General features: G+C 39.4%; 3 protein-coding genes across 6 annotated transcripts in view; 1 reads left to right on the forward strand and 2 right to left on the reverse strand.

Moving 5' to 3' along the window:
• Positions 1–14,621: 14,621 nt before the first annotated feature.
• LPGAT1 (lysophosphatidylglycerol acyltransferase 1) lies at positions 14,622–81,347 on the reverse strand. Of its 3 annotated transcripts, none has more exons than XM_051783739.1 (9): positions 81,255–81,347; positions 80,765–80,918; positions 80,100–80,367; positions 53,169–53,287; positions 46,665–46,760; positions 43,371–43,644; positions 34,637–34,763; positions 24,886–24,992; positions 14,622–20,378 (listed from the first exon to the last, which is right to left on the reverse strand). In XM_051783739.1, the coding sequence occupies exons 3-9, from the start codon at positions 80,335–80,337 to the stop codon at positions 20,227–20,229; spliced, it is 1,113 nt and encodes a 370-aa protein (XP_051639699.1). In that variant the 5' UTR covers positions 80,338–80,367; positions 80,765–80,918; positions 81,255–81,347; the 3' UTR covers positions 14,622–20,226. The 3 variants fall into 3 exon arrangements, with proteins under 3 accessions (XP_051639699.1, XP_051639701.1, XP_051639700.1); XM_051783741.1 differs by lacking the exon at positions 81,255–81,347 and adding an exon at positions 81,105–81,223; XM_051783740.1 differs by lacking the exons at positions 80,765–80,918; positions 81,255–81,347 and adding an exon at positions 78,967–79,190 and having other exon boundaries at positions 80,100–80,193.
• A 9,537-nt stretch (positions 81,348–90,884) lies between these two features.
• INTS7 (integrator complex subunit 7) lies at positions 90,885–128,939 on the reverse strand. Of its 2 annotated transcripts, XR_007903977.1 has the most exons (21): positions 128,758–128,939; positions 128,494–128,623; positions 127,548–127,694; positions 124,565–124,702; positions 124,052–124,098; positions 123,357–123,556; positions 121,838–121,960; positions 119,241–119,358; positions 118,174–118,308; positions 117,517–117,614; positions 116,630–116,869; positions 115,804–115,941; positions 114,880–115,086; positions 111,135–111,329; positions 110,232–110,335; positions 109,771–109,839; positions 108,557–108,689; positions 107,189–107,287; positions 106,219–106,404; positions 97,947–105,287; positions 90,885–90,901 (listed from the first exon to the last, which is right to left on the reverse strand). XR_007903977.1 is itself a non-coding variant. In XM_051783733.1 (20 exons), the coding sequence occupies exons 1-20, from the start codon at positions 128,846–128,848 to the stop codon at positions 105,000–105,002; spliced, it is 2,886 nt and encodes a 961-aa protein (XP_051639693.1). In that variant the 5' UTR covers positions 128,849–128,939; the 3' UTR covers positions 94,086–104,999. The 2 variants fall into 2 exon arrangements, 1 of the variants encoding a protein (XP_051639693.1); XM_051783733.1 differs by lacking the exon at positions 90,885–90,901 and having other exon boundaries at positions 94,086–105,287.
• Positions 128,940–128,968: 29 nt separating this feature from the next.
• The window catches only part of DTL (denticleless E3 ubiquitin protein ligase homolog), a 24,224-nt gene continuing 9,013 nt past the window's right edge, over positions 128,969–144,179 (forward strand). Inside the window, exons 1-13 of the mRNA XM_051783734.1 lie at positions 128,969–129,166; positions 129,303–129,428; positions 130,316–130,414; positions 130,735–130,796; positions 130,888–131,008; positions 131,481–131,546; positions 132,689–132,804; positions 133,477–133,550; positions 134,490–134,593; positions 135,571–135,675; positions 137,512–137,624; positions 141,239–141,328; positions 143,101–143,239. Of these exons, the coding sequence (XP_051639694.1) occupies positions 129,037–129,166; positions 129,303–129,428; positions 130,316–130,414; positions 130,735–130,796; positions 130,888–131,008; positions 131,481–131,546; positions 132,689–132,804; positions 133,477–133,550; positions 134,490–134,593; positions 135,571–135,675; positions 137,512–137,624; positions 141,239–141,328; positions 143,101–143,239 (1,345 nt within the window). The 5' untranslated portion in view covers positions 128,969–129,036. The remainder of the gene's footprint in view (positions 129,167–129,302; positions 129,429–130,315; positions 130,415–130,734; positions 130,797–130,887; positions 131,009–131,480; positions 131,547–132,688; positions 132,805–133,476; positions 133,551–134,489; positions 134,594–135,570; positions 135,676–137,511; positions 137,625–141,238; positions 141,329–143,100; positions 143,240–144,179) is intronic.

Consider the following 144,179-nt stretch of genomic DNA (forward strand, 5'->3'; position numbering starts at 1 on the left):
CACACACAGTAATTTAGGTCTTGCAACCCTGAGAATGAGGGCAAAGTCCTGAAATAATGAATGGCCTAGGGTGCAGAAAACTGAGCAGCAGTCTCTTTATACCACACTCAAAACACCTTCACTTCCCTTTGACTTCTCTTCCCCTTTTTAAAATGAAAAGTGATTCAACCTTCCTTGCATGAGCCTGGCTCCTGCCATGCCAGATATCCCTACTCAGCAGAGAACTGCATTCCACTCAGCCTTGTACACTTACCCACAGAAGGCACAGCATGGAGCTGCTTGAGGCTCACTGCCAGTGTCACAGGCACAGCCTCTCCTTGATCCCAACCTGCTGTACATAATGAGTTTGTGTCCTTTCTGTGCAGAACCAAGCTAAAGACAGGTGCTGGAGCCGGCCACTGAAGGAACCCAAACACGGCAAAAGTGCCAAGATCTGCAAGGACAAGCATTGCAAGCAAGGCAGAGCCAGGTAAAAGGGTTGGGGAGAACAGGGTTTGGTCTGATCTGCTCCTAACTCATTGCCCTGATAGCTTCCTTTTAGCTCAGAAAACATTTCAGGGTTATTTATATTTTTACAAAAAAAACATGGACAGGTTCCTATCCAGCTGATGAAAGAAATTTCCTTAGCTTTCAATGTCTTAGCAGCTGAATTTGTAAAATCAGAACTTAACATTCTACCAAGGTCTGAACAGGAAGTCTCAGCTCCATTCAAGTCAATAGGTGCCTCATCTCTAACTTCACTCTGAATAACTAGTGTAGGCTTATTTTAGCAACTAGCCCTGTATTACAGCAACTATAATAAAAAGGCGTCATGTAAAAAAATCAGTTTGAGTGTTATACTTGGAAAGATTCAGGAAACAAGATGATTCCAGGGGGCTTCTGTAAATGTAACTTCTACAGGAGTAACAGTATTATTGCCTTCTTGCTCTAACCTAATAAGCAACACGGTTGCCAAGTTCAGGTAGCAATTATTTCAGTAGGCTCAACCAGAACACATTCAGCAAGCTCCATTTATGAGTAACTCCTTCCTTTCATTTAAACATGGACAACAGGAACATCAGTTATCCACATGCTGCTGTTACAAACAGGGAGGCTTGTTTTTACTCAAACCCTCCCTGATGGTTTTCCTGTGTGGCCACAGGCAAGTCAGGCATAGAGGCTGTGTGTCACTTCTGTTTCTCTGGAATTAAATGAGCTCTGCTACCAGCTTCTCAGGACACAGGTAGTAATCAAGATTTTGATCTTTTGATGAGGTGCAGCATAGAAGAATGAGATGCTTCCATTGTTAATATTCTCATACATTTATCCTGTAATAATTTATGGCACAAGCCAAGAATTATTCCTGAAAGAAATGTAGAAGATAAATCCTCTTGAGCTGTTCTATGGATTCCTACAGATTTGAGCTTTTGAGCTCCTAAACTTTGCTTCCTGCCCATAACAGTAGCTCTGCTGCCTATTCCCTGCAATGCCCACTGGGCAGGCACAGCACACATTGCAGCCATCCACCAGCTGACCAGATTATATAAAATACCTATATTCTGCCTACTTTTTTCTCAGGGGGGTCACTTAAGATGGGAAGTCTGTCCTCCATGCAGCTATCATTTTTTCAGTAAAAAACCCTCTTAGGGTCACACTTGAGACTTCTGCAAGATTTAAATATAGCTGAGGATGGCCAATAGGCCTGGAAGCTATGGGTCAGGGTAAGAACAGATGGATTAACCACAAAAGTCTTCTCTCCTTGGGAAACTGGGGATGTTTCTCGCAACCCCAATGTGGGTTGGAAAATCAATATCAAGACTCCCAGACAACCTTCTGTTTTATGGCAATAAAATGCAATACAATAAGCTAAAGGTGTTTTCATGTTTTAAAGATAATTTCCCTATGTTATCATGACAGGGTTGAATCTTTTTTCATGTTCTAGATAGGGATTTAATAATATTGTATCTTAATACAACCATTCTCAATTTTCAAACCTCTTGGTTTGGCGATAATTCAACATTCCTATAGCATATCTTATTGCAAATTGCTAATATAATGGAGTGGATAGAGACCATAATTTTGTCTATAAATTCCACAAAGAAAAATGTCATATATCAATAAACTACATTTCTAATGCCTTGAAAATATAAAATATTGACCCTAATTCTAAAGCTGTCCTTTTTACAATTGAATCTAGCTTTTCAGTCTTAAGATCAGTATTTCATTAAGTCACAGGCTGACAAAAGAAGTGTAGGTAAAAATAGGAGAAGCCTGTTCTTTGGCCTGGCTAACTGCAGATAATCCAAATAGTTATTTTAATACATTTTCCTCTCTAGGAGAATTATAGTGACATGCATTTGTGCTTACAACATTAGCACTGACAGGAAGGTCACAGGTAAGTTCAGTTTTTTTATCTGAGTGTGCTTTTACCTAAGCCAACAGCAACACTCAGGAAGGCCTACAGCTGTACATACACCATAAGGGAGTAGCGCTACTGTGAAAGTGCCAGAACAGTATGGATGTCATTCATCTCAATTAATTCAGTCAATGCAAAATGTTGTTTATGGAGGTTAAGTGCTAAGCTAGTGTGTCCAGTTGGATGTGGCCAAGGATTTACCTCAGAAGCAAAGGAGCAAGGGTAAAATTTAAATGGATGTGATGTTAGACTTTTAATAGGAACTTTTGGGGATACTAACCCCAAAATTTCTTCTTTCTCTTACATTAATGTCTCCAGTAGAAATGGCCTTTCAATCACCTCCTTACATGTTAAACTTCCTCATAGGTGCAGCACACCTGCTGCACCTTGTTGTTCGCTTTGCTGCCATATAGTGTAGAAAAAAAAAAACCTAAAAATGGATTTTTAACTTTCTATAGATCATTGAAACTACATGAATATGACTCAGGCAAGATTGTGTGAAGTGACAGTGTCTTTTTTTTAATTAAGTCTAGTAAAATACATTTCTTTTCCCAAGAGACCTTTCCTAACGTCTTCAATGGAAAAACATACCATACAATTATGTGACTCCTAATTTACAAGGATTGTCTCTGAATTCTTCTGCTTAAGATGTGCTGGCCTGCACTGCTCCAAACTGTCAGCTCTAGCTCAGTATCTTCAATAATGGCATGACCACTTGCTCTGTGCTTCTCAGTGGGACAGATCACTGACTTCTGCACAGTCCCTGTGATATCAATCAATCCTGTCTCCTGTTGGCTCACACAGACAGCTTAGTCAGCTCCAATGAAAGGTTTCATTTTTAAAATGAAAGATTCAGATGAAGATTGCTGCTTTAGCTGTCTATGATTCAACTGCTTGTGAAAAATAGCAATGTCCTCTAATATTCATTGTTTGAATAGTAGTGGTGTACTGGAGTGACAATCAAAGTAAGATAAATTGTAATTTTGAGTGAAAATAAGGTATCTGTGTCTAGAGGATCTGAGGACACAGTTCATGGTTGCATGGGACATCCAAGAAGAAAAGAGGAAGCCCAGAAGATATACCACAAGGTGCAGGACTCCAGTTTAAACTTCATTTGAAATGGAAGTGTTGGTCCTCTGATTCTGAGGCAAAAGTCATATTGGTCACATCCAGCAGGAAACACTGACCCCATTACCTAACCTCTGTAGTTGCACTGTAGACAGAATCACAGAATCTGGCATTTGTTTGATCCCTCCACAAGCTAATTCAGCATACTGTGCTAGCAGAAAATTGCTAGTTTTGGTTTGGGTGGCCATAAGGCTTTTGTCACTGTTATTCGGCGCAGAACACAAAAGCACAGGGAGGCAAAGTCACTTGGTAGGCCAGAGGGGCATGGCTTTAAAGTCTTTGCCAAAGCCAGTCCAGTGGACTGACCACAAGACCTCATGTGTTGTTTAAAGTATTGAAATGGCTTCCAACATTTCAGTGTCAAAATCAATAGCACTCTGATGAATTGGGACATTAATTTTCTTTTCCTCCCTCCTTTTCACATTTTTAATCTCTTTCTCTCTGCTGGAATACTAAATATGTTTTGAGGTTTCAGACAAATTTGGAACATTTTAGTTCTTAATTTTAATTAGTAGACATCAGAGGACCTGACCCCTTTTATAATAACCAGAAGGGTTGAATAATTGAGGTCTCAGCAGTCAAGGGCAAAATATGTAGCTTAATCTAACAGATATCTAATACAAACTCTATACACCACTAATGTCTATGATGTTAAACTACAAAATCTTTAGAACCCAAAGATCCATTTTTTCTCTATGAAGAAATTAAACAAGACACACTTTTTAAAATGAAAATTATTGCCTGACATTGCATGTAGTAGCAGTGCATCTGCTCATGTTTAGGTCCGTTCACATTAGCAATAATACTTAGGATAAAGCTGCTTCTGTCTTTAATACAGGATCTGTTATGTCACGGGAGGTTCAATGTCTGCAGCACAAGCACAATTACATAACGATGCATCACCCACAGTATCTATTAGTGTACATTAGTCAGCAAGGACAAGAGGCATATGCTCAGAGGGATCAATGTTCCTGTTAACACATTGCATCAGAGATGTGAACAGACACCCCCATGAAAATGGATCCAAGGAGCAGGTGGCCTGGTTTCTTAAGGCATTGTTCTCATTCTTCCTAAAAGTAAGAATGAGATCATCTATGTTTGATTATGCTAATTTGTTTCAAAGCTCGATATAGTTTGTCAGAGCAGGCTATTTCACCATTATAAAAACTCTTAACTCGGGGTGCTTCTTCTGCAGCAATGGATTTAGGAGAGAAAAGGGAGAAATTGGTCTACACACAGAGCTACACAGCAGCATCAGTTCATGGGACTGCTTACAACACTACAACTAGTGCATTTGGAGACTTAAGAGGAACACTGGAAGCTAAATAAGTGTCCTTGCACATGCACGAGCCAGTATAACTAAACCACTGCAAGCTTGTACATAAGTAGATAAGGTCTTTTCCAACCTTACTGATCCTATGATTATTTCTACAAAGCTGCTTCCTAACTCTAACATTCAAATTACCTGCTTTAGTCAATTAATTATTTTTTTTCAGATTTTCAGAGAGAACAAACTAGAAATAAGGTACTTATATTAGAAAAGAATAAAAGGCAAGAAGATACAAATTGTGATGCAAATACTATGGGCTCGGTAACAAGGAACGGTTCAGAAGAGGGCAGAGTGGGGCATTTAATTCTTCTGAATGGCCAATCAACCCCCCTCAAGGCAAATACTGAGTACTCAGCCCATAACTTCATCTTCAGTGATGAGCTCACCAGACCCTTGTCCTGAAGTGTATTTTTGTTTTATTGAACTTTTCTTCTACTCTCCTAGCTCTATTTGGAAACTCCTCGGAGCAGTGCAGTGAGATATAAAGAGCACTATTAGTCCGCTCCCTGCTGCTTTGGTTCTTGGCCTGATGTGTAAACACAGACTGAACTCAGGGCTTGTTCAAATCAATATGCCACACTCTGAATGGAATGTCTGAAGGCAAACCGCCAATCTACAGTTTTTAATGTAGTGGTCACCACTGGTAGAGAAACTGAGAGGTGCAGTAGTAGGCTCTGCATCTGCCACAGATAAATCAGATAAGGAAAGTGAATTGAGAGCTCAGTGCTCCCCATCCATTGGGGAACCTGGGGGGAGCCAGTACTGCAGAGAGGAGAGGCACTGTTATGAATGGGCAGCTTCAGAGGCTGCTTGTCACAGACTGCACACAGCACCAGGAGCTGATTGCAGACTGTGTTTTAAACATTGCCCAGTGATGTAGAGGTGACTTGGTTTGAGAGATTGTGCTTGAACAGTACTCTAGCCCAGGGCATCTCACCCAAGTGAGGCAATCAGCTGGCCCAGCTTCAGCCTTGGGCATTTACTTGGAAATTCACTCCCTCCCTGATACATCTTTTGTTGAAAAAAGGCCATTATACAACAGAAAACAGGAATTAAACCTCAACACATTTGCTAGTCCTAACATTTGCTCTATACAAAACTAATGCTTCTTCTACTACCTGAATGACTTACAATAAAAACATAAGAATTAATGTTTTATAAAGCTGGAAGAACAGACTTTCCAGTACAGTGCAAAAATGCAATCCATCTCTCACATCATGTTTACTCTTCACTTTAAGCAGCTGTAAATGCCATTCTTCTTTTTCATTTTGCCACACATGCACTTATAGCCTTTTCTTTCCACTTTTATGTAAATGTTAAAGCAAATTGCAATCTCTAAATAGCTTTCTAAGTCTTTCTGGTAGGTCTGTGACATGACCTTGAAGCACCTTTCCACCTCTTTACTTTCTGTGTTTTACCGGTGCAGTCCTGAGATAAGCAAGGGAGCTTTCTCCTCGTGTGAGGCTTAAGTGTGAGCCATTACTCAGCTGAAAATCCAGAGGGAATGCTGTCAGCAGAGCTCTTCCCCAGCTCTAGGACAACATGTGGGCAATGAGAAAGTAAGGCTGATAAGAGAGCAGCATCTCACTGGCTATTTAGCTGAAACATTTATTGTAAAATCTCTCAGTCACTGAGAGCAGCAGCTCATGATCCTGCAGCCACCGGTCTGAGGAATTCCTTTTTGGAACAGGCCAGCACAGCACAGCAAGTGGTACTGATGCTAAACCAATGCCCCAGAAGCCCAGGCCTAAATCGTAAATGTGGCTGTTAGTCAGTTTAACAAATCTACCAGAGATCAGGCGAATGTAATATAATTAGTAATCTGCTACATCACCAGAGAAAACTAATGCCAGCAACCAGTTTGAAAGATCTTATATAACAAACAAGTCAGGTCCAAAAATCTCAGCACAGATGTAATAATCCTCTTATTTATATATCTCCTTTTGGAGGGGATGAAGTACTCTTAACATTTTGGTACTGGAAACTTCCCCTGGTGATGCAATTTGGAAGTGTCCTGAAGGACTGAGGTAGCTGAGCCTCTGCCGAACCACAACAGGCCAGGTAATACTGTCAGGCTGCACTATTCACACAGAGGGTACTGAGCAATCCAGGTGCAGCTGGTGGCTACAAGATGCTTTTTAAGAAATGTTCTCCAACCTTGAAATGAAAATTAGAGAGAAATAGCAAGTTTCTCTCTAGCTGTGGCAGATAATTTCCAGAAGGATTTTGCATTTAGGATGTTTTTAGCAGAGATTTATCATCTTAAGGAAACAGTGGGCTTTGCCCAAAGTCAAGACAGGATGGCCTGTGCAATTATGTTTGTGACAACTCTTTGGACTACAAAGAATAAACAATAGCCAGTGAGCAGCCTAAAGCCTTATGCACAGCTGAAACCATAATTTTATCCCTTACATTAAACTTCAGTTTTTCCACATGCTCTTAAACTTCTTGTTTTCAACCTAAAACAGGATCCTGGGCATGAAACAGCAATCCAAAAGTTAAATCACCCAGTTTTTAGTACCATGGGGATTAACTTGACTGAAACCAGCACAATTTAAATCACACCCAAGTTAACTTCTGACATTAATGTCACATTCTCAGCTAAAATTAATCACCAAAAAACATTTTGTCCACACCAATGTTTGTATTGCAAACAATGCAACCAGCTCATGTAGCATAGTGGGGTGCACTTCACTATCTTTTCACCTCCCTGGAAAATGTACTGGAATACAGGCACCTACCAGAATGTGCCAGTTTTTTGAATCACCTATCCAAGGAGATGGTGCCCTCATGAGATCCAGTCATCCTAAAAATATATGTGACTTTGCTCAGGCAGGGATAAAAACAGTGATAGAAAGTGTGAAAAGTGGAAAAATTTATAAAGGTTTGTAAGGACAGGAGAAACAGTCACACTTTATTTTTCTGAACCCAATCCTGGAGACTTTCAAAGGCAGATATTAAGCTGACAAACTGTAGATGCTGGGCTTACCCACTTAACCTAGTGTGGGTTGCAAGTTCCAGGCTAGGTTGTAGTTATGGACAGATCCCAGGTGGAAGAAACAAGCTGGCTTTCTATCCCCATCCCTTTCTGAATGTGATTTAATGATCCTTTATAAGCTATGTGTCCCCTTTCCCATCTCTCAGGATGTAAAAAGTTGTTTTGACTTTCCCACTGATTTGCTTTTGTCTGCCTCCAGTTTTTCAGCAATGCAAATGTCTTCCTGGCAAAGAGGAGACACCATCTTTGATGTTTGATTTAATTACCAGCTGTCAGCACACAAGGCAGGAAAGAGAGTAAGCAAATCTCAGTGCAGAGACTTTCCATACAGAGAACATTTATTTTACATAAGCATGTAAGTCAACTCTCACTCCTCACGGAAACACCTGCCCAAGGCTCCTGCAAGTACCTCAGTGCTTGGTCATTAATTTAGCCCTAAGAACATCATCACAGGACCAGGCCTGGAGGAACTGACACTCAGCTTCATCTTTGAGGCATATACTGACAGCAGGGATCTAAGAACATAGGTTCCCATTTCAAAGAAACATGGAGTGGGTTTGTTTTCATTTTCCTTTTTTAAAAAATTGAAATACCCTGTTCTTTCTAGGAAGAAAGTCTATGTGCTATCTTGTATCCTGATTCTGAAAGATTGAGGTGCTCAATAAAGTATTTTGGATTAACAACATTTAGTCCCTTCACAAAGGCACAATGCTTTAAAATTATGTAAGAATGAATTTTTAATTATTTTTATACAAATCATAATTAAAAATCAATGCAAGCCCAATCACGACAGGACACATTACAAAACCCGAAATGGATTCTCAGTTGTAGCTTATTTAGTTGTCAGGTTTATGCAAAGGAGCCTTATTGCTGGAGTTTGTTCTGGTTCACCTTCAGCCTGTAGCCTGTAAAACTGCTACCTGGTGGTGCTGCCTTGGGACATTCTCTAATCCAGTGCCACAGACAGTAATGACAACTCATTGACCAACTTACGGGCAGGGCATCTCACTCCTTACAACCACAAAATGTCTCCAAAGAATCCCTGATGAAGTTAAAACATTAAGCTTAAACCCCATTTGTCAGATTGTAACATCGAGAAAGACTGATTTGTTTAAAAGTTGCAGTTTTCTACAGCTCCTTTTTGCTGTTACTTTTCTTTTTAACAGTTTTAGCCTTCTTAACCTTCAACAGCAGAAGATGCAGCAATTAGAAGAACTAAGTATAATTAACCAGTAGCAAAATGTATTTTCTTTCCCTTCTGACTTGCGAACACTGAAGTGTTAAAAAAAATGAATAAAAAATCTTATAATACTAATTTCCTAGGTAGGTGCCACACTTGTACATTACCTTGTCACTGTAACACATACTTTCAATACCAAGTAAGGGTTATTGCCATAACCTGGAGACTTCCATGCAGTGCTGTAAAGTAAAGAACTTTTTGTTCCTGCAGTTTTGATAATTTAGCTACAGCTCTGGCCTGTCTTACTGTGCAGCTTATTCCAGATTCATCTTCTGAGCTTACAAAATACCATATAAAAATAGATTATTGTTCTATCTAAATTTCCATAATCCTTGTGCTCATCAAAAATAAAGTCATATAACTGTTCTTAGTCAGGATTGTACTAATTAGTACAAGTGGCACTTCTGACATTGTGATATCTACCCTTAATACACTCAGGTTGGCTGTGCTGCCTGCATTACCATACACAGCATATACAACACCTCTTTACAAAACAAAGTGCTAGAGAGAGAGATGCAAACCAGAAAATAAAGGTCAGGAGCCTTTTGCATGGTTGTATGGAGTTTCTCCATATCCTGATTCTTTGGCTTGACTGAATATTTTGTATTTATTTTCATATAACCAATATATATATATAACATACAAGAAGGGCCACAAATAAAAATCAGAGGGCAACTTTTTATAGATCCTTTAGGGAGACAGAGCTGTTCCCCAAAGAGCTCTTGACCGGTGGCTCTGGTTCAGGTTAGCAGCATGTTGGCTTCTACAACAGCTCCTTGAATCTCAGAGATTTCAGGGAGGTACCAGCAGAAGCTTATAAAACTTAACCTGAACATTAGGATCAAGGAAGCAATTTCCCTGTTCTCTCTCTTTACCTTACAGAACAGCTTTATCTGTTTAGTCTTCTTCACTACGCAATAAATCCAAATGTGTGCATTTTTTATGCAGGAAATAGAAAATTATTGGCAGATTTTTTTTTTTTGGCTGTAGCTGCTAACATATTTATTGTTTGATTTATATGTGTCACTAGAGTCAGGAAATCACTAATCCATTAATAAATCTAATCCTCTCACCATCAAGCTGTATGGATAAGTATTTAAATAAATTATACTGATAGGGCAATCAATTCTCTGAATGTTATAATAAAAATCAGAAGGAACTTAACTATGCAGGTGATGGATCTACCAGAACAAGAACAGCAATTTAAATAGTTCAGAGAAATACTCAGTCATGGTAGACTGACAGAAGTATATAAAACGAGGAAAGGTAGGAAAAAAAAAAGCTACATCAGAGTTTGTTTTTTTTAAAACCTCTCATAACACAACAGAGAACAATCAATCAATAAGAAAACAGAACATTTATAAAGAATGAAGCTTTTTCTGAAAGAAAGTGGACTTTTGACAGAGCTTCTAAGTGGCCTGCAGGACTCATTAACCTCCCAAAGCTCAAAAATCATCAGGTCAACAAAAAAACTCCCAAATCCTGACACTGAGGAGGCAAAGTAAAAGCAAAACAAATCAGGGAATATAAATTTCAGTGGGCCAGAATATAAGCCAACTTCTAATGGAAGGGTTAGGAAGAAAATTCCTGTATATAACAAGGCTTGTCCACTCCAGGGATCCTTACACTTTTCCCTGAGGCACTTGTCCTGGCTATTCTGGGTGTGAGGATAATGGCTGAGACATATCTGGGGCCTGATTCTCTATGCAGCTCCATTCATCTCTGTTTACATAATAAAGAAAGGTACTTTAATAGTTACTTCAAAGATGAAAATTAAGAAGTATTCTGAAAAATTAGCATTATATTTATTGCTATTTCTTGTAAAATCAGGGTTTGCAAGCCTAGAGCTGAAAATAGAAACACTGCATTGAGACAGTAAAAGCATAAAGAAGGAACTTGCCATCTAGCTACTAATAAAATTAAAAGTTTCATAGACTTTTGGGCCAAAGCCCATCAATTATTTAGTCTTGTTACCTGCATAATGTAGGTCACAACCTCCCACTGTAATTAGGCTAAATAGTATCTACTTCTATTTCAGCTCTGTAATAAAATATTTAAGACAACAGTTCTGATTTCAAGAGTTGAGGAATGGAGAACCAAACACATGCCCAAGCTGGGGCTTTCCCTCCCTTCCTCATCCTGAGCTTGGCTTTATTCTGCACTGAACTGCTGCATATTTAGTAATTTTTTCCCAACTGGATTCCATGAGTACACCTGATTTGTACAGAACATAATGGTATTTTACTTAACTCTTAGATAAACTAAGCAGTCTAGACTCTCTTCTTTCACTTAACTAAATTTTTCCAGATTTCCTTTGTAGCTTTAATTGGCTCAGTTTGGGATCTTTTAGTTTGTGTTGGTGTGTGAGTTTTATTCAATGAATAATGCTAAAAATTGATCTTGATCTAGATCCTTCTCTCAGCACAACAGAGAGACTTGTGTAAGGGGCACACGGTGGCAGGTATTACAGGCAACCTTAAGTAACTGCCCTCAAATGCATGTCCTTCTGTCCACTTAGCAAATACTTAGTTGCCTGCAGAACACACTGATGTTCTGAACGTTTCGGTAACAGCTGCAGTGCAAACACAAAACATCAAACCCCACCTTATCAGTGTTACTGTACGGGAATTGCTGGAGTAGGAAAACCCATCAGCTACAATCTTAAGTGACAATGGAGTCAGTACTGAATATTGGAATAAACAGAAGCAGGAGAAAATTTATTTGACAGAAACTAATCCAGCACTAGTTAAGCGGCATTATTTCAGCAAATATTACTGCAGGCTTGTGGGCAATTAACAGAGCTTAGTTTTAAGACTCTACTAAATATTAAATACTATTTATATCTATTTTTGTTGTTAGTTTTGGCTTAGAACCTTCCTCAAAAAACAACCCCACCCTAGTTATAGGATACAAGGTTCAGCTCTGGAGGCTCTTAAAATTGCGCTTGTCAGGCGAGGTCCTCTAAGTCACTGGCTGTGGTGTAACAGCAGAGCATTGCATATAAAATGTTCCACTACTTTTGCCAGGTGCAAGAGAGTATTTAGTCAGAGCAGTGGCAAAAAAACCCCAACACCAAACCAAAACCAAACCCAAGCCATCAGTTCTGTTCTACAGATTTTAAGTTTGCCATTTTCAATGCAGGAAAATTACCGTCTCGTCCAGTGGAGGGAGTTTTATTTCTTTTCCTGGATGCACATCTTGTGCACTTAAAGACAGAGGTGCAGAAGGACAGTCCCTATCTACTAGTTCTGGGTTTCTTCCCTTCAAATACTTGCTGATGAGCAAGACACCGTGTCAGCCTAAGAGAAACACAGAGATAGGGGAACACAAGAACAACAACAAAAGCATCTTCGGTGTTTCTAAAAGTGTGGAGGGAGAAGAAAACGCAGCAGCTTCACCTTGGGGGAAAGCATGGCAGGCTGTGGGTTTCACAGCACCGCTGTACCTGTCACCTCCTCCTCACGAGAGATGTGTGCAAGACAAAGGGAACAGCCTTGCTGAGGGTGAGACAGAAATTAATCAGCAGGAGTGTTTAACACCATTGCATCTGAACCTGAAGTTTGGGCTTCTAGCGTCTTGTGTGATGGTGTCTGCTCCTTGAGTGGATAAAAACCAACTAAGATTGTGGGGCAAAGGCGAAAAAAAGAAGGTCCAGAGTGTAGCAAGCCAACGAGTTAGAGAGCCATAGCTCAGAGCTGAGAGTGTGCAGTTCCACCACAGGAAACAGTTGGAAGGAGCAGTGAGCAGCCAGCCACCCCTCAGAGGTGAAGAAAACCTTGCTAAGAGACTGAGCAGTGTTTTATTTCAGCTCAAAGCCAGCCAGCTACACCTAGCCTGGAAACAACAAGACTCTTGGGAGGGAAACATTGGTTTAGAAATTCTTCTCTTCCATCTTGCCTAGCCATTTTGAGTCTATATTCAAAATACGGTCTCACTAATGCGCAGAGGGAAATCCTACTACTCTCTGCTCCTACTTGGTCTATTTGCTTAAAGGGTTAAATCTGCCCTTTTATTTATTTCTATGTCAGTATCTTCTGGGATAATTTCTCTTCCTGGGAGACATCTATTCCTTGTGGCCAGATGAACCTTCCTTTTGGTTAGTATCAAACACACACTTTACTGAGTAATTTGGGCCACTCAGCAACTTGTCCTCATTAATAACAAATTAGTAGATCAAAAAAATTGTATTTTATTTCATGTCATTTATGAAAATACTGTACATTGTTGAACAGATCTGCAGAATTAGTCCACTGTGAATGAAAAACTTCCTCTCCAAAAGTAATTTAGTATAAATTGACCTTTTAGTTTTTCCCCTTCAGATTCTCAAGTGAGATTACAAAACCCTCAACTATACTCTGTCATACAATAATCAATTCTGCCATACAATAATCAGCCACATTTGCCATCTCATCGAGTTTAGTCTTGTAGGTTTGTTTAGCAAAGCCAGAGTTGTTTTTTCCCAAAGCCATGTAGAGGGGCCTTACTGAGGTTAGCTTATTATTTACTCACTGCATAGACCTAGAGTTTGATCTTATTGATCCCTGTCACAACATCCACGTTTTTGGAACTTTCCCAGTTTTCCAAGGTAAACTTAAAAATCATGTCATCACCATTCAGGGAGCTCCTTACCACTTTAGTGCTCATAAATTCACTATCTGTTCTTGTCAGACTTTAATACTTGCACAATAATGTCATTTACAACAAACTTTATGATTTATTTTTAAGCAAAAATATCAGTAGCCTTTATACAGCTGCACTAGATGCTACCACTAGCTGCTCTGAAATTCCTGATGTATCACTTCTCCAAACTCACGGAGAAGTCTTAGGCAAACCAGCTGGCTAACTTGGTACAAAACCAGACTGACATTAGAAAGGACAACCAAACCAAGAGACTTCTTCCTTATTCCACACAGAACCTAAAGACATATGGGAAGTTTAAGTACTAACAGATTCAAGACATATAAAGATATTAACAGGAAAGCCTTTTTTTACAGGAGATACCTTCTCTTTACTTTCGAGATCAAAATAACTGCAGCATGTAACATGTCTGACCACCTCAGGTGCCCATTTTTATCCACACTTTGGACTGGTGACACACAGTGAGCCCCATTCTTCCGTTCTGCCCCTTACTCTGCAACTTCTTTCAAAAGGAGCCTCCCCTTTACAATCACCTAGAAAGTTACGTACTCTCTGCACCTCTGTTTTAGAGAAAGCTCACAGCAGCCCTCAGGGAGGAAGGGGGAGAAGAAGGGGGAGAAGCACCTGGAACTGGAACTGAACTGCAGCAATTCCCCTGTGCCCTAAGCTTACCTGTAGCAAGGCTTTCAGTACCTTTCCCAGGGTGAATTCAGTATCTTTCACAGGATGAAGGTCTTTTGCTAAACCAAGACGAAATGGTTCTTTGTAAACCAGAGTAAGGACACGACCTTTTTTATTTGTTGTCTCAGCTGAAATTAGTGATATTTATAAATGAAGAGCATCCTTTCAGAAAAGCTGTGACAGTTACCAGAACAGTAAAAATACAATAGAGTCCTGAGAGATAAAAATTTATTTATCTGATCAGCATGTCATGATATGGTCACAACTCATACAGCTGACATTCTCATAGCCAAAAGAGGGATGTTTTTTCTTTTTAAAAATACATTTTTCTTTCCAGCAGGAAGGATTTTTTAAAACAAACATTTCATACTAGGCAGGAATTAAAAACAATGGCTTTTTCAATATGACAACACCGCTGGTAAGCACTGGATCCTCCACCAGTGTCTTAATATTGAGATTTCAAGTTTTCCTTCCCACTCCCCGATTCCCCCCACCCCTCACAGAAAAACACCACACAGAAAAACAAGACAAAACCCAGAAGGGAAACAAAGAGGTAGACGTCACTACAACCATGGCGCTGTTTTGGAAATTGTGCAAGATGTCTCATGATGCTCCAAGGAGTTCCTTTTTCCTTTATTACACATTGCAGTATTGTAGACCAGCAGTTAACACAAAAGGTGACATGGAGCTAAGAGCTACTGTTAGGGAGAGATGCCAGGGCCACAGAATGAATGGTGCTGTTCCACTTGATATTGCTTTGCCTAGCTAGAGCTGCTTAAAAACAGACCACTCTTTAAAAATACACGTATCTCACAGTAATTACGGACTTGCTCGCAACGAGGTTGGAGTCACATCATTTTAGGATGGTGGTAATGCAGGGTCAATGGGGTCTCAGGTTCTGCTCTTGGCATGCCCTCAACTCAGAAATTTAAAGATTCATTGGTACACAGTGACTTGCAGAGAAATTACGCAGCCTGAGCACCGGCACAGCTTCCAGAGGGCGCTGGAGTGAGTGAGGGCGGGGCTGCAGAAGCTGCTTTCCCCTCTCTTCCCTATTGCTACACTCCTGCCCTTACCACTTCTGGCATAGAAACATTTGTCTCTGTGTCCTTCCTTATGAATGCTCTAATAAACAATGTTATCTATCACAAATTAACACTGCAGCTGTGTAGTGAACCAAAGTGTTATTTTACTATTTGTTGTGTTTATGGTAAGCACAATAAAGGGTGTGTGTCTATTAGTTATAAGCACAATAAATATAACCAAAGAAAATCATCTAACCTATTAAGGATTAGAAGTATATGAAATAATCTTGAAAAAAAAAATCAACCACACACACAAAAAAGAAGGAAAAGAAACCTAATAATCTTCACATAGAAATGCTGCTTCTGGTATTTGTCTACATTTCTGAAAGACATCTTGGCTGCTGAAAAGATCTTATTAAAAAATCCAATGAAATAAATTCAGCAAAATAATTCCAAACATGACCAACCCTCTGCAGAACCACTGACAGTCCCTCCAGGCTTCTGCATCCATTTTTATCATATGAAACAAAAACACAGGTAACACAGGAGGGAAGGAGAAAACTGGAGGAGAAAATAACTGGTACAAAAAAAACTCTGTTCATCATACAATATGAACATCATGGTAGAGTAATTTTAAGGAACTAACTCACTTTAATAGGACAGCTGTTCAGTGAATAATTACTTCATTATCCCATGATAAAATAAAAGGTCTAACTTTAAAATGCATAGAATCCTTTCAATGACTTATTTTGTATCACAGCCAGGCAGTCTACAGTTTTTACAGAAGAAGTAGAGCTGCTCAGAAGCATTCATAATGTATGCAGACATTTTAAACCAGAGTACAGTTTCCATTTGCTCTTCCAATTGTTGTTTTGAGTTTTATTTAAAGAAGTGTAAAAACTATCAAATATGCAATTTTGCAAAACAACCCTTTATTTCATATGGCTCCATTATTTCCAAACAATACTGAATCCCAGATGTATAATTATTTAATGTGATTGTTTCAGATCACCACAAAGTCTCCAGCTGACTGTCAAGAGAATGCACCCAACCCTGGGCTCATGATTTGGAAATCCCAGTTTTAAGTACCTTTGGTCCCAAAATTTTGTCAAGGCAAAGCGGAGCAGTTGAATCCTGTCACACACAGTGATCGGTATCTGTTATTGTCTTGTACAAACAGGTGAAAAAAGTTAACAGCACTTTATGGCAGTGTCAGACAAAAAAAAGTTAGATCATTTGCAAACCAAGTGAATAATGAACAGTACCACAGTGATGCCTGTATTTTCACTGCAATACGATTTTTGCATCTTATTTTTGATGGTGGGGGTGGAGGAGGGAGAGGGAAGCTTTTAATTTTCCAGTAAAGCGAGTCAAACTGAAATCTCATTTTTCAGCATCTGGTGAGAGCAACTTAAAATAAAAATCCCTCCTGCAAGAGACACCACAGTTGCAAAACTAGACAGAACCATACATGGAGTCCAAGTACACCCATAATGAAGGCACACTCACCCCAGGGCACTGAAGAAACACTGCTCTATGTGGATGGGTAGATGCTTTTCACATAATGAGAATTCAAAGAGCAGCAAAGCTAAACCATGAGGACTTACATAACTTCAATTGTAACAACTTGTTTATGAACAATTAAATGTAGAAATGTAGAGATGTTTTGTGTGCAACCCTGGCAGAGAATCACCTTTATTTGCAATACACTCAAATTGCTTTCTTCTCACTTTGTGTGCAACAGCTTTCAGATAGCACTCTTTTCTGTGAATTTTTCATTCTTGATAATTTTATACATTTTTCTATTATTTTTCCCCTTAATATAAATTCAGAGTCATATTCATTTGTGATCAACTGTATGGTTCACTAACATAATTTCCATCAAACGCATTTTGAACTCTCCAGAGGAGGAAGCCCCATGGATGGTGCAGCAAAATGCCCTCTACATCCATAACACCAGCCAACTGCCAGAAGGTAGAACTGAACTGCAACCGACAGGAATTCATGTTTTACAAAGTAGCCTGCTAAGCTCCACACAGTCTGGACCAGCACGGTATTTATAGCACAGAATTTCCTAGACATTGTATCCACTTCAGTTTTTCCCTTCACAGCAAAACTTCAATCCAATTTATTCTCTTCATGAAGCAGCATCCAAGATCACGCTGGGAGGGTACTTTGGAGTTGCTTAACAATGGTTTTGTTCCACTGTCACCTACAGCAACTCAACCATGAGGAGACACAAGTCAGGCGCTCTTCACATTTTCCAGTGCAGGCAGGAAAGAAGCCTAGGACCTAAATACTATTTACTCACCCTACTGAAACAACTGAAATCAGTGCTTGAAAACAAAGTAAGAACTATAGAGGAACAAACTGAAAACGAACAGGACCAGATAAATCAAATGCTCATCTGAAACGTTATTGCGCATTACTAATTCCTTTAGGCAGCACCTGAACACTCGCTATTGACTGCAACCCACTGGGAAAAAAATAAAAATACTGCTTTTGAAAAAACAAGATGCTCTTAAAAGGAGTTCACAGCGTCTGTAAAGAACAATCTCCTGATGTGAGTAACTGCTGTGCAATCTGCTTATATAAACTTCCCTTTTTATATCACTCCAGTCTGTCCTAGCTCAAAATAAAACGAGCTGTACTACGGCCATCTGTGGTTCTGATCAAACTACCTGGTGGAGGACAGGAATAAGCAGCTTGCCACCTGTGTTTTGCAGTTTTAAAGATTCAGTCCCATGTGCAGTAGAAATAACCACTTACAGGGTAATGATGCTGGGCTGCCCCAACACCCTCCTGTAAAATAGCAGATTAAATACATTCATTCCATCAGCTGGACTTTAGCAAGAGCAACACAAAAAAACAAATACTCCTCAGACTGCCTCCCTGTCAGGGCATACCTACCTCTTTTTAATGGATTTTACATTACACCAGAATTCTGGTGTAAAGAGATGCTATTTAGAAATAGCATCTTGCCTTAAACAATGAAGCTATTGGCAACTAATATCTTTTGCCTCCAGGCTGCACTGGTGCAGCCATGCTGCTACATTTGTGAGGACAGGGGTGGCATATTTGACAAAGTATTTTTCCACAAAGCTGGGGAAATTGGCATTGCCTCGTGTTTTGGTATGCTCTTTGCTCCCCCACAGAAAGGGAACACTGGCTAGGTTTTGTATGCTGCACACCACCTACTGTGATTCATGTAGCAGCAGAGGGAGTGAGAAGGGGAATCAATATTGCATGCTCAGAGCCAAAACTACTGAGGGCTTACTTTGTTCTCAACAAAATTACTCTGTAAAAGGCAGTATGCCAACATCTGAAGTTCTGGCTACCCTGCTTGTATTTAGACAGATTAGTTTTATTTTAGGAACAGTTCTCACAAATCTCTGTATAATCACATAAACACAATGCCAACCAGACCTGCCAGAAGTAAGGCTGTACATCACAGGCATCCTTTCAAAAGTATCCTGTGCTACACATCTGAAAGTGTCTTCTGTTCCCATTTGCCCTTCAGTTCAACTCATCTTCTTTCAGTAAGATTTTAGCACAATGGTGAGCTAATTAATACTGTCCTCCATGTAGTTATTCAGAATAATTACCATACTTTTTTTTCAGTAGTATCTTCCTATAGATTTATGATAGCAATTATACCTATATTTTCTTTTTAAGAAACTAGTTTTTCTTCTATTACTCCTTAGCAAAACATTAAGATGGTTGGCATTGAATTATTTAAAAACTCTCCCACAAGTATATTTAGCGCTGTTGCAATTAGCAGGGAGAAAAAGGCCTCTATAAACCACTCAAAGGTCACCTTGGTTGGACTGCAGTATACAAAATACAAAGGTGGCTAAAAATCCCCAGCAACACCAGCAGACCTTCAGCAACAGCTCGAATCGCTCTGGCTTCCAATGTGTGACAAATAAAGCTTTCTTCTATTCCCTAAGTTTAATGTCTTTCCTTCACTGTATTTTTACCTTTAAAAGTGCATTTTCAAAACTGATGACAATCACTGAGAAGCATTCTGAACAAAGAGGGAAAATTAACCAAGTGACTTTATATTTTCCAAGTTTCCTCACAATACGAGATACTGGTAGCACACGGAACTGGGAGAGCTGATGGTAAGACCACAGCAGGGATGGGCTGATTAATCACATGTGGATAGCTTTTAATCACACTACAATGCTGCAATGCATTTTTGAGGACCAATTCCTCACAAAACAGACCTGACACTAGATCTTATTTGGGTCTTGGGTTTAGATCAATGTATCTAGTACAACAACTGCTGACTGTGTAGCCAAAAAGATACCACCACCAGCTCTGTCGAGTATCTTTGACTCCAGCACAATGAGTTGCAATAAAGTACAAGTTGTGCAAATGAGGAATCTCTACCACACCAATGTTGTACACACTACTGAAGAGACAAGTTGCTGAATTTTCTGAGCTCTAACTACATGCCAAGAAATACTTGTGGTGACAAAGCTTTCTTGCCACAGACATTCTTCTACGGTGGTTGTACGATTGCACCTTTTGTCCAAATGCTGAATTTGCTTAAGTGTGGGTGAGAGTATACATTTTTAAAAATACAGACAATTCTTAAAATAATACATCATCAGGTCACTATGTTACTGATCTTCACTTTTAGTGGAGTTTAAAATTCCCTCAAAGAGAGGTAAAAGTCCGTCCAGTATTTTCCTTTACTCTTGAATATTCACATTTGCACATACAACATGATACTCGTTTGCAAGAGCCTGGATTCCCATTGTGTCCTCAGGTCCCATTCCACTTTTAAAATAGGCAATGGTACAAATACTGAAAGATGCAGTACCACATACCGCCTGACAAAAATGCAAGTGATTGTATGCCAACTAGCCACAGGTTACTGAGGGTCATCTCCCGAGAAATAGCTTTTGTTTGACCCTTCGGTGGGGGAAAAGCTCCTACAAGAGAAAAGAAAACACATTTAATGCTCCTGTACAGGAACGACAGCCTTAGTGCACAACTCTTTACCACCACTGCTTGTCCCAGCAACAGTGCCCACAAATGAGTAATTAGTTTCTTATGTGCTGTGCTGTTAAAACTTGTGAAAGATTCTCCAGTATTACTGTTTATCTTCAATAAAATAAAATAAAATAAAAAAACAAAAACCAAAACCAAACCCAAACCCTCAATAAGAAAAATTTTCATTTCCTTAGAAACTTTAAGCATAAAATTCAAAGCATTTCTTAGAAGCAGCAGTCCTCATTGTACTCAATGTTTGCAGGGAGATCTGACTGTCAACTAAGTTTTCTGTGTTATTTTTGAAGTTTTATTAATATCTGTATGATCAAATTGAATGGATTCCATATCAAATTTTACAGTTGCCCGGTGATGGGTTTGTATACTGTGAAGAAGTAACACACAGACATTCTTGAGGTTCCTCTTGAAGACACACAGATAAACACACACACTTTTTTAAACAACAGCTTCCACATGTTGTTTGAACATTCACTGGCCAGTCAGTCATACAGACTAAGGAAACATTGTAATTTGCCATGGAGTTTTCCAGAAATACTTTACTGAAATGCTTGCTTAGATGGGAAAGAGTGGAAAGAGATACAGCTGACAATAATAAAATTTAATTTTTCCATATTTTGGCTTCTTCTGATTTGCAACACTAAATTAAATGTGTCTGAATACATCATAGCTTTATGAGCTATTTGCATATATTTACATCAGCATATCAAATAATTTGTTTTACATTTTACTGAGATGCACAAAGCCTTGATGATACAAACCACTTTTGTTGTTGTTCATCTTGAACAGCGCATATAAAAACTCTAAATACACAGAGAAAATTATGTATTTGCTGCAGCATTATGAAGTCTCAACTTCTCACAGAAGAACATGAAATTAATGATTCAAAAAGAGTCAAGACACAGCAGTGTCAATTTTTAATCTCAGGAACCACACAATTTGGGCAATTAGATGTCATCAGCAACTTATCTCTGTGCTTCACATTTGCAATCACTGAAGGAACTGCAATCAAGCATTTAAGACAAAGCTTTTCTTCCTCCATGAATGCTCTTAAATAAAAAAAAACCAAAAAACAAAACCAAAACCAACTAACTAAGAAAAAGCCTAAAAAAACCCCTCTCAGTGATATACATTTTCACATATGGGCAGATGTGCCACATCATTTATTCCCACGGCAAGGTTCTGTTTGTCCACTCTACACTGCATTTGTACTTCTAAGGCCCATTGGTTTTTCTGTACAGACAATGACTTCTGGTTTAAATAGCTTTCCTTTTTCTTTGGTACATACAGATGGCAACTGTCTCTTTCCCCTCTCCCAAGTCAACTCCTATCTTTGATCCTTCACTTTCCCAGCTGAGACAAGCCAAGTACTTTCAGTTGTCCTTCACAGAAATGATGACTCCTTCCCCTTAATCATCTTGGCATCTATTATCTTTCCCTCTTCCCAGTTCAATTCATATTTTTCAAACAGGGATGATGGACATGTATGCAGAATGTCCAGATGAGGTTTCAGATTTGGTACAGTGAGGAGTGTTTCCTGTTGCCCTGTAGGATGACACTGCTTACTTCTTTAGTTACCTCACACCAGTTGGCTTATGAGCACTTACAGGAAAGGCAGGGCAAGACTATTTACAAGAGCATGTAGTGACAGGACAAGGGGGAATGGGTTCAAATTGAAAGAGAGCACATTTAGATTAGATGTTAGGAAGAACTGTGAGGGTGGTGAGGCACTGGAACACAATGCCCAGAGAAGCTATGGATGCCCCATCCCTAGAAGTGTTCAAGGCCAGGTTGGATGGAGCTCTGAGTAACCTGGTCTAGTGGAAGGTGTCCCTGCCTGTTGCAGGGGGATTGGAACTAGATGATCTTCAAGGTCCCCTACCAACCAAATCATTCTGATTCATAGTGAATGAGGAGCACAATGACTTCAGTATACAATTACTCCTAGTTTATAGTTGCATTTTTAATTTTTTTTTTAATTAGTCCCCAAGTGTTTTTGTCCTGATAAATGTAATCTCACTTGCGTTACTGTGATGTTCAAGGTTATCCTGCTGAACACTTCAGAGAAATCAAGAATTTGCCAATACAAATTTCCTACAAACTGCTAAAATATGAGTCTGTTACTTACACCTACAGCTATTAACCCTAAATGGTTTTAATTTTATAAATGAAATGTGTAAAATACACCTGTAAGAAATTATGAGATGGTTTCATTTCAAATTTTAGGCATATACTTTTTTTGGGGTTTAATATCAAGAGGTCTAATATTACAGGTTTTCCCCAGACAATTAAAGTTCTTAACACTTAAGAATATAGCAAAAAGGAAAAAGGTGCTTTAGGCTTTGTTTCTTTGTCTTCCCAAATAAAAATATGCCAAAAGAATATATTCCTACTAATGATACTGTCAATGAAAACTTTTAAAGTTTCATGTAGCATTAAATGTTATTCCAGCTTTATGAAATAAGCTTCATGAACAGAGACACGTTCCTAAGCAGTGGGTATTTTAAAATAAGAAAAAAATAAGAATAAGAATAAAATAAAATCAAAAGGCTGAAACAGCACTAAGTCTTAAAACCATGCCAACTTGTGACCATATAATAGATCAGTACAAAGAGGGCTCTTGAGTAGCTTCAGGGATTCCCCTCACATTCAGCCTCAGGACTTTTCCAGGGGGTTTCCAAAAACACTTTTCCAGTAGGCCAACAAAAGCAATGCAAGGAAGTTCTCAACTTCATTCATAAATGGCAGTAACTTTAAATTATGCTAATTTATGCCTAATAAGGTCCATGTCATAGAATTTACATTTAAAACATGTCTTATTAATTCATACTGATTACACTGGCAAATTATAACCAATTATCCCATTTTGGAAGTACATTTCCATGAATAAATCTGATTATATTCATTATACTCTCTGAAATTCTGGACTAGTTAGATTTTCCGGATCTGACTAATTTCAATGGTATTTATAAAATAATGTCTTAAAAACAATAATTCTTTAAAATGTATGGACTACACTTGTATTTTTAAAGATACTCACAAAGTTATTTGTCTAATAAAGTCCAATATATACATTTGGATGCAATTTATATAGCAGGTCTGACTCTTGCCATCAATGATAGCTGAGTGACAGCAGAATTTCATAAAACAAAATAAATCTCCAGGTTGTTAAAGAATTCTATTAATCTTTTTAAACATTTTGATTGACAAATTAAGCACTCAAAACTGAATTAAAGCAGCCTTTGCAATAAATCATCTGATAGAATCAGCATCTTTGTTTAACACAGTCACCCTGGAATATTAAACTCAGCTGATTTGCAAGACTGAACACTTTCCTCCATCAACAACTGTGATTTGCTAATGAAGAGAATATTTTCCTTTAGAGACAGGCTATATTTTATAAACTTCCTTGCCTGTATATTGAAATAAAACTCAATTTTTTCCTCTCTGGACTTTGTTTTTCTTTTTTTATTGTGATGAATTCCTCTATTTTTTATCCTGAACACATTTTCTCAATTCCTCCCCACTGGAGGGCAGATAACATACTTCAGTATCAACTGGATGGAAAAAAAGAGCCTTGGGGAAACTTCTCCAGCTACAGTTTCAAAATATTTACCTGATATTTTAAATCACATTTGCCAGTATCCCTTAAGTAATGCTATTAATGTCCTAAGTTTATTCAAATTGCACTGATCCATTAACATTGAAAGTTTATGATGACAGAAGTGATCCCCACAGCAAGGAGGCCAGTACTGACAGCACAGGGTTGTAGAGCAAGGCTCCACAGACTTTGTGTGATGTCATTCTCACAGACCCTTCCAATTAGAGCAACTTTTGGTTTAGTTTAACATGAAACAGAAGAGGACTATGGGTTTGGAATAGACCTGCAGATAATTTTGATCAGCTTTCTCTAACAGCAAGTGTCAGAGGAACATGCTAAACAGCCACACTAAGCAGATAAAATAACCTGCCTCACACAAGGATATTATTTAATCCTTCTTAGTCAAAAACTTTGAACCCCGAAGGTTTTATATCCCCTCCAAACTTAACATAAGCTCTGAATACTTTTACTATACATTTAAATGGTCACTACCTCTTTGCATCTTGCTAAATTATTCCACTCCATAAAATCTCATGGTAGCAAGGTTCACAGCTGAGTTTTATGTTACTGCAGGAAAAAAAAAAAAGTATTTCCTTAGATCTGCTTTGAATTTGACAGTTTTGAAACACTACCCTAATTCTAATGTTACTCAGGTAATTCACCTTTCATAGATAATTTTTTAATCACACTTCTTTGCTACATAAAAAGTAGTAAATATTATATCTCCTGTATTCATGTGAAGAATGCTTACACATTCTTACACCATTTTGAGATCCTTGTAAGAAAAGTCATTAGCAAAGAACAATTCTCTTTGTCAGATATCATCCTACCTGTTTCATAGAAATGTGTCAAGAGGTCCTCCTTTTCAATGAATCGTTGATACAGCCAGTTTGTGAGAGCTTCAGGCTCTGCAGGTACATCTTTAACTGGAAAAATCCTACCAAAGAAACAAACATAAATTAAAGCTGGAAACTGTATTCTGCATGTGAAGAATAAAACTCTTCTCCTTCTGTCCCAGTCCTCCACAAAACACAGAGAACAAGACTTTTGTATAAGTCTAACTGCATGGTTCATGCTTCCTCCAATTCACAGATCACATAGAAATTAAGGATACAAAACTGGAATACTCCAGCTTACCATTCAGAAGCATACAGAAGACAAAGGCATTAGTTTCTATCAAATAATGTACTACAGCATTTGATAAAAGCTAGTAAGTTGCTGGGGTTTTTTAATACAATACCACCACACTATATGTATTATTATCCCTAAAAAAAAACCAAACCGAGAAGCAATGAAGTTCATACACTGAATGAAATAAAAGACTGAGAAAATTCATCTGCAGTTTTGAAGAAACATTTCAACAAGCAGAAGCCACATAATGACATCACTAAGTACCAATAGCTCTTTCATACCCCAGAAAACATGTTTTCTGTGCTTTTCAAAGGATGCCAGCAGTTTTCTTTGAAATTTTTAAGGCGAGTTTTACACTGAAAATTGACCACATAAGTAACTGTACTCAAACACTGCTGCTCTACTTTGAAAACACCAATGGAAGAATTACTGATGTTTTGGTAGTTCCATGCCGAATACTTTGTTTGCTTAGAAAACCAGATCCAGGCCAGAATTCACTGAGGTACATACATACTGAAACCCCCAAATAACCCACCATACCTCACTGGATTTTTTTCAAGTCTTATAGTAACTGTGAAATCTCCTCAGCAGACCCTAAGTGCCTTTTGATATATACATGAACTTATACATCCACTGTGTTTCACTGGGAGGCCAGTGCAGAAGACATCTGTGTATCAGGCTGGCCCGAAAAATTCATACTCTGAAATGCAAGACCTTTACTGTAGGTTTCTCTTCCCAGGTGAGCTCCCACCTAGCCTGTCATCTACACCATGCTTCTATTTTCCTTAGTAGATTTTCATTTAATTTTCAACACAGTCTTGACTGACCATACTGCAAAGAATTTGAAGTAACACCACAATCATGTAGGCAGTCTCTGAACAGATACGGGAACGCTAGACTACCAAAATAAGATGCTTCTGAAGAATGCTTTTGTTGCTGTTATAGTTTTCAACATCTTTGCTTCCCCTGTTGCCAAGTCATTTGTCCCTCCTCTCTTCTGTATGATGCATGGAAAAATATGCTGTAAGTGGGGGAGATAAGCAGCAAAGCATTGCTCTAATGAGGGAATTAAAAATAATGGTGCTTTGGTACACAGAGAGAGCTCCCAACATAAGGAGATGAACAAATTTATTTACCATCTATGGTATCGACATGAACTCAGCTATTTCTGTAGTCTTTGTAGCAATTATACCTACATCTTCCTCACACTGTGGACTTCTCTGTGCTCCAGTAAAGCCAGTCTCAGTAACCAGAAATTAGTAACTGCTATCTCAGATAAAATAGTGTTTGAAGAAAAGTCTTTGGTGAAAGACAAATGTTATGAAATGCCAGTTCAGTAAACAGCTCAAGTCTTTAGTGTGCATACTAAGAACAACGACAAAGACAGCCAAAAAAGAACTGTTTTATCTTGAAGCCCAGATGTTCTACAGCAGGTTAAAATTAAAACATGTAGAGGCAAGTAAAAAACACACCAACAGAGAAAGGACCATTTCTGTTGAGGGTATAACACTCTGAAAGACTTACTCCGTGTCCCCAAACAGAAGTGAGCTGCCAAGCACTATTTTTACTCTCTTCTGCCTATCTGCTGTGAAGAGATAAAAAGGCTCAGCAACTGAATATTGTGTTTCACAGTATATTTCTGAAGGACAGATGCTTGCTTACGCAAGTTTTAAGACGGTTGAGAACTAACAGAATGTGTGTGTGGGCTCAGGACAAAAGTCTAGGGTTACCTGGCTTCATATGCAGCCTCCATGGTAAATTATAGATACTCTCCACCTCTGCCTTCACTTCTCCCTTACCTAATTGGTAACAACTCTACAACTCAATCACCTAGTTAAGCCTGATATTTTGCCAAGAATGTACCTTCTAGTCTGAAAACATTATCAGATGACCTTGCAAGATACCCACTAGAAACAATTGTTGAGCTGGCACTTCAACGGAGTAGCAAAGTAGCACAGGGGACACCAGTATTGTGAGAGACTAATGGAACACAGCACATCACTTTTCTGCTTGAATCCATCCAGGTTCTTGTGGGAATCAATAACAGTACCATCATACTTGAATCTCTGGATATAAACTCTGTAGCTAAAAAGTTTAAGAAGCAATCACTGTTACACCCAGTTTAAATTAATATTAATAGAGTGGAAAACAACTGGTTTTCCAATAAAGCTAAACTGGCTGCCACAAGTCAGCAATGGTAAGTGCTAGTGTATTTAAAAGCATTTTCAAATGTATTTTTAGATTATTCAGAGTTATTTTTACTGGCAGAACATTCTTACTAATGACTGAGCTAAATTAGAGATTAAATATTAAAAAAAAAAATCCTCAAACTCTGGAAACAAGCCCTTTCTGTGCCAGAAAAGGCGATGCTAAACACCCCTGTATCTGTACTAGACATACTGCTGATATCATCATTCTCTGCCCATCAGATGGCTCAGCTGGCATCTGTGCTTTAAAAGAACACTCTCTTTAAGGAGACTGGGTTCAGGAAAGGTAACTGAGCAAGTCTGTTGTTACAAAACTCTACACAGATAATCCAAAACAATTGCAGAGAGTCATTTCTCTGACTGGAGCAGAGTCATCCCTGGCCACTGGATGTGATATCTGCCAGGTCTAATGTTAAAAGATGCAGGAAACAGTTTCTTCTTGTCAATGAAATGTGTAAACAGGTATCAACGTGGTCAGAGCATGAGCATCACCTTGGCTCTACCCCATCTCTGAGTATGCAACATCAGGAATGCCATTAGAAGCAAACAGATTGCTGATCTCCTCAGGAAAATAAAATGTCATCATCACATAGAACTGCCTAGGCCAGAAACAAGGTCAAAGTGTAGGATCTGAAGCTCCTAGAATCTCTTGGGCTTTTGAATCTTTCCAGCTTTTGGACAAAACAAACCTCACATTGCATGAAAATAAGAGCATCTTTATTCCCAGTGTGGCAAACAAGGAATTTAATAGCACTGGATAAGATAAATTGACCAGAAAATTCAAGTGGAATGGAAATACCTTCTTTTGTTTCTCATCACAGGAACAGCTGCTTTGCTATCATCAGGGGAATTGGGGAAGAGGCTAAAAGCAGTGATACCACAGGCTGCACCCTGAGAAGTTAAAGTGGTGGTAGAAGTAAAGATGTACTCTGATGAGAATCTGCAGAGCTGTTGCAGTAATGAAGCACCGTCTTCTCGCTGGAGGTTCCCTACCAGCAGCTGAGGTGACACCAACTGCAGGACACTCTGGGTAGGTGAGGGACGGTGACTTCCTTAAACCACTACACAAATTTGTATCTATGTCCCAAACCAGAACATATGAGAATAAATGACAGTCCAGGAAAGAAGAAAGGATTTTAAAAAGCAGGAGATGTAACTGCTGAAGACACATTGGCATACATATGAAATTGTGGAGAATTAGCTACTGATAAGCCATTTTTCAGAAGATACCAAATAATTTTCAGAAATACAGCATTTTAAGAAACACTTAATCTCTCTTAAGTGGTCCTTATTGGAGAAACAACCTCTGATTCTGTATTTAAATTCTGAAGTTCATAGATACCACTAAGTACTACTACCTGCCTTTTCTCATCTGTCCTACTGCGAATTCAAGTTCTGTATTACCTGCTACTCTTTATAAATCATAATATTACTTGCTGTTTCAATGACTCTAAATAAATTCAGGACAGTGAAGGGTGTTGGTAGAACTCAGGCATGACCAAAAATAAGTCACTTGCGTAAAAAAGTGTATTAAAATATACTGCCAAACGGGATGCCCTTCACAGACACTTCTGCAAAACTCATTCAACAACCACGACGTATTTCATCTTATTTATAGCTCAGAGCCTCGTTTATTTCAATAAATCTGTATCAACGTGGACACAAAAAAAGAACCTCCTCAGTAGTTGAAAGCTTGTTTCAAGAGCGGCACAGTGCAAAAACTGGTACTAGGAAGAAAGGTGACAGAGCAGTCATTCGCATTACGGCACAAAGGCGGCTGAGTTAGCTGGGAACAGCCAGGCACTTCCACACGGCACAGACACAGCACCCTCTGCGTCAGAGGTGACTTGGGCTGGCTCTGACGTTGTGGCTGCACCACAATCCCCGTCACACAGTGCCAAAGCAGGATGTGGTCATCCGAGGGCATCACTCGGCAGGAAGCTAATGCAAAAAAAACCCCCCAACCCCATGCCATTCCTGAGGGGATGCTGTGCATCAAATAATCTTTGTAACAAGGTTTTTCCAATTTTTAACTCTTGGGTTTTGGCAACAGAACTGCAGGACGTGGGAAATCCTACTATTGGAGAAACTTGGAGACCAGCTGAGAAACACCAAGTCAATTAGACTAAAGAAGTGCTTGGTGTAAGAAGAAAAGAAATAATCCCCAAACTTAAGTCACGGTGAGGAAATGGTGGAGCTGAGAATAGTAGCCAGTACAAGGTCTTGCTACATGGACACCAAACCACTCAGCTTATTTCTGCTAAGTGGAAGCATAAGGAGTCTGAATTTAGGGTCAACACACACCACAAAATGATCCAAGCATAAAGCTAAACCATCAGAGAAGAGGAAACAAATCTTTCCAACAGACTTATTACGAGGCAGGTCTCATAGTGATGCCTCTAGTTAGAGATGCTTTGCACCTTCAAGCCCTTTTCTTTGGTGCTTACTGCTTTAACAGATGGATTGAAATCTCCCACAAAAATCCCAGAAACATCTGACCTGGAAGAAGTTCATTAGATATTTTCCTTGAGTTGTTTCAGAGAGCAAATCCAGTTTTGCAGCACTTTCCAATAAGTTTTGAGACAAGTCAGTCAGGGCCAAAAAGTCATTCAATAGTTAGATGGGTAAAGCTTTTACACTTTTGTGTTTTGAAGATTCAAACTTGGCAAATGTTCTTTTTTCTAGTGAAGTTTCTTTTGATATCCTGAGGAAAATCAGGCCACAGCCTAGCCTAATTATGAACTTCCGAAAAACATGGCATTTGTACTGAAAATTGAAGTTTGAAAACCAAGGTTCAACTCATTATCAAAATTGAGCCTTTCGGAAAAAAAATATTACTGGATTAAACTGATCCTTATATGCCATTTTCATCAGCTAGAAAACCATCTACAAATAATAGCATAAGGCTGCTTGCTCTGTTCTCTGCACTTCTCTGTTGCTCCCCAGTAGGGTGAAAAAAAAATAACCCTGCAGCAAAGGCACAGATTATGAGAAAAGGAAATCACTAGATTTGAAAGTCTTTAAAGCAGAAAGAGACAGGTTGTGATCAAGGGCCACAGCAGAAGGGACTGACTGAGACACCAGAACAAAAGCAGCTCCACAATCTCCTCTGCTCCAGTTTGAGTGGGAAGAAAATGTTCCTTTTTTCCCCACTGCTGTCATACATCAATACCTTGCTCTGGACTACTCTAAAAGGGAATAAGCATGTTTAAATACTCAATTTCCTCTAAATTCTGAATTTCCTCTCATACAGTAGAGATGGTATCTTGACAAAACTATTCTTTACTTTTTCCAAAGGGGTGCACTTTTTTTTCCTATAACTTAGTTAAAAGGACAGATGAGAAACCAGTATGCTCTCTTCCCAGTTATTTAAAAATTACCCTTAAAATTTATTTAAAACTTAATTCCCCAAGACATTCTGAATTTCAAATGATGAGTAAATTTTTATTTTTATTGCACCAAATTCGGGAAAAGAGGAGAATAACAACAAGCCAGACATACCCGATATACATTTCATGAAAATTTCAGGGGACATCCATGTCAAAATGCAGAAAAACAGAAACACACCTCTGAAAGCTTCCATCTTTTTAAAGATGAAGTCCACTTTACCTCAGGTTTTCCTTTGCTAACTGAGTTTGTTTCAAAGAGTTAAAGAAACTCTTTAACATCAACTTTAGCACCAACTTTACAAGGGCTATCTCAGGGCCCAGCATAGCACAAGCTTTTTCAGACCTCAGTCACTGATTTAATCCTCACCTACACTGTTAAGGGCAAAGACTAGTTAATACCCAATTGTAACCAAAATTAAAAACTACTGAGGAACCACCTCGAAATAGCAACCTGCAGAACAAGTGCTGGCATTCCCAGCTGACGATCCCACAATACTCTAATGGCTCTGTTACACCAATGTTTTGGTCTCCACAAGGAAGATGACCTTAAAGAAGTAGTTTAGGTTTCCTGGTCAAGCTGTACAGTTACACAGATGAAGTGCATCATCCTCCACTCTTGGCTTGACCAGTTCTCAGAGAGAAACACTGTACAGAAACTTCCCAGGACACTTTCCAGCACATTAAAAGGTAGTTCTGCATTTCCAAACAAAAGTGGCAGAGATGAGAGGAAGGAGGTTGACATGACAAGGATCAGGTAGCTGGTCACAAAGTACAGCTGTTGGTTGTATGCACTGCTTAACCAGCACAAAGTGGTTTGGTGTTTTCCCAGAACTGCTCCTGACTGAGATGTGACACAGACAGAGGCTCAAGACATCATGGTATTTCTGGACAAGTGAGGACAATACCTAGGAGGCACACATGCAAAGCTCCTGAGAGACAGTTTTCTACTGCCCATATATATGTTTTCAAAAACAAGCTCTAAGGAATTGATGTCAGCCCACTAGACTTCAATTTCCCATCTTCCCAATCTTGGAGAAGGTTCAATAAAATGACAGCAGAGCTGTAAGGTTTTCTTTAACACCAGATATACCTCCATGAGAGAATGGTTGTTCCCTACTCTTCCCTATCCACCACTCCCAGTTTCCCAGGCACATACTCAGTCTTCACAGGTTCACAGTGGTACCAACAACTCTGTTCAAGCCTGAAAGTGCCTAACACATTACAGCACTCTACTAAAAAATAACCCTTAATGAGTAAGATCAGGTGATCTGGGAAAAAATAAAAAAAAAAAATCAGTTGTTGTAATGCCCTGGAGGGAATCCAACAGGAAAATTTCCATATAAGCAAAAGAAGAAGATGATGCAACATGAGTAAATTTATGAACACATGCTGTTCAGTCGCTATCTGCTAATCCTGCCATGGATAAATATAACCTTTACGTAAAACTGAAAAATATTTTTAAAGCCACACAAAAATATCTAAAAATAAATGTTATTGTCAAAAACACTGAAGGTAAAAATTCATTGTATTATTTTCAAACTACAGCTCTAATTCCAGATACATTGAAAGGTCTTAGCATGCTAAGATGCTACACCAAATCTGGAAAAAAAGGATACAAGAGTGGTATGACTTTTCTGGTATAGAATTATTCTGAGTAGTCAAAGAGAAAGGACATGACCATAGTTGAGGATAAAATTAAATACCAACAAATGCAAGGCAATAAACCCTGAGGAAGGAAAAAGCACCAGCAGTTACACATGTACTGCTACAGCCTCTAAGATTAGCTATTATTACCCTGGTAAGTGATCCTGAAATCAGTGTGGGGAATTCAGGATGTCAGTCAACTCACAAACTAGTTATAGCAGAACCAGAAAATGCACAGACAAAAGTAACAACATAATGAGGGAAAGGCTTTTGTGTAAGAAGAAGATTCACTGTGTTGGGAGGAGGGAAGGGGACAGCTAAGGCAGGATATGAGCAAGCTCTGTAAAATCACAGAGGACATAACTGAGGAACAACTCATCCACCACTGGCAGGACACGGGAAACACGATACTCCCACTGAAGGCATCAGGAGGAGAACTTCACACGACCAAAAAGGAGATGGTCCTGGTTGCCACCCTCACAGTCAGTACTGTGAAGCTGTGTCATGTACAAGTCTGAGTAGGTTAAAAGGAGTACTGGAGGCCAGGCCCATCAGCACCTACCAAAAGGGTGCTCCAGAGGCAAGGTCTGCTTAGAACAGGTTACAGCCCCCGCGTGTCCACGTGCAGAAGGACAGGACGGCGGACAGGACGGCACACAGGTGGCCTTCCCACGCCTGTGCTGCTACTGCCCACTGTCAGGGCCAGGGCACTTTGTTAAATGCATCTTTACCAATTCCTACCCTGCATCCAACTAAAGCCCTTGCGGTTGAGAGGGTATCTGCCTAAAGAATCGCCAGGATCGGAAAGTTGGACAAAGCTCCAGTTAAAACCAAGACACCCTGTTCTCATTTCAGAGGTATCACACCCTGCACTTGGCCTTCAGAGGATGCTGTTGCATGAGTTTCCATTTGGGGTATACTTCATATGCTTTTACAAGGTCAACCGAAACAACTAGAGGCTATTAAAAAAAAAAAAAAATCAAATAGAGAGGCTTGGTCCATCTAAACCAGTGATTTAGACCCTCTGGAAGAAAACAACAAACCTACATGCAACAATAAATTTCTGATATTTTTCTTAGAATTTCAGTACTGCAAGAATTTTAACATTCAAATTCCCTCTATGGAAGGTTGCACCATATTTATGCTTGTGCTCAGAAATAGGTTTGAATATATATTTAGAAGCAGGAAGTTAATTCAAGTTAAGATAACTTTCTCTTGTTTTTAAAGCAAGTATTTTTGGAAATATTCTTTAGTAGAATTCTAAGTACATCTAACTTGCAATTATCCTAGAGATTTGAGAGTACTAAGGTGACCTGAATAAAACATAATGGATAAAATGATATCTTATATCAATTAGGGTGTAAGTATGTTCACCTTCAGAAAAACTTGGAAGGCAGCTTTCTATAAAAAGTAAGGACAGATTTAAACACGGCTGTGGAAAGAATCTCCAGTGAGCAGCCTGCACTCTGCATCACACAACAGTGACACAACAGTGATGCTGCAGAAGGGCATTCCCACTTAAAACTGCCACCCAGGGGATCCACACTAGGATATTTGACAGCTTACTGTAAAAGTCTAAAAGCTCCCCAAATCAACAAAAGGGAATAAAACAGAATAATATAATTTTGGGATAAAATGCAACAAGTTATTTATTACGGTAAAAGTGTTAAAATACTTCTGGATATTTCAGACTTGCAATTAACTGCAAACCAAAAGCAAAATGTAACTTTTCTCTCCCTCAGTTTAGGTCTTGAGACAAAAAACTACTGATGAGAAAAGTTTAATAATCTCCCATTCTAGGTGCTAATGAGCATTGCTACTTTTTCCAGAGTGTTGCTCTGCTCAGGAGTATGGTTTGAGTGAAAAAACTGATATTTCTTTGTCAGAAAGTTAAATATAATTATCTCATAGAAACTTATTTATTCAACAACAGGGATTTTTAATGTGTTGTCATTATTAAAAAATAAAATAAAAAAAAAAATCAAGTTGGGTTTATCAGCACCTTAATGTTACAATGGAAAAAATGACAGCCTTCAAATATACTCCCCATGACTGTGTTTAGATGAGCTGCCCACCTGTGTGAGACACATTAAAAAAAAAACTCTCATTGCTATTGATTTCCCATATCCTGAAACATGATGCTACAAATTTGTGAATACTTGCTTTTTAATATTTGAGTTCAATGTAAGAGTAGAAGGTTTATTTCCTACCTGTAATGTACATGTGTCACTGTTGGTTGTCGATAGCCAAGAATCCAAGTTTGGATGTCTATAGGTTCACCTTTGGGATACGCGATAGTTGTATCTATCACCCACTGGAGACCTTTTGCTTTGCTCTCTAGGAACAAAAAGAAATGGGGTATTAAAGGTAATCAGAAAGTGCATGTCACTCATTTGAGAGTTATTCAATTTTTATATTACTTTATGAGGTATGAGGTACGAATAAAATAAGACCTTCAAAAATCAAATTCAGATTTCACTAAAGAGCACAGAAATACTCTTAGAACCTCCAGTCAGACCTAGATTTTACTTTCATGGTTATTTCTCTTGTTCCTACACACTGTAGTACACAAAATAGAACAAGTACTATAGCGTATGAGTACAGTCATGTGATATGCTGGCCCCAGAGTTAGGTGCTTCCCACCCTTCACCAAAAAAGAAAATTCCAAAATAAACATTCAAGCCTTTTGGTCTGCACTTCAAGCACCTTTACACCTGGGCCTTTGTAAAACTCACACTTGCAGCTCACTGATGGAGCAGCAGCCGTGCAGATCCCTCAAAGGTTCTTAAAAATCTGAGTTATGGTACAAAGACAAAATCACCACTTTGTGTATTCAGGATAAGAAAGCAAGGAACAGTTGGTCAGTTTTCAAAATGGAGAGGATACTGCACCCACAAGATCCCAGGAAAGCCTGATACCAGTACATGCTCAACATATTTAGAAACTGAAAAAAGGATCAAAGGAGGTGAAAATATTTGTTATGAAGATTATTCAGGAGAGTCAAATTTAAATCTGAATATAGGTTACTACCAGCAATAGTTCAGGTCATGTATCAACCTAGCCACTACACCTCTCTGGCATGTCTTCAATCCACAGGTTTGCAAAGAGGGAGAGCAGCAGATCTGTAAAGCAAACCAGGAAAGAGGGGCACATTGCCAAGATGACGCTTTGAGTTTAGTTTGTCAATTTTTATATCTATTCTGGAGCTGCCTTGTATTTGAGGTCATTGTATGTTCAGACTAGTATAGTAATGCTCACTTAATCACACTTGATACATTAGTGCAGCAATATGCTTACATCATACCCAGCAGTATCTTCAAGCATTCAAAAAGCTGACTATCAAAAACAGCCACCCACTGGCAAAAGCACATAAGAAGTGTTAGCTTTTAGTACAAAGTACAATACTCTTCAAGCCTGCAGCTGAGATAGCTATGAAACAACTATAAGAGAGGTTGACAAGAACACTGTCAGCATGAAGAAAATGTACAGGGATTGACTGTTCACCATCTTTCTCGGTACGAGAACAGATGTATTCAAAATTAAGCCGAAAGGAAAAGTTTTCAAAGCAAACAGAGAAACAATTTTTTCTGCAGATGAGAATAAAACTGTGGGGAATCCCTTGTTAAAGGATGTCAAGACTTGGATTCGAGAGGGAATTGAACAAGTACATGGAAGAAATCCACTGGAGGGTTAACTAACCAGGCAGAAACTCCCATCTGGCTTGGGAAACCTATCACACAGGAGACAGTCAGAAGCTAGGAGAATATGTGGGAGAAGTATGATGCATGTTTGCTGTGTTCACACTCTTCCTCTGAAATCCACTTGAAGCCATGGACAAGATGTTGGGCTAGACAGATTCTTGGTCTTGCCCAGAGTCACCATTCTAATTTTACAGAAGATCTATGACGAAATCTGCAACACACAGTCTGAGTAGCACTCAAAAAGCCACCTTTATTAATTTCAACTAGAATGCACATGCAAGGACTGACTTACGAGTTTCTACCTGCATTTAATTTAATTTAATTTGCATTTAAATTAATTAAGTGTGAAAAGACAATTACAGCAATACTGTCACATGTATCTATCAATTATTTTAACAAGTAGCTGGTGTTTTCATGGTGTCTACTCATCAATGGAGTGGTACTGCTTTGTTACAAATGCACATGTACTACTTGAGTCAGGCTAGACAGTATTTCCTAAAATTTAGGTTATGAGTTACCAGCATCATGCAACATGCCATTCAAAAATTTGACCAAGGGCAAGCTACACAGGTCAAGCTGAGACATTCAGTGCTACCTTCTGGAAATACAGTATTTTAAAACTCTGACAGGCATGTGAAATGAGAACACAAGGTCCCATTAGAGGCTCCAGCTTGCCAGCATCATGACAGAGTGCTTGTCAAGTCTCTCTTAAGCAAAGTACTAACTACAGAATCCTTCATTTTAAAAGTAGCAATGAATCAGAGAAAAGCCAATATGAAATTAAAAAGTAAATCCACAGAAGTATTCATTTAGAAATAGATTTCATAACAAAGTAATTCAATTTATTATTTTCCCAGATGTAAAGCAAGAATGGATAAAGACAAGTAAATTGTCTGAGTAAGCAACAAAGATCGTTAACTGCAATTAAAATGTGCCAGATGAAATGAGCACATTATCTTATTATTTACAGTAAAGTGTTTTAAAATAATTTATTAAATATTTAGCTTGTACTTAAAGCTGTTCTTTCAGTGGATAATGGTTTGAACTTCATTATGGGAAGACTCCTGCAGTCCTCTGCTGTGTTGATTTCCTACCTTCTGCTTTTGTGGAGCAGAGCTGCTGCAAAGGATTCCTCAGGCCAGCTCCAAACTCACCTCCAACACCTTTCAGGGCAGAGTGGGGAGAAAAAACTCTGACAGCCCAGGAACCCCAGGTTAGAAAAAAAAAATAAAATTTCTGAAGGTAAGATCAGCCTCTACAGATCCTCCTCTAGAGCAAGCAGGTCTTAATGCAGCTACCTCCACGTGCTATCAAATCACAGTCACAAGCCTATTTGTGCATGCTCTGGTTTAAAATAAGCTTTACATAATCATCCAAGATCTCAGACTGCCAAAAAAACTTAAGTCACGAAGGATTTAAGAAAATTAATTTTGAAGTAAACCTTGATGTCCTTTTGGAGGGGTTATACTATGTTGCACCCTCCTCATGAGCAAATTTATTTTAAAGCCAGGAAGCTCTAACAGATGTTGAAACTGAAAAAGAAACAGACAAGTGCACAAGACACAAAGGGGTAGGACCTTAATATCTCCAAGGATGCTGCTGTCAGGCCTAAGCAGACCTTTGAACAAGAATAAACCCTATTACATTTTAAATAGAGCACATTAACAGGAGCTCAAAACAGAAAAATTGCTGCATTACTTCGTATGGTGCGAATCTCAGGTCTGGCATTTGCAGCTGAGAAAACAGGGAGGTGTGTATACCTGCTCAAGAACTCCCTCTGCCAAGGTTCTAGTACTTGCTGAAAGATTGAGCAGCCTGGTTGCTGAAAAAACTGCTGCAGAGGCCATATTTAAGCTGATTTCTCCAAGCACTAGTTCTTCTGTGGTGTCAGTCTGCTTTGCCACTGGTGGAGGTGCTTGCACAGGTAGAGGTCTTTGATTTCTCAAAATGCTTCAAAATGTTAACAGTCTATTTCTCTTTAAATAGCACATAAGTGTTCAAAACAGGCCCACAAGCACTTGTCCTATATAATTGCATCCAAACCACATAGTAATAATGTACCTTAGTATGAATGGTACAAACTTGCCTTATGAGTGCTAAGACAAGACTGAACAATCACATGTAACAGTAGCTTTCTGGCCTAGATGAAAAAAAAAAAAAAGAAAAAAAATTCAAAGTAAAATTTAAACAGTTTCCTAACTTGTTTGGGTTTTGGTTTGCTTTGTTGTGTTTGTTTTTGTGGTTTTTTTTTAAATCACCAGCAGAGGCAAGTCTTCAAAGCTATTTTCTTCTTTATTTTTGTTCTAGCTGCGGGTTCAGTGATATTAAGTTGCCCAAATTTACTTAACGAGCAACTTATCATCAGCATCTTTAAGACATTCAGTGATCTGTCATCCTCTATGATCCTCTCAGGGCAGATACTTGACTGTCTACTATCACAAATTTATTGTGGTTCAGAGTTTCTTTTCATTCTCTCTATGTCCTCCCTGGGGTTACTACTCCTTGGGGTCAACTAATGCTAAAAAATGGATTAGAGCATGTGCAGAACTCCTCAAACCCGCCAGCAGACTGTCAGTGTTTACCACTGAGAAAAAGAGCAAGTTATAAAGATGTATTTCAGCAGGAAACTTTGCCTTCAGCTGAGCTCTAGATGGTGAGACACTGACAGACTGAATGCAGAGTGGAAAAGGATGTACCAGCCAGGCGTGAACTTGAGGACTGCAGCCTGCAATTGAAGAACAAAATATTTACTACCACTCACTATTATTCAGGTGTGGTTTCCTGAACACTTGCATCACCCTGAATGCAGCCAAAAGAGGCTGTTGCCTCGCCCTGCAGAGCAATCCATTCTTGTAACTTGTCCCTCGTTCTCTACTTGTCCTTGTGTGATCAGCTGGATCACTGACCTCAGAATTAACTTTTTTCTCCAAAGATTAACTCTCAGACTGAATATCTTACTCATCATTCCAAGATCTTGCCGTAACAAATCACCTGGAACAAAACAAGAAGCTCTTTTTCCAGGACAGAAGAAAATAAAAAAGCTTTACGTGTTATTCAAATCATATTCCTCATACAACAGCAAATCAAAAAGTTTGATTTAAAAAATTCAGTGTCCAGCTCTGCAGAAGGGCAAATGGAATTCCTCTCACAAAAAGCATCAGAACTGAATGTACTCTGCTGTATTTGAAATCAGTAAGATAAGATTTCAATATAGCTCTAATCAAGCTCATAGCAACTTGTTATCAGACAAAAAATGGCTGCATGGTAAAATAAAACAAGTTTTAAAAAACCATACTAGAGCAAGATTGATCAAAAATTAGCTCCAGGATGTTTATCTTTGAAGAAGAATTTCTCCAGACTCCTTTGAATTGCCAGCTGTTTGACACTTAGGACATTTTGCTACTTCTAAAGCTCAGGAGATTAATTCTTATCAACTGAAGAAACACTGTATTTGAAACCATGTAAGGGACTAAGTGTTCTGCTAAAAAAAAAAAAAAAACAAAACCAAAAAAACCCCAAACCATAAAATACCCCTGCAAACACACATATTGGTTCCTACAGGGCTAAGGTGAGGATGGCCTATATAGGGTTAAGGTGATGATAAAAATAAGTATTTTTATGCTGGCCATATTTCTATACTGCACTAACATCATCTTCTGGAATGTGAGCAGTGCTTTGTTTGGGTGGCACTGCACATCTGCCCAGAGAGATGCTCTCATCAGACACCACAGAACTACCTTATACTCTCTTTTCAGGGACAGACATCACTCAGCTACATTCTTTGGACTATTTACCTTCAAACATGTCACGCCTTCAAGTGATAGTACTACCTTTCCTATGTTTTCCCATCCTTCTATTTATTTAGGAATAAAATTATATAATTTCATTAAATTAAACAAGAGTTTCAAAAGGCAGCAAAAGCAACGACTGGTCTAGTTGTTTAATTTAGAATTTACTAGTAAAAGTCAGAATTCACCCCGATGAAGACTAGTACTTGGGACTTTAAATATGAATGAAAACTGTTAGGAGGAGGAAATTAAGATAAAAGCTGCTTGCCTTGGAAAAGCCAATGACAAAGAACTGATCAGTTAAAGTATAAGAATAATCAAATAGTAGCTCAGGAACATTCGTTCTTCCTCCTACTTTACAGAGGAGGAATCTGCTAATAAACTATGGCAAATTTATAACCAGTACAAAAATAAATTGAAAAGGGGATTGGATATTAAGAATACTAGTAGCATAATTAGACTTATGAATTTTTGGGGAGGTTACTGAACCTCACACTTCTCAACATAAACCCACCTCTACCAAAGGGATGACATAAATCAGATTAAAGACCATATAGAAGGACAGATGATGTAACACTGAGCTACAATTAGCCCAATTCTTGAACTACTACTTGAAGGCCACAATTTCAGCGAAATGTGATAAACAAAAGCCAGTTGGGCTGAGGAGCTGGGGTGTGACATGATCAAACAACTGTATCTGACTTGGTTTGTGCCACATACGGTGCAGCATAACAGTATATTAAGAATGAATCATCTTTTATTACAGTTGCTTTTGTCATCTTTTCACTTCACCCAGTATTATACTCAATTTCAGCTCAGAAAGTAGAATGGTATAAAAGCTGCAAGGATCATTTAAAATGAATTAAGTACTAATAACATGACAGCAGTCAAGAACACCACAACTGTGTACCATGACTCATCGTAACACAGCTACCCAGGAAACTCCACAGGAAGGGAACATAATTTTTGATGAGGAGTTACTCTAATCTATAAATCAATTTAACTAAAATCAGGTGGGAGAGGAATGTGAATTCCCATGAGTATCAATAAAGCTTGGTGGGAACAAAAAGACAGAGAGAATAACAAATAATGGAGAAGAAAGCTTATTATAGTAAGCTGAATAATTTGGTAACCCAGGACACCAGGAGCACTGTTAAGTAAGCCAGAATACAGCACAAAAAGAAGTGGTGCAGAGGAAAAATGTTTTCAACGAACCATGAAGTTCAAGTGCCATGCTACTGACAAAGAACCCGTTTCCCAAGCAAGGCAGCACAGTAACAATGCACATAAAGTTTATATACAGTCACTATGGAATTCACTGGCAAAACCCTGACTGTATACACCATATCTAGCTCCAGCACCCACAACTCAACAACGGTAACCTGAAGAGGATGCAAGCTTGATTTCACTGAGCTGGGTTTTTCATGTGATTAAAAAAAAAAGGGGAAAAAAGGAGATTAAAAGTAAAGATGATCAATAACTTGTTAGGCTTCTAACTTTAAAACATAACCCTATTAATTTATACAATTGTATTTCATTGAACTGCACAAACATTTTCTGATGTGGCAAGAGAACAGTAAAAGCCTTTGAAGGGCAGAAGATTAGAGGAAGAATGTTTTATACAAGAGACAAATCAAGAATTAACATTTTATACATCTCTGAAAGGGAAGTTTTACAATGCTAGAAACATTTTTGTGACCTTAAAAGAAGAAAGGACAAAATACCTGAGTGTCATTACCTATCAAACATTACTTTTTCCTTGCATATAAAATTTACTTTCACTTTTCTTTTTCATCCTTTTTAGTATGTTTTCAAGCCCATTACTGTGAGAAAATGACAGCTAAAACCACACGTTTCGTTCCTATTTTGTCCACTTATTTTTTCTTCTGTCTTTTAAATAGGATGAACAGACATGGTTCCATTTTATTTCTGAGATAATTCCTTTATTTTAGTATCCAGTTAGGTCAACTACTATCAAGTGTTCATTTCTCTGGAGTCTGAATCGTGCTACTCAAAAAAAAAAAAGCCAGGTTTGATGGTCAGCTATGTTGACAGCAATCTAAGAGTAGGAAAACATAAAATTGGTATTTGACAAGTGCTTTTGGTCTCCTTCCAGAACCAGAAGGTTTGTAATTCATTTGGGGAACTTCTTACTTTTCATACCTTTTTGCCTTTGAGATGGGAAGAAATAGAACAGGAACAGGCCAAACTTTTCTCCTCAAAAAACTTTTTAACAAGGACTGGGGTATTCAGTTTCTCTCTTTTAAACCTAAAATGTTTAATGACAACAGCTTTTTCAGCCTTTCTTTTCTGAATATTGCCTGACAGGAAATAGTCTGATGCATTCCACAGCTTGATTTTTCAGTTCATTTTAAATCCTACCTTCACTCCTGCAAGAACATCATCTCAATTTATTTCCTATGTTGACAAGAATAACTTAAAAATTAAAAATCTGGAAGCAATTTCTGTACGAGAGTTCATGCTAACCCTGAAATTTGAACTTCAGACAGAAAAAAACCCCGAAGTCCTCTGCATATGTGGCTTCATTAGTATGGATCTTTGTTTCAAATCACTAAACAATTATCAGAATTTGGCTATGGAAACACCAACACCACTCATCAATAAGAAACTACCACAACCCCCCAATCCATTGTTTCTATAATAAGTAACAGAAATCCACAACTAAGTTAAGATCTAACCTTGGTCTTGAACATGCCAAGAAATTAATTTTAAAAATTGAGAGACTAGAAGCACCAAGTCCCATAACTACAGGCATTATTTATATCCCAGCTATACCCTCCTCTAGGCCAGGCACTCCAGAACAATAATGCTGCAGGAATATCCTTATTCCCTCCTAACTCTTCTGACATAAGACAGCCAAAACAATCCTTCAAATCTAGTACTCAGTGACTTAACTCCAGTAACAATAGGGACAGTCAACATAAAGATCTGTAGAGAAGAGAATAATTTGAACTCCATAGAAAATAATTCAAGAGGAGGAATAAAGTATACGGCACTGGATGCAAAGAAACTTTTAAAGCCAGGAATAAAAATATGAACATAGTATATTCCAGAAATACTTTTACTATCATTCCATGCTATCACAAAGCAGTGCAAACCATCAATCTTGCTGAAAGGAGCAGCTCATCTTCTTGCTCACTCTGGGGACCTATTCCAGTATCTGCTTTACCCATCATGTGAACCAAGCCACGCATTCACGCAGCCACACCACAGAATAAATCAAATTAAAAGTAAAATTTCATTCCTTCTTTTTTTGTCTCAAGGTCAAAAATAAAGTTAGCAGAATTAAAAGTAAATATGAAAACATTTATATAAAATACAATGGTCCATTCTGAATGTAATTGACATTTGAAGAGACCAATTCAACACAATGTTTTTCTTAAACCTTTGACATTCAATTTGCTTTTTACCCAGAAGAGTGAAGTGGTCTTTACCTTTTATCACAGCATCTCCACCGGTTGGAGTTCCATTTTCTTGTGGTGCTACAAGTGTTTTCAGAATTACTTGTGTTGCCCCAAGTCTTGGCAGGGTAACATGTTTAAGAAATGGCAAATTGTTTTTCTTGGCAAATGCCTGGCTTGTTTCTCTCCTTTTCCTAAGAAAGCCACCCTCTGGAAATAAAACAATCCATTTCCGATTGCGGCTCCTGTAATATTTTTCTAGATGATCCTTGAGTAACACAAGCTGCTGGTCACGGTGTGTTCTTCCCTACAAAGACAAAACATTATCTAAATAAAATGAATGCTTAAAAGTAATAACACCAGACATATTGTTTCTAAGATTTCTCTCTTATCATAGATACAAACAAGCCCCTAAGACAATGTTCTCCTTCGAGTACATCCTGGTGCCAAACACCACTTTACAGAAAGGCTGACAAAAAGCCCCTGAAATTGAAGATGAAGCTCTTGATTTGATGACTTCTCTGCAAGAGTGACATCCAGAATGTATGTGGGACCTTCACTTATGTATTTACAGAATTCCCTCATTGTTACTGGGCCCAGAACTGAATTTGCTAAACTGAATTCTATAACACAGTCTAGGGGTCAAGCTATGACTTTGAGGTCTATGTTTAATCAGTAATTTCTGCAAGCCAAACAGTGTCTCTGCTTACACTATCTCCTGTGCACCTCTCCCGTCCCCCATCCCACAGCAGAATTGCAGAGGTACCACGGACAAACCAGGCCTCAGCTCGGTTACCACAGCAGGACCACAGATTTCACTCACATCTGCACTGCTTGAACGACTCATCCATTTCTCCTCTTTGATCTATTAGCACGACTTTGTCACTTAAGACAGTAAGTACATTTCTTAATTACTGCAGAAATATCTTCAATAACAATCTTCTCTCTTCCCATCTCTGCACACACCAAGAGCAAGCTACCCAATTTTTCAGAGGAATCTGTTTACATTAATTATCATTTCAGAGTGCTCCGAAGTGACTTTGTCAAATCCCTCAAAAGACACAAGAGTCCAAAGAAAGTTCTCCTCAGCAGAGGCAATTTTAATTCTCTGAAATGTCAACAAAACTGACACAAACCTTGCACTCTGTGGTGGTTGGTTGAGCTTTTTTGGCAGAGGAAGGAAGAAGGAAAGAGAGGGGTTGAGTGAAAGGCAACAAGAAACAATATTTTATTGAAGATGAGTTTTGTGAAAGTGTTTCTCCTAGATTTAAGTCTCACTTCCAACTTACCTCATGAGAGGGAAGTAAAAAGCTCTGCCTGCTCGTATTAATGCAATTAAAGAGCAATACAAAAGTTCCTCAGTTAAACCAGTCCTTTCTCATCAGACCACAGGACTCCAGGATTGCATAACAGTCAAGAAAAGAGCAGTGAACAATAAACTTTTCACATTAGATACTAGAACTCTCCAAAACCTAAAAAAAACTAACAAATATGACTGGTGAACAAACTGTGGTTTAGCAAATACCCTGAGCTTTAAGATGCTGCTGCAATAGAGGAAAGTTTACTGGAATAGTTGAAAAGAGCGGAATGTTTAAAAGTAACCGTATTTAGTGGAACACTGAGGAGCCCTGGAAGATAAAAAGCAGTTAATACACTCTCCAGAAAGAAGAGGAAGTAATTAATACAGAAGTAAAAGCAGCTCCTTAACACAACCAATTCTTGAAGATCATGGCTAGCTGATCATCATCACAAGAAACAGGCTCAGCCATCTTTCCTTTATAGGAAAGAAGACAGGTAGTAGCAGGCTGCTGACAAACTCTTTAGAATGCCATGTGCTTTTGTACCACCAGTATGGCAAGTTACCAACAGTCTCGGGAGAAAGCACTACTCAACTTCCAGTCGACCTCAGAGGGATTCCTAAAACTGCCATTGGCTCTGGTCATGAAAATGAGGCTACTGTACATTTTTAACAAACAGGACGCACTGCACCACGATCAAATTATAATATTTTATAGGGAAAAAACCAAAGTATTTGCTCATCCAAATATTACTAGGGCCTTTCTAGAGCTAGGTAAAGGACCATTACTTCCTCACCTAAAGTGTTTTTGCTATACCCAAAGGCTAACTAAAAGCCAAGAAACATTTTATTTTCAACCGGTTTATATTTAGACTCACGATGACGTAATTTCATTTCTGATGTTGCATATGTGAGCCACTTTACAAAAATAAAGAAAAGCCTTAGATTTTGCCACTCAGTAATGGTTTGGGTTTGTAACTGGAATTGCAACACTACATTCAGAAGTTACAACTACAAGATGACAGCCGTGTGTACCTCAAAATGTGCATCTTGTGAATTCTAACTACTGAAACAGATTTGTATTTTACACAGTGTCACATCCTGTTCCTTTCCGTATTCTCACAGTATACAGTTGTATACCTCTAGAGACCTTTGTTTTATTATCTAATTTTGCCTGAGGTTTTCTAGCCATGCCTCTAGTCTGCCTACAGCTTTGATTAAGTATTTCTTTACTTCATTCTGAGAAAATTAGCTCCTCCTTCTCTGCAAAGTGATAATTCATTAATTCCCTCTGGCTGCCCATACATTTTACGTCCAGACAAATAAAACCAAGGAGAGGAAAAAACATGTATGCTAGATATGACAGTTCACATGACTGCAGCAGGTTCATGCTTATTATTATCCATCTAAGTTTCTACTTTTAGAGCACAGGCTACCAAACAACAAAAAACCCCGCCCAGACTGTATGAAAAAATCTGAGGCTTTCACTCAATATTTCCCTTGTTGAGTTCAACAGACATTCTTTCCTGATGCTCAAAAAATAACTAACCTTAAAAAATAAATTAATTACTATTTATGCAGGTCCATCACCACCTTGAACTGGTCCATTACCATGTCACCACCAAAAGGGACAGTCCTGCCTTTCCTTATTTGAAACTGACAGTCAGAACATGGACTTAACCAGACTCTGCACGGTTTCAAGATCCCTAAGGAAAGACAAGAGGTGACGACAACAACAGGTGCCTCAGAAACACAGAGACCAAAAGTACTGTCCATGTATTTTCCTTGAACACCACTCTCATAATAGGCTCCCATCACAACTGGATTCCATAAACATTTGTGTCCAAGCAAATAATAAAGTTAGCTTGGAAAATAAAGCAGTTTCAGAACGAAGACCTCTCCAAATATAAACTTCAAAGCATAGTTATTTCATCCTTCAAACCATCCAGGCGGTAATAAGTAATTCCCATAACACCACAATGTTCCAAATATAAGGATAAATCAGAGCACTATCACGTGTTTCCATTTACCTGTCTTATAAAGAAGTCTCCGTGGATTAGAGACACAATGCCAAAGTTTGTATACTTAAAAATATGATCCATCAGCCACATCATCTGACGGACAACCTGAAAAGTAAAAACAAAAAAATTTAGTAAATATCAATTGCAGAGAATTACATCTATTCTGGTCACATTCTTGTCATTCTTGCAACAGCAATAAAACTAGCAAATATATAGAATAAAGTCCTTGATGTTCCAAAGTATCGAGCAACACAGGTGCTACACTTCTCCCTCAAGAGAAGGATTAAATAACTGCCTTTTTGTAATATAATACAGAGTTCTACAACATTAGCCATATGCTAGTTATTTCTACTCTACCTTTTCACACAGGTAGTTTAATGCTTCTTATTGACACACTACCACAATTTTAAGCCAGTTGCAAGCTAAAACCATTTTCAGTGTTTGTTAAAGTACACAAAACAATACAATTGTATTTGAAACCTCCAACTGTTTTACATCTACCACACAGGCAAGTTTCCTTACGTTATTTTGTACTTGGCAATTTTGGGGATAAGGTCATGCTGTTCTCACGCTTCCGATGTGCATATGCTCCATATGCTCTCAGTCTCTGAACAGCAGCATTCACCAAGACCTTTGTACAGCCCACATGCCATTAGCCATGTCTCTCATGGTAGAGCAGCCACATGCATCCCTGAGAATTTAATTACATCCTATTCCTTGTCTCAGCCAAGCAGCACGGTGAGAAGGCAAAAACAAAGGCTGAGCCACTAGATTCACTTATACCATTACTTCTTGCAGGACAGCGAAGGCAGATTCTTTACCTGCTCAATCCTTCGAGATTTAAAACAATAATTACTCCCAGTGAAGTAAGCAACAGAAGGGAAAAGCCTCCCCTCTCACAAGGTCTTTCCCTTCTATTGCTCCTACATGCAGATTTTGAGAGGGGTAGGAATTAGGTCTCCTAAATTGGAAAATCCAGAGTCTCTTACACGCTCTCAGTCATGGACTAGGCCAGCTGCCTTTACTCTTCCCTATGTTGCGAGGCCACACCAAGACTGACTGAAGTTAAGTGACACCTGAAGTCATGTAACACAGTACTCTTCCATTTATCATCATAAAAAAAATAATATGAAGAACCGCGACATTTCTCTGGTAGTCAGATGATCATTCAGGCACCTTCTGCTTTGCATCTTTCAGTTGCCTACAACACATACTTTCAAGCAAAGACAGAAAGAAAGTAGACTAAGAAATAAAGATTTCCTCTAGAAAAACTAATGTATCATTTATATATTAGTCAATTACATCTACTACTTGAGTGTACTCTCCAAATACCCAGAGGCTTGCACATAACTGAAATACTCAGACTCCACATCCATGCCTTCAAAGTATTTCTAAGAAAATAGTTTGATACAGTGAGCTTTTACTTGTTTCCACAATCTTCATGTCTACATGGAATTTGTAAAAAGAAGCAGATCACACTTTATGCAGGAATTCTGTTTTGTAAAAGCAGCTCTATAATTTGCAATTTCTATCTAGAATTGCATGTATTGTTAAGTCTTTCTTCCAGAGAAATCTAATTATCTCTTTGAGTGTTCTCATTACCTATTCTCACTTTTGACCACAGAAGCTATAAGTGAATTGTGCGTTATATATCTGGAGAAAGGTAACTGTCACATAGCCCATTTCTCTTCCTTATCTGTAAAAAACTGAAGTCAGATGTTCAGCAAAGTGAAGTATTTACACACGTGTAAGAACATACCTGTCATAGAACCTGTAAGACACATTATAGCCTCAGACATAAAATGATGCCCCAGCAAAATCTGAATGTCACATTTAGAAGCCGTCTAGCCTCACCTAAGAGCACATGAAGATGATCTTAACTTTTGTTTTAATGCTACCAAGTACCAGATCTTGAATGCAAAAGTACCCATTTCTGGACCCTCTAGCATATGTGGAAATCACAGAGAGAAAAGGACAGCTCTCAAAGATATGAAAGGTTCTGCTTTGGAAACAAGCATTCATCTCTTCTCCGTGACATGCTACTATCCCTTCCTGTATGCCAATGTTATTCCTTAGTAGATAGTATTCCTATGGTATTCCTGTACATCCAAAGGAACAAAGGTACACTATGTATTTGTGAGTGACAAAAGAAAAATTGTTTCCTAGATACAATCCCCCACTGGAGACTAATATTGGGGAAATGGTTTATCCTACAGCTATCTCTAGGCCTGCGGAAAATAAAAGGCAAGGTCTTAAAGCAACAATTCTTCTCTGCAGATATTCACATTCTTTCCATTTCAGTAAATTAAAATGCCTTAGGGAGGGGAAAAAAAGAAAGAAAAGCTGTACCCTAAGGACAAGAGTTAAAAAAAGGCACCACTGAGAGGTGTTACTGCTCTTCAAGGCACTAGAGTGAGTTTATGCCCACGCATCAGCCCAACAGTGACAGGCTGGTGTAGGGAACCATATCCTTGGATAAAAACACCACCAACATTTCACTAATTACAATTTAGCCTGCAGCAGTACTCAGGTCTGTCAGTGTTCATCTACTACTTTGGTATTTTGACAACTGTTGTTCTATTATATCAAGCAGAAGTTACACCAACATAATCTATTTTACTGAAGGAGATAAGCAAGCTTAATTATCTGCTTCTCTGAAAGAAAACGTCTTTTGAGGAGTCCACACTGGTTCCTAGATGTTCTATGAAAATCCTGGAGGAGGAACTCTTGCCCAGCAATGCCAGGGCTTCTCCCCTACCATACCACTTTTTATTGTCTTTTTCTTTAGATGATGGTAGGTTTACCCTGAAAGTTGATCATTGTTCTTAAGAATCTGAAGTCCAACTCACCACATTTTAGGTGACACAGTGCTTCTAACTAGCATCCCTGGACTTCCTCAGTCTTTCTGAGAAGGAATTACATGATTGTGTCACAGATAAATGTCACATGTAAGTTATAATTAAGACAAAACATACAGGCAGTTTGCTGTGTGTGGGCTACAAAGAGAAAAACTCCAGAATCCAGTGATAATAAATCTGCCTATAAGCCTTGACAGTAAGAAGTACAAAGAGGAAATATTTTTATTTATGAACTCTAAGACATGAAATCAAAAAGGAGTTCAAAGAATAGGACACAATTATCTCGTTTGCAATCAAAAGGCAAACTAGATTAATGGATATTCATTATGTTCTGTCATCAAGGGCAGAATAGAGGACACTGCAAGATACTGGTGGTGACTATTCTATTTAGTATCCTCAGGAATGAAACAACGCTTATCAGATGAGTCTCTTATCACTTGCATTTTCAAGGAGGTTTAAGCAAAGACATTCAGAAGTGTTTTGAGCACAGATTCATAGTTGTTTACGGATATGAAGAATTTTTGGATGTCATTTAAGGTCCTTTTTCTTTCATCCTTCCTGCTTAAATAAGTTCAGAAGGTAGAAAAAGCTTTTACCAATTATAGGAAAAAATCTAGGTGCCTTCTATTCACAGACTCACTTTCATTTCCCTCTACACAGATTTCATAATGAAGCAACCTGGATAGACTGACTTTCATCTTTCAAGCACCTCTAACTTAACAATGAAACCTGGGAATGCATGTCTTGAAATCTGCACTCAAACAGCTGCAAGCTCTACTTTTTTGTCTCCACTGCACCCTTCCTAGCACTGCTTTCTGTTCCAAATAAGAAAAAAAAAAGCCTCATTTATCAGTCCTAATCCAGTCAGAAAGCAGTAATAGCAGCATTTCAACCTAATTCTTTTTGTTAAACACATAACCTTTAATGTTTATGAGACCACAACTAACTTACTAAATTTGTTTTAACACTTATTTTCACAAAGAAATTGGAACAATTTCCTGAACTGTATAAAAAGCGTAATTAGTTCACTTCTGGTTCACCTGAAACCTTACTGTGTGGCTTCTCTTGTGGTAGCCTGTATTAACCAAACAAAACCAGTCCAATCCTTCCACTAAAATTCTGACTTTTAGCTAAAAGTTCCACTTCCCTAATAAGAGATCCTGGGTTTTTACTCACATAAGTGAATCTCAAAGACTAGATACATTTTAGCATGTGTATTTTAGCTTACTTCTTAGAAAGATTAAATTTGCTTAAAACAGATAGCCTGCACTAACATTTGTATGTAACATTTTATAAAACACTAGAAAAAAATACCATCATAGTTCTCAACATGATCCTTAGGAAACACTGTCAAGTTGCAAGACTGTTTCAGTCCTCAATACACAGAAAAAACACAGAACTTTAAATCAAACACTTCTGATGCCTTAAATTAACTTTTTTTTTTAAAGCAGCATAAACAGTAAGCAGATTATATCTGTATTCAGCCTGTATTGACTGGCAAAAGCAAGCAAAAGAAATTTTGGACTGCCACAGGAGGAAGATGTCCCTATGTCTGCCACTGCAGAATCACTGCTGAGAGGCCACCTTTGCTAAGCTGTTGTACTTGTTAGTATCCCTGTCTGTGTGAAATGAAAGTGAGCCTTTCACCTCTGAAAATGCTTTGAGACCTAAAAAGTGTTGTCTGAGTGGTAAAGTATTTAGGAACTCTTCTAAACAAAAGAAAAATAATTCTTGAAAATTACTATCTTGCTACTAACAGATGAGTATCAAGCTTGTGAAAGACTCCATGTTAAGTTTAAACTGGATTTCAAGAAAACCGATTAATTTAAGCAGTTGCAATACTGTGTACCACTGCCTTTTGGACAGGGAGGTTTATTTTCACACTCTCCCCCAGTACTTTCACAGGCACTAAGACAAGACAATTCTCTTCTGTTCAGAAATACGAAGCAAGCAATTTAAAACCATCTGATTTAGCAAGTTCTAGCAAGGATAAACTATCCTAATCTTCCTCATTACTTTTAGCCACTTGTACTAGTCATGCTATATTCTAAGCATGCATTGAAGCTCATACTGTTTTATTTCTTTATTAACTAAAACCATTAAAGCTATACCAGGCTCTGGACATGTACATTCCAAGAGCAATGTTTACAACTATTTAAGGGAAAACCAGTGATTTTAAGGATGTTTTGCTTTTCTAAACACAAAACTAATAGTTTGCATTGTGAACATTATTGTGATCTCAACGCCTTGCCCCATTTTTAACATGTATTACACATTCAGTGAAACTTACTCTGCCTTGACTGAAACTTAAGCTATGGAGCCAACCAGGATAAATTTGACTTAGGTTTATATATACAACCTAGAGTACACACATGAGTTACTAAAGTTCTATGATATTTGAAACACCTTGGACATGAACCATCAAGATCATACACAACCACATACGCACAGGACGACACCCTTACAGTGATATCTTTATGACAAGATTGTCCTATGCATAATTTTGATTCAAGGGAATTAAAAAGTTTATTCTGTCATTCTACTCATTTGGGTACAGTATAGAATACCATATATACCAAACTTCCTCAATTCCAAAAGAAATGAAAGCAATTAAAAGTACTTTTAAAACAGCCTGCTCTAGGTTATAGTAGAAAGAAAGAAATGAGTCTTTGCTCCATCCTGAGTAACATTTTCTTAGTTTCTTTGTTGACTTCGGTTTTTTGGAGGTTTTTTTTTAAATCTGTTGTCATATGTAAGATCTCTGAAACTTCCTGAAAACAGTAAATCACTGATCAAGATACAATATATACAAAATCTATATTATATGTGCTCAGAAAAACAGTGTCAGTTACAAGTTGTGCAGATGCAACAAAAAGAAGTTGTTTCCTTGTTTCTCCACTGTATGGGTGCAAGAAAGAAAACACTAAGATACAGTTGATGCATTTTTTCAGCTTGTCAGGTATGTTTCCTCCTTTTGTAGCCTAATCATACATAATCCCCTTCTTCCTGATTTATACGTAAATTTTGTTTCCTGTTTAAATCCTATACTCTAGTTTCCACTCTTTAGACATGACTTTTCTCAACAGCAAAGCATGAAACCATTTACATTAGTTGCACTTCTCACCAAGAAATGCTTAAGAGCTTGTCAAATAAGAGCTCAAGCAATTCTGGATTTAGCTAGTTAGCTTAGTTTTGGGATGCCCTCACTGCTACCAAAATCCCATACACAACTTGCTTCTAACTTTGAGAAAAAATCCATGCTGAAATGAAGTCATAACCAAGAAGGTAGACCTGTGTTGTGTTGAGGAAAGTTGGCATGAGTTACACAAGGGCATGAGGTGAGAAGAAAAAGCCAAGTACGTGATTACCTGTCAGGAGATCTGCTTCCCTCTATGTTAACCTAGACTGGATGCACAGTGACTCAGCTCGTATTTGACCTTCTCCAAAAACAACGTTTATGATCTAAGACCTGATCCAATCTACTGGCTGTCACACTAGACCAAATCTAAACAAAAAGCTTCCTATTCAGGGCCTTCAGATTACTTGGTGGATTAACACCCCCAAGTCAGTCATCAGTACTGCACACAGATGGAAGCATTCCCAAGGGAACAGACTGCACACACAGAAGCTCTCCCATGCCCCAGTTGTAGCCTACCGTGCCTTTATCCTGAAGGCACATCATCAGAGTGCAGACGTCACCCGTTGCTTGATGGTTCACCAGCACCATGGCTTCATCTTCTGATACTGCTTTAACATCATCACCCCATTCCACTACTATTAAAAATAAAAAAAAATAAAAAAAGGTAAATTTTACAATGAGCACAGGGAAATTTTACTATCAACAAAACAATAAAAAAAGACCCCACACCCAGACAATTATAATAAAAAAACCTACATGGTACATGTCAATTTAAATTGGCACATAGCATCAGGTAGGAATATTAGCAAGACCATTTTTCCAAGCAGGGGGGTGTCCAGCTTAATTTTAAATTGCATGCGCAGAATAAGAACAAAACAAAAATACTCTATCAGAACATGAGCATGGAGATTGATCTTTTTGTGTCATCACACCATTCTATATTTAGGGTCTCAAAATTACATAAGCTTTTGACCCAGCTTTCATATTCATCTATCTCACCTCATTAGATGTAAAAAAAAAAAAAAAAAAAAAAGAAGAATTTGTTGTTGAAAGTGGGTTTTGTTGGCTGTTTGCTTTAGGTTTTTTTTTTTTTTTTAACTTAGCAAATTTGTTTCATTTCTACACTTACTATTGTTATTCAACTCCAGTAAAAGCAAAACAAAAAATCCGTAGTTGGGTCATTAGGTTTAAAATGCTACATTACACAGACTCAGTCATTCAAATCTAACCAAGTCAGCTAAAGGCAAGAAAGTGGGTTCAGAAAATGCTGTTCAGATAACAGAAACTATTGGTCCCTATTTCGTAGACCAGAGACCAGATGCTTCAGTGGCAAGAATGATGACAGGACGAAGATACAGCTGTTGATCATCCAACATTTACACTGACTAGCAAAACCATGCTGAGATAAGGAAGAGGGGCTAAAAATTGCTAGTTCCATCATCACAAAGTAACTAAGTGGAGAAAGAGAAGACTGCCTCCCAAAGAACACAGGATGGAAAACTAGAAAACGTATGTTGCAAATTTAAAGACCAAAATACATCTAATGCTGTTATTGGGGCAAAGAGACAAGTGAGTAGAGACTGGTTCTCTTCAATACAAGGGATGGTTACTGCAATGACAGCTAAAGGGAAAGGATGGGCAGGCAGAGGAGCTCTGTGAAGTTCCAAAACTAAGATGCATTGTCCACGCATGTAGGATATAATTATTTTTCTGTGTTTGTTCAGTATCTTAAATGGTTCTTACTGGCTGTTATCTTCAGTTCTGACAACAAAGGAAATATTTCACCTGTACTACTGAATCTTTTGTACTGTTATTAACAGGTTTCCAGGCAGTGAACAACTCTCAGCACAGGACAATTACTTCATTCCCATCTGTCTTTTAATACATGGTTTAACTGATGCAAAGGTAATAGGCTACACACTCAAAACAAAAAGCAATAATCCATGCATAGCTTCCCTATTCTTGCAGAAATCAATTACCATCACACTTTTGAAAATGGCCACTTCTATTACTTTCTAATGGCTCCAAAATTAGTACTGAATTGAGACTTGAACACCAAGCAAAAAATAAAATGCTGTATTTTGTCACAGGTAGATAAAATCAGATTAGAGATACGAAAGTGAGGAGGACTGTTTAGTCCATAATGTTCAACCTCCTTTCCTCTCCCGAGGTGAGCTAAGCACAGATCCTTCCTTACTTTTGTCAACATGAACTTGGACATTCCCTTTATGCCTCCTTCTCACCATGTGTGAATTTCCTCTGATGGCCTAACTCCATGGAAGTTGGAAAATGCTTTGACATGGCAGTCATAGTTGCCTGTGCACCTCCCTTATCAAGTATTTCACATATCCGGCTATCCCACAGGGCAAGAAACTAAGACAAAAATGAGAATTGTTTTAAAGAAAAACAAATCAACCACATACTGACTTCGAAATTATTGCTTCGGTGTCTTTATTAAGCAGCCAATATAAAACCTTCTTACTGAACTGTGTCTTATTAAAAGTAATAAAACCTAAGCACTAAATACATTAAGCATGTGCAAAATCAGGTTTCTCACACCTAATTATTTCCAAATAAAACTACTTTATTTCTAGATCACTCGGAGAAAAAAAATGCAATACTTTACTATAGATACTTCCCTGGAACATATCAATTTATAGTAGTAATCATTTCAACTTTAGAACAATTTAAAAAGCAACTATTTTTAATCTTCAAAACTGATTCAAAGATCGAACTTTCTGAAGGATTAAAATAAAGCTCATGACTGAACAATGTAAGCCATGAGAAGCAGCACTCAATTGAAAACAACTGAAGAGTAGACCTTATGGAGCTTAATTTGCTAGAAAAAGTACACTTTTAACATATTAGGTGAAGACCAACGTCTGACTTTGAAACTTTCAGATATGCCCCAGTCAAAGAAACACAGGAAAAAAGTTTGTGGTGTCTATTTTACCTACTCTTGTTAAATCCACAAGGGTATAAAATACACAACCAGCTTATGATGCACTAACAAGCTTCAGATGACAAGTAAGAAAAAAGATGGGCTCTGTTATCCCACTCCAAATGCAAGGTAAAAGAAAAAGAAAGTTTGATTTAATTCTTGAATTGATTTACTCAATTCATTTTATCTACCAACCAGCCAGGGTAATAGCTCAACTTCTGCCACTCAGCTGACAAGTAGTAGGTTATTAAATCACAGTGAATCAGCTAGCCCTCCTCTAGCTTCTTTTCTTTCCCTCTGTCAATTCTCCTCAGGCAATCAGGCTGTCTCTTGTGCTTAATAACGCTTTATGGTCAATTGATTGACCTGATTATCAAGGAGAAAAGAATCACTTTGTGCAAGTCCTTCACAGAGCATTTCTGGATCAGAAACAGAACAGCAAACCACAAAAGTATGCAGAAAAACCACTGCCATTACTATAATTTTTTAAAGAAGAAAAAACCCAAACCCTCAAGTATCTAGAATTTTAAGTTCACAGTGTCCCTTTAAAATCAGCGGGAGGAATAAATGCTTGTCTTCAATTTTCTCACCACACCGAAATTTTCCAAAGGAGAATCTTTTGCTTTAAGAAATACTTGTGCTATTACATTCTTCCACTGCAGTTGGAAACATTCAAATCAAAACCTCAGCTGCATGGCAGCAGAACCAGCAACTCTGCTTTGCTCCACTGTAACCAGACAAAAAAAGCTTCAAAGACAAATATTTGTCATTTGGGGGTCTGAAATCCAGCAAACATTCCTCCACAGCTTCTTTTATTGCCAGAGCGTATTTTATAATGATACCAGCTCTGTGTCAACAGCCTGGCAATAGCTGGACTTCTGCAAATGCAGTTTAACATAGTAAAATAACATAAAGGAAGGAAAGTCCAGGAAATCAGTTTAACATGGTAAGACAGAAGTGACTTAGCTGTGAGAGACACTTGATTTGTGACTTAGGGTTGTACGCAAAGGCCTTCTCCGGGAAAGAATGAAGACAAGTATACTTGCAATTACATGAGCCCTAAGACAGAAATATTTATCCCTCTCTCATAACAAGAAGTCCAAGATCTAAAACATCAAGCAAATATTTCATATAATGAGCTGCAGATTTAGCTTTTTACAAGCTAATCCTTGCAGAGCTTAATGAAGAAAATAAACGCAATAAAAGTTTTTTCCATGTTTTTAGTGAACTATTAGACATCTAAATGTAGCTATTGAGAGTTGTCAGAACACTTGGCTACTTTGTAATCATGTTCTTAATGTAACTGTGTGCATACAAGTGATGCTCTGAATAAATATTCAAGCACTTTAATTGCAGTTCGGCACTAGGCTGGGCAAATGACTACTCAGCTAACTAACAATTCAATAGATTTATTTTATACTTTTGGATATACCTGGCAAGAATGGTAGTCCAGTGTTCGTGTAACTGCCTAGCCATTAATAGGAAAAACTTCTTTTTGCATACTGCATTTTAAAACTTAAAAAATGCTCTGAATTTTTTGTTCTGGTCAATAGTTTCACTACAGTCTGTACCATAAGAATTGGCATACATTTTTTTGGCATCATAACAACTTAAGTCCTAATTTATTATTTCAAAATCCATTGAGTTTTAAAAGATTGATACTTTCTGGCAAGATCACGGGAAGTCTTTAAGCGTTCTAATTACAACTATTAAAAAGCCCAAACCCTTAAAACAGCTAGGTAAATCACCATAAAGTTACAGTATATGTTAATATATAATTGATTTGTATATCCACTTTATTTGCCATAGGGATTTCAGTAAACACAATATTCACAACTCTGCCTAGAAACTGGAGAAGTTAAGAACTTTCTCTCTAGAACTTCTCACAGAATCACAGAATGGGTAAAGCTGGCAGGGGCCACAGGGGGTCAATCTTGTCCAACATCCCCACTCAAGCAGGGTCATCCTAGAACACGTTGCACAGGACTGTGTCCCAGCAATTCTTGAATATCTCCAGTGAGGGAGACTCCATAACCTCTCTGGGTGATCTGTTCCAGCACATGGTCACCCACACAGTTAAGAAGTTCTTCCTCATATTCAGGTGGGACTTCCTGTGGAACAGTTTCTGCCCATTGCCTCTAGTTCTACTGCTTGGCATCACCAAGAAGAGCCTGGATCCATCCTCTTGGCATGCTCCCTTCAGATACTTAAATAGATTGATGAGGTCCCCCCTCTCAGTTGTCTCTCTCATCCTTTCCTCATAAGAGGGATGCTCCAGTCCCCTCATCATCTTTGTTGCCCTCCACTGAACCAGCTCCAGGAGCTCCATGTCTCTCTTGTACTGAGGACCCGGAGCTGGACACGGCACTCCAGACGTGCCTCACTAGGTCTGAGGGACAGGACCACCTGCCTTGACCTGCTGGCAATGCTCTTCCTAATGTACCCCAGGACACCATTGACCTTCTTGGCCAGAAGGACACACTGTTGGCTCAGGGACAGCTTGTTGTCCACCAGGACCCCCAGGTCCTTCTCCCCAGAGCTGCTTTCCAGCAGGTCAGCCCCCAGCCTGTGCTGGTGTTATGGGATTATTCCTCCCCAGCTGCAGGACCCTGCATTTTTAAACATATCCTTAGTTTATTTTTTTCTTCTGATCACTTGTAATCACTTGCACCCATGATGCAAGACTTCATAAAAGTTTGTTCCAAGAAGTTGCAGATTGGCAACACTTGGAACTGAACAGTACCACAAATAAACAGCATTACTGAGAGACAGACTCCTTTGCTTCCTCAAGAGCCAGCCTGCTTTCTAACAGAAGGAATGTTATTATTAGGTATTTAATAGTGACTGCAACCCATGACAACCAGGTTTCTATGTTTTAAACACTCCTCCTCTTACTCAATCATTTATGTCTGGCAAGTTGCAATCCTGCTTTCCTGTTATTCATAAATGACTCGTCAAAGCATGTTTTTGCTACAGCAGCTATGTACAGTTGTTAAACTCATTTGTCTCTCCTTTGTAGATGGGAATCTTTGATAGTTGGCAGTAAGAAATCCCAGAAGTGATGCCAGAGGTTAAATACTACTTACCATGATGACTACACTGCATTGCAACAAATAAAAAAAAGACAAAGACATGCTAAAGGTGTTTTTTCCCCTTAATAAAAAGGTTAAATCTCTGGAAATTGGTTGCATACAGCAAAAAAAGAAAAAAAAAAAGGACTAAGCAAAGTTGCATACAGTTACATTTTACAGGTTTTTTACATTTCTTAAGCATGTACTCTAGGTTTAGAAGGTATTTTAAAAATCTATATAAAATCAGACACACACTATTGAAAAGAGAAAAATAGCTCTTCCTATCCCAATCATTCCTTCCAAAATTCATACTGCCAAGGAAAACTTCATTTCTTGTCTCTAAGTACACACAAGACATAGAGACAATGAATAAAAGTACAGCACAGAAAAGGAAGGGAAGAACATAAACACAATATCATATCTCAGTAAACACAGCTTCACTTAACATGCTATCCTTCTGCTATTAAAAAATGTGCCCTTCCTAACAAAAGTATTGTCAACTTCAATGCTATTGTAATATACATATCTTTAGGGTATTATATCAATAATAAACATGTAGCTTTAAACAAGATTTTGATATCAAAAAGAGCATCTTTTACAGATAACTTGATTCAAATTTTATGATGATAAACAGACCTGCACTGAAAATTTTATCCTTTTATTTCCATCAAGAAAAACACAACAGAAAAGTCAGGGTAGAAGCAGTAGCTAGGGAAGGGAAGCCTGTAAATAAAGGGAGATTGTTCTTACAGTGCATGTTAATAAACCAAGGCTGGGTTTAAGACGTCCCAGTCACCATCTTCATTTTTCTGCAGCAAACCATTTTGCACACCTCCACACTTAATTGTAGGAAACAACACAATTTCCTTTTGCTTTCAGTTCTATTCTTCTTAGTTTCCACCCTCTCCTTCTGCAGTTTACAGACAGATCTGCTTTGTGGAGAAGAGGACTTTAGCAGTCACAATATTTGTTCCTTAAGTTAACCCATACTCTTAATTCAATTAACCAACAGTTAGAGGTGTTAAAAACAGGAGACAATTACAACAGAGATGCTTGGGCTCTGTCACCTTTCTAACCATTCCAAGAATCCTGTTTTTCCTAAAGTACAGCAATTCCTTTTAGAAACAGGTTCTAGTAATGACTGTTTTTGAAGACTGACTTAATTTTCCTGGAGTGCACGTTCAAAACCTCAGGGGTACAGTTTACTTGAGTTCCATAACTCACGGGCACAAGAGATGATTCTTGTGGCTGAAGAGAGGGCTCCTTTTACCCATATGTGAATGAGAATCAATACTCAGCAAAACCTTAGCTCACCTTCAGGGAAGCAAACCTCTTCCACCACCCTCAGTACTGGCAATAACATTTCAAGAGCTTCAGCTCTTGGCAATTATGTTGGGCAAGTGGTTTCTATGCTAAGAAAACTCTTAAAATTAACAGAATCTAACAGAATACACAAGCTACGATCACAGCAGATGTTTAAGGAATAGTTCCAATGTATCTTAAGTCTTACAAGAACACATCATGCACTGGACATACCCTCCACATTTTGCTGGAGGTCTCTCTATCCGTTATTTTATGCCGCTCCCATAACACTGCTTGAAATGTCCCACAGTTCACAGTTTCAATCATTGACACTAAAACCCCAGTTGCATATGGTGGTCACTGCTTCCAAAAAGTAGTACAAGACAGTGTTCTTAGTCACACAGGTAAATGGGAACTGTGAGACATGAAGACTGTGATTGATGTCAGCTTTCATGACTATACTGGGCACAAACTGTAGCAGCTGAGAAGGAACTCCGCTGTCTGTTTTGCTGCTTCTATTCTTAGAAAAGCAACTGCAAGACTGAAGAAGGAGATGGAGTCCTGAAATCCTTTTGAAGTACCTCATGCTCATGAGTCAGACCACTCGCAGAAGGAGCAAGCTGTACAGCACATTCCTCCCTGATGACAGATAAAATACATTAACTACCCAGGGGAACATCAATGCATTCATGAACTAATATCCTAATGCTCTAATACCTCACATGCTGCAGAGGTTATAATGGCCTGAAACAAACAAAAAAAAATAAAAAATAGTTTGTTCGAAGCCTAGAGGAAGGAGAAGCAAAACAGGAGGGCAGTCTTGCAAGTACAGATTTTTAAGGGATACTGCAAATCAAACGGTCAGGCCTGAAAGTTAAAAACGATACCGACAGGTTTTAAAGTACGCACACAAAAATCACCTAGTTAGAAGCACACTGTCACCAAGGTCCTGAAAAGGCAGAGGAATCTGAGCCAGCAGTAAATATCCTTCAGGTTAACTGCTATCACTTCAGCTTGTATGTAAAGCTGACATTCTGTACCATTTTGGTCTTTCCTAGTTACAGTGTGGAAAGAAACAACATCAACTTATGTTACAAAATGTTTATTTTTAACATCAAAGAAAGACAAAGTTTTCAGGACTGTCCTTAAGATAACCATAAACCAAAAAAGGTATGTACGCTAAGGATGAACTTTTGCCTGTTCCCAGTTAAAAGTTTTTGAACACTGGGGATGACCAAAAAGCTGTAGCACCATAAATGACAGAAGCAAAGAAACATATTTTTGTAAAACAAACAAAGAAACTCTGAATAGAAGGATCTCGAGATCCAAGATTTGCAGTTTACTGAGACTGCACAATTTTACATGGAAATAGACAACAATCACAGGGCCACAAGACCACTTGCATGAAAAAAATGTCCCATGGAGTTTTGGTCCACACATGTTTTATTGGTCCTCAAACAGATTGCGTGAATTTGAAAATTTTAAGGAGAAGAACCAAGACATAAATTTTTTTTTACCAGTCTGCACTTTGCGATTCAACCCCAAGGTCAGAGACAACGATGGAAACACCAGAGTCAATCCCTCAACACAAAGAGGTCAGCACTTGCCTAAGTAGACCCTTTTTGTCAGACAAGGCTGTGGGTCCTGCATTTCAGCCTCTTTATCTACAAGAATAATTTTTACAAGTGAAGAAGGATTCTCACCACTCAAGCACGTGACTTTATATACTAAATCCACATAATACTTTTCCGTTGTTTTAAAACACAAGAATCAAATTCTCAGGGTTTCATCTGTAACACTGATGATGCTTACTCTTAACAAGAGGGTAGTCCAACATCAAATTTGCATAAGTTTATATCTTAGAAGTCCTTTTCAGTTTACTGTACACTGAAACTGCAACAATTTAACTATGGTTACAATGCAAAACATATTCTAAGCTGAAAGAAAATTCTATCTCTATGACTGTTTTATGAGAAACAGACTGGCTTTCCTAGAATTAAACAGAAAAGTTACTTTGAAAACAGGAATTTTGGAATACGACACCATTGCAACATTTCAAGCACATTTCTTTGTAAAAGGTTAAGTACTACAGAGGAGCAGTCAGAGGAGGAAAGAGTTCATTTTCTCTGATAAAAAAAAACATACCAGTGCAGCTGGGTAATGAAAAAATGCTACAAATATGAAGCTTGCTATTATTGTTACCCTTATCACCCTTTCAAGCAAATAACAGTTGGCTGAGGCTCTGTATTTTTAATAACTTGAACCCAGCAGGTTACTACAGTACTTGACTAATACCCATCTGCCCCATCACTACTGCTGTGCAACTAAGCAAGCAGGAACAGAGCTGACAAACAGGGTCTGACTCAGCAAACACCAACAGACAAGAACAATTCAATAGAAGTACTATGGCACTTTTGTCTTTATTTTCCCTTTAAAAACTACTGGTATCTTACAAAAAATTCCCATCTGTTGCATGAGCTGGAGAACTCATTCCCTATGGGATTCAAGTCAGAAAATACCATATGACTTCATGCTCAGTATATAAAGTAGGGGGAAGAAGGAAGAAAAGAGATGTTTGGAGTGATGCCATTTGTCTTCCCAAATAACCAGTACACGTGATGGAGCTCTGCTTTCCTGGGGATGGCTGAACACCTGCATGCACAGGGGGAGGAGTGAAAGACTTCCTTGTTTTCCTTTTCTTGTGTGTGTAGCTTTTGCTTTCCCTATTAAACTGCCTTTATCTCCACACATGAGTTTTCCAGCTCTTACACTTTCGATTCTCTCCCTGATCCCACTGATGGGGGAGCGACCAAGCAGCTGTGCTGTACTTGGTTGCTGGCTGGGGTTAAACCACTACAGTCCAACAAAGGGCCACTGAGATGAGTAAGGGACGAGAGTATCTTTCATATGAGGAGAGGCTGAGTGAGCTGGGACTGTTTAGCCCAGAGAAAAAAAAGGCTCCAGGGCAAGAATCGTACCCATGTATCAGTACCTGACGGGGGTGCAGAGAGAGGAATAAAGATGACTTAGCCAGACTCTCCCCTGTAGTATGCACTGACAGGTTGAAAGCTAATAGGGGCAAATAAAAATACAAGATATTCCACTTCAACACAAGGCAAAAAGGAAAAAAACCAAATATTTTTACTTTACATTTTTCCAGGTTGTGAAGTGCCCATCCTTGAAGCTATTCAAACCCTGACAGGACATGAACCTGGGCAACCCGCTCTAACTGACCTTGCTTTGAGCAGGGGATTCAACTGTATGACCCTCAGAAGTCCCTTCCAACCTAAACAATTCTGACAGCCTGATACCAGGAGGAAAAGCACAGTGTTAACAGAATTCTTTCTTAGCGGGTATGTTCAACTGCAACAAAACCTACAGTTTCATCCTGCAGCATGAAAAGGAACAGCCTTTACAATCACAAAGCACATGTTGCAAATATAAACTGGCAAGGTTTTTCTGTTTTACTGCTGCAGAACTGCAGCAAAGACATAGATCTGAAGGATAGTTCAAACCTTAATATGAAAGGAGAGTATGATTCATCTGGGATCATCAAACTCAGACACAAAAACAGGACCTGTAACCAACACCAGAAACTTGAGGCAACAATGTATTTTTTTGCCAGAATAAGCCATTGTGTTCACTGCTAGTCTTGATATCTTCATCTAAAGATCCAAAGATCTTAATTTATATAATTATATATATAAAATTTATCTGTATCTACAGCTATATTATCAAATATCACGGCAAACTAAATTCCTCTGTTGAGACTGTTTTGTCTGCATGTCAAACATGATGCACGTAAACAGTTACATTGAAACAGCTACTTTTAGTTACTCAAACACCAAGACATTCAAATTACTATTTAACACTCAGACACAGCTACTGACACCTACCTAAACATAAAATTTAAAGCCTAGAATAATAATAACTAAACAAAAAAGACCCAAATATGTGAAGTGTGAAGGCCTTAATTATTTCCCCTACTATCTTTATCTCAGATATTTATCTAAAATATTTACCTAAGTTGCTCTTATACTTGAGAACCAGAAGAGTCACTGCAACATCATGTGACCATCTGTGCTGGTAAAAAAAAACAAGGGGCAAGCCAGCACAATCAGAGCTATCAGAAGACAGCAGGATGGGGCAGCAGGCACCAGCTGGACCAGGATGAAGCCTTATAGAACTGTGGTTTGCTAGGCTGGAAGACCTGCTGGGCAAGTCTGGTTTGCCCAACAAGCAAAGCATAATCAGTACGAGTCACCCAGGTTACCTTTGAAATTGATATGAATTTCTTTTTGAAACAAAGTTGTTGTTCATTTAAAGAATATGTTTAGAGCACATTAAAAATGTGCAACCCTCCACTCTTCTTTTTTTTCTAAGCCTAAATGTATAAGAGAAAGATAAACATCCTTGTTATAAAAATTTCATAGCCATGTGTCACAGAGACTACAGAGCCATTATTTAGGCAGGAACAGGGTGACAGCTGTCTGATTTTTAGTGGGCTTTGGATTTGTTTGGGGAAAGTAAATTAAAGAAAGTATTTTCTCCCTAAGAGAGCAGTCTGAAAGCACACCTTCATCCTCACAGTTAAAGTACTAGATTGTAGCAGTAACCTGAGCTGTCTTTGCAGAATCAACTGACTAGACAGCAGAAACTACTCAGAGGCAATATCAAAAACTACAATACAACACATATTACTACAGTTTCCTTTTGAGTCACTGGCAATGGTATGCATTACTAATTTGATCCTGTTGCTTGTCTTTCCAGATGTCAAATTCCCTTTGATGCCAAAAAAGAGTCATTCATAAGGTACTTCACCTCCCATAACTGTTAAGGTGGCTCAAAAAGTACACCTACCATATCATAGAGCCTTAAAAAGCTAAAAGGTACGGGACAAAAGCAGATCTTCTTAGTCAGGTTCCAGGAGAAACAATGCCCAGAGAATATATCCAGGTTTGTGGCTCTAAGTAAAGGGGTACTTTTCAGATTGTGTAATCAACACCAAAAACCAGTATATCCAAACCAACTGTGTGAAAAATCCCATTAGGGTAATGGTCTGTGCAGAGTAAATGGCTTGTGAAATCGCAGGCCTGTTTCCTCCAGACAGAGAACCACCTCTTTCAAAGCCTCAGTTCTTAACTCTGAGAATCCTGATGTAAACTACTTGGCCTGGTGCAAACTGGCCAAAACTAACAATCAACAAGTCAGTGCACAGAAATACAGCATTCCCACAGTTTCCATTCAATTGCTCAGCTCCTTATGCAGAGATGCGCACTGCAACACCACAGGATTCTGTTAGGAATCTAATTTTCTTCTTTACGTGACAGAGTCTGTACTGTGTCATCCAGAACAATATGAATAACCGTGAAACTGGACAAAGACTCACTGAAAAAAAAAATGCATCCACAAGGCAGAAGGAAGCCTTTAATAAATAATTGGGGAAAATCTGTAATGCTGTTTCAAGAAAATAAGACATAACCAGAGTCTGGTGGTTATAAAGAAATAAAGAAAAGAATCATCTGTTATCACAGATAGGTAAATAAGGGGATGCAATCCACACTAGATGTTTTGCTTTTGAAGTGGACAGATTTGAGTCCTTGTAGCTTCTGGGCAGCAATACATAAGACTTAAAGGAATTTATTACAAAAATATAAATATATACACTGATAACTGTTGAGCTGCCCAAAATGAACTCTTGATAAAGACTGCACAGAATTTTAATTGTTATTCAAGATGGAGCAAGCTCTAGCACAACAAAGTTCTGCAAAACTTGTTGTTTTACTCTTTAAGAAAAAATAAATGTGAGGTATTTGGAAAGCCACAGTTTTAGCCATACAGAAGATTCTGCTTTCACTTAATCTCAATTCCTAAGTCAGCCCAGTTGACAGTAGGGCTTTAAAGAGCAAGTAATTGTTGGCATATAGCAATGAACTTGCTCAGGAAGAGATGGCCATTTCCTCTCCTTTTAAGATTTGCAGATTGCAAGCTTCCCATATAATTTCAAGAAAACCAGGAAAGCTTGAGGATTTTCAGATGCTTTTCCCAAAAAACACAGCTGCAGAAATAATATGACATATGCAGCAATCTTCCAACAAACATCCCAAGGTCATGCCATACCAAGACTTTCTGGGGACAGCAGAGGAACTCAGCCTAACTTAGTTATTACCTACTCTATCAGGGACTGGAGAGGCTGGCCAGCAATGAAATGACACTATTTCGAAGTCTCGTTTACATTTTTAACTGAGCATCTTAAGTTACTACATAATTTGGGACCACAAACTTTTCAGAGCACTACCCAAGAGGCTCTTTGAGGTAAAACACATACAGAACGCAGAAAATCAGCACTGGATTGCACAAAGAGGGAGAGCAATTTCTCACAGGAAACTGATAAAACGCACTATTCTAGTGCAGTTACATAGTAGAGAGGTTTTCAAGGTGTTTCTGGTCCTCATTAAATCCTCTGACATGCCTTGAGGGTTATCAAATACAATAACCAGAAAATTGTAATAGGACTGAAAATGAGGAAATTACTACTTTTTCTTTAAACAAGATGTGGAACTTGGCTAAAACTCCAAGTCGGACTGCATTCATCTCTCCCTACATCCCATCCCTAAATAAACAGCATGGTGAGGTGAAAAGCCTGAGCAGCCCCAAGTCATTCAGCTACTCAGCTCTAGAACTGTACCACCAGGAGAGGGCACAGGCAAGGGTTACAGCCAAAAGGGTGCATACCAAGAAAAGCTGCCAGACTGACTACAGTTAAGAACTAAGACTCTGTTTTTTAAAAGATATGATAGGTTACAAAAAAAAAAAATCATTACAATACTGAGTAAGGAAACTGTTCTCCAAGTGTTCAAATCCAAGTGGGCTCAGAAAAACATGACTTTTCATATATCCTTTAAATAAGTCATATTGATTAAAAAAATCCCTAAGGAGATCTTCATCTATTTTTCCTCCTAACAGAAGCAAACTGCATGACTTTAATCACTGGCTGAAGGTTCAAGTCAAGAAAACTAACAATACTATTATTACTGGACATTAGGATTCTAAATGTGGTAAGACCACCCCTATTTCCCAGCTCTGATCATTACCTTCTGTTTATCTAAAGAAAGTTCAGATACCTTGCAGTTACCTTATAATATTCCTCAGCTCCTGCCTAAGTTACTACAACACACTGTTGATGATGTCTTGTTTTACAGCTGACATTTTTCACCCCAGCTCATGGTACAGTACAAATAATCACCACACAAAAGTAGTGTTGGATCTATTTGGAAAACCCTTTACTTTTAGATTATCTCCGTTAAATAGTCAATATGGGAAAGGCAAAATGCCATTCTGTGCATTTATTTGTTGTCTCTCTACACTGACCTCAGAACTGAGGAGCTTGTCTCCTCTTGAAGGACACTGAACATCTAAACCTCTTCAACTTAGTCAAGTCTGGACAGAAAAAAAAGAGCTACTGAGCACCTGAATGATCATAAGAACACTGAGATTGCAGACGTAGCGTAATTTAAAAATCAATTATCCTCAAGCAATAAAACTGACTACTAATCACGAGCTGCAGCATTACTCTCTTCTCCACCCATGCACCTCTGCACCATTCTCCAGTTCCAGCGGGACAGCACTGCCATATACACCACAAAACAGGACCAACTCATCAGACATTTTCAGGTTGCAGTGTGGAAGGGAAAACTTAATAATGAAAGGCCTGCAAAGGATCAAAAAATAACTGGATGCTGATGTAAGAAAGCAGAACGACAAACAAACCTTTTAAAAGAAGCTTTAAATGTTTCCACCATCAGGTTTTAAGGACTTTATAAAACTTCTCATCCATGCTACAAATAACAGTCTTTAAAACACGGAAGCTATAACATGAACAAGAACTGTGAAAACATTGTCCCTTTGACTTTTTAGGTACTACATTAATTTTTTTCAAATAATGGATTTTATAAAGGCTGGGGGGAAAATGATGTTAAGTCACCACAAATTTCATCAAATAATTTAATCAAAAACCAATTAGAAGCTAATGATGCAAATAAATATAACAGCAAAATCCTATATTTATTTAGTTTTATGTTTCTGTTTATGCAAATCCCATTATTAAAACAAGAGGCCACAGCAAGTTCTAGTTGGGAACATAAATATTACTTCTGTTGGTATGACACAACCAATGATTCAAAACAACAAAGCCTCTTATTAAATTTACCCCAAGTTATCCTATACCAGTTCAGCAACTCTTAAAAATTGTGTTGCCAGGTTTCAGGTTGACGGTAAGCAGAAATCCATCATCATAAAACCAGAAGTGATGCCTTAATGGCACACTCAGGCTATCACAAATTAAGTAATTAGCAGGAAAAAACAGCCTCCTCATTATATTGTTCTAGCTGATGTACCTCAAAGCAGCAGCAGAAAGTTTACTGTTCCTAATTTTAAAAAAAGTTTAGCTCTCTAGCATCTGTTACTATTACAAAACAAATAATCTTCTTACACCTGCTGACAACTGTAAAAAGTACCTTGGATTTGTGGCTGACAGTCACGACTGCAAATTTCAGTAGTACTTTTTACTAACAGAAAATGGTCAGACTCTATACAAACAAATTTATTCTAACATTCTGAATGGATGATTCCAACACCTACCCTTCATCCTCAGTGCACAGACTAATATTCAATGCACCTTTCAATTAAATACCCAGGCTCCAATTGTGAAACATGCTGCTTCAATGGCAGTAATTGAGGCTCCTCTTCCTCTCTCTGTTCTTGCTCCTCAAATTCAAAAAAAATCCACAGTTCAAATCAAAAAATTTTTCTATACATTGGGAACTAACAGTAAAAATGACAGTAGACAATGCTGGGGAACAAAAAAAAGAAAAAGAACAGACTTGAGTACTTCAATTAAAAACTACTTCAATGCAGAGCAGTTTCTCTGGAGAGCACCCATAAAGGGGTTGAACAACAGAGTTGTAGAAGACTCAGCAAATGGTCTTCTCCATTTCAAATACAGCAAGTGTGCCACAAATGAAAGAAGATATTATGACTCAAAATTCTGCTTTACAATTAAATGATGAATGTGAATACTCTGAAGTCTGTGAGCAACAGTATGCACTGTAACCACTTTACATGCAACTTGTTATGATCTGTGGCTACAAGTGCCTTGGCTGAATCCTGAAGCTCTTGCCCAAAGTCTTACAAATCAGTTTTATTTCAGATTAAAAGAAAACTAGGCAAAAAAAGATTTATTCAAGCTACAGAAGCCTAGCACTCCCATGGAGTAAGAGCTTTGTTCAATACAGTTCAAACATGAAATTCTACCTATCCAACCAAATCCTCCATGCTCTCTTCAAAGAACCCCTGCCCCAAAGCAAACCCAGTGAGTGACCAGACACTCAGTTTTACCACATGTTTTTTGCAAAGTATCAGGAAAGGGTGGTAATGGGACTGGAAAAGAAGGGAGGAAGCCACCCACTAGTTATTTCCCACAGCAGCCACCCAAATAACTCTTTGCCTTCCTACAGTGACGCAGTGATGCCACTTATGGCTACATGAACTCAGCTCTGCATTTCAGCTTTTAAAGTTCACTAGGCTGTTAAAACATTTGCAGACAATGTAAGCAATAAAAGAAAAAAGAGGTATATTTCAATATTTTCTCCCTTTGAAATAGGTGAGGAACAAAAGTGCTTCTCCAGCCTGTAGAAATCTTGTCAAACTCCAGCAGCCCGAGGTAGACATCAAATGATCTTGAGTGTTTCAAGATGTGTTAACCAAGACAGAAGAATTACCTGGGCAAAGGCCTTTGCTGTTGTCACACTCCCTTCCTCTGTTACTAGTTTATAAGACAAAAGTACTAGGTTTGATGATGTAAATAGAAGAGTTCCAAATACAAAAAAACATTCATCTGTTTGTTTTCACATAATCCACTACATGCAAGACGTTTAACAGACATTTATATTAACCATACCTGCATATGAAAGCATTTTTACAAATGTAACCTGAACTTCATAGGTTCTTCATTCTGTGTTAGTACATACATGGGCCACAGTTATACTCATTTCCAAGCAATGCTGTTGACAGGAGCAACAACTGAACTTTATGCCACAGACAACCACAGGAAATAAAAATGGATGAGAAAGAAGAATGCATTTGAAAAGGAAACTGGCAGTTACCAGAGCTGAAGATTTGCCAGGTCATCTATATATAGTTATGCATATCAAAACAGAATAGGTTCAGGTACAAAACTCAGGAGGCCACATTCCTAAGGTAATGCCTTCATGTGTGCTACACAGTGGTACAGAACACTTCCTGGCAGACTCCCATTTACAACCCACACCATAGCTTTCTCCCAGGTCTCCCCAAATATACTCAAATACACCTTGACCTTCATGTTTCTAAATGTCCCTGGGTCATATTCATAAATGATTTTGACTCTGACCTGCCTAGAGTAATCTGAGCATCACTGCTCTTTTCTGAGAGTTTGTCATGGTTTTAAGAGGAAAATTAACAGCAACCCAGCCAAAACCAGGATGAACTTTCAGTCAGGTTGATGTCCTTTAAGCCCTTCTTTTAGGAGGCTACATCAACTCCTGTTTAATATAGAGTAGAAAGCATTAAAAACCTCAATAATTTAAATTCTTTTTACCACTTAGCCTTTTTTCCTAATACTAAGACTAAACAGTTTTCTGTATATACCCTTTGGATCTAAAAGGTTGTGATAAGCAAGGTGGGTTAAACAATATCTACGGGAAAGGATTCTGCTTCCAGCACCATCTGTCATTGCCAGATAATTGTATTGCTCCAGAAGCAGAAGTAAGAAAAGCCTGGTTTCCCAAAAATTTGTTGTCTAACCACCTTCTCCTCAAGAGGGTGGACAAGATATGCTGGCACTGTGGCTAACCCTAAATCATCGATGCACTGGTTGAGCAAACAGCAGATGTCAAACAAGATACACAGAGTCCGAGTCTGCCTGTGCTACCCTCAGCTGAGGCACAAACTTGGGTCTCTTCTCTGCTCAGCTGTCAATTTTCACAAAACTCAGGAGAACACCATTGTGCCTGAAATCTGAACCATATGCTCAATCACAGACAGATTTGCAAGGAAGCAAATCAGAAGTGTGGGAGAGGTGAGAGAAAGAATAGCTGTTAAACAAGCAGCTTAATCACATTGGGAAACTATACTTAAAACATGGTCACATTTACCTACATAGGTAATAAAATATCCAAGTCACAAAATTACATTAAAATGGTGTTCAGTGGCCCACCCTCAACACCACACTCAAACACAACTGATGCTTAAATTAACCAAAAGTACAGGTTCTTAATGTTGATGGGTTTTTTTCTCTCCCAGTTCTGGCAAGCAAACACAGACACTATGACTTCCACAGAGACTCCACACATTTGTAACTTTGGGATGCTAGAAAACAAATTAAACCAAATTAAAAAATAAAACCCAACAAACAGTCAAAATCCTCCTTTTTGTCACCAAAAAAACCCCACATCCACAAGCACTCATACCATGTCCTCCCAAACAGCAGCAGTTCTGGCCCTTGCTTTCAGACCACCACTTCTATTTTTAGTTCTACACAAGCGAGAAGCAGCAATAAAACTACTAATCTTTCCTCTACTCCTTTACTTAAATCACAAAATTGAGATGAATCCCTAAGCTATAAACTATTAAACTCTTTAAACAGGGACAGTACCTTTTAAAACTGTAACAGTTAAACAAGAAGTTTCCAGAGTACGTTATATGAATCAAAAGAAGTAACACCATTTGTAATATCTTGGAAAGTATTTGTGAAATGCCATAATGAAAGTATTTTAAAAAAAATTACAAACAAATAAAAACTCTAGGCACTGCTGTCTTATTAAATCTTAAAGACTTGCAATTTTCTACCTTCCAATGGGGACACTAAAAATCCCCTTCTTTACACAGAGGCAAGGAGATTGTGACTCTTCCACTTTATTCTGCCCAGGAAACAGAATCACTGAGTTGTCCAATTCAGTTCTGCTTCAAGTCCAGCTGTGAATGAAATGGTTCTGATTTGATTTCAGCCTGCACTAATGAAGCTGATGACCCTCTTAGAGACCCTTCTTAATTCTTCAACAGCTTTAGAAAAATCAAGACAAAACCCACTGAAGTGTGAAGGTGAACCACTGATATTTTTTAGTATTACTCTCCCTTCTGATCTTTACATACTTTATAACAGAAGGTATAGTTGTGCACTGAGACAAAACTTTCCCTAAGCTCTCCACCATGACACTCATCTCTTTCTTAAACTGCTACTTTACTTAAATGTTTATTACTTTTCATTGTTCAACACTAAACAACTTCTGCATTTTGTTGGCTATTCATGCAGTTTAAGTACTTTTGAAGTTCTTTATATTTGTCTCTGTAGCTGATAAATTCAAATAGTATACATACAAAACTTCATATGAACCCCACTGCTAAGCTTTCATCAAATGAACACTGGTCATCTTATTCCTTTATCAACCAGTCTTCAGTTGATCATAGTCCTTTGTTCTCACTGTAAGCTTAGTTTTTTTCTCTAAAGCAACTTGGCAGAAGGCACTTTTCCAGTATAAACATTAACCAGTTATAACTAAAAAGCAAGAAAAGATGATGAAGTCTACTTCACTGACATTTTATTCATATACAAAAGCCCTATTCTGCATAGGGCTGCTCTCTTGAATTTGGGCCATAAGCAGTAACTCGAAAAATACATTAAAGTTGGTACTGTCTCCAAAAGATGCATTTCCTTCCTCTTTCCCTTTGCTATTTGTACCTACCTTCTTTTACCACATCCACAAAGTGAAATGGGTTAGGAACTGTGTTTTCTTGTGTAACCCAGTAAAAAAGGGGGTGGGTAGTTTTAGTGTGGATCAGGACCATGATCCAGATCACAACACTATCATTAAACACTTGGCTAATAAAACTGCAGCAATGGTGGTAGGATGAGTCTGAAAGGTTGGGACTGGCTTTCTTCAGTGGCACCCTCTGCTTGAATGCTCGCGGGAGGAGAGGAAAAAACAGGAACAGCCCCATATGCAGAATCCTCCACTGGTGTCACAGAACATTTTTAGGTATTAGCCTTATATATCAGTCGCTGCAAACACAAGTGGCTGGACTTTTATCTCAACTGTGCTGACTGCAACAGCAGTGCAATTACATGCCTATGCAATCGCACATTTGACATGTCACCTTAAGCATCAGAGTTCATATCCCACTGTAACAAACGTGAGCAGATTATGTATCTTGGAGCTGTAGTTTGGCTCAGTTCACACTGGAAAGTTACACCACTAGGATTATATTCCATAAAGGATTTACTAACTACCCTGTGTAATTAAGGTTGCACAACTCTTCCATTTCTCAGCAGCTTAAAACCTTGCCAAACCAATCTTTGGCAAGGAAGAACCTAAGGTCCTTTGTCCCTCACACACCCCCAAATGAAAAAGGGAAAGTGGTGTATTCTCTTCATCTGTTTCAGTCTCATTTAAAAAAAGTAATTTCCCCGAACAAAATGTCAGAGAAAATAAGTCTTCTCCATATTAAACGTTCTAATTTTTTTCTTCAGCTTTCTTGAAAAGCGCTAGAACTTCTAGGCTTTAGAACAGTTACGTTAAATGAGAATGAGAAATTGCATCTCTGACATAAAGGCATCACCTCTGACATGTTTCAATATACACATGATAGCACTGTTTAAGTGAAAAAAGAATTCCTTCTTTATACACTGCAAGGAATTTGTGGACAAATAATTTAACCCACTAAGACTTTGCTTCTCCAATCAGAGTTGTACAAGAGCTTTCCTGTAATTACTTCGTGTGGTTCTTAAAAGCCTACCATCAAGAGAAGGAACAAGAAAAGGTACAGAGAACAGAGACACATCTCTCAAGTATTCTTAGTCATATCCTTTCAGGCACTCAATCAGTAACAACGGGAGAAGACGACTAGCATGAATAAATGTGCTAAAAACAAAGGTCTAGAAGAATCAGGACAGATAAAAACATGCTAAAAAATAGCACACTCAGCCATAAGGAGGAATAGAACCAAAATTACTAGAAGTCTGTCTTTTATTTGCAAATATGTTAATTCAGAAGCATCCCACAGCCATTCCTGGACTTCAAAGTATAGAATCACACCTTTCTGTATAGGTATTAATCAGTAATTTCATCTTTACTATCGTTGGGCTGATGTGACACATTTGGTATGCATGCAATAGCTTTTGTATTATCCAGAGTACGTGAAACACGAGCAGAGACTGTAAAAACCAAAAAGAAAACAAACAAAAAAACCCAAACAAAAAACCCCAAACCAAATCAACAAACAAACAAACAAAAAAAACAAAAAAGAAACAAAACACAAAAATACCCAAACAGAAAAATCAAACCAACCAACCAACCAACTGACAAAAAAAAATGCAGAAAGGACTTAAATAGCAACAAACAACAAAAACAACAGTGTGTGCTCTAACTTAAGTTTTGTGCCAGAAGGCAGTATCATTCTGAAAATAAAATTCAGAATCTTTTGGAATGATCCTTTACAGTTAAATGATAAATGACAGACAAGCTTTACTGCTTTTGACACATTGCTGACACTAGATGAACTACAAAAAAGTATGGTAACTGTAACTCATGTTCCAAAAAGGAGATATGGGAATTTCCTGATGTGATTTCACATGTTACTAAAAAGGACAAGGGTCACCGTATAGCACTCTTTACAGACATATCACTTGCACAAAGAAGTTGACACGAAGTTCACTGCACTCGTTACCTCCTCTTACTCAAAGGCACAATGAGCCTTTGCTCTGATGTCTCCAGCTCTTTCAACTCTGACCTTTTCTTATCGAGACAGCTCACAAATTACACATAAACTTCCTCTTACAAACATCAAAATAAATCCAAAGATTCCTGCTTGATCTCAGCATAACTTACACATCAGTGAAAGCTTCATTTAAGTCAGTGATTGCCTAAAAACTCAACACATATCCACAGCATAAACTAAGTTTCCGTGTGGTACGTTGCTACCCAAATGTACTAAGTCACATCAGGTATTTTTGCACATTCAAAGAAAACATAAACAAGAACAATTTTGTTTCTCCATTTCATACACTGCCTGACCTCAAAAACACAAGTTGTTTCCTCAGTGACTCTCCCTGCCCAGTCCTCACAGTAGTGACCAGGTCCAAACCCAAAATACTGCCAAGTGAAAAATCACACTGTAGGAACTGAGGAGGGCAGAAAAAATGTCAGGGTTAGGGGTACAGATATGTCTCCTGAAATAACATCTTTTGCCTTATTTGGGGCAAAAAATTTACTTTATTTCATCTGCTGTCCTCCAGCCTCTGCTGCACTTCCTGCCCAAGGAGAGGGGCCGACTTGTCATGAGAAGCAGTGCAGACAGTGAATGCTGCCTGCACAGAGGAAGTGTTGTCACAGCAACTCCACCTGTATCTTTCACAGTTCTGGAAGATAAAAATATTTGCATTCTTAGAAGATCAGAGGAGTTGAGGCTGTTGGCTGATAAAATGGAAATGACATTTTGAATTAGAAGGACAAAAGAAAAATATGACTGCTGAAAAACTATAGAGTGGTCACATATTAATCATATGTATAAACCACTCAATTAAAATGAAATCACTTGAGGGGAAAAGAGGGGGGAAAACTAAAAATCAAAATCTCAGTTTTACTCTGCTTGGGAAAAATAACAAAGGAGGAAGAAAGGGAAGTTTTTCTCACTTGACAAAACCTGACAGTTCTTACAGATACTCTTTTAAAATCACCATCCTGGTTGACATGGAATAGTAATACCATAGGATTAGTTCACTTTTAATTAAGTACTGCATCATTATACTAGCAAGCATACTCATACCATTAAGACTTTTTTGTGTGTGGTAACAGAGGAGTATTACTCTTTCATCAGTCCACGACCCATCAACCTGCCCAACATTATTGCAAGACAGTGTGTGTCCTTAAGAGGCTGAAACAGAAGGTTTTGTCAAGGTGTCCTCTTCACTGCTGTGAAATATTCCAAGCACAACTCTCAAAAAAACCCCTCCCCAAGGTGCACAGAACCCTCTTGATCACATGTAACCTCCTCTCCCCTGGTGCTCTGACAGGCAGAGGAGCTGACATTGCTGCAGACAGAGGACACTCACTCTCCACCAGCTCCTCCCTATCCCAGTCAGAGACACAGGCTGGGCACACAGCACCACTCCCTGTAGTGGGACTGTGTGGAGCAGAGAGAAGTAGAAGATAGCATAGTGAGTATGAGGACTGCATTGCTAACCCATTACTCTGCTGTCCTAGAGACTCTTAATTGCAATACTGCAACAACGCTATCACAGGCTCACACGTACTCCTGCAGCTAGACAGCAGGAGAAGGCAACAAAACAGTTTGTTTGAGTGTAATCAAGCAAAGCAAGCTTCTCTCCAGCAGTCCTATTTTTGGTGATTTGATTAGATACAGGGATATTAAACTTTGGTCTGCAATAGTTACTTGACCAAAGAAGATCAAATCTATAAGACGGTTGCTGTAAAACTAGTTTTGTAAGTGAGCAAAAGGTCATCAGAAATTCACCACCACTGATATGCTCCATCTCCCTCCCATTACATCTGCTGCACTATTTAGTGCTATCTGGTGTACTTGTATATTAAACGACAAATTACAGAGCAGGAGAAAAAAGGTACTTGCCAACAAAGGAACAAGCACTCTCGAGTTTGCTTTTTTTAGAATGCATCTTCCAACAAATGCAGGAAAACATTTAGAAGTATTATTCAAAGGTGCCTTTCAAATCACACTAATATGCAGATTCCAAGTGCCCTAACTGAATAGCTCCTAGGAGAGCAATAAATTTATATAAAAAGCCTTTAAAAAAGACTTAGAGTTATAAGAAGACCTTTCTGAAATCATATAAAAATAAAATAATATTGCTAGACTGTCTGAACATTCTTCATGAAAAGACACTCAGTTTTCATTTTCATAAGAAGCACTACAGAGCTCAAGAGAACAACACAGATATTTATCACACTTGCCCTTTAAAAATCAAAGGCAACCAATTATACCCAAGTTCTCTCTCATACTTGCATCTTAAGAAGAAAAAGATTAGAGAAAGGAGAGTGACCTCTACAATTTCTCTTCCATTCCTTTCTTTATTTTGCTTGTCCAGTTATATGCTATCTCTTTACATAACATCAAGTGCATCTGCAAACAGAAACACCTACATTTATCAAAAAGCACAGATTAGAGCTGCCAATATGGACACAGATCACGTAATTTCTGTAACAAATCCTCTATGATCCTAACACAAAACCACAGGTTTAGGCACGGGTGGGGAAGAGAAGGGCAGACCTAGTTCATGAGTGTTCCTCAGCTCTTCCAGCTATACTCAATAAAATATACTAACAATTACACAACAGCAGCAAAGCCCAGAAGGATAAGTTAGCACTCACCATATTTTCTTCATTTGGTGTCAAGCTCTCTCCTACACATTACATACAAACTTACAGGAGTAAAAAAAGTCTGCCCTGAATCTACTTTGCAGGTTGAGTTTAAGTCCCAAATTACGAATGGTTTATGTCACTTCTTACCCAACAGATGACCCAAGCTTGCAAAGGGAAAAAGTAAATAAACTAAAAAACTAAAACACACCTTCAACACAACTGAAGCAGAACACTCCTTCCAATTAAACAACAAGTAAATTTATTTAGCTGGTTACCCTCTTAACAAAGAGCAAACAAACAAAAAAAGCCCTCACCAACTACTCTGCTACTCGAAAGAAAAATCTTTAATCTTTCCAATGAACCCACGCATACCTACTATCTTGTATTTACTTTTGCAAAGATCGAAGATACCAAAGCCTATCTTTGACTTAGCTTTTGGCATTGAAAACAGAAGAATCCTGGAGAAACGTCTCTTTCAGATGCACCACTGCAAGTCTTGGACACCAACTCTAACAAAGTAGAATTTCAGTTCTGAATTAGTTATGTCATACTATATAAAAAAGAGGGGACCTAGTGATGGTCTTGTATAAATCTGTCAATCTGGAAAAAAAAACATGTAAATTGCTCTGCTAACATACGTTGAAGCCAGAAAGATACACTTCCCAGGTTTGTTCTGCACGTGGTGGTGAGCACTGATGAGGTTAAAGAAAGGACAAAGAAATAAGCTGTTCTTGCTATTTTGTAGCTTTCGGTATAAAACACAATAATGTCTTCAGGTCAAATAAAATGTATTTAAACTAAAACTTCAGACAAGCATTTGCTTAAAATCCTCCCCAAAAGCCATGCTTTATAGTGAAAAGCAAAAAGAAGGGCCTCCTTACCCACACACCATCCCATAAAACACTTCTGCGTAGCTGTTCATCAATGATAGCTCAAACAAATATACTAAGACATTTCAAGACTGTAAAACAAACGATTTCAAATAGTCAAGATACATGAGCAACGCCAATCAACAGATGCTTCAGGAAGACTCCAGGATATGCAGATCATGCTAAGACCACTTTCCAAGCAATAGGCAAAAGAAACCACACAGTTCTGCAGTCAGCGGTAGAACTACCCTGAGGAAACAGCCTTCAGGAATTGACAACCATAATGTCATGGGACAATGGCTTGAATTTTAACTAGCACATTCAATATACACAGTGAATCCTCAGGGCCATAAGCTGTATGACTTTAACATCACCATTATGCCCCTAAACTTTCCCATTTCCAATTAATAAAACGCACAACACCTTAAAAGTCGATCCTTCCTTCTGGAAGGCATTTGTGCTTTAAGGCATAAAGCAGACTTTTACAAATGTACCTGCCACTGCAAACACCATGTGGACTTCTTTTAATGAGCAAATACAAACACATAAAAAGATTTTTAAACAGCGTATCTGGATAAGCTTGAGCTGTACCAGGCAAGGCAATTTTGAAGCAGTGCAACGTTGCAACAGTTCTAGCCCGACAGACCAGAATCTAGCTTGCTGCTGCTGCCGCCATCTCCTTAAGAAGAACTAGAAGCTCACCTAGAGTATCCACAGAAACTTTGTGCATCTCGGAAAGGCACACGACAGGGTATCAAAAGGCACATTATCACAGAAGCTTCAGCTCTTGTTGCCTAACAAAAAGAGTGCTCCGTCTGGGTCAACACTGACTTTCTGACTAAATCAGGAGTCTGACCAGACTCCAGAGCTGCGTGCTGCCATTCCTTTTTTTCCTTGTTTACATGGACAAGACCTGCAGATGCAGCCTGGGCAGAAGAGAGGGAAAGAATTTTAGGAGGCCTGCTCATATGTAGCACTCAGCAGATTAATTTCCTCCCTTTTCTAAGCACCTACAAAGAACTGATGGCTGTTTCTCTTGCACAAAGTGCAGCAGCCAGGATGAAAATCAGTGCATTCGAGGACAAGACTAGAGCCTTCCTTAATATTTCTGTTCAGTCCATCACCTTGATGAGCCTATGAATACTAAATGAGCAAAACCAAGTTTAATAATAACCACAAACCAAGCATGCAGAGGGTAAAAACACTACAGATACTGTAATTAGCTCTGCTAACAGTAAATGAAGAGTCATACAGTTGAGAAATACTGTGTATCACTACTCAAATGAAAGAGGTTCCCTCTGTTTCCCTTCACTCTGAAGCAGCAGAGAAGACAGTCGCTGTTGCAAGGAATAGAAGACCTACTCTTCCGACATGAACTTCGTGTAACACTTCTTAGCCTTGTGTCCTGATAGTTCTAAGGGAAGACGACTTAGAGATGCACAGACTTAATAAAGAAAAGTTTAGATCTGTCAGCTACATGCACAGTACAAATCAACTCTGTTTTGAAGAGATGTACCTTTTTCACGAAATACTAAAATAAAGTGATCTAGATACTCAGGAAAAATCATATTTCTCATTTATACTAAGACAAAATATTGATTGAGAAACCCCTAACACATATTAAGTTTCTAGCTATGGTTTAAAAAAACGTTTCAGTACACAGCATCTCAACCCAGAAACACAACGCATCTGTGTAAGAAAACCGAAAGAAAAACATCCCACATATCCACTATGTTCAGACATTCCCCTACACATCCCCATGCGAAAACATCTCAGTTTTAACACTTATTTACATCTTTATATTAGTACATTTTAAATTAATGAGACATTCTTACCTGTGTATCCTGCCCACCAGCCCCAGGAAGCCACCATAGCTAAAAGCCACTTAAATAACACTCCTTCGATATACCAGAAGCTTTTACTATCCAGCATTCGGAGAGGTTGCAGCATAATTAAATACAAGACGTACGACGGAATAGCGACCAGGTTATTGGCGACCATAAAAGCGAACCTGAGGAGTGCTTTCAGGCAGGTATAGCCCACCCGCCGGGCCTGCTCTAGAGTCACGGCCATGCTCTTCACAGCGGAGGGCGCGGGACCGTCCTGCGGGGAGAGGGAAAACAAGGTGACACAGGTAGCGCTCTCCGAGCGGGGCGAGGGGCAGGGAGAGGCGCGGGTGGCCGCCGGCCCCGGACCCAGCCCGCTCCCGCCTCCGCCGTGAGTCACCGGGGAGGCACCGACCTCCGCTCAGGGGGGGCGCGAAAGATGCGGCACGACCCCCCGGCAGCGCCGCCTGCCCTCCGCGGGCTGCGAGGGACCCCAGCCCACGCTGCCCGGCGGGGCGCACACCCCCGGGGAGGGGGTCCCAGCCGGACACCACCTCCTCCTCCCCAGAAAGGCGGCGGGCGCTCCCGCGGCTGCCGGTGGCCTCCCCCCGCCCCGGCGCGGCTGACAGGAGCCGGGGCCCGCGGGGCGGCGGCGGCCCGGCCGCGGGACTCACCTCCGGCGGGGCGGCGGAGCGGCGGCGGAAGCGGCGGGGCTGCAGGAGCTGGGCCCGGCGGCGGCGGTCCCGGCTGGCGGCGGCGGCTGGCGGCGGCTCATGGACCCGGGGGTGGCTGGCCCGGCCGCGGCAGCGCCGCTCGCCCTGCGGCTCCCTGCGGAGGGAGAGAGGGGGGCGGGCGGCGTGAGCGCGGGGGAGGCGGGAGTGCCGGGCCGGGCGGGCAGGCGCAGACCGCGGGTTCACCTCGGTTCTCCCGCGCCCGCGGCCGGGCCTGGCACGCTTTGCTTTGCTTTGCTTTGCTTTCCTTTGCTTTCCTTTCCCTTCCCCTCCCTTCCCTCACCCTTCCCCGCCCCGCCGGCTCGGCTGGGCTCCGCTCGGCGCTCCGCGGGCGGCACCGCGCCGAGCCCCGGCCCCGCAAGGACAGGCGGTGCCGCGGTCGGCGGCGGGGGAAGAAAAGGACCCTGCACCTGCCGGGGGCGGGGGTTCGTACCTCGGCACCGCCGCCGCCTCCGTGCCCCCGCCGCGGGTTCATGCCGGGCGCTGGGGCCGCGCTCCCCGCCCCCGCCGTGACCGCCCGGCAGCGGGGCCGGCGCTGCAGCGAGCACCGCCCCCGCCGGGCAGCGCAGACCCCGCGCCCGCCCGCTCGCACACACGGGCACACAGAGACACGCAGACAGACACACGGCCGGAGCGGGGCCCTCCTAACCCCGGCAGCTCATCCCAAGCCGGCCCGCGGGATATCCGCACCCTGCGGAGCGGGCAGAGGCAGGGGTTGCCTTCAGGGCTTCTGCGCCCGTCCCGGGGCCGGGCGTGGCGAGACCGGGAGGACCGAGGGAACCGCCCGAAGCTGTGTCAGGCGAGGTTTAGGCTGGATAGTAGAAAAAAGGTTCTTCACCCAGGGAGTGGTCGGGCACTGGAACAGGCTCGCCCGGGAAGTGGTCACAGCACCGAGCCTGACAGAGTTCAGGAAGTTTGGGCAATGCTCTCAGGCACGTGGTGTGATTCTTGGGGTGTCCTGTGCAGGGCTAAGGGTTGGACTCGGGGATCCTTGTGGGTCCCTTCCAAGTCGGGATAGTCTGTGATTCTGTGACCGGGGAGCAGCACGGCCCGGCCCCACGACTTGGCAACCCGCTGCCTTAATTCCCTTTCGCGGCTGTTTTTTGGTATAAGTTGGGTAATCGGGGAAGGTGGAAGAGGGGACACTGTCACAGGTCCTCTCAGTACTCTCGTCAAGACCCTTAGGATTCGACAGCAACGGCACATTTTGTCTTGTCCCTGTAGTCGTAAGTCTCTTGTGCATGCTTTTTATAGATAAAATTTTCCAGCTTTCTTCCTTCTCTCTCATCCCTCCCCAGCAGCCACAAACATCATTATGTACTTCAAAAAAAACTGCGAAGATCTCCAACCTCCAGTTGCAGAAGCAGCTGTGGGGAGAGACTTTGCAGCCCCATCCAGAGAACCTGCGCCTTTACAAAACCGCTCTAGGGTGAGGAATTTTTGCCTTCTGTGTAACTACAAGATCCCTTGTGGCGATACAGGACTCTTGCCTGTTCGCTGTGCCTGTCTGCTCTTGCCTTCTCTGTAGCGCCTGAACAGACCATGGAAGAGCACTGCCAGACCTCCTTCAGCCCTCTCTGGCCTGACCAGGCTGTTTTCCTCAGCTTACTTCAACTATTACAATAACACTGAGCCGAATGGCTTGTGCAAATGATTTTAACTCAGCTTGAGTTCTTAAGGAAGCACAGCAGCTGAAAAAAACACCATCACCTTAAGAAGGAGATATGCTAGAGGGTCTTTTGTGCTGAAAAAAAAAAATAAATTCAAATTGTAAATGTGGACTGAAAAATATATTGCTTTCACATACTAACCACGCCATGTGTAAAGCTAGTCCACTGTTTCCTAGACAATGAGGCTTCAGAGATGACTGTACCATCAACAAAATTAAATCCCAACCTCCATTTCAGGAAGAAAACAAAGTTGTTATTGCAGATAAATTTAATTTAAGAATTTAAAAATGCAAACAACCAAATAATGCCATCATGTTCTATTTGAGCAAAACAAAACAAAACTGAACTGCTGACCTTTTTGACAAAAAGGACACATCTTGCATAAGTGTTTCCAAGTCTGGGTGGGTTTTTTGTCTGTGTTATTCTTATTACTAGGTTATATCTGACAGTTGCGCTCAGTAATCATTATGCAGTCAGCTGGAGGTGTTCTGAAATGTTGTCAGCATCAGTAAAACTTGAGTTTTAGGTTGGTATTGGTTTGTTTGTTTGTTTTCCATATCTCATGCAAACAACTCTGGGCATACACTTGAAGTTATTTTGCTCCAAAATCCTCTAGTAGAAAAAGGAAAATGTTTAGGTCACGATTAAAGATACCTTTTTTTTTTTTAACGTATGACAGCAAATGAAGCCTTGTTTATACATTATTCCAAGATTTAAAATATGAAAAAAAATATGTACAGTTTGGAATACTATTCTGAAATCTGATGCATCCAATGAGGGACTGCAGAAATGACGTTAGACAACTACTGAATTAGGCAATTTATACTGCAGAAAGGAATTGCTCATGGGGAAGCAGCCGTACAAAGCATTCATTCTTTGTCAGTGACTGCCGTAGAGCTTAGGAAGCTGTGGTTTAGCATTTTGCTGAATGAGCTCATAGCAAAGACCCACCCCTATTCCTCATTCCCTGGCCTTCACATGGACAACCCAAGTCCTCGGAAGTGTGCACAACAAAATACCCCTTTACTGATCCTGAGAAGCCCAACGGTCTGTCTTCCAGTCTGGGCCTCTGAAGAATCCTTTCTAGTAAAAAGTAACACATACATGTATATGTGTGCCATTTCTGTGAAAAAAAAGAAGGAAACAACTCAAAGCAGCAGAATTGGTTTGGGGGTTTGTTGTTTGGGTTTGTTTGTTTGTTTGTTTGTTTGTTTGTTTGTTTTAATTTGGTCAATAACTGTTAACTCTGAAGCTCAGAAGTTCCCCAACTGGTTTTGGGGTTTTATTTAAAAAAAAAAAATAATTCTGATTTCTGGAAGCAATTCCTCAACATCTGAGCTTCATAAGTTTTCATTAGGTCTTGTTTGTCAGTTTATTATTATACATGCAAAAAAGGAAAAAAATTAATATAAGCAACTCTCAATTTGTGGCCTTTTGAATAATTTCTCTAATGTTTATGTATTTTTTGACTGAATACTCTCCATAACATCTTCTTTTCAGCCTCATAGAAATACTGACAGGGATGTCGCTATTGATCATTGTAAAAATGTATTTTAATGTGCTTATTAACTGGTAGATACAGATACAAATATTGATACAATTAGGTGATTAAGTGATGTCGAGGACTGCTGGAGCTGATAAGTAAATATTGGAGTTGTCTTCCACTCACCTCCAGAAAAGCCTACAGACCAAAAACACATTAAAAGAAGGTTAGGCTTATCCCAGCCAATAATAAGGGAAAACATAGTATTATTACTGAGATGTGAATGTTACACAGTAATAAACACATCTATCATATTCAGTTACTTTAACAAGTTATCCTAAACAGTAGATGGGTTACTGCATAGTCCAGAAGAGTCTTAATTCATACAGGCTGAATTTAAACACTGTATCTGGCTGCAAGATTCAAGTCAGGTTTCAGTCATAAACTCCTTGAAAGTCTTTTGAAGAAGATAACGTTTTTCATCTCTGGGTACACTTCAAGAAGTGCTCAGCCACTGTCATTCTCATGCGCTACCCTTCCATGGCATATATTTGCATTCCAACTTTACTGTAGCATTAAAGTTGCCTGCAAGCATAGCTGTGAGGAGGAAATGCACTGCAGACATTCAAGTAGTCCCCGAGTCACAGAGGCATGGATAACCATAATGAAATCCAGGCTTGAAACTGTAAACACCAATTAACTAAAAGATTTGTTTCTGGAGTTAGGAAACAGCGAGTTTTGGAATGCTTTTGAACCTCTGTCTGGGTCAAAGATTGGCAAATAAAAAGCTGCTCATTTGTCTCGACCAGATTCAATCCGTTCTCCCTGTTTGCTTTCCTTGTAGCAAACTGAAGTTGCGGATGCCATATGGTTGGAAAAAAGGGTTAGGAGGATGCAGCCGTGTGCTGATGACAGTAAAAACAAAATTGCCTTTAAAAATCACAAAGGTCTGTCATACAGAGAGCAAAGACAAGAAAATAGCCTGAGAAACGTCAGAAATTCTACACAGCAGAAAAGAACTACTGCTTCCAATCTCTCGGAAAGAACAACTTGCTACTTGGAGAATTTCATAAAATTTTATTAAAAAATAAAATAAAATTACAGAAAAGATGAAAGTAGACAAAACTGCCAAGAAGAACGACAAAGATGGGAACATGTGCAGAACACAGACTGTTGGAAGAGGCTTAACATGAAATAGGGAATATACTCAAGAGTGCATAAATCCAGAAAGCATCTCAAGTGAATTAAGTAGTTACATTGGACTTGGAAAAATAACAATTTAAAGAAGCACCAAGAACCTATGTTTTCTATAGTCTGCAATAAATAAAGGGGGAAAAAAAGATAAGAAAAACAAAACACAATACAAAAGGGAGGAAGGTTTAGGACCTGGAAAAAAATTACTACATTTAACCTTCAATTCTGAGCTGCTTTACAGTGTCAAATACCCTAGTGTGGAGGATTTTTGCATTACTGTCCTTCAGAACATTAAACATTTTCATAAGAACAGTTAAACCTTCCAAAATATTCTGTAACAGCAGCTTCCACCATGTAGTCTGTATGAGAGGCAAAATCACATCCATTCTCCAAGTAAATTCTTAAATTTAAAGCACAGCGTCAGTCACTCCATCTCTACCAGCTGTACCTCAGGAGGAACCATGCTTATCAAAGACCCTTGATCTTAAGTGGCAAGCTGATCTCATGTTCTTTCTCAGTCATCTACAGTAGAGGACGATTTTTAAAAGATCTATTTTCGGTAATCTTTCAGATGCATGTTCCTTTTGAAGACTCACATCCATTTATCACACACAAAATGTGAAACCCAGGCCACTTTCCTTTTCTCATTTCTCTCTTGGAAGTAAATGTTATCAGACTATTTGACCTTTTGGTCAAAGATGCTTTTGTTTGCATTTTAATTCTTATAAGGACACTTCTGAGTGATACGAAGAAGATATTAAAAAGGCATTGACTTCAACACTTATCACATTCCTGTATTTGTGTAAAAAGGCTTTAACTGACCTGACACTGAATCTCAGCCCTCTGACAAGCTCCCTTCCCTTGCTCTCCGCTCCAGATCTCTTTCCCAAGATCAGCCAGCTGCAGACAAGTCAGCCTTACTAGTTCCCATGGCTCTAGCATACAGAGTTATCACTTTTGCTCATTTTCTCTAATATTTTAAACTCCTGGAAGAGAGGCTAAGTTTTTTTCACATTAAAAAAATTATAGGCCCCAAAGAAAAGGCCACAAGTGTGACCAAAAATTTCAGGCTTATGATAAATGCAAACTTTTCTTGCCCTTCTACTAACTTGAGTCAGATCTCAGATAGTGTTCATTTGAACAAGACTGAAGGATGCCAAGTTAAGCTCTTGAGTTGTTTTAGGGCCATTTTTTTTCTCTAGGAAAAGGTGGCAAAAAAAAATATTTTTCTGGCTTTAAACAAACAATCTATATAAACACACAAACAAATAAACAAAAAGTTATTGCTAGTGTAAGAGAGACTAAACAAAATGTATTTTTTCCTGAGTAAATAAAAATAGAATTGAAGTAGCAGTGTTTGACTCCAAATGTGGTTTGGTTGTTGTTGCTGTTTGTTTTTTTTTAAATCAGGAAACATTAAATATTATGAAAGTTGGATTGTTAAATAGCTATTTAATATTTCATTCCAAAATTTTGTAAGCCTAAATGAGACCAAGTAAACAGTTTATAACAGGCATTATTGCGTTTGTAATTTTGCCCTAGGGAATTTTATACAGTTAGACACAGACAAAAGGCCAACTCTGGCTCCAGTGAGGCAACTCCAAAGTAGTGCCTGAAGTTCTGTACAACATAAAGTAAAAACTAAAATTTGGCACACAGCTTCTGAGGTGCCCTCAGAGCAAGCCAAGCCATAGCCAAGGGGGTTGTATGACACAGGAGATACAGCTACTCAATACCAGTGTACATGTTATCTGTTATCAAGGACACTGGGAAAGAGAGAAGACCATTCACTTCTAACCCCAGGTCTGGCTATGGTCCCATCACTCCGTCGAGTAAATCCTACATCAAAATGGATTGTTATACATTGAGAAATCTTGAGATTTGTACTGCATTCTCCCTGCTCTGCACTTCAGATTGCACTCAGCTGGTGGATTAACGCTGCTCAATTTAATCGGCCAACATAGTTGGGCGCTTTCTATGGGAATGTATTTTTGTCCCATTTGATAGCTAATTTTGTTTATCGTGTGTTCTGCAGTTGTTTGCTGAGTCCAAGTGTCAAAATAGATCTGCTGGGTAGGGACACATATAAAGTGATATTTTATAAACTTTTTCAGGTGGAGATTATGTTCTAAAATCTAGAAGTACTCTGTTATTTATGATTTGTCAAGGGTTTGTTTTTAATTATTTTTTTGATATATTTATTTCCTTTATGGCACAAAAGCAGTGTGATAACCAGTATCTGTTAAGTTTAAGGCTACAGAAGGGGACCAAGCCATACGATGCTTAAGTGGAGGCTATCCTGATCTCCCAAAAGAAATTTTATAGATTAATGTCTGAATGTACTTATTATTTCTACAGCATAAAAAGACCAAATGAAGGGAGTTTGGAGCTACTTTAGAACAGCACACTCGTCTTTGTTCATGACCTTCACCATTTGTTAGAAAGACAAAGACCAGAATACATCACATTTGAACAATTTCCCAGTTAGTCAAGAAGGTGAGGCAGATGTAACCATCTCTCCCTTTCTTCTACCAGCTATATGCAAATTTCATAATTTTCCACTTAGGCAGAGCTTGCTAACCTTTACACAATGGCATTTTTGGATTTTCTATCTCAGTCTGTTTTACATAAGATGTATTCCTCATAATTTTTTGGGTTGCTTTTGGTCTAGCATATCAGGAATATAAGCCCTCTTGTTGCAGCTACATGTTCTGTAACTCATATGCAGACCTGGTAAGGTTACTTGTAAAGTATTTCACAGTAGTCTAAATCAATATAATCTTAAAAACAAGAGAGGTTAGCTCTCAAAAGAAAAGTTAGGTTTTAAACAGCAAATCCCCTCAAAAGATATTTCAATCTACTTAAAGAGGCAGAAGTTAACTTGACTTTTCTGGCTACAATTTTCCTAAGGGTGTAAGATAAGAAAGAACCTAATATTAACTATAGAGGAACATTGCCTTGAGCCTCAGGTTTGTGATATTTTTCATGTGACCCTCAATTTTGCAGTAAACAAATACATATATCTCCCTACAGGAAAACCACTGTTGTTCCTGTTACTACAATGCCATAATAAACTTTCCATATCAACGCATGTAACTGTGAGCTGAATAATTCAGATGTTTTGAGGTGTTTGATTTCTCCTTGAAACTAAACTGAAGACTTTTAGACAGAGACCACTTATTAAAGATGGGTAACAGATACACCACGATGCAACCAGATGGCCAGCAAGCAACACTTTCATTTGCTACTGTACGTAGTGTGCTTCTGCCATACTGTGTGTGTCAATCAATGGGCCGCTCAAGTAGAGCACAGCAAAGCTGAGTTCTTATCTCAGTTATATGGGTGTTTTTCACCCACTGACACCACTGTCACCAAGCTAAGTTTGAGCTGAGTGTTTGCTTTTGATTTGTGTGGGGCTTGTTTGGTTTAGTTGTTTGGGTTTTTCGGAAAAAAAAAGGAGCTCTAGAGTTACTCCAACTACTTATTTAAAATTTAAGCTCTGTGTCAGCTTGGTTATGAAATCTTTTATCCATGACATTAATTTAGTTCAATCATATCTACAGACTCATATTACTTCAGGCAACGATGATACCCTGATTATATATAAGTTTGCACTTTACCAGATTCTTATAAGCCCATAAAGCTTGCTTAAGGAAGCAGAGTACAAACACAAAGATAAAGCCAACCCGTCTTTAGGCAGATGGGACTCCTATAATTTTCTAGCTATCACAGTTTTACGATTAGCCATTAAAAAAAAAAAAAAAAAGGTAAGAACTTGACTGCCCTGGATTAATCTCTATTTTTTTTTTCTCCATCTGTACTGGCAAATTAAGCACTACACTGTATGGTCCTGGTCATAAAGATATGCTGTGTAGTCAGTCATCAGATGAAGCTCCTATTTTCTTCAAACTCATTCAAGGTTATTTCAACTCAACATTTACCAGACTGACCTACTTGGGTTTTGGTAAACTCTTAACATCAAGTCAATGTTTGTAGATCAAACCCTAAATAAATACTTATCACTGTTATTAAGATGATTCTCACACTTAAATCCCTAGTGAACAGCTTGTTACAAAATTAAAGAGGTATTCAGACTACTTTATCCTTCTTGTGTTTGTTGAATTCTATATCACTGCAGTCTAAAATTAATTTTGATGTTTCAAGAAAGTGGTGTTTTGTCTAGTTGAAAAAGAAAGTAAAGAGTCCAGTGTAACAAAAACAGCTGCTTTTGTAGGGGAGTCTATTTGTCCATGCGCTGAATTCCAGTGACTTCAAACAGCACTGTGCAAAGTGCAAAGGTCCATCCCTTTTGAGCTGACTGAAGAACTGGGGGCAAACTATTCAGCTCTGATCCAAGGTCCACTGTACATTTCCAGGAAGTAAATATTGTAAAATAAATACCATCATTGAAATTCGATCAAGAGACAGAGGTCTATTAAAAAACTCATCTTCCCTCCCCCAGTTTAGCACAGCACGCAACCTCCTTGTCTTATGATGCCATGTGCAGCTTTGCAACTGTTTGCTGAGCTTCCTCAAGACTATGTTTAACTTGGTTACCAAAAGAAGGTCACGAATACATCCATGTTGCAAGTTGGTTATGCAGTTTTTGCACAAGCTCAAGCTGACTGAAGAAATAATGCAACGCTGGGAAATCCAAAAGGAGAAGTTACACCATAATTTGCATTTAGGCTGCCCACATCCTCTGCAGTCTCACTACCTGGCTGAAAAACACTATTGCTGTCCCTGCCAAATGTAGAATACTGATGTCCAGTGTTAACAGCAATTAATCATTCCTTTGGGAAAAGTTCAGTTAAAGCTACTGTTGGCACTGGCTAATGAGTAATCATTAATTAAGGTAGATAACACTATCAGTTATGCATTAAAAGGGATCCTACTTTTTTTTTTCTTTTTTTTCTTTCCAGAGACAAAGATCACAGAATGGCTTGGACTGGAAGATCATTTAGTTCCAACTCCCCTGCCCTGGTCAGGGAACTTTCCACTAGACCAGTTTGCTCAAAGCCCCATCCAACCTGGCCTTGAACACTTCCAGGGATGGGGCATCCAGAACTTCTCTGAGCAACCTGTTCCAGTGTCTCACCACTCTTAACAGTAACAAATTTCTTCCTAATATCTAATCTACTCTCTTTCAATTTGAAGCCATTCCCCCTTGTTCTACCATTACATGCCCCTGTAAAAAGTCCCTCTCAGTCTTTCTCATAGACTCCCTTCAGGTGCTGAAAGGCCACAATTCGGTCACCACAAAGCCTTTTTTTTTCAATCAAGGTAGGAGAAGGTTGGATTCCAGAAAACCCTTATACATCTCAGTTGGAGTTTCATATTAAGTTTATCATCCTAAGGCAGGGACAGCCCCAGTGTGCCTCAGAGGGAGAGGAAGGGAGGAGGCAGTATTACATCTGCCATGTCATATGATTGGCATCACCATTAAAACCCCTTCCCGTCTTCCCCACAGCAACTCCCAGCTAGGCCACTTTAACCTGATTTACACTAGCCAACAGTCGTCATCAGTCAAAGAGGAACTTTAATCTAGATAGGAAAGTAATGCTGTTATATACTTCTTACCACAGACATCCAAGATCAGTTTCCTTAAGTCTGTGCCACAGCACAAACATGTTTGTAAAGGACAAATACTCCATATTTTCACGCCACAGAGTCAAGCGTTCCCCCAAAACTCCATAGGTTGGCATGTGCAGTAAGTGCTGGAAATTGTTCTTCCTAAAATACCACAATTGTTTATCATTAGTGCTATTGATGCATTTCAACTTAATAAAATGTTATAAAATCCATTACACCATTGTTAACTGTGGCTAGGAAAAGCAGTCCTAATGGCATAGATGAATCCAGACAGACCACAAGGGATTACATAGTTTGATTTGCTTAGCCTAGGTCTCATTTCAAAAAGGCAGAAGGAAACAAAACTAAGGTTTTGAAATTATAGATATAACAGTAGTGCTATTTTTGCTTAGATTTATTAATCTACTAAGTATTTAGAAAAAAAAGTATTAAAACATGTAAAACCACAACAGAGATGCCCTTTATTAAACGTAAGTGATGCAAGTGGAAAATAATCCCCCTTTCAAACATCTGCTAAACTATTACCCCTTTTTCTCCCTGTACAAATACTGTGCCCTCAGTAGTTCCAGTTTCACTGAGCTCCTCTGGATACATCTCCCTCATCTTGTTGATCCCACTTGGCCCAAGCTGTAGCTCATCAACCCACCAGTGTTTATGCATAGTGCCTCATGCTGTCTCAAATGGAACGGTTTCACTAAGGTCCCAGCTTTCCCCTCTCCAGTCTACAGCCTCAAGGTTTCAAATGGAAGCTGGAGCCAGAAGAGCTCAGAGCAGGAGGAGGCAGAAGAGCATGACCTGGTCTGATGGCCTCCTTGAGCAGGACACAGCACTTGCAGCATACTTATCCCAGGACACTCATCATGTTGTTCAGATGGGGATCCATCCCCAGCTTTGAGGGTTAAAAAGCATTATTAAATGCAGTTTTGAGACTGATAAATAAAGTCCGGTTACTGGTATAACTCAGGTCCTTCTGCTTGCTTCTACTTATAATTGTCAAGACTGAGAGACAGCAGTGGAAGCCACTATAATTAGATTTTGGGCAGGGGGAGGAGAGAGAAGAGAAAACGGGCTGATGTGCTAAGGTTCTGAAAAATTATCAAGCAAGATGTGCTTTGTGTTAATGCTGAATAAAATGATACATCACAGCAAATTCAGTATCATAGAACCATAACTGCTTATCACACTCAGCTGTGAGAATTTTGTACTGACTTAATTGAGGTCAAGAATTAATAGCATGTCTTTTAGATAACACTTCTAAATGGCAGCATCTGTCTAAAGAGAAGACATTAATTCAAACCTTTTAGGCCAAAAATTTACAGAGAAGCAGAAAGTTCCAGCCACAGCCAGAATGTAAAATGTTATCTTGTCATAAAATGTGTCTTGATTGGCAAGCTATAAGTATGGATCAAAGCAATAATATGCTGGAAAAATAGCTAGACACAGCAGAGTGTAGGCTTAAGTATTTAACCTACTATTCAATGTTCTTTTTCTGTACTTGTATATTGCAGGGAAACTTGCCTCCCAAAACCACCTTCCATCCTCTTTTCCATTGTTAATACTCAGTGATGACTGGAGTTAGACCCTTACTAAAGCAAAGCTACTAAAGATGAGATGAACACAAAAATAAAATCTACCAACAGTTGAAGAACAAATTATGTTTGATTTGTTACAACATGTTAATAAGGATTCTCAAGCTTGATTGGTGAAGAAACAGGACATACCATGGGGTTGTACTTTAATTCCAGACTATTTTGGTGCCTGAGACCACCAGATGACAACCTAGTAGACAGCAACCCTAGCCAGGGCAAGGTCTTGGACACAAGCATCTGCAGGAGTATCTACCATGCCCAGTGATAAACTCTTTCTTTCCCTGAAGGGAGGGAGTAGTGGGAACATAGGCTTGACACCTTCCAGTTCCACATCAGCTATTGCTGTCTCAAGTTGGGGTGGAGGCCAGTAATTTGGACCATGTAAATTATATTGCACATTCCACTCCCTGCAACACACACTCATTGTGGTAACTTCTGTCTCCAAGTGGAGGTAGTATAGGAGTAGTTACATTCCTTAAATACTGATCATCTCCTCCCTAAGGATGTGGTATACATTAAGAAACAAACAAACAAACAACACTCCCAACCAACCAACCCAAACCAACATCAGCCATTTGATGAGTCCACAAAAACATACCCTGGGCTTCACTCTCCTGGACAGCAGCAGCAGTATCTAGGACTGCAAGCAAACATAAATTACACGTGTCCAAATCTATAGCAGAAAGGCTTACATTCCAGGTGAGGAATCTCTGCTCTTCATTATGCTGCCAAAGCACCTTAACACTTGCTCCTGGCCACTAAATTTTCCCAGTGAAATGCTAGCAAGGAAGAGAGCAGCCCTAACACAGGCTGGTCAGGCAGAGGCTGTAAAGCAACGAGGGTGATCCCTGCTGCTACCCCACCACACATAGCCACAGGATTTCGTAGCTCATTCTGCTCCTCCTTCTCTCTGACAGAAACTCCAAAGTATCACAACTTTTGTAGAGATAACTTTAGTGAACTACAAAAAGAATCACTAGGTATACTTGGAAGGACTGGATGTGCAGGACAACCTGTTAGAAATCACGGATTATGTCTCAAGGAAATGGATGAAAAAGTGCAAGTTAGCAGCTGAATGATGACACGACTGAGTAGAATCCACTTGTGAATTTGCAGAATGAAGGCAGTAGATTGCAGGGAAAAAAAGTTAACAAAGTGTTCACATAAGATTGCTCAAACACACTAAATAATACACTCTGAAGAAGCTTAGACCATTGCAGGAAGTCAGGAAGATTCACAAATCACTACTGTAGCCAACACACCCAGAAGCAGTCATTCTTCACCAGTATTTGCCAGAGGCCTTGGAAAACACCACTGCTTGACTTTATGATCAAAACAAAAAGATAAAAACATTGACTTGCAACTTGAGTCTTGCAATCCTGTAGCTCAGAGGTCAGCAGATGCCAAAACCTCACACTGTCTCTGGTCGCCATCTTTAAAAACAGATGACAAATGAAATAACTGTACAAAATACAACAGATTAATAGTCTGCTCCAATAGAAAAAGTGTTGAGTACCACAGAAAAACTCTCTGTACCCTTGTTCACAAAAGCTCTTTACCCTGTGAGCTGTGTTGCTGAGATCCTACCAAGCCTCTTAACAGTTGATCTAGTCCACATTGAATTTCAGTTGAACTGTTATAAAAATCCTGCCGTGTTTCTACAAAAGGCCATCACAATGTATGCAAATGCATAATGAAAGGATAGAAATGAATGTACAAGATAAACAATGTGAATTACTCATTAAAAACAGTTCATCTGAACCTAGGTATTGTGTATACACCAAAGATGACTTTTTGTATCACCTGATCATACTGGTCAGAGAGTTCATTATGCAGGGAAACATGAGCTGGAATACTCAGATTTTTCAGTGCAGTCTAGAGTTTCACATGTAGAGCCATTTGCATGCATTCAGTTCCAGGCTAAGTCCACTCCTAAGTACATCCGTTGTCTGCAAACAGAGTTCAACAGAGCTGCCTATGTAAATGCAAGAAAACCAAATTTTGAATCTGTGATACAATGCTATTGGATTTGCCATTAAAGAAAGTAACACACAAACAAGCACAGACACATTTAAATTCCAGCTATTACTACCAGCTAGATTAAAAAGAATGCTTATAGACAAGGTTCTAGCTTTAGCAATTCAGAAGAACAAATTCTGTTAAACTAGACTCGATCATCAAGAACATTTAAATTAGTCTTTAATCAGTAGTTTCATTACTTAACATGCTATTTGAGTGCTTTTATGAAATGCATGGTTAATATTTACCCCCCACCAAAACTCAAATACTTCAAGGCCCTTCTCAAATTCTCTTTTAGAATTCATCTTTAATCTTTGCTATTACAGAAGTACAAGTTTGTCCAGTTTCTCTTATCTTTCATCCCCCTTCAGAGTATCAGTTGCTTATACATGCACAGATACTTTAAAGGCTTAAATTCTTGAAGAAAAGATACAAAACTTTCATGCATTTCCAACATACTTTAGTAAGTAGAATGCCCATGCAACTGCAGTCCCTTCGACTCCTAGGTAGAGTAGAATATTTAAATAATAAGTAAAATAATTAAATAATGACATTAATCACAAGTAGCATCCTTTGCAATTACTAGATTCTTTTGCCATTGTCTGGACAACACAGATAAATATTTTACTGTATCAGGTTGTGTATCTTGCCAGGCTTGGAATTGAAGTGGTCTGAAAGTTTAATATTTTAGAGAGGCACAAATGAGTCATGGTCTCAACTGCCTCTGCTGAGCATGAATTATGTACCAGAAGTCCAATACAGAACCATGGCAGAGATCCTGTGCCCTGTGTCAACCTTAGTACAGCCTTAAGGGCATTTGTCCTACGTTAAAGGAAACCTCTGTCCACATTCTGTTTAGAAATCTGATTCCTGAATGGCTTATGAATCCATGTAGACTGTTGAGTAACCAAATCACTGGTGAATAAATTATGTCTCAGGCAGCACTGCTGCTCTCTTGCTGGACAAAGGCCTTTCTACCTCTCTCCTGTAATTTCAGCCGTCAATTTTTCATTACCAACAGCACAACTGGAACTAAGAGCAGGTACAAATGAATCACTGCTCAAACAGGTAAACTCCTGTGACTAACCCAGGCTCCACAGCTTCTTTAGAACACTACTCAAGAGTCTTTCCTGAAGTAAAGGTAGAAGACAAAATCAATTATGTTTTTATTCCCAGTCATCTCAATATTGCTATACTGTAGTTTACTAAATAAGAAACTTTATTAGTTGTAATAATTTCTGTGAACACAACCAGAGGATGCTGATTTTTTTTCCCCACTTCCAAAGGGTGGAGATGAGGAAATAAAACAAGTGATAATTACAGTGATACATTTTTAAATCACTAACTTGCCATTAACTTTTGTCAACTTGCAAGTCACACAAGTGCTGCCCAACTCCCACCCACAGGTTAAGTGGATACTTGGCTTGTAAATCTTCTGTTGAGTTCCTATGCTGCTGTTCCTTTACTCCTTGAATGGCCAAATATGTCAGGCACAGTCCACCAAGACTGGGTATTTAAAGTCCAAATCAAAGCTAATTGAATTGTCTAACAATATTATTGAAAGGACAAATTTTTTTGGAAGGACATATTTTACTGAACATTTGGTTCTTTATTTTTTTTAAGCCACACTTCCTGAAGTCAAGTACTAAAAATAAAAATGAGGAATGAGATTATGCTAAACATGATTTATGGTTATCATGATTGTAGAGAAGCAGCTGAAAGTAAAAGCTCAAGAGATTAAAAGTGGCATTTTTCAAATTTATTCAGACTGCACAGCAGAGTATTTGAGGTAGTCAATGCCAACTTCTCCCTGGGCTGCCTTGGACCTGCTGGAAGTGGTCAAAGATTTACAGCAGGAGGAGGATGTCAATCTCCCAGCAGTTTTTCACAGCAAAGAATATTTTCATCTCTGCCAGCAGGAGGTAAGTGGTCAGACATAGGTGAGAACTCATGAATCAGAAAAACTACATCACAGGTAAACAGTGGCTGACTTGGCAGTAGATGTCTGAAATCAGGACAGCCTGTGCAAATGCTGTTATTAGCCATGACTGTAAGGGCAGTGCCCAGAAAGCACAAAGCCCAAGGGATGCAGAAAGGCACATTTGAGGTGATTAAGCAGGGCATCGCAGAGGGCTCTCCCATCTGTCTTTTCACAGGAGGAGCTCACTGTATTTGTACTACAGAACGGGCTCCACTGAAAACAAATTTTAAATTCCATAACCCTTTTGGTAAGCTGTTTTCTGGTGAGGTAGTGTTTAATATATACATAAATATATTCAGTGAATCATCAACATTCCCATCTGCCATTTAGTACACTCACATCATTAAGGGACAGACCTGATCTGCAATACTGGTTTTTGTTGAGAAAAGTTTTGTTGGGCTTTTTTTGTTTGTTTGTTTTAATTAAAAGATCGATTAATCAGCATGACATTTAAATTTTTTTTTCTCAAAAGCATTAATTGCCATCTAAGTTCTGATCTGGTTTTGTTATCTTGCCAAGCTGAACTACTGGAGGCATTGCAGCACAGTCAAGAGTCATGCGTTGTGTCCTCCTTTTTCCTATACAAAAAGAAAAAATATCTCTCTACAAAACAGCACAATGTTTTTTTTATAGGACCAGTGAATTCCTAAAACTCTGAAAGCATAAGGAATTAAGGTTTCGAAGCTTGTTATTGTTACCCGTTTTTGTTTTGTTTTAAAAAGGAAAACCAACACAGCAACTAAGTGCTCTTTTTACAGTCAGGCTGAAATATCAGAAATAGAACTAAACATACAGCCTTCAAGCTATTCTTATGGTTCTCCTGTACTGCCCTACTCCCTCTAAAAATGAAAATCAGTGCATATTTTTGTTCTTAACCTAATTTACTCAGGCTAACAGAAATACAAACCTCTCCAGGGGATCTATTATGTGGGTTGTACTACACAGATGCATTTAGAATTAATGCTCTCAGAAATTCCTACCCAATTCACAAAGACTTTGTCCACACTAACATGCAAACCCTTACAACAGGAGAAAGAAGGAAAGGTTCTGTGTCTCTCTACCGGGGCACAGAAGACTGTCAGGCAAACTTTTACCTCTGCAAGAGTGAAAATGCACATCAATTCACTACTGGTGACAGAGAGACACAAAGGAAATAAACTATTTGTACATTTGTACATTGCAGGCAGGATCAGTTTACTGCTTAGGAAAAAACATGTCAGAGCAACACCTTCACTAATGAGTTGCAATAATTAGCATAATTAATTATAATTGCTTTTGTTCCTCCCTCATTAAATGAGGGAAAGACCTTCTGAAGAGGTCATACAACATTTTTTGTCAATTATTACAACTCCTGAATTTCCTATATCTCTGAAGTGGATGACTAGCTCAGAGAGGTGTCCATCCATGCTGCTTTTCCACTCTACTCAATGATCTAGTTTGGACATTGTCATTTGCACAGACCAGTTTCTGCAAATATGTACCCATGAAACTAGTGCCATTGTATTGAAGGCTAATTGATAAAAGCCTAGCTTTAGCCAAAATTTCCAAGTGTTCATGTAGGAATAACACTATGCTCATGTAGGAAAAATTAAAATACCTGAAATCAGAACCTTGACATCTGCACGCTTCAGGATTTTGTGAAACAAGAATAGTTGGACAGCCGTCATCGCTCCCAATTGCCAGCTGCTGCCCACATGCCCTGCTGGCAAATCAGGAGGTATTCAAGCACCCCTCACCTACTCAGAGCAGAGACTGACACCACAGCCTTGGCCTCAGCCACAGCTCCACAAGGGCATTCCTTCCCTTCTGTCACCTCCCTCATGGGTGGTGACTCGCAGCAGACAGGAAGGCTGGACAGCTGGCTGGTAACCACTGCAGTGATCCCTGCCCTCCCGAGCTGGCCATGCAGAAATGCCACAGTTCAGATGTACGTGAACAGATTGTTGCCTCCAGATTCGTGTTAAATATGGAAATACACAGCAGATGTAGGGTCAGTCGGTCCAACAGTTGATTATTACCTCTGGGATACACCATACGTCTTACCCAGTACCTTTCTTGTACTGATTTCGTTGGTCAAGTTGCTTTACAGTCAGTCAAGACAAACCTGCTGATTCAGCTGAAAAAACACCCTAGACAAATGGAACTGTTTTAACTGGATAAACTTGTGATCTGATCCAAAGAGCAAAGATGGAGTCGGGAATAAGCACAAGAGAGTCCCTTTCAGCAATGCCACACACCTAGACTGTGTTAAGTGAAGCATGAAACTGTACCCTGAGGATTCACCTACCATCTTTGGCAGAGTCCATTCATCCACATACCATTCAGTTTATATTTATCACAGTCTCTTCTAGCTCAGCTGCTACTCCTTGGTTTTGTCCTGTAGTTAGAAGCTGTGTGTTAAGCCTCTTAATTTCACATTAACTGCATTCCTAAATTTAGTGCTTCTAGGAAGCAAGGAAGGGCTCCATAAAATGGATTGCCAACAAGCCACATACTTAAAACTGGTAAACAAAGGTATTTTAAATCAGTAAACCTACATGAGTCTCTTATTTTATTCTATCTTCTTTGGAGCTTTGTAGTCAAATGATACCCATTAAAAAGACCTTCAAAACAACTGCTTTCATTAATCACAGTTTTAAAAGACTTCTTGAGAACTCCACACTCAAATCTGAGGGAATGTGAATGTTCCCTATCTATTGAAAAAGAAAGAAGGGATGTTTTTCAAGTCTGTGAAATGGCTCTGGCCTACGTTATATATCTATACAATAAAAGAGCTTCAGTATCTCTTTGTCTGCTCTACTGGGTCACTGGTTTAGCACTGAAAAGAAAAATCACAAAAAAGAAAAATCAGCTTTTTCTATTTAGGTGTCCAGTAGATTAAAGTGTTTAAGACATTGTCACAGGCTCTTTCTAATCTCAGAAAGTTTTTCCTCTCAAAAGTCACTGAACACTGCTCTTACCTTGGCTAAGATCCTCGGATCAGGAGGCTGAGGCTAAGTGTAAACTTCACTAACATACAGTCAAGCTGTCCTTAATTTTGACAGCATTGCTTTGAGGTGGGTAAGCAAGAGTTAAAGACTTTATCCTAAAAGCAAATGAGAACACCAAGAAGATACTTCCTCAGCTGACTGTCAGCAGATCAGAGCAACCTTCCAAAGTGTGCAGAAGCGGGATGACTGTTCACTGAAATACACACAATCTGTGATTTCAGCAGTGAATTTGAGCAGCTGCTGTTTGTCAGAGAGGCGTCCCTCGGAGTGCAAACAACCCATGAACTATCTAGGGTCACCACTAAAATAGGCTTGTTTCCTGGTAACGCAAAACAGCACCTGGCTTAAAAATTCACATGGGGAGAAGGTAACTGCAATACTGCATGATGTGCCTTGTAAGAAAAGCAATATAATACTTGGTTTTCCTTTGATTTCAAGAAGTGCTTTTGTCTCTATCATGCTCTGCTTGGGGAGATCAATAAGCCAAGGTTCTGGATAAGCCTCTTTTTCCTTAGCATTTAAGGTTGTGTCCTCGAAGGCATCTACATGTGTGAGGCAAGAGCAGCTCCAGCAGTGCTGGACACAGAGTAACAGCAGTCAAGCAGAAAGAACTACCAGTTCTTGGGCTCCACTCAGAACTGCTTTGAGAGCTGGCAGGGCTCTTAGGTTCCCCCCTCTACCCTCGATTTTCCCCATCTCTTCTTGGTCTGCACAGTGCAGATACCTGAATACACCTGCACAAAAACGAACAGATTGTTCGGAGAAGATGCTGGCAAGAATTAAAAGGACACGTGTAAATATGCTGACCAAGGAGACAGCAAAGCACTGTAGGTGAACAGAAACACAACAGCCAGAAAAGAAATGTAGCTACTTTGAAGGCAAGATGCTTCCATACTGTGGAGGAAGTATGAGACAGTACGACCTCTTGCATGAGATCTCTCTTTCTCTATACGCATACACATTGAATATCATTCAAAGGATATTTTAGGAATTCAATATAATTCATTCAAATTCTATAAATTATTTCAACAGACTGGTGTATGTTTTTTAACTAACGTTGTGACATCACTAAATAAAATAATTCTTTAAGTTTATGCGTATGTTTAAAGAAATATTGAACATGCTTCTAGACCTGTCCAATTCCTGCACAGTGTCACAGGATTAAAGTCAAATATATACATACATCCATTATCAAGTAATAAAAAACTTAGCTAAATTAAGGCATTTCAGTACTCGGGTAAAATGAGGGCATATCCAAGGAAACAGAAACAGGAAGGGAAGTCTAAGATGCCATGAATACCCATGATGAGTGCAACTCCAGGGAATCACTTATGAAACACACTTGAACGACCTTAGCAGGAGATTACACTCTGAATTCCAGAGGAAGTTAGAATCTGACAGGGGAAATTCCTTCCCCACTCTGTGTTGAGCTCCACATTGCCTTGAGCAAGGGATTAGCCAGGAATCTAGAAATGACACTTTCTGGTATGCCTGAGCACATGTTCACAAGAATGTGAGTAGTAAGTACTTCAGAGAGTAACTGGCTACATCACCCATGGAGAAGTCAAGTCAAATTATAGAGCCTAAGCACCAGTAACTATTGTCTTAATGCAGAACTGCATATTTTATCAATACCTCCAGTCATTTTAATTCAATCACCTCCACCCTTCCCCAGCCCAACAATTTATCAAAGCTAGAGGAAAGCATATCTTAATGATTAGGACCAGATCACGACACAGCTTTCTGCATAAGCCTTTCTGTTGTTTGTATTCTTAGCAGCTGCCTCAAGACCAATGTCTAGCCACTGAATATTTTCTTTCTTTTGCCAGTAAGTGAAACGGATCTGAATTGTCTTCCATTATCAGGGTGCAGCTACGCGTAGTGATGAAGTGACTGTTTTGTTTATTGAGAAACACTAAGGAGATTTAACTTGGGTCTGCATCACAGAAGTACTTTCCAAATACTTTGTTGCACATCTTCAAGTACAGGCACCAGAAACAGAACGCAGGATTCAAGCAAGATAACCTCCCTGCTTCTATTAATAGTCAAGGATCACATTCACTGCTGATAGCTGCAACAGCAGCTTTTTGTATATTGCTGTAACTCTAACACCCTTCCTGACTTCTCTGTAGGTATTTTGAGTCATTGTTTGCTATACAAATCTTGGTTTCTGTTTGCCAAGTCTATTTCACTGTGTATTGGGAATAAAAATACACAATGTCAGAAAACAAACAAATCACACACCCAAAGAATTAACCTCACTACAAACCCCACATAAAGTGAAACACTGTGCTTACATAAAAGGACAATTTATTAACAGGTCCAGGGTCTTTCCTAATCAGCACACACAAATAACTAACCTGCAAATGACCCAGCATAAGAAGTCCTTCAGAGTTTGTTAGAAATACACAGATATTTGCACAGCAAGTGACCTTCCTATACAAGTTAATTTCCAATAAATAGTACTTGCAATTTGCCAGAAGACATTTACCCTCATCCTGCAATCAATCTCCCAAATCTAACATCCAGATTTCCAGACTTTGTTATTTCCTGGTTTCAAAAACTGATACAAGTTCTTGGAGTTCTAGAGGCCTCTCAGATCAGGCAAGCAAACTTGTTTGGAGAAGGAACAATTTTTTCAACTGTAGCAGGGTTAATCTTACCAGCTCAGAGACAGTTAAGCCTCAGGCCAGAGGAGAGCTTTGCCTAGATAAGGTTTTTTTTCTACTAGGCTCCTCCTAAGTTTAGCTATGCACTGTCAATGTCACATGACTTACAAGAAAGTTGTTCCCCAGAATGGAAATGTCCTGTAATTTCTGAGTTCACAGGTTTCCAGCAACATGTTGGTCAATAAGAGAGAAAGAAACACACATTCATTATGCAGAACGAAAAGTTCTGTGATTTTGGGGTTTTTTTGCATTACAATACTGAGGATTTTGTGGTTAAGACACTGATCTACAGCTTTAATGAAAAAACCCAACTAACCACAAAAAGTTCAGATCTTCAATCTGACAGATTGCATACACAAACACCAGGTGAATCTCTCTTTCTGGACCATCTGACTAGATGTAGCTGTACAATCACAGAATATGCCAAGTTGGAAGGGACCCACAGGGATCATTGACTCCAAACCTTAGCCCTGCACAGGACCATCCCCAAGAGTCACACCATGTGTCTGACAGTATTGTCCAAACGCTTAAGCTCTGTCAGGCTTGGTGCTGTGATCACTTCCCTGGGGAGCCTGTTCCAGCATCCAACCACCCTCTGGGGGAAGAATCTTTTTCTAATATCCAACCTAAACCTCTCCTGATACAACTTCAGGTCATTCCCTCGGGTCCTGTCACTGGTCATCACAGAGAAGAGATCACAAGGAAGTTGTGACTGCAATGAGGTCTCCCCTCAATTTCCTCCAGGCTGAACAGAAGAAGCGACCTCAGCCACTCCCCACACGGTTTCCCCTCAAGGCCCTTCACCACCTTCATTGCCCTCCTCCAGACGCTCTCCAATAGCTTACTATCCTTCTTATATTGTGGTGCCCAAATCTGCACACAATATTCAAGATGAGGCCACACCAGCGCAGAGCAGAGTGGGACAATCCCTTCCCTCGACCAGCTGGTGATGCTTTGCCTGATGCCTCCCAGGACATGGTTGGCCCTCCTGGCTGCCAGGGCACTGCTGACTCATATTCCCCAAGTCCCTTTCCATTCCCTAACCAGTACAAACATCCAGGGTTGCCCCATCGCAGGTGTAGAATCCAGCACTTTTCCTTGTTGAAATTCATACAGTTGGTGACTGCCCAGTCCTCTCATTTGTCCAGGTCTCTCTACAGGACCTCCCCGTCTTTGAGGGAGTCAACAGCTCCTCTGAGTTTTGTGTCATCTGCAGACTTGCTTAGTATCTCCTCCAGTTCTGCATCCAAGTAATTTATGAAGATGTTAGATGTTACATGTACGTATGTGTGCATACACAGGTATATGTATACACACACACACACAAAACTATAGGCATAGAGCCACAAAAGTGGGGACAGAAACCACCACTTTCCCCAGTCACTTGAAAGGCAGTGGTAGTTTCTGCCTCCTGCCCAAAATAAAAATCAGATTTAAGAAGGATGCTGGTGAATTTTTCACCAACTTTATGAGTCTTTTATTTCAACCTTGCATCTCAATTATCTTTTCTAGTTATGATTACAGCCTGACCAAGATATTATGACATCTAGCGTGATCCCTTCCATTTTAAATTTTGGTTAGTCTCGAGCCAAAAGGAAGAAAGTTGATTTCTTAGGTAACTACTATGGGAGAACACAGAAAAAAATTCTTCATTCATCTATGCCAAGGAAACCCTAGCTTACAAAATTCATTATTATATTCTCTGAATATAAAGCAGGCAAAATCTCTAAGCTCCAGCCAGCTTCTACAGTGTAATCAATTTGAACAAATAACATATAACAAATATCTTAGGAATTTACCAAGAAAATAACAATGAAAATTTCTGCTGCAATGAGGGGGATCCAATAATTTACTAAGTGAAGTCTATAAGAAGTGCCATCCCTCTTCCTCTTCACTCAAGTGGGTTCTACTTTTCTGCTGATCAAAAAGCAGAGATTATTTATGAGGACCAGGTGAAGGTCATGTTATGTGATCTACTGCCTGTAAGTCTGAAGACAGACAGAGTTCCAACATGAAAATTATGTACGAAGCAGTGTATTTCCAAAATTATTGTGAATCAATTTCTCGTATTGGCAAAAACCTCTTTCAAGTTATACTGCAAAAGTAACAATTAAGATTAGCAAATTGGTCAAAGAGTACACAAGATGACAAGGCTTTGGTATAGAAGATTCCTTTTAAAAAACAAAGCAGTTAAAATGAATGACCACTTGCCAGTTAATTTCCCTCTTAAAAGAATACCCCCTCCCCACCAAAATGAAAGGCTTCAGAAATACAGATGCATGAAAATCTAAAACCAGTGTAGTAATATTTTCTCTATCATCTCAGAAACAGTCACTGTTCCCACCTGTAAAACTCTGCCTCTTGCAGACCTCCCCAGACAGCAACTCCTCAAGCAGTCTCCTCCCTCTTCAATGACTGGGTATGAGAAGTGAGCTACAAATTTTTTTCTTCCAGATGCATGCATTAAGTAGTGCTGATGAACTGTAATAATACACATACAACAGCCAAATACTGGAAGCTGCTATTAAAATGTCAGAAATAAAAGTCTCTGGATATTCCTGCCTATTCCTTCACATTAAAAGATACAACCTTGGTATTACACTCAGTTCTGTATAACTAGCCAAAGTGTTTACTGATGTTCTGTAAGCCTAACATTAGAACCTATGTACTTCAAAAAATGACAGTACAGAAAGTACACAGTCAAAGAAGCTCTTAAGTGTCCCCTGCTATCATAGTTTGTGGAGCCTGCTGGAATAGGTTTGTAAACAGAAGTTAAGAGATCAGGTAGAAGTTCTTATAGTAAGAGCACAACTCCAAGTATGAACAGCTGCCTCTGCTGAATCGAGTTCAAATTTACCCCAGATAATTTAAAAAGCAACAAATTGGCATCTGGGGCTTTCTAGGAGAAGGTTATAATTGTAGGTCTTCCAAAAAAAAAAAAAAAATTTCCAAGAAAAACTGCAATACCAGCTGAGCAGTCACTTCTGGGGATTAAAATCGTGAGTATGCAGTTCTTTGCTGTTGCTGCTGGGACGGCGGCTGTCCTTGCTGTTGCTGGAGACGGACCTGCTGGGAGTATGGATCCTCAAGAGATTTAACAAAAATAGTTGTTTTAGGCCCGGTTTTCCAGACAATACCATTTGAATCTATTACAGAGGACTCTACTGTGATGTTGTGGGTGCCAAGTATCACAAAGTTTAACAGAAACTGAGTGCTGAAGTAGTCGTTGTGTGGTTCCACCCTCTGCTCCATTTCATTGGTCATGTTGTCAATAGGAATCTGAGAACAGAGATGGAAGGTTAAAATGTCACTTCATATAAACCTGTCAAAAATAAGTTTTCTGCTCTCCATTTGAGGGAAAGAAAGAAAAAAAGAGAGAAAATGTTGTCCTCAATTTTCCTAGACCAGTGCATGTTTGAGACAGCTTGACACGCCTTTTCATCGATGAGTTTTTATATCTACTCACGGAAGCAAGGTAGCCAACAAGTTTTTCTACCAGAGGTTCTAGTTTTCCACAGAGTAATGCAAGCTAAACATTACACACTTCCTAGTTCTGTTTTTCATAAGCAACAAACCTTCCCCTTTCCCCCCCCTCAAAAAACCCCAACCAACCAACCAACCAAAAACTCAACCCCAAAACCCACCAGAACAGGCCTTTCACCAAATACCACACATCAGCAGAACCTAAACTCCAGGCATGCAATCTTCGATAAAACTGTTGAGTTAAATTTAATATGTATCTCCTTAGATGCTCTTTAATTTGGACAGTCTGTCCTCATGATTTCCATAAACAAAATAAAAGAACATTAAAATGATGATAAGTAAGTTCTAGAGACTATGTGGTAGAGAATAATCTGCTCCTGGGTTTTTTTGTCCTGTGGAGTTCCATATGATATATACCTAGGTTGAGTATTCCTGATCTCAAGCAGATGCCTAATGACTTGTTCTGAACATCACAAAGCCTCTTTTTTCGGAAGAAAAGTTGTTTTTAAAATGGTATTGGCATATAGCAGATTTGAAAATCCCAGATCCCTTCCAGGCACTACGCCTGGCTCTGGCCAGTGCTCGAATGTCAACTGTCAGGAGTAAAAGAATAACAGAACCACCCATTTGTTTCAACCTCAAAATTCTGCTAACCAGAGTCAAACAAAAGAACATGAAAACACAGCAAAAGAGCTTCAGACTCCTCCTGGCTCTATTCTATCCATACCTTATAGTCTTGTCCAGATTTGCTCTGCAGCACTGAAGAGACATTTAGACAGACCGATTGGATTTTGCGGAAAAGGCCTGGTTTAGATCCATGCTGAACCACTCCTTCCACCTTTAGGGCCAATTGCTGATTGTTCTGTACTGCTATAGGTTCTGCTGGGTTCCTTGGAGATGGGGATAGAGCAAGCTGAAACACAAGTAAACAGACCAAAATGTAATTATAAGCCTCCAGAAAAGCAAGCACAATAGAAGGATGAAACAGGACACCTTCTTATAGAAAAATTTCCAAGGAGAGGTTCGTAAGAAAACCAGCAAATGGAAAAACAAATTATCTGAGACCTTTTATTATATTAACTAATAAACATCAGCAGCAATACCAGATATTGTGTTTATATCAGTTTCATTTACTATACTTCCACAAAAGATGTGGAAAAAATCTTCCCCCAAAACAGCCACAAGTAAGTATATTAAGCTGAACAAAGAAGTGAAATCCAATAAGAATAAATATAAAAAAACTTAAGGTTTTCATTTTTCCCCAAAAAAACCGAGCACTTAAGTAAAACAAAAAAATATGACCATAGTCATATATAGTCATTCTTGTCAGTCAGCTGATACACATCACAATTTTCTTCAAAATAGTAAACCTTGCTTTTTAAAGGAAAAGCTGCCTTCCTGGGACCAGAACATTATTTAGCTTTGCAGACTCAGAATCAAGAAAAATTCCAGCAACATTTTGCCTTTAAGGCTTTGCAACCAAAGAACTGAATCCTACTTATTGAAGTCCCAGCCTAGTGGTTCTCAAGGACCATACATAGTAGTATTCAATTTATTCCTAAGAGATAAACCCAAATGCTATTTGCAGTCAAGTATCTTCACTAAAGTACTGAAGCTTTGTGCCTTCAGTAGGGCTTTTCTCATGAAATAAAGACTCTGGAAAGAGAAATTTTAGGCCATATTTGAACAGTACTTACTTTGATACTTGTAGACTGCAGCTTTTGGAAAAAGTACCTTTGAAATGAAAGGGGCACCTTCAACAAGGCAATGACAGCATTGCACAGACAAGCTGTATGCTGCAAGAAACAGAGCCAGAACAATTGAGAAGAAAATACCATTCACAGCATAGGAAAAAGACACATACTCGAGGTACTGAAACAGCAGTAATTTCCACTACAAGTCCAGAAATATATTAATACAGTCACAGAATAACAGCCACTATGATGACAGTGATTACATTCAGCCTGTTTATGTTCTGCTTTTTATGAAGAAGGTATTCTGCTCTGGAAACAACAAGGAGGCCAAGAACAACAAAAATACAAATCTTTCCAGTCCTAGTGTTAGAGTCAGCAGAGCAGGATCTGCTTGAAACACTCGTACACAAAATCATCACACACAAACTCCCCTCCAAGCAAAGAAGACTGGCATCTATCACAACTTAATACAATAATTAAGTTTTAAGCCTCTTGACCACTCTTTCTCTCCCTGCTGCACTATACCACCCTTCTGGCTCAGATGAACACAAGCAGCGTGTTCAGCACAAGCTGCTGAAGCCACACAGCTGCCTTGGTACAGAGCCAGTGACAACTAAGTTTACAGGGTTTACCTTTGCTACCATTTATGGGACTCATTCTTCAATTCTATTTGGAATTGGTAAGGACTGTTGAATTTAGAAACAAGGCAAACAGAAGCCAGGCATGATAAATAAACTACCTGGTTCCCATTAACATGCACTTCAGTTTTATGATGTTCACTAACAGTAAAAGACAGAACCACTGCAGCCCTGTAAATGGGCACATTATCACCTGGCTGTTTGCACTAAGCACACTTTATGTCGTGTCCTCTGATGACCTACACTGATAAGAGAAAGGATACATTCACAAAACACAGTATTGTGAATATACAACAACCAACAGCTCTGGGACCAAAGCTAGGCTAGTGCTGGACCTTCCAGCACTGTGTGTGGTAGGGGGAGAATTCCTTCAAAGAACATGAACAGAGAGAACATGTTTCCGTGTTTGAATGTGAGTGTGGTGAGAGGTCTGACAGAGTTGACAGTACTTTCAGTTATCTTATCAGCATCTGCTATGCTCTAAGTATCAGAATTTTTAAAAGATTATTTTTAATCATACCAGTAAGGTTACAGGTGTTTTATCAAAAACATTTTTGAAGTATTTTTGAAGTAGTGTGTCTTTGTAGAGACCATTTGTGCCAGTAAGAGGTTGTGCTAATTGACTGAGCGTGCTTTTTGGTTTCTTGGTCATATGCCCATAGATATATGGAGTTGCCAGGTTTTTAGAATCTTTGCCTACAGAATATACATTTAAAATAAAACTGTTACTTGCCAGGTAAGACACAGGAGCATACTTCCTGTTGAGGGATTCCACTTCCTCTAGTACATGATTAAATACAGACATCATTCTTCTTTCATATTCACTTTCAACATGAGCTGTTCCATTTGAGCTATATTCCTGGAAACTAAAAAAATAAAACTTTTTACTGTGTCTAACTTACTTTCCTCATCATAATCTGGAAGGCACACTACCAAACAGACCCAACAAGACCATCCTCTGTTACAACTTGAAATCCATTAAGGGATATCTTTCAAACTGTTTACTCTGTTTCTTTACTATTTTTTTCACTGTAAGACTTGCTCTTTACATTTAAACTCTTCTAAACTACAGCTTAGCCACCACTTTCTGTCCCCACCATCTCTCACTTGAAGCAGTTACAGGTTCTAACAGATTCAGCATGCCTACTTCCCCTGGCTTTTATTTAAGCCTGCAGTGTTTATAACATTTTTAAACACAAAGAAAAGCAGGAATGCCAGTCAGAATTAAGACTAAACCTGGAAGTTTATAATCTCACAACTTGAATACAATTCCATCTCCTAGACACCCAGCTTCATATGAGTTTGATTAATACACCTTGTAAGCAACGCTTAATTCATAATGAGTAGTACAGTCACTTAGGTTGCTCACTTTTATTGCTCACTTTGTGATTTACAAAATCACTAAGAGGTTTTATCCACAGTATTTTCCATTTAATCTCAGCCTGGGAGTTCACAACAGTGATTCAATTCATGGGTACTTCAATGTGATTTTCTAGTGGACATAAGTTCACTGTTAGAAAAAGAATCAGAGGATTTACATTACAAATTTGAACTAATTTAGTGCATATATTTTCACAACTGTGAAGGAAGCGAAGGTGCACTCACAAGTGCAAGCAACAGGTAGGGGAGCTAACACAGGATGACACAAGATAAATGAGGTGGTTAAAGGAGAGATTAAAAGTCTTTTTTACTTTAATGCAAGACTATATTCAAGACAAGTCCAGTATAGTGCTCTCAGGCAAAATCAGTGCAAAATGCAGAACTCAAACCACAGTCCCCAGCCTGCCAGGTATAGCACAGAAGCAACAGATCCTTAAGCCTGCCCAAAGTATAATTAGAAGGGCCTACTGAGAAACCTTTCCCAACATTCTTCCAATTCCAGCGCTTAAAGCTCCAAGGATTTAGAAATAATCAGAAAAGGAGCATGAAGTTAACTATCAAACCTACCTTGCAGATTCTGGATCCAAAATCAGAGCTTCTATTGCATGTGAAATCAAAAGGCAGCTCTGCTGTTGTCTGATATTAATACTAAGGAGTTGAAAGGCTTAAAAAGTTGGCACCTAAAACAAGAAATGCAGTGTATTTAGTGGCACTTTTCCTTGTTTCTCTAGCTTTTGTGAAGTAATCCTACAGTCATTACTTGTTAAGTAAACATGGAGCAAGAACTATGAAATTACCAAGTCTTGTGCTGCTCCAATTTTTGTGTAATAAGTTGTTCATAAAGTAATTCCAAACAATAGTGTGGTAATGTTTATTTTCAAATAGGTTTAAGCAACTGGTACATGATTTTTATGTTGTTAAGTGCTTCAAAATGACTTTGTGGCAGTCTACAGAAAAGACGATTGTTAAGCTTCATGCTGTCTACATGAGAAGGCAAGTGGACAAATTATAAGATATTAAAAGGATACAGTTCTACATTCCTTAGAGTTGCAGAGTCTGCATCAAAAGATGACTGATACAGATCTCCATACCGTGTAGCCAAGTTTCGGAATTCCTCCATTGAGTGTTTCATCTACAGAGACAATGTTACTAGTCAAAAACATCAGTCAAAGGAAAACAAACAAAACACCACATATTAAGAATACCAGTACACTATAACATACAACACTGAAGGAATAAGGTAACACACTCCACCAAAATATATAAAGTTCTTGCTTCTTCACACAGATGAAAATTACCAAAATGACAAGACTGTTATCCACGCATTAAACAGACATTTCTCCTGTAACAGAACACCAACATACACTCCTTGGGTTAAAAATAAAGCAAAACAAAAAAACTCCAGCAACAACCTCCTCCATTCCCTACTGGTAAATCAAACTGCTTTAGCTTTCAAAGGCTACCCACTGATTCCTTCTTGTAGACTACATGCTTTTTAGAAGCAAACCATCTTGGTGTTTTTCATGGTATCGAGGCAGTTGCCAACACTCACCAAAAGGAGTTGCAGTACGATCCTAAGGTATATATATTCTTCTGCAGTGTAATCACAGTATCTGAGGTGGTTTAAGACAAGGTGTGAAAGGCCTTGCTGCGAGTTTGAGCGGCTCACTACATGCACATCCTTGGAAGCTGTGCGTGTGAGCGTATGAGAAAACATGCGCACACACTCAGCTTCAGAGTATGACCCGCTGCAGGCAGGTCATATTAACAGGGCAGGCATTTTTACAGCTACAGGTGAAAGCCAAGGCCCACTACTCAGCAAAACACTTCACTGCTACTTTTTGTTCTTTTGAAAGATATGACTGCTGAGAAGCGAAATTGGTACCCGAGTCCCAAACAGAACTGCGTGAGAGCGGAACAAGAACACGTGCCTGGTTAGAGATGCGTCCACACCTTTGTAGATCATTTCCTGATGTCATAGCAATCGTTGTGGCAATAGCTGGTGGTGGGCTTGTTTTTAGGCTGTTGCAGGTACAAATAAGTTGAGAAAAAGCTTGCAGAAGGTCAATCCTGAGTTTCACAAATCCACACTGAAAGCTCAGAGGATTAAGTGGAGTACTAGCAGCCTGAAACACAGTAATAGCAATGTTGGTAATCTAGGTCAAAAGCAAAAAATGATAAAATAACATTGCAGTGTCACTGAACTGTCTCATCAGACAACTAAAACCTAAAGTTCAAATTCTAAAAGCTTTTTTTAAAACTACATTTAACAGGTTTGTTCAATTTAAATCATACTAAATATAAATGACACAGAAGTTACATAATTCCTAAGTCATATTGCAAGCATCCCACCCTTGTAATAAATGTGACTTAAGCTGTTACAATGCTATTAGGGCACATATTTCCTCTTTTTCCAAGGCCAAGTCATAAGGCTTCAAATGACATTAGCCCAGACAGTCTTTACTGTAAGAGAAAGTACATTGAACTGGATGTCAAACAGAAACACAAGGACTGAAAAAGTGATTCTCTACATCAGCCAGAAGAGAAAGAATTGGCTAAAGTTACCTAGAGCAAGAGGAAAGGGTGATAACCTTTGATTTTTTTGGACTGTGAAATGGATGGGAACACTATGAAAGCCCTGAACCTTGCATTTGATGAAGGCCAAGAGACAAGATCCAGGGATAACTAAGGACAGTAAATAACAGAACTCCAGGAGGGTAGACAAGCCACTATTATTTAGAAAATACAGTTCTGTGAAACTTTGCTCCCTAAGAGCTTATATGACTTGTAGAAGCATCTGTGACAGCTTAGGACACCCAGGAGGGGCTAAATTTGAGCACTCAAGGTTTGATACTACTTAAGCCAAAAATCCACTACTTATTTTTCTTAAACTCTTGGATTTTGAGAAGAATACGTTTTTTTCTTTGCCGGGGGGGAGGAAAGTTATCTGCAAAACAAAGCACTGGGACTTTCTCTTACTCAGAGAATGAAAGTACGTCAAATTCATGCATATCTTCCCCAGAGCTTCTTATTTCTCAGCATGTCACTTCTGAAAGCAAGAAGTTGTAAGCCATCCCAAAACCTTACTAAGAACCATTTCTTTGCTGGCAGAGAAACAGCTAACTAGTGTCTCACAAAACATCACGTCATCTGAGAACTGGCCCACTGCTGATTAAAGTGAGGAAACATAGCTGACTGCAGCCACTTTAAACTATTGAGCTAGATTTCAACTGAAGAAATAAGATTATTTCATCACTTGAGCCACTCAGCCTCTCTTATCTATCACTTTGCTTTTGCACAAAAAAAATCCCTTTTGAATTGAAAACGTTCAGTTTATTCTGCAGGGGTAGTTTCAGAAAACCCTCTGTGGAAGAGGGTCCACTGCACTGTAATTGCTCTACAGAGACTACGTGCTTTTAAAGAGAGTAAAGTACCAATACTTGTATCAGAAAATCCAGACATTTTTAGTAGCACAAATGGGACTTGATTCTTGTAAATGGAAATACAAGCTTGTCTCATTAATACTGCAATTACCTTATCTGCTACTCATATAGCCATGGGCAATAAATGAGTCACAATTCTTTTTTAAAACTGACAGAGTTCTTTAGCTCAGCCAAGTTCTTTGAACACCATCACTTGCTATCAACATATTTGGAATTAGTGCCACTTAACCAATGGCTGTATGAATGCTTTGTTCAAGTTTTGCATCTTCTCTAGATTACCAGCAGTGAAAAATAAGCACAAAGCTTCCAATGAGACACATGTTCCATGTCAGAAAGAGCAGGTCCTATTCAAACCTTTTGATAGCTCTACAAGCAAATACACAGCAAGATGGATGAGGACTGAGGTCAATATGCTCCATGACAAGTCCCTGTCCACCCACATACAACTCTCATCCATAAAGTAATGGGACTACTTTCCCTCAAGCACACTAAGTCAGATGTAAGAACATTCTGCATGCAGCAATGCAAGACAGTTTTATGTGTATCAAGGAGGAATTGAGAAATTTTCCGACAAGATCAGACACTGTCTGAATGCTTCATCATTGCAAAACTGTGTTGACTAAACATCTGCAACAGATTTACTGGCAGTGTTTTCCAGCTACAAAGAGGAACGGCTACACAGGATTCATCATACACACCACTGGTTTGTGGTATCACCAGTGCTGAGTTGTGCTCTGCACTGAAACAGCAGCAACAGTAAATCTGAAGTCGGGGGGAGAGACAGCAAGTCTTCAGCAGCAAGACTATCGTGCACTCTGTGCACTTTGCTCCCCTTTGAGTTCTACAGATGCAAACAGCGAGTGGCTCCTTTTACAGCTGATACACTCAAGCAGGTTGGGAAATTGTCCAGAATGATGCAACAAGTCAGCAACAACCAGCAATAAACCCAAATTTTCTCTCCTCTAACCCTACAAAACCTGTACTTTCTCCTCTGGACCACAACCACTCAAAAGGAAGGTACTCCACCCAGAAAAGCATTATGTGCAGCATGCAGGAAGAGAAGTCAGCAGAGACGAAGACAGGAACCCTTCAACAGAGAAACAGTCCCAAACTTTAGGGAGAGGGTAATTAAATTCCTGAATCACAGAATGACTTATTCAAGCAAGTTATTTTCCTGCCTGTATTAAATATTTACATCTAATTAGATGAGGTCCTCCCCTCAATGTCTTCTCCATGCTAGAGAAATCTTGAAATGCTGAATTAAAAGCCTTATTCACTCAGCCAACAGTTTAAGACAGACACTTCAGGAATAATGGCTCTTTCAGAGGATAACAGTGTAAAATTTATGTTCTTTCTGCTTATTCAGGGACATTTTATTAATAAATAGTAATATCTGAACTTTATTAAACACTTATATATGAATTGTCATGACCCAGACAGTGCCGGTAACTAAAAAAAGAGAAAAAAAGCAGCTTCACTGAAGATACACAAAGAAAACTGTCTGTAAAGATTTCTTCATGGAAACTAAAATACGAAATAAAGCATTGTGTGAAGCTGGATCATCTTTAGTTAAGAAGCAACTTCACAGTAAGAACTGAAGGTCCTTATTCATTAATGCTTTTTTTTGTTTACATTCACAGATGTGGTATTTTTACCGCTTCAGAGAAGCAGAAAAGTATTTGCATAAAAGCAGGTACCATCTGAATTCTGCCAATTTGATGAAGATGAATTGTCTGCTCTCCTCTTTCTAAATTGGTGTTGCCTTGTTGTTAGGATTCCACAAGATCACACTGTCAAATACAAGGCAACATGAACTCAACAGGAGGGACGAAGACAATTAAATTCTTCTCTATATTTTGAGAAGATAGAAGCCAATTTAGACAAATTCCCAGGCTTGACTATTAGAATAGCTTTTATTCAGCCAAGACAAAGAGTGGAAAATTTTAAGTACTGTAACTTTAAACGAGATCTGTCACATGTCATGTGATCTGATCAATGCAGGAAACGAGGGGTGGGGGGAAGAAGGAAAAACAAAGTAAAATCTAGCTAATCACACTTGGCTGAGCTACAGGATCTTTTCTCTGAAGGTGCAGCGTTACTTCTCTGCAGTCATCTCAAAAAGAGTCTGGCAGATGCTATACATCTTTTAAAACTTTTCAGAGATTTAAGAACAGAAACCAAACACATGCTGCAGTACACACAAACATCACCACTTCAGTAGATGTGTGCTGACCGTCAGTGATGCTATTCCTTTGTGATAGGACTTTAAAGCTTCAGCAATGCAAGAAAGTGCTGAGCTGTAGTTGTCTTCCTGCAAACCTGTCAGACACTGTTCTGCATGGGAGAACTCCTTCAAGCTGTTCAGCCAGAAGTAGAAGTGTTCTGAAGCTACTTGAGTCAGCAGGCTTTGATACAGTTCTCTGGCCATGTCATGGTTGCCCTGTAACGAGAAGAATGTTTCTAAATGGGGATGTGAAAGAAGGCTGTGGATTTCTACAAAACAAATACAAATAACAAAACTGTAACATCTCCAGAACTACTCCTAGCTTAAAAATAGGACAGTGAAAGTTTTTTCAAACCTTTGATCATGACAATCCTAATAAATAAAAGCATAAATCTTATTTTATGGAAATATCAGCCTGTATATACTAGTTATTTACACAAGATAATTCAATAAGATGAGAAACAAACATTGAAATTTACTTTCACCTCAGCATCTCATACTAGGTTCTGTGTAATTCTAATCCCAGTTGCTAATTTACTGAAGGGAAAAGGGAAACAGGATCTTTTTCTTCCTTTCTTCACATTGAAGAAAGAGAAGCACACATCAGGATGACCTGTATCACCTTCTAAAGAACAGTTAGACAATACAGATTAGGTATGTGCTCAAGAAAGTGCCAGGCCATTACTTACTTCCTTCTCAAATGCTTCAAACACACAAGTGAAAAACCATTCTGATTGGATCAGTGTCCTAAATGGCATATTTCTGAATCAGCTTTCCAGGGAATTAAGAGAGAAAGCGATTTCTACTCCCCACCCCCATTCATTTCCTCCTCCCAAGTCCTACCATTTTCCTTATTTTCTCATCCAATTCAAAGAAATCAATAGCATCCCTCCAACCACAACAAACCATTTTCCTCCAGATATTTTCACTTACCATTCTGGAAGCCTGCCTGGCTATCCTGTAGGCTGTCCATCCATTGGAGGCATTCTCAAGCTGCTGTTTGATAACAGTTTTGATTTCTGTGGACAAAGCTTTCTGACTGGAAACAAATATCACTGTGGCAAGAGAAACCTAATAGAGAGTGGTGGAGTGAGGGAGAAAGTTATATTTGAGTAACTAAAGAAAAGAAGAAAAAAGCCAATTCTGTTTAATTTTGGACTCAAAACTACATTCAAGATTACATATAAATTTTAACTGCAAAATTTTTCTGAGTCCAATCTTTTAAGTAGTTACAGCCATCCCAGTATTTCTTGTAGATCAAAGTAACTTTCATTTAAAGAATCTTTACTCTCCCTTTTAACTGAGATATTTCAAATGCTCCAAATAAACTAACAGAAAGCTTGTAATTTCTTTCTTAAAATTCATATTCTTTTCCAAATAGATGTGATGAAAGCATTTTTCTCACTTACAATATATTAAGTCATTTTGCATCAGAGCACCATATATATAAATGGAGCTAACTGCCATTTTGCCTATAACCATTGTTTTAGAGATACCCCAATAATTTCAATAGCCAGGTTTGTCTAAGCAGTGCCACCTGCTGGAAAACCTAATGGAATACACTGCTTAGTTCAGCTCCATCTAGGAAATAGTTCTACACTAAACGCTGATGTATGTAGTCAAAAGTTAAAATAAAACTGAAAATAGTGGCTATAGATTGGCACATCAACCTGGACACAACAAATGTTTTAGCTGCCTTTTTAAATACACTTCATCTACAGTTGTTTATACAGACATTTATCTACAAGGGAGGCCTTACCAAAAGTTCCTGTTTCTTATCTGTGGCAGATTGTCCAATCAATTTATAGAGGTCCATTAGGTCTCCTAGGATCCCATCTGCTAGGACAGGCAGCTGCATGGCAATAGCTGCCAAACAGTGGCACATGAGAATCCTGGCATTGTCCTGGGCACTCTGCAGCTGCGTCAGCAGGGATTCAACCACTGACTGGCTCAGGTGAGGATGGCACTTGACCAGCTTCACCATACAAGTTAACGTGATCTGCAATTCACACATTCAACAGGTACAATAAACACGATGTCTACTCAAAAATAAAAAAGCCAGGCACGCTTACTTATCTGCAACTATGACTGCAGAAATATAGATCTGGCATTTTCAAAACCATGTACTCTACCAAAGATAAGATTTTCTAAGAGCCCAAGCCTTTGTCCCTGAGCTCACAGGACAAAAACACATCACATATTTAAGAAATGTTTATAGTCTTTGTCAGACCACCAGCCTTTACAGGTAAATAACTAGAAAAACTACTGACAGCAGTTTCTGAAGTGGGAAAATAAAAATAATAAAAGCCTTGCGATCATGTACGTTGCATCTCCATCCCCATAAAGCAAGTTCTCTCCAAGATCCTTTTGTCCTCCAGAGACACCTCCATCCATTGTTCATGTTTAATTACAGTTGTTCCTCTGAGAACAATTCACTTATTCTAGAGCTGAGAGATGGTGCATTATAGCTGTGCTCAGTTTCTCTAGAGCTCTGGACTCTGATTATGAGCAAACAAGAAAAATCTTCATTTCCCTCCAGTTTGTTAGGCTTCCACCAGAAAGGACCTGGTGCATATCAGCCACTCTGTTACACAAGATGTTACTGTAGCTTACAGCTGTGCTAGGGGAAGATAAGAGTAATGTCACCTTTAAGGTTGCTTGAGCTCCTGGACTGTCATCTTGACTACAAAGAACAAGAAGAGCTTCTAAGCCAAAAACTGCATCTTGCTCCAAAGGCAAAAGATCTACAAAAAGAAAAGGAGAGTTAGCTTGTTCTCTATTCTGTTTTCTTACCAGTCAGTGTAATGCTTGCAGTGCTGTTGCAGTCATGACAGATAAATATCTCCCTAATACTTGGGCCTTACCTTACTTTAGAAACAAATCTGCCATTCCATGTCTCAGGTAACTATTCAGCAGTCACAGCAACTGTGATATTTGTAGAGCATGCATAAACCTATGGACTAAGGCTTCTAAATGCTCTGTTATTCTTTTGCAACGAATTTTGCGCAAACTGTTTTCAAAGGTTGACAAACAATTCACTGGTCTTACAGCAAAAGGGAAAACAAGCATTTATTTAGCACCAGTAATTTTTTCTTAATTAGACAAAGATGGAATCTGCCCAATCATTCATAACATCAATCATACAGAGTATTTTCTACTAGATTATAGTCCCCATTTTCCCTAACCAGCATGAAGGATCAGACAGATTTACAGACAGGTTCACAGACAGGACCAGTTAATACGTGTTAAGTGCATAAGCTTGATTGTAAACAGACCCACTTTGTTGTCCTTGCTTTCACTTACCTTTGTCCTGACAAGAGGCTGATATATTAGTCAGAATTCTCACACCATGAGCTGCAATGCCACGGTTAGTATGGTAACAGCACTCCTGTGCTAGTTTTACTAAATCAAATGATCTTGCAGTTGTAGCTGCTGTTCCTAAACAAAGACAAGGCAAACAGAACACAAAACTGCACAGTCCATAAACATACCACAGATCTTTCAGTACATTTCTACGAAACAACTATACTGACTACAGATTTTTTTGTTATGTTTAAATGATAGGATGAAAGTACACTACAGCAGTTAGACATGCATAAGAAAGAACATTTGGGTCTAAAGGCTGATGTTTCAGGACTCAGAGAAATTTTCAGGACTCCGAGAAAATATTATGTCTGATTAAAAAAGCTGGTGAGTATATTAATTATTCAGACATGCCAGAATGACTGAAGAGAATGTATTTTTTTTTTCCCATTTCTGCAGTTGATGTAGTTGGGCTTATAATACTCATTAGGGCTGTCTGGCTTTCAGGAAGAAAAAAGAAAACAGTATGATGATAATTCTAAGAACAAGATACCTTGAATCATTTTTAAATGTCTACTCTATTTCTCCAGAATATTGTCACAAGGCAGAAAGGTTCACCTGATATTGCTGCAGGTCATTGCCACAAGGGTGGCATAGCTTCACTGTACCTGGATAACATGCCAGCCCACCCTCACACCATGAAGCCTCCCTGCTACTCAAGAACTGTGCAAATCTATGGTTTCAAAGCACCTCAAGCAGAATGCAGGTCAACCTTTTGAGAGGCAACACACTGATCGTAAAATGAAGAAATGTTGAAGACTCAAAGGTAAAAACCCATTTCATATACTATAGGACCCAGAAAACAGAACAAAATCTGACACCATGATTATTCAAGGGTATACAGCATCCTATTTTAATTTTACATGTGATAAACACAGTCTGACTCTCAGCTAGTATTCTGAAGTTCAAAAATAGTTTAAGAATATGCTACAAAGTGTTTAGACACAACTGATCATCAGTAGAAAACCAATCTACTAGAAATGCCAAAGATAACTATCTTTTCTTACCTGGAGCACTGCTGAAGTATTGTTTAATGGCAATGGTCCCAGATAATGTGGAAAGAACAGATAACATGCCCATTTTCAAGCTGTCATAAGGAGTATGAAGAGCAGATTCACAGAGTGCCTAAAGATCAGCAGGAAAAAAGATACAGAGATAAGAAGTCCCATAAGCAACCTGTATTAAAAATGTAGTTCCACTTCTCTGAAAAGTTTTGAGAGTCAAAATTTTCCTACAGAAAATACTATACTAAAATCAAGCAACTGTTCTAGAAGACTGAGGATCTGGCTTGCAGAAAAGTGACAGTGGGTCTTTCTTATATGCTATGAAACATCAATTATAAGTCACTTATTAATTAAAAATCAGTGGCAAAAATATTATCAGGTCTCATTGATCGAATACTACACAAGATTTTAAGAGAGTTTCTCCAGTCTTAGAGGCATACTGATTATTTTGCCTTGTACCAATCTGCAGGGTTTTATGTAAACACACACCTCTGAAGAGCAAAGTTTCAAAAATCATTTCCTTTACCAGTACTGGTGTCCAGCAGAATACAGTTTAAGTTCCTTGATAAAAATACTAAAGTGTATTTTATTTTTAATTCAATTATAGTAGAATGTGCCATCATACTTTTGTGCCTTGCTTTTTTAGTCAACAGAGGGACAGTAATATGAGATACAAATGGAAAATATAAGTACATTCTGCCTCAGAGAGTGTCAAAGCTGAATGATAATATCCAGTAACTGAATAAAGAAAAACAACAACACAGAATTAGTTTCACAGAACAAAAAAACCTCAGTGGTGTTCTTATCAGGCATATGTATGGTGTAAGGGTTAAATTCTAAATACATCTGTAATTTGTACCAATTAGTACTTTGTTAATCCATTGACTAGTATGGCATCAGCAGACAGAGGAAGAGACAATGATTAGTGTTGAAAATGAGTCTCAATGTCTCCCAAGGCACTGATGTTTTACTCCAGTGCTATTAGATTCCCTCTCAGAACTTTGAAGAATGCCAGGAGCACAGAATTAGCAGGATGGAGCACAGACTGCTGGTTACCTCTACAGTCAGAAGGACTGCTCTAGACATCAACAGCAGCAGCTTCTAAAGCTGATGTCTACAATTAGTGAAGTCTCCACAACTCAAAGACCAAGCTTCCCATCTGACAGACTCAAAATGCTGAAGAAACTAACCAACTTTTGTTGGTAAAAAGGTACAAGAAGCAGGTCTTGCCACAAGAAAAGGAGAGTTTGTTCCAGTCCCTGTTTTATAAACACTACTAAGTCATTTAAATATATAGAGAACAAATTTCCCAACTCCAAAAGTTGACTTTATACTTCAGAAGGTAGAAAAATTCTTATTATTTCTGCACGCCATTCAGCGAGCAGATAATTCAGACAATTAGTCTTGTTTTAACCTAGCCACTGGTTTAGTTCTGATATCAAACTGCCACTGGTTTAGTTCTGACATCGATGGAACTTGTCCCTGTGCATTTCAAACATTGGGACATCTACTCTAAGACACTACGTTACAACAAAAGCCATGTTATCCATGTCTACTCCTGACCAGACATAATGGTATAGAGTAGCATTTTGACTGCAAAGAATCCATAAAACAATCCATAAAACAATTCCTTAAAAATACTTTTCTGGTATTAATACATTATGAAGAACAAAACAGTTCACTTAAACAAAAACCTCTGCACGCTCCAAATCATCATCTCTAAGAATCAAGGGCAAAGCAGAACATGCTTTATTTCTCACATGATTGTTAACAAAAACCCACAGTTTTTCCTCCCAGCTGCCTTATGCTCCAACAACATAGAACAAAAGTAGCTTCCAAGGGTAGCAAAAGCAAAGAAAAATGACCCAGAAAAAAGTAGAGCTGCAACCCTCTGCCATTAAGTTCTTGAAATATTTACTTTTCCATTAATCTAACCCGAAGTTATTTTCTACAGTCATTTCTACCAGAAAAAGAGAAAGACAAGGAGGAAAAAAATATTCACATGCAACTGTGATTGAAAGAAGGCAGTGACAGTATCTACAATATAACAATAGTTTCCCCAAATAGCACAGGTGCACTATAAACACTGTCTAGGGTCTCATTCATACTATGGGAGTCACAAGGTTACTATTGAAAATAAGCCATTAATCCTAAGAAAGTAAGTCAAAATGACACTTGTCCTTTCAAGTATATCTTGCTGGATGACAGGCTTTGACAAATCCCAGAGACTCTGTGTTACATGAAAGCATTAATAATTACTCTATATTTAAGATTAATATAAACATTCAGCTCTCGTGTCTATTACCTCAGATCAGTTTGTCAGATGGAAAAGTTATTTCCTTACTGTAAAAAGGCCTACTACATTACACATGCCTTTCCTCATCTTTAATACTTCAATTTTGATCCTTTTGTGTCAACTTGTCCAATAAAGATATTCCACGAACTGCTCATTAATACTTGGCTACTCTGTTTGGCACCTAACTTAAGGATATGGAGATGCATGTTCCTCCTTCCTTTACCTCCCAAATTGTTCTTCTAGAAAGAACCTTACAACTAATTGGAAAGTTTCATAATTAACTTTAGCCTAAAAATGTATAAACCTGAATATTTTCTCTGCTCCATGTATGTGGTGTCTTGTTGGCCAGCAACTTCAAATCCTGGATCGCAAGCCTCTTCACAGCCTTCCTGGGGTCATTTTTCAAGTACTGCAACAAAAGTTGGATCTACAACGAAATAAATTCATTGTTTAAGAGATATGCTACTAGAAGGAAGTCTTTCCAAAAGCACTCTTGAAGAAATATTGAGCATACTCAACCAAAATTAACTTGCCCTATCTGTCTGATTGCTTGCCACGTGGCTGTGAAGCCACTGCAAGCTAAAACAGTCTGGCATTTTTTACCATCAAGCTCTCTTAGTTCATGTACCCTTCTCTACATAACCCTGTGTACCTGAGAAGCCTCAAGATATGTTTCAATGCTCAGAAATACCATAAAACATCCCTGAGAAACTCAGTAAACACCTTATACTGTTGTAATTATGCTGCTAACCAGTATTCTGGGCATTTGATGCTAATTTGGGCATCTGTGCAATCTGCACTTAACAGATAGCAAGACAGACATACCTTGTATGTCAGCAGTTGCAAAACCAACCCCCAAAACCCCAACCAAACAAAAACAATCCCTACCCACACCCTCTGAAGCATTTATCTCAATTTAAGCAACACTTGCCTGCATGTCCTTTATTGTGATCATTGACTGCAAATTTACAAACATGGAATAGCCAGGACATGAAAAAGCATGAACCTCCCCAGCATGACTACATCAGTTTTAAGCAGTATTGGCTGCTGTTGTGCTGCAGAAATACAGCCTAAATCTCCATGTTTACAGTCATTTAAAAGAAAAAAAAAAGCAGCACATTAAGTGTTCTAATGCTGTTTCAGTAGACTGAGATTCGGTACTATGAAAAGCATCCTCTGAAATACAGAAATGAGCCATACCGAAAGTTTCAGACAGATCAATGCTATTAGTCTAACAGTAATAGATACCAGCTTTCCACAGTTGTACAGGACTGAAATAAACCAAATAGACTTTCATGACTACTTTACAAGGATTAGTGAGATGAGTCTCAAGTGTCACTGTGTTCAGATCTGCTATATAAATCACATCCACAAAGCTCATTACCAGAGCATAAAAGCATTGTACTTTTCCATCACTGCTTTCCCATTACTTGGTGTATAGTCCTAAATGTAAACAACAGATTCAAATTCTCAAAGTTCTTCAAGAAATACATTTTAAATGCATTCCGTGCTACTGAAATATTCATTTGCTTGCATGAAAGAAAGACAAAAGGCACCCCCACAACACAAGGCAATATACAGCAGTGAAAAGTGAAGCCTGGCTTCTACAGCCACAATGAAATGTTTTCAGAAAGTCAGGGTGTTTGCTTTTCTGAATGCTGATCGATCCTAGCTGATTTCAAACTCAGTTGATTTAAAGAAAGACGGGTTATGATCTGTAAAAAAGGGTTAATGTATTTGATGGGGTTGTCTGGAAACAGAACCATCTAGAATTTGAATTTTTTTCAAATGAACTTGGTACTTAATGCATTAGGAAGAATTACCTGCTTAGGAATGTCAACCAAAGAAGAAGCAGCAAGCAGAGTAAAGGTGTGCAGAGTAACAATGACCATCTTGGTAGAGGGGTAGGATGTCACCAGCTGCTGGAGCAGCTGCCGGGAGCTGGAGGCCAAGCTGGCATCATGATGCATGTGCTGCAGAATAGGGATCAACTTCAACTTCAAATCCACGGGTGTGGCCAAACCTGCAACAAGGAAAAGAAACAGGCAGAGTGTCAGTCCTTGTACTGAGGGACACAATATGTCTACATTGCTATCAGTGCTGAATGCAGACTGTGCAGACACATGCATTGGATTCAAATAGCTCATCTCTGGGACAGGTGTGTAACAACAGCAGCATCAAGCACTTTCATGGCTGTTTGAGAAAGCTGCTCCTTGATTCAGTGCAGGTAGCACACATATTAACTCATCTGAAGCAACCTGTGAGAGTCTATGTAAGTTTATTCACCTACTGTAGATAAGCTTTTATTCTGTACCAAACAGGTGCTTCGAGAACTTAGATTTTAAGAGGACACAAGAGCCAGACATTAGATTACTGGTTAGCTAATTTAATTTAAAAATTGGACTTATCTGAGTACAAGGGCAACAGCATTCTGGTATCTAATATGTAAATATGAATAATAAAGAATTTTCAGAGAAATTAAAGCTTTTCCCTTTTATCATTCAATATGCACATGTACCTTGAATCATCTCACTGATTTTATTACATATTCCGACAGCAAAATCCCTGTAGAGAAAAGAAAGTACCAGGTGAAATGAAAAATCAAAAATTAAGTAATGAAAATTCTAAAATTTAAAAATCAACTGAACATAGTGTTTTAATAATAAAAACCTTCCCCAAAAAGTGCCTGCCAAGACCTAAGTCTTTTCAGAAACTCTGCACAAGGGGATGATCAAATGATAAAATGGAAGCTTTCAAAAAAATGTGGCAAAATGACAAGCAGCACTACATTTTGGTCTCTAATATAATTTCTGTAAAATAATCCTTGATTAAAGCTGCTATTCCACTTTGAATTTTCATATTTATGAGCTTTCCATTTTTGAAAAAACTAATGTTAAAACTTGTATTCAGGTTTCTCTACAATACTATTATTGCACATAGTTAAATGTTTCGCTATAAATGACATTGTTATTACTAGAGAAGGAAATAGTAAAGTTTGTGAATGAGTTAATGAAATCAAAAAAAATCTTACTTAGACTGTGCAGAAAAGTTGGCAGCAGCAAATATAGCAGCTTCCACTTCCACATTATCATGGGAATCCAAACTCTGACGAATACTGTGATGTGCATTCTTCCTTTCTGGAATAATAGATGCCATGCTGCCCAACATCCTACAGAAATAAAGCACAGAAAAATCAGGAAGAACGATGTTCAAGAAGAAACGTAAGATGAAACCAAATAGAAATGGAAAATGACTGGTTAAACCACTATTTTTTTCTATAAGTATGTGTGCTCTTCCACACCTATTACAGAAACAAGCAAATGCTAAAAGTAGGCATATAATTAAATGGTGACAAATTTTGTCATGAGGGTTATGTCAGTGGTTTGATAAAAACTTAATTACATTATGATACCTCTTATCTTGAAATTGTACAGTGAGAAACTTACCAAAAATTCTTTTAAAATTAAGAGTGCACTATGGCACCAGGAATAAGCATTTTTGAGATGCTTTTACATTCAAGCTCTGATATTAATACAACAGATTTGATGCTAAAATGTACTGATGGCTATTTTCAGAAACACACAAAGAACACCATGAGATATAAATTCAAAAATGTGGTAGTCTAGGGCGATATAAAAACACATCTAGAGAATTACTAATTTAATTTCTACTTTTTCTATCCCTCTTCCTAATTAAGACTGCAGAAGTAAGTACAGAAGTAAATGTCTGAACAGTCATAAATTTTAACCACAGGCTATGAAAGAGAAGTTTCTACAGTAGCTACTATGATCAAGTAATCAAATATCTGACTTTCATAATTTGTTTCTAAGATCTTTCACTGATGTGGGATAAGGTTATTAGTAGGAATAGTGCAATACCTTTTGTGTAACTGCTAACAAAGTTGCAAGTCAATTTATACTTTGTTATGAAAAGATACCCTTCAGACATATTTAGCATAATCTAGTTAAAAGAAAAAGGAATGCAGGATGGTAACATTGATGGTAATTTTAGCAAGAGTTCTGTGCAAGTATTTACACACACTTATCTAGCAATAAAATTTCACAAAGTTTTGGTTTAGCACATCTTTCTTTCTACATGTTCTTTCTTACTGACACTATTCAAGGAGGACAAAACCAAAGCAACAGAAGATTTTAATCTGAAACTGCTGAACCAACAGCCATTTTGATGTTTCCCTTGATGCATCCTGTGAATTTATTAGTAATTCAAGTATTTTTTCAAACAGACTGGATTCCTGGGACTTCCATCAGTCTGCTAAGATAACTCTCAATGCCAGCCAACAACTGCAAGCATATGTTAGAATACTACAGTGGAACTACAAGAAAACATGTAGTCCCATTGTATTTAACGATTTCTGAGACCAGAGCATGAAAGCACAATCTCAAATGAAATATCAAAAGAAAAAAGAAGTGGACACGTGAACTAATCCATCAAACCCATCAATGCCTCCCCATCTTTCAACAGTGAAAGCAGTAACAGTTCTAAATGGAGAAAAAAGAATATAAAGGGAAAAAAAAGAAATGCTCTTCACATTCACATTCACCTGCACAGGGGTTGGAAGATGCACAGAAGATGCACTTAAGATGAGGATGTTGGACAGTGCTGGAGACAGAGACACCAAAGCAGCAGGACAATGACATTAAAGACAGGTTTATTTTATTTGTTTTCCCATTTGACTCCTAGGAAGTCCAAAGCAATCAACAATACAACAGTACTTCCTTAGAAGTTATTGATCAGACCAACAGGCAGTAAACTTCTAGGACAATGATGAACAAAAAACAGGTGCAAGTACAACAAAGTTCACATAAGCTTTGGTTACTAGTTAACAAAAATTATTTTGACATGCAAGAAAGCACTTTCCTTTTGGTCCTGGTCTAAATATATCATAGGCAATATATGATATATTGCATATGGCTACTGTCTGGGTTATCCATACAACAAGGTTCAGTTTTCTTCTTGTGAGTACACAAAATTTCAACACTACAAATTCTGTTTTACCCGAAGCCATCCACAAAATTCTCACCATCGTACATGATTAATAACCTTGTTCTTCTGATCACAGATCTTTATCATTCACCCCCTTTAAAGACAGATGCCTTTGCTTTTAACTCCATGAGCAATGTATAAAAAGCCTTCTATATTTCATTCATAAAATCGTAGAACATTTTGGTTTGGAAGGGACCTTAAAGATCATCTGGTTCCAGTGCACCTGACATGGGCAGGAACACCTGCCACTAGACCAGCTTGCTCAAAGCCCCATCCAACCTCACCCTGAACACTTCCAGGGATGAGGCATCCACAGCTTCTCTGGGCAACGTGTTCCAGTGCCTCACCACCCTCCCAGAAAAGAATTTCTTCCTAATAGCTAACGTAAATCTATTCTTTCAGTTTGAAGCCATTCCTCCTTGTTCTATCACTATGTAGACGCCCTTGCGAAAGGTCCCTCACCATCTGTCTTGTAGTTTCCCTTCAGATACCAGAAGGCTGCAAATATGTCATTCCAAAGCCTTCTCTTCTCCAGGTTGAACAACCCCAATTCTCTCACCCTTTCCTTTTAGGGAGGTGCTCCATCCCTCTAATCATCTTGGTGGCCTCCTCTGGACCTTCTCCAACAGGTCAATGTCCTTCCTGTGCTGGGGAACCCAGAGCTGGACGCAGTGCAGTGCTCAAAGTGAAGTCTCACCAGAGCAGAGTAGAGGGGCAGCATTCCCTCCCTCAACCTGCTGGCCAGGCTGCTTTGGATGCAGCCCAGGACACGACTGGGTTTCTGGGTTGTCAGTGCACATTGCTGGGTCATTTCCAGCTTCTCATCCACCAGCACCCCCAAGTCCTTCTCGGCAGGGTTGCTCTCACCCCCTTCATTCCCCAGCCTGTGTTGATACCGATGGTTGCCCCGGCTCAGGTGCAGCACCTTGCCCTTGGCCTTGTTCCAGTCAAGTATAATGATAATTAGCTACAGATATGAAGTAAATTAGGGTCATTTATGTAATACATACCGGAGTGTAATAGCCCGAGCAACTGGATCATTGCTATGAATTACTGAGAAAACTCTTTTGACAAATTCATCCACATTTAGGATCTTCTCCAAGTGCTTCTCACTCTGCTGAGTAACTTTCAGCACACACAACCTCAAGAAGTTGTTCCTATTAAAAAATACACAAGTTTCTTTGTCAGGCTATTTTATAACAAAAATTCAAGGTCTTGAAAAAAAAATTATTTTAAAACAACTTCCGAAAGAAAATTAAAACAAGGAAATGTCTATGCTTCAGAACTGTTTGAGTAGACTGATGTAATACAAAAGAGACTATTAGTACACTAGTGTTTTATTTTCTAGTTCTGGTAGTGTCAGATTTAGGCCCAATTCCAGGGAAATGAACCAGCTGGCACCAGTGAGGAGGGGTGTAAGCAAATGCCTGTTTTGTGCACACTTAGGGATCCAATTCTTCTAGAAAAACACATCCAAGACTAAGGCAAGAGAACTTAATTGCCACTGTCGGGTGTGAGTGAATTTCTTTCCCTTCTTGGAGACAACAGTGAAGATTCCATATCAACATTTAACTTTGTAACTTATTCCAAAGTAGTTCCGATTCCATTAGATACATCACTTAGACAGCAGACACCTGGAAAAGCTATACTTTGAGTTTTGTTATTAACATTGCATGACTTAGAGACAAAATTTGCACACATGACCATTCATCTTTTTACGAATTACAAATCTGAATGTGCCTGTGAAGCAGACCTTACACCAGTGAACTTATATCACTCAGGAAGGGAATCCTCAAATCAGGACAGATGAAAAGGAACTCTGCCATTGATCACTCACAGCCACTTAAGCCCACGAAAGATGCGGAAAGCAAACTTCAATCGAGCACAGTCTGCCCCCAAGAGCGAGTCCTACCGACCGGAGATCTGAATGGAGAGAAACTCACCGATGGCACTTACCCCACTCTGAAGACATCAGCCAGCTTTAGGAACGCCGAATTGATGAGAATAGGGAAGGGATATTTCTGGAAGAGCCTGGGAAAGCGAACGACGGCTTCGCACTGCTCCCCCAGTTTCCCAGACCTGAGGCCTAAGCGAGACAACAGGAATTACCGCAGATACCTCCAGACCCAGATCCTCCCTCCGCCCTCGCTGTGGACAAAGCGGCACAGCGCCAAGCTCCCACCCCGGCCCTGCGACAACCCCGAGCCCGCGCGGCCTCACCTTTGTCCAGCTCCATCAGTGCGGAGTTGGCGTCCAGTTCCTGCTCTCCATAGCCCGCGTCGGCCAGGAACGACTTGGCGCTGGACGCCATTGCTGCCCCTCGCCGCCGGCCCCGCGCACGCGCACTCGCACTCCCGCCGCCGCGCCATTCCCGCGCAGGCGCGTGCCCGCCCCACCCACTGCAGCCGCGGGAAAGAGCAGCCCGGAAGCCCCGCCCCCCTCCCCGCCAACTCCCAATCAGAGGAGGAGGGCGCGGCGCCTCGTTCTCCCCGCCGGCCAATGAGGGCGCACCGCGGGCTTGGCGGGCCGGTCGTTTTGGCGGGAGTTGTATTGGCGCGCACCGGCCGTGTCCGCCCGGCCATGCTGTGCCGCGCGCTGCTCCGCCGCGCCGCCGCCACCACCACCGACCGTGGGTACCGCGGCACGACCGCCCCTCATCTTGACCTGCCCCCGCGCCCCTCCACAGCCCCTGCGGCGGCCTCGGGGCTCCTGGCGCCCGAGCCGGCTGTGTCTGGTGCGCTTACGGTCCGTCTGTCCCGTTGCAGGTCGTTCCCCGCCGCTTCCCCTGCAGCATCTCTTAGATGGCTACCAGTGCAGCCAGGAGGATGACCACCTGTCTTATGGGGAAACGGGGTTGCCGGTCCCTCCTTTCGGCTGCACCTTTTCTACAGGTAAAGTCACCTTCTGAAAAACCTTTTGGAGGCCAGGGTGTGGGCACTGCTGTCAGTTTTTTTTGTTGTTCCTGTTTGAGTCTGTCTCTTGATTTGGTTTCAGACTTTTCTTGTTTTAAAGTGAGCTGGTAAAAGTGCACTTGCTTCTAGATGTGATATACATTGGCTTGTGGTGCTCCTATATATACTGATGGAAAGTATTCCCTTAAAGAAGCAACTACAAAGCATTTATTTTAATACCTCTTTGTTTCAGCTGTGTCTGTTTCAAGGTATGTCCTCTTGGTGACAGTGCGAGGCTACATAGGTGAAAAACTGGGCTTTGTTCAAAATAGATAAAAGATGCATGGAGAACAGTTTGTAGAAACCAAAGGTGGATGCATGTCACCAGGCTGATAACACACAGCATTTCTCCACCGTGAGCATGTACTGAGTGGAGTAAACATGGAAGCTCCTGGATCTTTAGGGCAAAACTCTTTCATTCTTAGTACTCTAGTTTCAACGGGAGCTCTTACGTTTTTCCAAGGCAGCTTCCTGCTTTTCCAGCTCAGATCATGAAAACTACTGGAGGCTGTAGATGATACATAGCATAGGCAGAGAAAACTATAACTAGAGAACGATTATGACTGGTGAAAGAGGCCACTATCTCAAAAGTTGCTCCTGGAGCCATTTGGTTGCCCATGTACAGTTACTCCTGAATGGAACATCTAGAAAAAATGCTTGCCAATATTTCTGCATTTTGAATATTTAAGTTGCTATGTAAATACTGTTTATTTTGCAGCTATCTATTTGCTGTGTACTCTATTTAAAGAGTCTGTGTCCCTTCACAAAGAACAGGGGTATGAGTATGAATTAGCTACATAATATATTATGTTTCAATTTATTTTCAGCACCGAATTGGGAGCATGTACTAGCAGTTGCAAATGAAGAAGGATTTGTTAGACTCTATGATACTGAAGCTCAAGCTACCAGGAAACTCATCTTTAAAGGTAAGTGTTGAGTAGAAGGTAATCTTCATTTGGTATAGCAAGTATGGAATTTACTGGAATCCCATTTTTGCAAGTCATTAAAACATAAATGTGGGCAGTATTTAAATCCTTTCACGTACTTAGTTGAGTCTTCTTAACAGAGTAGGAGCATGAATGTGCTCTTACAACAGCAGTAGTAGGTGAATTGTTCTATGTTGTTTTTCATGCCTAAGCAAGCTGTTGACAAGTTTTCTGATTTCAGTGTCTGATGTCCTTTAGTCTTCTGCAAAATATTGTACTGCAATGCACTGAACTAATCTTGACTTTTGTTTTCTTGTTAGAATGGCAGGCTCACTCAAATGCTGTATTTGACCTTGCCTGGGTACCAGGGGAACACAGGATTGTAAGCAGTCTTTTGCCTTCTAACTTTGTTTTTAATGCTTTGGCAACTGTGTACAGAAAAAGACTAAAGCTTTTTATTTTTGCTGCTGAAGGTCACTGCTTCAGGAGATCAGACAGCCAAGGTGTGGGATGTGAGAGCCGGCGAGCTTCTTGGCATATGCAAAGGTCACCAGTGTAGCCTCAAGTCAGTTGCTTTTTCTAGATTTGAGAAAGGTAAATGCTGATATTCCCTATTTGTTCCTCTTTCTCTCTGGCAAAGTACTTTAAGGGCTAAAAAAGGGCTTTGGAAACTGACAGGTACAGATATCACAGGCCTACTGAGGAGGGACCCAGCCAGAGAAGCAGAACTAACTTACTGGACCTCGATGTTGTTGTGATGCTAACATCTGCACTTTTACGATCTTGGGCAAAGTTAAGATAGAATATCTACTTCCATACATAAGTGTGTGAATATGCTTTTCATAAGTAGATTTCTCTAGAGTATTAGAAAAAAAAAAAAGAATATGAAAAGTAAGAAAACTAGTCAAAAAGCATGGCAAAACAATGGCCTGGTTTTCGTATTTCTAGGACTGGTATCCCAAGTGTTGAGGCAGAAGAGCCAGAGTGCACAGATGTCATTGTACTGGATTCAGTTAATTAATTTATCACTTTTGGAAGCTAATAGCACTCTTTTTCTCCCTCTCAGCTGTCTTCTGTACTGGAGGCAGAGATGGAAACATCATGGTTTGGGATACCAGATGCAACAAGAAAGGTAAATGAACTTTCAGATATGTATGAAAAAAGCTGGGTATCTCGTGTAAAAGTACTGCTCAGAGTCACTTGTTGGACTAATGCTTTTGATTACAATATAGGCAAAACTTCATTAAAAGGGAAGGATTGTCACATAACTACTGCTTTGGTACCATAAAGGGATGGAATAGGTATCTCTTCTATGTATGATGCATTTTTCCACTTTGTAACAGTCTCAGGTTTGCTGCATGATACACATACTGGCTTGATAATATCCTGTGTGTTGGTAAGGAGATAAGGGGGTACAGAATACATCCCTGTTAGGACAGCACAAAAAACAGATGAGCTGGGAGAGACTGCTTAGGTCAGAGCCATCTGGAGGGATGAAGAAAAGCTGGAAAGCCTTCTGCCAGAGAGGGAAAGAAGGCAAGAACAGCAGAAGCAAAGGAGCTTGTGAGTGCTGGCAGCAACTGAATATATTGTGGGAAGACCTACTGTAAATGCAAGGGTGAGCTCATTCTGCTCCTCTCTTTCTGTTTCCTGGAGCTTCTCCTTCCCCAGTCAGGTTATGCCCTTATGTTTTTTCCCAGTTTTCTGCTCTGTCAGAGCAGCTTCCTTGCCTGCACTGCCAGAACATGTCTTGATCTTCCATCTGTCCCAGATTCCCTGGCTCTTCAAATGGACAAGTGGGGGAAAAGAGAGACTCCACATGATTGAAGTGGAACGTGTAGGGAAAAAAAAAGTAAGAAAGTTGCATTACTCTAGTAAAGCAGTAAGTTTCATAAAGTGAGAAGTAGCAGACAAAAGACTAAATAGAAAATTATAAAATAGAGTAGAAAAGCACTGTGGGTGCAATTCTGCTTGGGATGAGTTGAATGCTCCAGACCAGGTGCATGCTGAAAAACAAACCAGGGGTAATGATTTCTAAAGGCAGCCTGCTCAGTTTTAGTTTCAGTGTCCATGCTACCCTGACCTTTGTAATTTTTGCATTATATTATTAGTTTTATATATAACTAACAATTTTTGTTTTCAGAATACGTGAATGATTTTAAAGGTTTGTCTCAGCCACCTCTTAGGACTAATTCCAAGCTGATGCCTGTTTTATTAAAGTGATAGGGAAATTGCATGGTAACTATTAATTGAGATGCCTTTGATTTCTTTCAGATGGATTTTACAGGCAGGTGAAACAAATCAGTGGTGCACACAATGTGACTGACAAGCAGACTCCTTCTAAACCTAAGAAGAAGAGGCAGAACTTAAGAGGACTTGCTCCCTTGGTGGTAGGTATCTGGGGAACAAACAAAGCATAAACCTCTCTTCTGGGGACACTGTTATGCATAGAAGTCTTCCTAAGTAAACATAGCGAGAAATATGTGGCTTGTATGTGGTAAATGCTTCCATTTATCTTTGCAGAAGTAGGTTTTTGTGTCATGGTCACTTGCTATGGCTAATTTTAGACTTTGTTTAGTTGCCTAACAACCCATGTGCCATCAAAGCCAACTTTGTGCAAATGCTGTGTGAAAATACATCTTTTCTTCCCAGAGAGGAAAGGAATAGCCAGCATTTTGAAGGGGGAAAAATGGCGAGGGTTGTAGTATTTATTTTTTTTCTGTGTTTTTCTCCCCCTAATGTGACCTGACAAATTACTGCCTTATTGGAATAAGACCTGGTAATATTTAATCTATTAAACTTTGCGATAAAAGCAGCTCTCTTATCTCTGACCTGAAAGGTATAACCTCAAGCTTCTGCCCAGGCACTCACTGCTCAGCAGCAATTTCCCTGGTGGGAGTCTTTGAAGGATTGTTGTGTCCTTAATGACATCTGGTATTTCCAGGTTCTCCTGCGTGGCTAGAGGGAGGAGGTTTTCTCAGTATTCACTTGGCCTTCAACTAAGCAGCAAGATCTTGCTGACCTTAAAAGAAAATAAAGTTCTTTTTTCTTTTCTTTTTAAGGATTTCCAGCAGAGTGTAACTGTGGTGCTGCTTCAGGACGAGCACACTCTTATCTCTGCAGGAGCTGTTGATGGGTAAGGAGGGAGGATGCTTCCTTGTCTGTGTGCTCTTCTTAGTGGCATAAAAAGATTAGGAGATTTTTTTTCTAAGATCACTCAGTACACAAGGCTAGAGTTATTGCTAGGTAGAATCAACAGCTACGCTGTCAGTTTGCATTGGCAAAGCTGAATGCTGCTTTACTTCCTTACTGGAGATTGCAGCACTGGACAAATTGTGCATATATGGTAAATGCTCGTTTTGGTGTCCTAGGTATGGGGCAGAATGAGAGCAATTCTTATCTTTCTCTCTCTGTTCTCATGGACTTCTGAGACCACACATAGACTATTGTTATACAGCTGTTTTGTGATGTGAGTGGGTGGTTGGTGCCTGGATATGTGTAGGCGTGCTTGAGAAAATGTTGCCTTGAGTTACAAAAGATGCATTCTTTTAGGTGCCAGATCCATTGCAACATCTTGGAGCTCAAGCAAACTGTCTCATTGATAAGCATGGAAATTACCCTCTTGGATTCAATTCTTTAGCAGGTTCCATGTGCTCAGAGCCTTTCTGGGGCAGATAACATTGACTTTTCTGCTCATGACAGAAGCTTGGTCCCCAAGAGCAAGGGAAAAAGGGAAAGACTTAATTTTTAAAACTACAGACTAAAACTACTTCTCACAAATGTCAGAAGTAAAAGGCATCCTTGTATTACCTTTTACTAGTTGAAGAAAGTTGGCTTGCAGGCTCTTGTTTTATCTTGTGTTAGTTACAGATGGCAGTGCTGCCTCCTCGTCCATATCCAGCAGAGCGCTTGTTTTGCTTTCAGCACATCTCTGCGCTGCTTCTGCTCAGTTCTTGTCTCCTTAGCACTGGACACTCCTCAGGAATGAGCAGCCTGACTTCCTGTGCTCTTAGAAGGCCCAGTCAGCATTGCAAGAGAAATTTTGAAGACACTTATGTGTGCTTTTCTATTTCAGTGTGATCAAAGTATGGGACTTGCGTAAGAACTATGCTGCTTACCGTCAGGACCCGGTGCCCTGCAAGTCTTTTTGCTACCCTGGAACCAGTACTCGCAAACTTGGTAAGTTACTGGAGATGCATTTGTTGAAGTGCAAAGTGAATCGAAGAAGTAGTGACAGTGACATCTCTTATCTTTTAAGCCAGTTATTGATCAGACTGGCAAACTCCGCAGAGTATTTTGATTGCCAATACCAAATTTTCAAGTTTAAGAGTGCAAGTGCCCCACTTTTGTATTGCACCAATGATAAAAACTTGCAAAGGCTTCAGTAGTACATTTTCATAGATGGAGATAAGGGAACAGTAGAGCTCTTGATAAGGAATTTAGCTAATCTTTTTCATACATGAGTGAAATTCAAATTGAACCTCTTTCTTTGCATTATATCTTCCAAAGACAACAGACCGGACTGGGTTTTTACATTATCACCGTCCAGAGTCAAACTATTCTTGAAGCTGCTTGTTATAAAAAGGATAGCACACCTGTACATGTTTTTCTGTCTTCTTTGTATCTTTAGTGCCTTACAGTGCTCTGATGCCACACAGTAATTCCTGATGATTTGTCTAATCAACTGTCTTGATGTGGTAATGGTCAGTGTCAGTCCCGAGGACATGAGGGAAATCCTCAAAGAGCTGGTTGTGAAATAATTTGCCTGCAGGGAAAGATTTTTCTTGAATCTGAATCACTAGCAAATCAGAGGATAGCTTATTATATCAAAGCACAAGGGTTTCCATTTATTTTTCATCCCTGCTTCTACATTTGGTTGTTCCTGTTATCTCTTTGAAACCATCAAATAAATCACTGACCTGCTCTGAAGGTGTGATTCCTTTCTAAATACCACCCTGAATTGTTATGAGAATATGTAGATGTTATTCTAGAAACTTTCCTTCTTCAGCAAGCGCTCTGTCAAACATACACACTTTCCAATGACAATCTCATACATGTTAGAAATCCTTTCCAAATTTCACTCTCTGGGCATTTCTTTGAGAACTCCTGTTTTCCAAATTTTTTTTCTTACAAAGAACTTCTCTCTTTGTCTATAGGATATTCTAGCCTAGTTTTGGATTCCACTGGTACTAATCTGTTTGCTAACTGCACTGATGACAGTATCTACATGTTCAATATGACAAGTTTAAAGACCGCTCCAGGTAAGCATATCTGTGGAAATAGCTGCAAAAAATAGATATTACAGAGCATAGAAAGGCAAGTCTATCCCTCTGACTTAGAGAGACAGAGACCAGGTTTAACACTTAGGAAACCTATTCCATGCTCTTATCCTTAAAGCTATATGGGAGAGATTCATATTTTACGTTAAGCCATCCACGGAAAATTAACAGCACAAAAACTTTTATGAGTGCAGATACTGGTTCACCCAGAGACTGAAGTAGTTTGCATGTTGGCTGTAGTTCCCTGGTGAGGAATGGCCAGTGTCCAGCTGCTACCCACCTGAAGCAAGTTTGAGTCTTCTGCTTACTGGCAGTCACAGGTTTCTCAGACTCTTAGATATGAATCTACATAAAACGATCACCTGATACATTGTATTTGGGTATTTTAAGGTGCCTTTTAAATTTAACTTCTACCACAGTTCCTGGGAGAAAGGATCCCCAGCATTTTTAGATTCCTTCAGCTCTGCAGCTGTGACCTTTACATGTACAAGATTGCCCACAGCCTTTGATACACTAAGCTGCTTTGTCATAGGCCAGTGACTGCTTTTCAGAAAGTGGCAAAACTTGTTAAATGCATTCCAACCAGACACATGACGTATTTTCCATTGCCTTTTCTCAGTCTCTCAGTTATCTGAAATTAAATGAACAGTGTATCCTTCTGTCTGCTCTTCAGGAAGGCGGTCTGGTGGGTGGGAATGCTTCCAGAGTGGAGAAGTGGTGCAACTAGTAAATATTAATAGCTTGGTTGTTGAGGTTAACCCCGGGTGCCACTGCCAAGATGTGGAAATGGGCTCACTGGCTTGTTCCCTCACGGGAGCAGACTCTCACCAAAGCACTCCTCAGCCTCCTCACAGAGCTCTTGCCTTCTGTGTGCAGCCGATAAAACCTAGGGAGCAACCTCCATTCATCCAGCTGGATGGAACACGTGCAGCCTCTCGGTGTGCGGTGGTTCCCACAGAGGGCAGCGCCTGCCCGCAGGTTGTGCCTCTCTCCGCCCTCACCAGATTTAATCACTGTTCCAACTGCTTTTATCCAGTATTGAAGCAGCTTTATTTTGCAGAGGGGGACGTCAGAAAATCCTCACTGTAACAGGACTTGCTGCCTGGTTTAGGAGGGGATTTGCTGTCTGGTAACTGCTGCACTGAGAGATCTGTGGGCAAAAAAAATTAAGGGATTTTTCAAAGACTGACAAAGGCAGCCACGTGTCCTCTGCTCTGTGGGTTGTCTCCTTCATGAGAACTACTGCTAAAAGAAGGCTGGAGGAGGAAGTGCCAGCCCCACCTGGTGCTACACTGGGAAATTTGCCCTTCCTGCCCCAGTGAGAGAACACGACATGGTGCAGCTAAGTGTTCTAGATCCACACTGGAGTCTTGTGCCAGCTGCTGGCTCTGAAGGTCCTCCCAGTAGGGGGAATGTCAGCAATTTGTCACCTGCGTGGAAGAAGGCCCTTACTTTGTGACTGCCCTTGTTGGTGTAACGGGACTGGTGATGGCGACCGAGGGAGGAAGAGACAAGGACCCTGAACCAGAGTAGTGAGGCAACCCAAGTGATGTCTGAGTCTGCTTGTGATCCAGGTCATGCTAAAGCTTTAATTAAATTGCCACTGCTTTGTTTGGGAACCCTGAAGGGCTCCCGCAGAATAATAAAAACTTCCTGCCACAGGAGCCCCAGAGCAAGGGAGAAATGCAACCACTTTCTCCAAAGGATTCATGGCTAGACAGGAAAAGCCTGTAAGATCAGCACTCCTTGTGCAACTGACTCCAGGGCTGTGCATTGAGTGGGGCTTTTATTCATCTTTTTTAAATTTTCTCTTCACAGTGGCTGTTTTCAGTGGGCACCAAAATTCAACCTTCTACATCAAATCCAGCACCAGCCCAGACGACCAGTTCCTGGTCAGTGGTTCCAGTGACTGCAACGCATACATCTGGAAGGTGAGGCAGTTGGGTGAGACCCAAGCAGGCAGCCTGGAGCTGCTCTTGCTTTTCATGTTCACGGAGGACACTCCTTGCCTCCCAGTCCTCCTCAAAGCAGCGTGGGGTTAGCCCTGGCACGCTGTGCCCAGAGTGCGTACGTTGCTGTCAAGGCTCGGTGTAACTTTAATGTAAAACAGAGGTAGCCTCCTGCCATCAGTACATCTCTCATTGCTGCTGCTTATTGCAAGTTGCTGTTCTTAATCTGTGTTAATGGGCATTAAAATCCTCTTTCAATCCTATTGATACAGCCAGCTATGACAAGTAGACAGACAGTGCTTGGTTCATATTTAGCAATAGAACTCATTAGCAGAAACCTAAAAGTTTAATTGTTTTAAAGGGCACTTTTCCCCCCCACTTCCCCTTTTTCCAGGTCTTGCTTCAGACATAGCTTTTTCTTATGCTTAATTTACAGTAGTTAAAGCCTTCGTATTGCAGCAAGTGCTCAGCCAGAGCCTTCAGCAAATTTCCAAAACACTGTCTGACAGCTGAGAGGCTTTGTCACTTGACATCTTGCACTGACGTGTAGGAAATGCAAATGTCACCAAGATAATAGCAGGGACCTCAGAATAAGGCATGCTTTGAGTTCTGTTCTCCATACTGGACACCCATATGGGAACAGAGTAGACTTCTTATAGAAGCAGAATAGACAGAAACCACAGGTGACTGCCTATTTCAGGTTTGGGGTAATTTTTAGGGAATGTTGACTTGTTTACCTATTTTACAGCGAGTTTGAAAGTAAAATACAAATCTTGCAGAGGAGAAGGTCAGCCTGCTGAGACTGCAGTTTGAGCGTATAGCCTCTTTGATTTGAAGAACATTTGTAAGCAGCTGGGTTGCTTACTCATTAGGAGCAGGAGTGTGGTAGCATGACTATTCCTATGCCAAGTGGGGTAATTTTAACCTTCCTCATGTTCTTGTGCAAGTTCAGCAAAAATGCCTGTGCAAACTTGAGTTGCACATTCTGCATTCGAGTGTTTTGATACTTTCTTGGAACACACGTTGGGACACAGTTGAGAGTATTCAAGAATGTCATTACATCTCAAAATTTAAGCATTTAAGCACATTTAATATGCATTAATATACAGAAGGCTTCTGTTGCTGTTGCATATGAGTGACAGATCATATTACGTATTTATAAAATTAATCGTCAGATGATTACTTTTATTTTAATCTCATAGCCATGTCGGAAAGTAGGACTTCCAACAAAGTTGTCTCTGTCCTATCCCATGCTTCTTAATGTAAATGTTGATAGATTTTACTGACTCTGAAACATACATATCTTTTCGTGGGATGAGGACTTATTTTGGTGTGAAAAAAACATGGTTAGATATTACGTGTGCAATTAACAGGTAATGTTAGAAGGAGCTTAATGAAGAGGGCTAGCTTTCCAGATCTAGAGAGGGATGAAAGGCAGAGACCTTGTCCTTTCAAATTATTTCTTTGAGAAACTTTTGCAACAGTGCTAGGTTTGTGTTTGGGTGAGCAATTCAGAAAGAACACTGTAGGTAGAAGTTATTGCTGACAAGGATGCTATTTCAGTCTATTTTCATATATAAATCACTTCCAGGCAATGCACACTTGCTTTATTGTGTTTGGTTTGGTTTTTGTAAATTACAAGTTCATTGATTAATGAACTGACTCTTTAACAATCATAAGATTTTAAAAGCAAAGAGCAGAGCCTCTTCTGCAAAGATGGTACCTAGCTGAGATACCTTCCTGGTGATAATACAATACCATTTATAGATGTGTACTTTCATTGTTCTTTCAATCCTTTGATACGGATCACTCCAAGGTGATCAACTTATGCTTTGGTCTGTCTCAGAGCTGGAATGTACGTGCTTCTGTATCATGGTGCCTAAAACTAGATATGCCATTTCAAGATATGGCATCTTGAAAATGGATATAACAACTGTTTCAGTGAGTAGAGTAACTAAAAAAAATCTCATTTCCTTGGTTTCTCTTTTTAACTTTTCTGCAATAGGTCTCACTTCCCCAACAATATCCTGTCAAATCAGACAAAAAAAGCAGCATGTGCTGTGGCTAATTCTGACTTGACATGTGCAAACTGACCAACTGTCTTCTGCCAAACACAGTGGACACAGCTATAACTGTGCGTCCCTCTTCACTTCACAATAATGTATCTTGGGGATAGTTGGTTAATTTACACTAGTATAGCATAAAAACACTGCATCCCCAAAAGGGTAATTCTCTTACTCTGCATTCCTTTCAGTGATCAGTGGCTACTGGACAGCTACTGTGGCTGTTATGAGTGTATAGCAAGACTGCTATTAAATGTAAATGAAGGTGTTCTCTGCACCAAGGTATCCTGTTGTTTGTTCCCTACACAGGGATTTTGTTTCCATGGTATTGCATGTTTTAGCAGAGAAGAGAATACTCTGACCAAGGCATTTAGTGGCTATTTGGTCAAGTGATTGTCTCTACTATGCCAGGGGAAAAAAGTGTCCTATTAGGATGAACCTCTTTGTATCAGAACAACTTCTAAGATCTGAAGCTGGATATTCAACTGCAGTTTTGCAGGCTTTTGTTGGAGGTGATCCACAAGAGAAAAACTTGTGTGTAACTCAAAAGCCTTTCCCAGCGTCTTGCATCTTCCTTTGAAACCTATGTATGTATGTAATGCCTACTCCTTTTCCCACATAGTAAAGGATCTGTTCATTCACTTAGTCATTTATTCAAATTCCTTGATAAATTCCCCTTAAAATGTCACATCAATGATGGTGACTCATAGCTCCAGAAAGGATTGCCTGCTGAAAGCAAGGAAAACTTGGATAGAATCTCTGTGAGTGTGTAGGGGGGTGTGTGTATGCATGTGTTGGTGTGTGTGTATGCATGTGTTTTCTTCTTTGGGCCACTTTAATGCTGGCTTCAGCTCTGTCTGTCACTTAAAGGAGCTGTAGTCAAAGATAAGTAGCAATACTGTAGAAGAGGAGAAACATTCTTCATAAAAATCTAAGAGAAATGGAGATCAGTTGAATGAGCAAAATTTAGAGAGCTTTTTTATGAACTCTTAAAAGGATCTCTGGAGCAACTGGTTGGCTGGAGGAGGCACAGTCACACAAATGCTAGTGCGAAGCCAGTGAAGGTTCATCTGTAGAATTTTGTTTGTGGCAGTTTCATTTTATTATTAGTCCATTGACCTGTGATTGGGAATGTATTTGCCTGTCCTGATTCAAATTATGAGCTCCCCAAAATTTAAGCATCTTACGTAGAACAAGTAGAGGTACTTAATACCTTAAAATGCTTGTGCTGTGTTTTGGGCTGACAACTCTGGAGGCAGAAATCCTGTGTGTAGCAGGAATTGAACAAGTGTTTCCAGGCAAGTCAGTACATCTCAGTGCTGACCAGCTGCTTCACCTCTAGAAATGAAACATGAACTGATTCTTAGGGCTCTGTCAGTTGTTGCATCATGATGACAGCCAGAGTGCGTTTGATTTATGCATTTCATACAGGGAAGATGGAAAGTATTTACATGCTTCACAGGTGGTCTTAGAGATGTGTATTAGGCTGCATGCCTTCTGACTGTATACTTGTTCTTCTATGGAATTTTTAAGGTTTCTGAGCCCAACCTTCCTCCGTGGATACTCCTCGGTCACTCTCAAGAAGTTACCTCCATTGCTTGGTGTCCTTCAGACTACACTAAGGTTTGTTTCCTGGAAAATGGTCTTTCCCATGAAACAATACATGTGATGTGGCAACATCCGCTTTCAAAATTGCAGCAGTATTTGTTTATTTGGGAGAAAATTTTCAGTCAATAACTTTTAAAAATGTTCATTTTGTGGGACAGTAATACAAGCTTGTCATATGACTACAACATATCAGAGCTTTTTTATTATTTTCAAATAATTTAGGCTATTTGAAAACTCCTAGAAAATTGCAAATCAACAAAGACCTCTATTAGTGAGAGCTTATGATACTACCTATAAGAGACAAAACTGACATCCTTTAATCAGGGCTTTTGTAAGCCAAAAGCTTGTTTTGTTGTTCCATTTTTTCATCTTGCTTTCCTTCTGACCATTGATACATCTGCTAGTCTTGTACAGAGTGGCAAGAAGTTTTGAATGCCCTTTAAAAAACATATTAAAAAACTCTTTTCATTGTGACCTTTTTTCAAAATCTGAGCTGTTTTTATGACAAAAAAACCTACAGTGAAATTGGGTCAGTAATTATTCACCAGGTATTACAAAAAGGAAAACAACTGCAGTAGGAGATCAGTTCAAATGTTCGACCTAGCTCAAAACGAGAAGTAACCCTGAAAAATCCTGGACAGTGTTGTAGTAATAGCCAGAGTTTCTTTCATCCTACAGTGTTAAGCCAGTCAGTCACTTTCCCTACCTTGCATGGCAGCACCAGGTCTTCAGAAAAGCATTGCAGTGTAGGAGGGTGGAAGCCTTGCAGGCAAATGTGGAATTGTTCTGGTTGTGTAAGACGCACAATACGAGAACAGGCATTTTAGATGAAATCTGTGATCTAGAGGTAGCCCAGCATCCTGATCATGATGTGTTGGAAAGGCAGACCAATTCAGCCTTTAAAATCATTATTCACACTGGGGAAATAGTCAGCCATTGTTCAGATGCCAAAGCATGAATTGGAAAATGTGGTGCTAAGACAGGTCAGGAAGCTGCTTGGAGTGATTTGAGAGGCAAAGTTGCTTTCTGTAGGGACAACATTGGTGTGACAAAGGTCAGAGTAGAGTCACTTTCCCATTCAGATTACTGTGAACTTTCACCACAGCATTTCCTTTTACTTTCTGCTGATTCCCGATTGAGTCACCAGCTAATCTGTCTAAAGAGAGCCATAAAATGTGGGCTAGATTGGTCCTACTGCTTCTTCATTTGAGATTCCACAGATCCTTTTGGAGAGCGTGGTGCTGCGGCAGGAATCTAGACCAATGTTTCTAGCAGAGTTGTTTTCTCTGCCAGATACTCCTGACATCTGACTCGGAAGAGATAGCGCTTAAGGCCAGGGCAACAGCCTTCCAGTGTCACCTTCTCAGCTGCAAATGTTTGTCCTCGAGCAGAAGAGGTCCTGAGCAACAGACAGAGAACGAGGTGCATGTGCAAAAACCAGCATGGCTGCTTTTGTCTTCTGAGTGATTGAAAACTCAAAATGTGCCATGACTTCCTGAGCAGAGCACTGCAAGGCAAACTATTGATGGTGACTGAGATTTCTCTAGCAGAAAGATATGAATGTGGCAGCCTTGTGTGTTTTAAAGCAAATCCTGCTCTCTGGTATGCTAATGAAACAGAGCTGAGTTATTTTCTTTGTTTTATGGTCAAATCTGGTGCCCCCTCAACCAGGCTTCAGCATCGTTCATATTGGCATGGTGTGTCAAACATAGCTGTTGTAGTTCACTTGGCCAGTCATCTATAGGATGTGCCTTGGATGCCCTAATATGAACCAATTTATACCATAGATTGCCACATGCTCTGATGACAACACTGTGAGGATTTGGCGCTTACGACGTCTTCCTGAGGAGGAGAAATCAGCATCCAGAAAAATCAATTTGGTGGGCTGGGTCACTCAGAAAAAAACAGAAGAACAGCATGGAGCAGGTAAGGTCCCTGAGCTATTTTGCTCTGCAACGTGGCTTCTGAGTTTTGGCTGTTTTCTCTACCAACAAAAGCCTTTGGCTTATCTTATTATTCTTCTGGGGTTTTTTTTTCATATTAGGCAATAATTCATATAGCCAGACAAACACTTCTACTTGTAAATACTTCTGCCATCAACAAGACAAGCTGGCTGAAAGAGCTTACAAGTATGGCCTAGTTTGTATGACCAGACCACAAGGCAAATATTCATTGATACAGTTTCTCAGGCAGCCAGATCTTCAGTGGGTTTCAACAGGGTTCAATAATGGAACAGCCAAAGGAGATGTCACTGTAGCAACAAGTCACACCTTTTTTTTTAATATCAGTTAATAACCAAGAGCAGTAAGATCATATGCTTTTTCGAGTTTACCCAGTAAAGGTCTGACAGCACACATACAGCCTTGGAACTCTGAACTGTTTCCTCCTGCCCACTAGTTCAATTGTGCATAGATTTCTTTGCTGCAGATACTGGTATTGTATCTCTTCAGCTTCAATCGGTGGTACTGACTGTATGCAGGCTAATGCTGTGTAGTGAAAAGTACTTAAAAATGCATATAGACAATCAAGATATGACTCTAGTGTTTCATAATTAGTCAGTTCATCTATCCACATGTTAAGGCTAGTGAACAAATGCAGTACCTTTCCTCAAAGCCTAGGCAATCAGGCAAGCTATGCAGCATGCTCTCACAGCTAGCAAATGTATCTGGGCTCTGTAGAGAAAGTAGTCACCAGGTAGGTAGCACCCTAGACCAGAAGAATGGAATCCTGGATCTTAATACTACTTTTATTTGTCTGAAACCTGCATTTTATTGCAGTAGAGTAGGTGAAAGGAAAATAACCACCCTCCCTCCAAAGTGAAATAAGATGAAGTTCTCTGTAGAGTAGCTCTGAAACTAAGAATACA

Source organism: Manacus candei, unplaced genomic scaffold (assembly GCF_025592945.1).
Source record: "Manacus candei isolate 608988 ecotype Guabito, Panama unplaced genomic scaffold, ASM2559294v1 h1tg000017l, whole genome shotgun sequence".
In the NCBI taxonomy this organism is placed as follows: domain Eukaryota; kingdom Metazoa; phylum Chordata; class Aves; order Passeriformes; family Pipridae; genus Manacus; species Manacus candei.

Bases quoted from the DNA above. Each gene is read 5' to 3' on its own strand.
- LPGAT1 (XM_051783739.1), bottom strand. From the start codon at position 80,337: ATGGCCGTGACTCTAGAGCAGGCCCGGCGGGTGGGCTATACCTGCCTG. The intron at 53,288-80,099 runs GTAAGAATGTCT...TATTTTTAATAG, and splicing joins CTGGTGGGCAGGATACACAG to TAGTGGAATGGGGTGATGAT. The intron at 24,993-34,636 runs GTAGGAAATAAA...TTTCTTTGGTAG, and splicing joins GTGACACATGTACATTACAG to GATTTTTCCAGTTAAAGATG.
- INTS7 (XM_051783733.1), bottom strand. From the start codon at position 128,848: ATGGCGTCCAGCGCCAAGTCGTTCCTGGCCGACGCGGGCTATGGAGAG. The intron at 115,087-115,803 runs GTAAGTGAAAAT...TTCTCGTTACAG, and splicing joins CCAGGCAGGCTTCCAGAATG to GGCAACCATGACATGGCCAG. The intron at 109,840-110,231 runs GTATCCTTTTAA...TATTAATATCAG, and splicing joins ACTCTAAGGAATGTAGAACT to ACAACAGCAGAGCTGCCTTT.